This window comes from Pantherophis guttatus, chromosome 7 (genome assembly GCF_059756535.1).
Source record: "Pantherophis guttatus breed Tessera chromosome 7, ASM5975653v1, whole genome shotgun sequence".
NCBI lineage: Eukaryota > Metazoa > Chordata > Lepidosauria > Squamata > Colubridae > Pantherophis > Pantherophis guttatus.
Window position 1 is genome coordinate 61873644 of NC_142069.1, and position 144179 is coordinate 62017822.

Genomic DNA, 144179 nt, shown 5'->3' on the forward strand with positions numbered 1-144179 from the left:
AATGTAATCAGACACCTGGTTCATATTATCGTATATGGTGGACATGCCCAAAGGCAAAAAAATATTGGACAAAAATACACACATGGTTGGAAAAAATGACAAAGCAACACATAGATCTAAAACCTGAAATATTTCTGTTGGGCATCTTACCAGAAAAATATGACAGAGGGAATACATATTTGATTTTAAATGTATTACCTGCAGCTAGAATTGTATTTGCACAACAATGGAAAAGTGAAGAAATCCCAATACATGAAAATGTAATTAAAAAAATATTAGAATGTGCAGAAATGGATAGACTAAGACTTACAATTAAGGAAAAGGAAGAAACTGAATACTTTTTGACATGGGACTTATTTTATCAATGGTTAGCTAATAAAAACAGAAGTTAGAAACATGGAAATATAAGAAAAGGACTAATGTTATAAGGGAAATTGTTAAATGGAGAAATAATAATAATAATAATAATAATAATAATAACAACAACAACAACAACAACAACAACAACAATAATAATAATAATAATAATAATAATATAGAAATAGTGTGTTGTCCCAATTGTAATTGGAGCACTTGGAGCAATACTCAAAGGGCTACCTCGCTATTTAGAAATTTTAAATTTACCATTTTGACTCTACAAAAAACCACTTTACTCAGAACAGCTTACATCCTCCTCCCCCCTGATACCTTAACAGTTCCTAGGTCCTTGGTTAGGACTCGAGCTGCTGAGTTATTAACCAGCCTCAAAGGCTGTGAATCTCACCAAAGATTAAATAATAATAATAATAATAATAATAATAATAATAATAATAATAATAGAATTAATATCAATGTAATGACTACTGCTGTAAACATTTTGATTATTAGTTCAACTGAAATTGAAATTTTATATGTTATAAAATAAAATAAATAAAAATATTTAATATCGGTGTACTGTTTTACTTTTGCACAATAGATTCAATAACTTTGGAAGCAAATGTTTAACAAGCAGGTATTAATTAACATAAATATTTTTATTATTGTTGTTTGTAGGTGTCCCTTCTTGAAAAAGAAATAAATTACTTTTTCAAAAGATTTCCTAACATATTTCATTGATCAAAAGTGCTGTTCTTCATTCTTTATATCTATCCAAATAGATGTGCTTAAGCACATCATTCAATTCTTTCTAATTTCCTCTGCATTAGGGGTGTTTCAATATTGACAGCATATTATTGTTGTGGATGTTAAAATCAAGAGTAAGGGAAAATTTAAAATAAAACTTATAATCTTCCATTAGAGCAGGTGTAGCAAGTCCCATCTTCATTGTTTATACTGTATTTCTGAAAGAGACAGGCAGGAAATCAGAATCAGCTGGAAAAAACAGTTTAATGCAGAGCTGGTATTCTAAAAATAAAACCAATTACAAATTCTGTTGTATATAGAAACTAATTTATCTGTATCATTATTTCAATCCTTCGACTAGTGGAGAAAGGAATCTTATCTGATATCATGAGACCAATTTATATGCAATCTGAGAAATTTGCAAAAACGTTGTTCATTGGGCATTGCCATCTTAGTATCAACATTTCTATCTTTGTATTATATACTTTCCTTTTGATTGAACAAGAGGCTTTGTAATGAAGACAAGGCTAAACAGAGTCAGTTGATGCAGTAAATGAGGTATTGGAAGAGAAACCAGGAGTCCCTGAGGCATGCTTCAGGTCCTTTCAATTAAACAGTGTCATATTTCAAGGCCTAGGAAGTATGCCTTCTCATTCGTGATGACTGCTGTCTAATTCATGGTGACTGCTGTCTCATTCATAGTGACCTGGCCAGAGATCCCTGCTCAGAGATCCCAAACATCCTGAAGGTGTTTGGTATTGAAAATTTGGTTTTGCATCCAGGCAAGTAGGAGGATTATTAATTTGTCAATTTTGGGAAGTTGCATTATTCCATTTTGGGGTGGTTGTGTTGTATCGGATGTTCAAAGATGTGCACAATCTTTTTTGTTGTTGTTTTTATTGTTTCTTATTTTTAGTAGATGCCTCCCTGCTAGTCTCTTCTGGGACGGAGGCCAGAAAGAAAAAATATCTCTTCCCCTTTGCTTTGCCCAGATCATTTCCCTTCTCCCGGCTGGCTCAGAGCTGGCAAAATGGCAGCAGAGAGTTCGAATTCGAGGAAAGGCTCTTGAATATATGAAGAGCCACTGAGGTTATGTTCTGGTGAAGGGAAATGGGGAGCTTCTGAATCCTGCTAAACTAGAACACAATCTATACCTGCAAGAAGTTTGTACCAGTGGGAAGGTTACTACATATTCCGAGGTCGTGGAAAATGGCCTCTCCCAAGGGGAAGAAAAGAAAGATGGCTCAGTGCTCACCAAATAGTAAGGAAGGTGGAATCAATCCATAAAAACAACAGAAAACTGACGGATTTTGTCAATTTATACCATCAATAGTAAGTCGTGCATCCTCCCCCCTTCCCCTGCCGGATAGCTGCTAGGCGTTGGCATTGTTTGGGGATTCTTCCCTGGAATGGGATCTGCAGGCACAGGCTGAAGAGAGCCAGTTAAGAAGCCAGTCAAGAGGCTCACTAACCCCCCCACCTCCCGTATAATTGGATGACAAATGATTCAGCAACTTTAAGTGAGCCAGCTCCATGCTGGGATAAGGGCCTAGAGTCGGAGTTTTACAATCACAGTGAATTAGCTTTAGGGCTTGAAAGCCAGCTAAGTGATAGTATAAAGGATTTTATCAGCCAGCACAGTTTGCTCACTTCTCAGACAGTTTTGGCTATTTTTGACCAGTTTGCAGAGGTGCATTTAAAGTTGGAGTCTGTGATCAATTTTATTGCTGTGGTACAGATGGAAAAGCCGCAAGTAATTTCAACTGGTTGCCAGACAGAACGACCTGGCCAGATATCATCAATGGTGCAATTGAGGGAAGGAGTAAGCAGACAGCATATTGACTGTAATCGTAATTGTGGGGGGAAAAAAAGATGGTGAGTTGGTTGGGCCTGAAATCCCACAGCACAGGAGTTGGGGGGGGGGGGGAAAACAGGCAATTGTTGAAGGAGCAGATTGTATTGAACATATATAATTCTGAGATAAATGCGGGTAGATGGACTTCAAAAAGACGGCTAATGACTCCTTTGTCACACCTTATTCAGAGTGACAAGGGGGCAATAGATTTGGCAGCATATGATTATCTTCCACAACATGATAATTATTCCAGAATTCTTTTTAAGTTCAAACAACAGTTCTTTCCTAGCCTGCTCATGTGAATGAGAGGATTCTTGGCTTTATCAAATTTTACCAACTCGAATTTTTTCTAGTGGCGAAGTCAGCCCGCTGATCCGGAGATCCCCCAGAGAGAGCGTTGCAGTGCATGGGATGGCTGACTGGGAAAGTGAGCTAAATAGAGAAAGCAAGTTAACTGAAATGGGGAAGAGATTTAGCATTACAGAGGAAATGTCGGTTAAGGTTTTGGATCCAGCTAATGTAAAACTTCCTTCAATTGGCTTAATGCAAGATGAGACATTCGATTCTGCCTGCTTGGAAACTTTTTCCTCACTTTCACTAACTGAGCAGCAAGAAGTACTTAATAAACTTAAAGAGACGAGGAGGCTCTTTACCTTTACCATTTTCTCTGCTGCTCCTTTGGCGTCGATTGTTCTGCCCCCATCAAGGCATGATGCAGTTCCGGAGAGTCAACAGCTTATAAGCCAGGAAGCCTAACGCCTATGTCTATACAGCACAAAGTGCCAGAGACAGCAGACCTGATAGTGCAAAGTGCTGTGGGATGAACACCAGAGATGGAAGGCACCCAGGAAGGAATCCCCCAGTCCCCTTAGTGGCAAAGACGATTCCAAGAAATGACGTAAGCACGGTGCCTCATGTAAAATCATTTACCGTGGAGGCAGAGATTAATAGAGCCTATGGATCTGCAAGCCCAAAAGCAGCAGGCAGAGTAATGACGCCTAAACAGATTTGTATGGAACTCAGGCGATTAAATGGGTGTGTGAGCATAAGTGAGGGAGGACAGGTGGGAGAGATTATTCAAGAAGCCTGACTAGGAAATAGCGAACAATCATTTTCTTAAAAAATACACTTCCTCTCTTGGAATGTGGCAGGATGGAGAGGAAGCTGGTGCACAGACGACTGTATTAAATTTTTAAACAGGTGCCAAGTAATTGCCTTACAGGAGACTTGGGTTAGTAGTGATGAGGCCCCCATTGAGCTCTCCGGGTTTAATATTTGGCAGCTGCCAGCAAAGAGGGTAGCTATAAAGGGAAGAGCCTCAGGAGGGTTTTGCATCTTGGTAAAAGCTGAATTAGGATGGAAGGGAAATGAGATATGCTTGGACCCCGGCCCTTTATTTTTTCAAGCAATCCATTTGGCATATGAAGGGAAGTCAATGGTATTTGTAAATGTGTATGTTAATCCAGCAATGGGCGATTTGTGGGAGGCACTAGAAGTAAAAATATTAGATATACGTAAAAAATTTATAAAAACACCTTTAATTTTGGCAGGGGATTTTAACGCTCATGTGGGTCCCTCGTTGGAGCCTTTATTTGAAAATGGTACAATTCCAGATGGATATTTACATAACCAACAATTATTTATTTATTTATTTATTCATTTATTTATTTATTTATTGGATTTGTATGCCACCCTTCTCCCAAAAGACTCAGGGCAGCTCACAACAATAAGAAACAGAAAATACAAAAGTTAAAAGACAAATTAAAGCAGAATATCCAATAAATAAGGTTAAATGTGGGAATACATATTCAAATTTAAGATTTAAGAATTTAAAAAGCTACAAAATCAGTTTAGAGTCAACCCAGGCCCGCCCGTTGGAAGAGCCAGGTCTTCAAGGCTCGGCGGAAGGTTCAGAGGTTGGGGATTATCCGGAGCTCCAGTGGTAATGTATTCCAGATGGTAGGAGCTCCAACAGAGAAGGCTCTCCCCCTAGGGGTCACCAGTCAACATTGTCTAGCTGAAGGTACCCTGAGGAGGCCAACTCTGTGGGAGCAAACTGGGGGATGGAAGGCTACCGGTGGCAGGAGGTGGTCTCGCAAGTACTTTGGTCCTAGGCCACATAGAGTTTTAAATGTGATCACCAGCACCTTGAAGTGCACTTGGAAGACAACCGGGAGCCAATGCAGACTGCAAAGGAGTGGTGTGACATGGGAATACTGAGGTACCCCCATGACAACCCGTGCGGCTGCATTCTGCACCAGTTGAAGTCTCCGAGTGCTCCTCAAGGGCAGCCCCATGTAAAGTGCATTGCAGTAGTCCAAACGAGAGGTGATGAGGGCATGAGCAACTGTGAGTAAGGCATCTCGGTCCAGAAAGGGGTGCAATTGGCGAACCAGGTGCACCTGGACAAAGGTCCCCCTGGCTATGGCAGTCTTATTTATTTATTTATTTATTTATTTTTAAAATTTATATGCCGCCCTTCTCCTGTAGGATTCGGGGCGGCTCACACAATAAAAACCACAACAATAAAATACTAAAAACCAATCCAAATTTAAAATCCACAAAGTTAAAAGCCTCATAGTCGGTCAGGGAATTTGCTGAAAAAGCCAAGTCTTCAGGCCAGCACAGAAAGTGTGGAGATCAGGAGCTGTCCGGAGCTCAGTGGGTAACCCATTCCAGAGGGTCAGTGCAGCCACAGAGAACGCCCTCATCCTGGGGGTTGCCAGCCGACATTGTCTGGCCAACGGCACCCAGAGAAGGGCAGCTCTATGAGAATGCACTGGGTGGTGGGAAGCCGGTAGGAGGTAGTCCTGTAAATATCTCGGGCCCATGCCATGAAGGCTTTATAGGTAAGTACCAGCACTTTGAAGCGGATCCAGAAGGCCACCGGCAGCCAGTGAAGTTCGCGCAGGAGAGGTGTTGCACGGGAGTAACAGGAAGCTCCTGTAACAACCCGCGTGGCTGCATTCTGGACCAGCTGGAGCCTCCGGGTACACCCCAAGGGCAGCCCCATGTAGAGGGCGTTGCAGTAATCCAACCGAGAGATGATGAGAGCTTGAGTGACTGTGCAGAGGGCATCCCTATCTACGAAAGGCCGCAACTGGCGCACTAGGCAAACCTGTGCAAAAGCCCCCCTTGTCACAGCCGTTAGATGATCCACCAAGGATAGCTGTGAATCAAGGAGGATGCCAAGATTGCGAGCCCTTTCAGAGGGAGTAAGCAACTCCCCTCCCATCAAAAGTGATGGGGTGACTAGATCAGGAGATGCCGGGATCCACAGCCACTCAGTCTTGGAGGGGTTGAGTCTGAGCCTGTTTCTACCCATCCAGACCCGTACCATCTCCAGGCACTTAGACATGATGATCTTCCAAGCTAAGCCATGAGTCTAAGAGGACTCCCAAATTTTGGCAGGGGATTTTAATGCTCGTGTGGGTCCCTCGTTGGAGCCTTTTATTGAAAATGATACAATTCCAGATGGATATTTATATAACCAACAATCATGGGACTCCCAAGATAGGAAAAAGAATAAAGATGGGGGGAAATTTCTAACAATGGTATACAACTGTAACCAAATTGTAGGCCAGTACCCAAAAGCCTTAGCACATATATGCTCAAATAGTACGGGTGAACAAGAGCTTATAGTATATTTTGTGGAAATATGCCACAAATTGAAGCATTTTTTCATGACTACCAAGCCAATGGGCCAGTTTGATTCTAGTTACTCAACATGGTTTGATAATGACTGCAAGGAAAAGAAAAAAACAGCTTAGGAAATCACTTAGGAGATATTTAATCAGCCCAAACATGGAATTACAGAAGGAGTATATCACCATAAGGCAGAAATATAAGCAGCTATTGAAGAGGAAAAAAGCCTCTTATATTGACAACTTATGGGCTGGCCTAGAGCAGGCAGCAAAGCTGGCCTCACCCACACTTTTCTGGTTGGAGGTCTCAAAAATTATTAGAGATAGAAAACCAATAAGTGACCCAAATATTACTGTAGAAAGTTGAGATAAGCATCTGGCCACTCCAGCAGCAGTGGAAAGCTCTGATGAGGTGATATCCTCTCTGAGCTTGATACAGGGATATGAAGCCTTACCCCAGTGGGAAGAAGTGTCAGTCATGGAGGTGAGGCGTTTAATTTCCTCCCTGAAAACAAACAAAGCTCCAGGACAGGATGCGCTCCCGGCATCGTTATTTAAAGATAACATAGGCTGGTGGGCGCCTGTCCTGGCGGGTCTCTTTACTTTTATCAATAGAACAGGGCAAATTCCTGCCAGTTGGCGTTCATCAATAATTATTCCATTATATAAAAAAGGCTCTAGAGATAACCCAGACAATTTCTGTTTAATTAGTCTAATTGATATATCAGCAAAAATTTATGCTAAGTATTTGCTTCATAAATTAGAAGATTGGTTAATGAGAAATAACATTTTAGCTGAAGAACAGACAGGCTTCAGGAGCGGAAGATCTACTATGGATAATTGTTTTGTGTTGGACCATCTAATAACAAAGTTTAAGTTTTGGAAAAAACCACTGTATGTGGCATTCAAAGATCTGAAGGCAGCCTTTGACTCAATTGATAAACAAATTTTATGGGATAAATTAGAGGCCATGGGAATAGAAAAGAAATTGTTATATTTAATTAGATTATTATACATGGAAACCCAGGTAAGAGTTCGAGTGAACAGGATCGGTAACAAATGCAATCCCAATAAAGAAGGGTGTTAGACAAGGTTGCATTTTAGCCCCAATACTTTTCAATTTATATTTAAATGACCTTCCAAAATGTTTGGAAGACACATCACTCCATGGGCCTAGTATAGGAACAAGACAGGTAAATTGCTTGTTAAATGCCGATGATATAATTTTGCTGTCGGCCACACAGGTGGGGCTATGAAGGTCACTTGGGAGGTTGGCAGCATATTGTATAAAAAAATCGCTTGACAATTAATGTAGAGAAATCAAAGGTAATGATATTTAGCAGGCAACAAAAGATGAGGAGATGGGTTTTAAATAGCAGAAGAATAGAACAAATTCAGTCATTTACCTATTTAGGGCTAATATTTCAGACAAATGACAAATGGAATAAGCAGGTAAAAGCCGGAGCTCGGAAGGCCTTGGCTCAGATGGCACAACTAAACAAACTTATTTTAGAGAAAACTCCATTTTCATTAACCCCAGTGCTAAAGGTCTTTCAGGCAAAAATTGAACCAGTACTTACCTATGGGGCAGAAATATCAGGGTCGGTTAAGTTGCCTGGGCTGGAAACTCCTCAAAATAAGTTCTTGAGGAGAATTTTGGCAGTGTCCCCTGAAATCCCAGCTTGTATAGTAAGGGCAGAAATGGGAGTCCATGCGATTGGCACTAGGGCAGGGGTGAAATGCTCCCGGTTCGGACTGGCTTGGGCGAGTAGGTAGCGGAGATTGAGGCTAGTTCGCCGAACTGGGAGCAATGGCTGGCTGGCTATGTTCCCGAACCGGTCCATGGCCCGCAGTCCTGCCATGCTTGCCTGCCTTCCATGCTGCCTTCCTGGTGTCCCGGTGGCCAGCTTGCGAAGGCAAGCAAGCAGAAGCCTACGTGGAAGGCAGGCAAGCATGGCAGGGCTGCAGGGAAGGAGTCACAGCCCAAGGACAGCTGGAGCGTCTCTCAATTTGCAAAGAATTGTGATCGTTAAAAAGACCACTAAGCCTAAATATCAACAACAGAGACCGAGGCTGTGTGTGGGGAGTGGGTGTTTAGCACGAAGCATTACAAAGCGCTGGGCTACTCCCGACACCTTACTTCCTGGGAACGGCAAAGAACCGGGAAGTCTGTGCGCATGTGCCTGAAGGAGGGGGAAAAAAAAAAGCCCACTGCGCAACAGATACGAATATCTCAGTGACCAGGATCCTCCCCCCCCAGGCACGCACATGCCCCACCCTCTTCCCCCTCCCTTTTACAGCGGTATTCGGGTTACATTATGAAAGGAAAGGCAATTTCGGCAAAGGTTTTCCTGCCTATGGAAAAGTGAATTGGCCAAGCTGGCAGGGCTTGTGCATTACACACACACACACACACACACACACACACACACACACACACACACACAAATGGACTTAAAATGAAAGTAGGCATCTGCTTTGGAGAGTCCGGGTCCAACCTTTGCAAATATTACAGGTGGTTCACAAAACGTGAAGGCGGCAATCATTGCGCTTCGCTTCGCTGAAGCCCCTTTATCTTTTTTTTTTAAAATTTGATTTTTATTATAACAAATAGTGATACATTCAATACATTTTCGGTTCAATGGTGCAAATATATACATATATATATCTACATGCATTTTTACTTGTCTTTTATTTGATATTGTTTCTTAAAGCTAAATTTAATTTTAAGACATTTAAGGATAATAGTGCTCCAATCTCTAAAAATAAATGTAATACTGTTCATTTCTCCATGGATTTTGTTGATTAATTAATACTTAATCTCTATACTCTATTTCCTTCTTTATTTCTTTTCCCCATCCATTCATACCACATGTCCCACACACTATAAAATTCCAAATCTTCTCTGTCATTAATTTCTAAAGTCAATTTGTTCATTTCGGCGCACTCCAGTATTTTCCCAATAACATGTTCTTGAGGTGGTATTTGTTTTTCTTTCCAATACTGGGCAAAGGAAATTCTAGCGGCTGTCAGAATATGTATAATTAAGTACTTCTTCTTTTTTGCATATTCAATTTTCAGAATTCCCAGGAGAAAAGCTTTTCTTTTATTATTTTCTTTTATTATTTCTCTAATCCACGTCCATATCATCCTCCAGAATTTTTGTGCCTGATTACAAGTCCACCAGCAGTGATAAAAAGTACCCAGCTGATGATCACATTTCCAACATTTAGGGCTCGAATTGGGGTAGATCTTCGCTATCCTAGCTGGGGCCATATGCCATCTATAAAACAGCTTGTATTGGTTTTCTTGTAAACCGTTGCCTTTGTCATTTTAAGATTATTAGTCCATATTGAATCCCATTTGTTCAGATTTATATTCTGTCCAATAATTTTGGCCCATGCTAACATCGGTTCTTTAACTACTTCCTCTGCCATATCATACTCCAATAAATAATTATATAATTTGGCTAGAATTTTGTCATCCGAACCCATCCATATCTTGTCAAATCCATTTATGCTCGTCTCTATGCCAAATTCCTCCTTATCTTTTTTATACCTGGATTTAATTTGATTATATGGCCACCAGTCTATAGAAGTACATTGTTCCATCAATTCTTCCCTTGTTTTGAGATTCCCTCCCCCATCTAATAACTCATTGTATCTGACCGTTTTACCCATTTCTAATACATTTGGATATATTATAGCCTCCTATAGTGCTTCTGTCTCATCTCTCCCCATATTTGTATCAAGATCTCCCTTATTTTATGCCTATGGAAATAAGTTTTCATCTTCTTCCCAGTATCCCAGAGATATGCATGCCAACCCTTCTGGAGATCACGCCCTTCTAAAGTTAACAATCTTTTATTTCTCAGGGTTGCCCAATCTTTCAGCCATACTAGGTTTGCAGCTTTTTGATGTAACTCCCATTTAGGTAATCTGAAACCCCCTCTTTCCTTCTTGTCCTGTAAGTTCCTAATTGCTATTCTTTATTTCTTCCCCTCCCAAATAAATTTTCTGATGATAGTATTGAGCTCCAAAAAGAATTTTTTGTCTAATTTAACAGGGACCATTTGGAATAAATACAATAACTTGGGTAATATGCTCCTTTTTATTGCCGCGATTCCACCTAATAATGATATCTGTAGTCTTCCCCACTTTTCTAGATCCTGTTTAATATTTCTAATCAATGGTAAATAATTATCCTCTCTGAGGGCCAAGCACCTTGATGAAATCCACACCCCCAGGTATTTTACTTTCTTGGTGGTTTGGATCTCCATCAATTCTTCCAATGCTTTTTTTCTTACCTCCGTCATATTTTTTATTAATAATTTAGTTTTGGATTTATTTAATTTAAGGCCTACTACCTCTCCATAATTGCCCAATTCTTCCAAAATTTTAGTGCCTGATTCTAATGGTTCTTCCATAATTAATACCACATCATCTGCGAATGCCTGTGTCTTATATTTCTCTTTTCTGATTGTTAAACCCTTTATTTCATTGTTATTCCTAATCTTTCTCAAAAGTACTTCTAGTGCTAAAATAAATAAAAGTGGAGATAAAGGGCACCCTTGTCGGACCCCTTTTCTGATTTGAAAAGCATTAGTTAATTCTCCATTCAGTAATATGTTAGCTTTTTGTTTTTGATAGACTGTGGATATCGTATTAACAAAATTTGATCCGAATTCCATTTGGATAATTTGTTGTTTCATAAATTGCCAATTAAGATTGTTGAATGCCTTTTGGGCGTCGACAAAGACCAATGCCATTTCTTTGTTCGGGTGTTCCTCATAGTATTCCAATACGTCTATTATCATCCTTGTATTATTCCTGATTTGCCTCCCAGGGAGGAATCCATTTTGATCACTATGTATTAATTTATTCAGAATTATTTTTAGCCTTCCTGCTAAGATGCCCATATAAATTTTGTAGTCCGTATTCAGGAGGGAGATCGGTCTATAATTTTTAATTAATTTTGGATCCTCTCCTTCTTTTGGAGGAGTGTAATATAAGCCTCTCTCCATGATTCTGGAATTTTGGATTCTGTTAGGGCCTCATTATAAATTTCTAACAGCTTTGGTAATAAAATTTCCTCCAAATCTGAATTTTTATAGAATTCTCCTGGGAGTCCATCTGGGCCTGGGGATTTGTTCTTTTTGAGTTTAGATATTACCGTCCTTAATTCTGTCATCGTTATTTCTTTATTAAGTATTTCTTTATCCTCTTCCCCGATCTTTGGGAGATTTTCTTTTGACAAGTATTGGACCACCTTTTCATTGGGAATTTGTTCTTCCACATACAGAGCCACATAATACTCTCAGGCAATCTCCAATTTATCTTCCTGTTTATTGTTAAAATGGCCTTCCGGGTCTTCCAATTGATGAATTATGCCTTTCTCCTTTTCTTTTTTTAACCTGTAGGACAGCCACCTGCCCGGTTTGTTTGCGTTTTCAAAATAATATTGTTTGGTTCGTTTCATTTTGTACGCCAATTCCTCTTGATCGATAATATTTAATTTGTGCTGTATAACCATCCAATTTTCTTTAACAACCTTATTATCTGGTTTTTGTTGTAATTCCCTCTCAGCTTTCCCTAATTCTTCTATCAGTGCCTTCTGCCTCTCTCTTCTTTCCTTATTCCTATGTGCACTATACGATATTGCTAGTCCTCTTATGTACGCTTTCATTGTATCTCATATGATACCTTGAGATGTTACTTCCTTTTCATTTACTTCAAAAAATAGATTTAATTCTTTTTTTACTTTCTCAACATTTTGCTTGTCCTTTAGAAATTGATTATTTAAACTCCATCTTGTATTTCTTCTCTTGTGCGTACAATCCCATTTAACCTCTAATGGATTATGGTCTGCCCAAATGTTGGGCATAATTTCCGTTGACTTAATATCTAACCCTATATCTCTGCTTACCCACATCATATCAATCCTGGACCAAGATTCTTTAGGGTTAGAGTAATATGTATACTGCCTCTTGTGTGGGTGCAGAACCCACCAAATATCCACTAGATTGAGTTCTTCTACCATATCAAAGAATGGTTTTGGTAGATTTTTCCTTTTTTTCTTTTTACCTTTGGTCCCCTTATAGTCTCTATTCGAATCTATTACCCCATTAAAATCCCCAATTATGCAAATCTTGCTCTTATCCATCATGCTTAATCTCTCTCCTAATTTTTTTATAAAAGTCTCCTAAATTTTCATTCGGGGCATAAATTGCTGTTAATAAAATTGGATAATTGCCTCACTTAACTTCCACCATTAATATCCTTCCCTTCGGGTCTGCATATTTTAGTTCGGCTTTTATTTCCTTCTTGATGTACAATGCTACTCCCCTCTTCTTTTTGTCAGCTAGAGAGGCATAAAGATTCCCCAATTTCTTATATTCCAAATATTTTTGATTTTCCTTTTTAATATGAACCTCTTGAAGACACACTATATCCATATTTTGTTTAACTAATTTTGTAAAAATATTTTTCCTCTTTTTGTTATCGTTCAGGCCATTTACGTTGATCGATATCAATTTCCAATCATCCATCTCTTAATTCTTTTATATTATCCTAATACTTGTTGGCGCGTGTAACTCTTTGTGGTCTTCGGTCTTTCTTTGTCTCTTTACTATCCTTATCTTCCTCCTCCTTCTCCTTCGATGTCTCTTCTTTCTCTCTTTTCTGCTGGATTGCTTCTTCTTCAGATGTTATCGCCTCTAACTCCTCTCTACTGCTTTGATCTTCTTCAGACGCTCGTAATTGATCCAAGAACTCTTGAGCTGCTACTAAGCTATCCATCTTAACTTTATTCCCTTGCCACGTGATCCACATACCTTCCGGTAAAATCCACCTGAAGAGGATATTCCTTTTGTTTAGTTGAGTAGCCAAAAATCTATAATCTCTCCTTATCTCCCTTACCCTCCTTGGAATTTGTTTCAATATAATCACCTCCTTTCCCTTGTACATGATTGGTTCATCTCTTGCCATACTATAGAAGATATCCTTTACCTTCTTCCTTGCGAATCTTATATGCACCTCCCTTGGCAATTTATTTCTTGGTGCATAATTTGTCTGGACCCTATATACCTCATCAATTTCCTTTATAATATCCAATTTATCTTGTTGCAACACCTCAGCAATTCCGCCATCACCTGGCCCAGATCTTCTTCCTTATCTTCCACAATGTTTTGGAAACGGAGATAGAAGGAGGCTCGATCCATTTCCAATTGGGTAATTGAGTCTGCCAATTCCCTGTTCTGTGCCATCAGTTTTTGGTCAACCATATCTAAATTTTTTTCTTGTTGTTCCATTTTAGCTTCCATCTTTTTAATCTTCTGTGTATTGGTTTGTATCGATTCCTGTATACCAATCATTTTTTGATCTAATACCCTAATATCTGTCTTCAGTTCAGTGTGATTACTAGACATTTTTTCTTGCATCATGATCATCGTGTTCTGTATTGCTGTCAGTGGTGATTGCATTGCTTGCATTGTGGGAATCATTCCTGATTTCTCCATTTTAGAAAGACCTTCAGTCGATTTCTGCATAGCAGGTGATGTCATTGTAATCATGGCATTTGAGGGTGTTTTCTTCCTGTTTTTGTCACCGTGGATGAGAGGCTCATCATCTCCTTTAACACCTTTTTCTGTTTTCTTATTATCTTTTCAATGTTTTTCCAGATTGTCATCCACCAATATTTAACTGCCTCTATCAAGTATATTTATATTAAGTCATTCCCCCCCGTTCCACTATTCAATATTGTTTAGTAATACAATAATTCAAATTTTTATCCGTTGTACAAATCTATCCTGTAATAAGTCACTTATTAATCAATTAATATTTAAACTAATTTATACTAAGATAATCTTCCCACCTGCTATCACTGCTTAAGCAAATGAGCTTTACCTTACTTAACACTTAAGCACTGATGATATTCCAATATATATTAAGTAGTCTAAGTACACAAATAAATAATTAATTAATCATGCAATCTCAATATTCCAAGTTATAAAAAGCTATCAAAGTTAAGAATCAATAATTGAAAGAAGAAGAAAGGAGGAGAAGAAAAAAAGTCCAATTATAGAATATATAAGATTATAGAGTGTATAAATTCCTTAATAAAAAAAAGTCTAAAAAGTACTTAATAAATTTTAAATAAGTTCACAATTAATTTAGATTATATGAAATGGAATATATAATATATATAATATTGATATAGATATATAATTATAGATATATAGATTTTCTAATGTTTTTTTTTTTGTTGTTATTTGCCCAACTCATTAATTAATTAATTGCTCAATAACTTCTCTCAATCATAGGGGGAGAAGTAACCAAAAATATAAAAAAGTTCTTTTACAACGGTGCAGCAGGCACGCTTTGCTGTATAATCCACTTCGTGTTGCTCTTAAGTTCAATCACTCTCCATTTGCATTGTCATTCAGATTTCATCAGCCATGTTATCTTCCCCAAGGGCTCCTTCTTACTCTCTCAGTTCCAGATAGTCTTATTATTAATCCTGACAATTGCCGCACTTCCGAAATCCAGTTTCCTTTATTCAATTAGTCTATTCCACACACTCAGCTTTCAAAGTTTATTTGCTCAAAACAAAATATCAATCCTATCCCCTGGAAGCGCCGTCTCCCGATCTAAAAGTATCCTCTCTCAGAATTCCCGCAAAACCTGGGCACTTCACAAACCACGCTGCAAGGAATTGACTTCAAACAGGACTCAGGTTTATTAGTTCGCCAGGTTTGCAGGAGACAACGCTGAGTTCAGATAACGATAACACAAAGTCGGCGTTGGGATCTATTGCAACCCAACGCCATTTAAATAACGGTGCCTCATTAGCCAGCCAATCCCTTCTACTTCCAGGTTTACAGCCTCGCACCTGCACAGACCGTTTCGCCACCCAGACGCTTGAAGCCGATATGACTCGAACGGCCCCTAGTCCGGCCGCGGGGTGACTGTCTGCCTACCGAGCCACTAGCACCCCCCTCCACTGTGAATGTGCTGTTCATGCCCCCTCCCCCTTGCAGGCCGCAACCGTAGCTTCCAGAGTGCATCTGGCTTTGCTTGGTGAGCTTGTTGCCTTGAAGTTTTCCCCAGTGTGGCGAGTGGGGAACAGCTCGACAGGCGGCTCCCTCTACCAGGAGTCCACCTGCAAGAAATAAAGGAAAGTATTAGTAACGGTTACCAACTCCCTGTCATACAATGCCTCTGGGTTTATGAGGATATTCTTTGTGGTATCTTTTCCTCAACCTGTCCGCATTAAGAGCCTCAATTGGGACCCAGGATGCCTCCTCCAGTGGATAGCCCTTCCATTGAACCAAGTATTTTAGTTTCCCCCTATGTACTTTGGAATCCAGTATGCCCATAATTTTGTATTGGTTCTCACCCAACGGTCCTGGACGTTCTAGGGGATCTTGTATCTCATCCACCAGTTTCAGCAGACTGCTGTGAAATACCGGGTGCACTTTACCCAGTAAAGGAAGTAACTTTAATTCAACCATTACTGGATTTATAACTTTTGTGATGGTGAATGGGCCAAGGTACTTGGGACCCAGTTTTCTACTGGGTACCTTTAGTTTGATATATTTAGTAGACACATATACCTGGTCCCCCACCCGGAACGGCCTATGATCCGCTCGTTTTCTATCAGCATATAGTTTATACTCTTTAGCTGCTTTTTGTAACGCGTCCTTGACTTTTGGCCAAAGATGTCCAATCCGGACCCCCCACTCCCTTGGGGAAACCTGCTCTTGGTCCTGTGTCTCGAGCTCTGGTATTGCAGCGAATTCACGACCATAGACTACCTGAAACGGTGTAACACCAAGGCTCCAGTGTACCGCGTTGTTACATGCTACTTCAGCAAAGGGTATTAGATCTGACCAATCGGACTGTTGATGGGAAATATAACAACGAAGATATCTTTCCACCATAGCGTTGGTCCTTTCTGCGGCTCCATTAGTACTCAGGTGATAAGCCGAACTCAACCCTTGGGACGACCCTATCATAGTGAGAAACTCACGCCAAAAGTGTGCTGTGAATTGTACCCCTCTATCTGAAATAATGTGACGGGGAGCTCCATGCAACCGATATACATGACGTATGAATAAGCGGGCTAGTTTTCTAGCGGAGGGCAACCCTTTACAAGGGATGAAATGAGCCTGCTTAGAGAAAAGGTCAATTATTGTCCATATAACAGTGTGTCCTTTGCTATCGGGTAGGTCTACTATAAAGTCCATCCCTATCTCATCCCATGGTCTACTAGGGTTTGCCACCAATTGTAATAGGCCAGGTGATTTGCCAGGCCTCGGTTTTGTTGTTGCACATATTTTACAGCTTTTTACATATCACTCGACATCTTTACGCATGCGAGGCCACCAACATTGCTGGCGGGTGAGATGCAGAGTCTTAAGGAATCCGAAATGACCTGCTGTTTTGGCATCGTGAAATTTGGTTAACACTGTTGTTCGTAACGTCAGTGGTATGTATAACTTTGTTCCCATCCAAGCTAAGCCGTTACGCATCGTTACTGATGTTTTGCTCTCTGCTACCCACGGATCGCTTTCTACCCCTCGCCGTAACTCCTCCTTCCAAGTAGGGATTGTTGGTCTCTTGTGCACCCGCCCTGCTTGTTGAGTTTTTGGCAACATGGCTTGTACCATATCTTCTCTTTTACTGTTAAATTGAGGCATCCATGACAATGCATCAGCCAGGAAGTTTTTTCCTCCAGGGACGTACTTTAAGTCGAAATTGAACCGTTGAAAGTATTGCACCCAATGTACTTGCTTCGGTGACAATTTCCTAGGAATCTGGAGGGCCTCCAGGTTTTTATGATCCATCCAAACCTCGAATTTAATATCAACACCTTCCAATAAATGCCGCCAGGTAAGTAACACCCACCTGACTGCGAAAGCCTCTTTCTCCCAGACAGCCCAGCCCCGCTCTGTCGGGGTTAGCTTGCATGATGTATACGCGCAGGGACACAAAGTTCCATCCTCCGTTCTTTGTAACAATACAGCACCGACAGGTACGTCACTAGCATCCGCTTGTACTATGAATTGTAACAGGGGGTCTGGGTGTTTCAGGATGGGTTCTTGAGAAAACAACTCCTTCAACTTCTCGAATGCTTGTTGACACTCTGGTGTCCACGGTAACGGCTGTCCTGGTCTTACTCTGCCTATCATATGTTTGGTTTTTAACAGATCGGTTAATGGTAGAGCTACTCGAGCAAAGGATGGAATAAATTGCCAGTAGAAATTCGTGAAGCCAAGGAAACTTTGCAACTGTTTCCTGGTCCTGGGTGCTTGCCACTCTAATACAGCCGTTACTTTTTTCGGGTCCATTTCCACCCCATCTCCAGATATACGATACCCGAGGTAATCCAATTTCGTGCGATGAAACTCACACATAGACAACTTCACGAAGAGCCTGGCCTTTAGCAGTTTGAGCAATACCTGTCTCACTAATTGTACATGTTCCTCCAAATTGTTCGAATATATAAGAATATCGTCTAGATAGAGAAGGACACCATGATACAAATGTTCATGCAAGACCTCGTTGATGACCTGCATGAAAACGGCTGGGGCCCCTTGTAGCCCAAAGGGCATTACTCTGAATTTATAGCTACCTAAGGGACAATTGAAGGTGGTTTTCCACTCATCTCCTGGGCGTATGCGTACCCTGTAATAAGCTTCCCGCAAATCGAGCTTAGTGAATATCTTCCCTGTTGATAACATGGTTAGAAGGTCTTTCATCAAGGGTAAAGGGTAGAGGTGTTCAACACATATGGCATTCAGTCCTCTAAAATTGACACATAAATGTAAGCCCCCATCTTTTTTCTCACGGAATAAGACTGGGGCAGCCATACGCACCCGACCGAGTTGGATGAAGCCCCTAGCCAAGTTCTTATCTATGTACTGATGTAGTTCATCTAACTCTTTTTTGGTCATCGCATACATGCGTGGTTTGGGTAGCTTGGCTCCAGGGATCAAATCTATGGCGCAATCAGTCGCTCTATGAGGGGGCAATGTTTCACACTCTTCCTCGTCAAAAACTGCAGCTAAATCCTTATACACCTCTGGATATCCTATATCATTATCCAAGTTCTCCCCACATCGCTGGGTTTGCGAGTGGGCCTCAGGGATTGGTTCTGGACCCATACTAAGTCGCAGCTTCCGGTAGCCTCTTTCCCACCATATCGTGGGACACCACTTATCTAACCAGGCCAACCCCAGTATAACTGGCTCAATCATGCGATCTACCACTACAAAACGGATCTGTTCTTGATGTTCCCTGATCTCCAGGTGTACGCACTCCGTGACGTACATAGCTGGGCCTCCCCCCAAAAGAGACTCGTCCATTTGTTCAAACCGTATAGGAGCTTTCAATTTTAACATGTGGAGACCCAAGCTTTCCACTACCGTCCTCCGCATCAGACAACGAGTGCACCCGGAATCTATTAGGGCTCCTTGCTGGATTGTTACAGAGGTGTGTACATTTCGTAACGTTATTGGTATTATGAATGGTTGAATCGGATCGCTTACCATGGGGTACTCTGGTGCACTTTCCTTGCTGTTGTCCAACAACACCGGTGACCCCTCTCCGCCCAAAGGGCTCTTGCCACCCGGTAATGTGGAATGGGTACCACTAGATGGCGTTGGTGTGGATACCTTCGGCCGCTCAGATGTAGAATGAACCCGCTCTCGACCCTTGCTTCCGATTGTTGGACCTCGTGACGGGGTAGCTTGTAAAGGCGGTATGGGGCACTCAGCTGCACGATGGCCTAGTTGGTTGCATCGAAAACAACGAAAAGTCCCTCTGCCCCCAGCCATCATGGGTCGGACAGATATGGAACCACACATTCCTGGCTCCCTCTGGATTGACAGTTTGGTTGCTGCATACCATTGTGGCTGAGGCAGACATGGTCGGAATTCCCTCAACCCCACCTCCAACTCCACCGCCGCCTTGAACCATTCTGACAATCTTGGTGGTAAGCCACGATACACACATGCCTGCCTCACCTCTCTATCTAGCCCAGCCCTGAACTGGTGCACAAGTAAACGTTCAGGCCAGGATCGGAGTCGCCCGACCAGAGTGCGAAATTCCTTTACATATTCTCTAGCTGGACATCCTCGCTGTCTCAATGCCAACAACTCCCCCTCCGTCACCTGGACCCTTGCACTGTCCTCAAAATGACTTCTCAACACTTCCAAAAATAAGCCAACATCAGCCAGTTCTTTTGCATGCTCACTATGGAGGTCTGCAATCCAGTTAGCCACCTCCCCATGCAAGACAGCAGTGATGGCGATAACCATAGCCCACTGCAAGGGATACATACGGCCGTATAAATCCATATGGCTAAGTATCTGGCTTAGGAAAATAGACACCCTATCTGCACTACCATCAAAAGAGGCCTGGATGGGAGGGGGTCCCCATATTTGCTGCTGCTGCTGGTGAGGCCATACCCCGGGTGGCCAGATAGGTGGATTACCAGTGGCCCGGGTGCCCTGCGCATCCCTCCCTTCATATCTACGCTGGCCTACCTGAGTCCATAGGGCTGTATGACTCCCTGACCTACGGTGTATATCCTGCTCTGTCTCACAAGAACCCTCAGAGGGCATCCGGGGGTCTGAAAGCTGCTGCTCCATGGACCTGCCCCTGCCACTCCCTTTATCCATCCGAAACCTAGGACTTGCTAGCCTGAAATGGGGTTCGGGCCCATTTCCCCCCCACGCCAGGATTCAGCGGCCTCCCCTGCTGTCATCCAGGGCTGCAACGATGCCGCATCACAGAAGCTGGCTTCTCCAAACTTCTCCCTCAATATGTCTAAAGTGGAGGCTCCGAGTCTAGTGGAGCAACTCCACTCACCGTCATCATCATCTACCCATTTCCGTTCTCTCCAGCCCTGGAAGGGGGTTGGGGTTTTGGACGGGGATTGCATACTGTGTGTACCCGGGCCAGTGATAGCCGAACTCTGCCACCAATCCTCGGACGTGCTCTTCGTTCCACTGGGCAACCCAGGGTCCTGCTCCTCGCCAGTGCTCACCACCTGCAGAGGCTTCGTTTCCTTCGGTTGGACCACAGGCAGTTCGCTGCTGCTCTATACGCCGAACGTCTCCAGGATGGCGGTGGTATCCTCCCCCTCTTCCACAGTGACCGGCACTTCAGCTGTCATGCCCTCCGCCATCCCCTCTGCTCCGTAGCCACTCAGGACGGCAAAAACGCCGCAAAGGGAGCAACGCCGACTTTCTCTCAGAATGCCCGCAAAACCTGGGCACTTCACAAACCACGCTGCAAGGAATTGACTTCAAACAGGACTCAGGTTTATTAGTTCGCCAGGTTTGCAGGAGACAACACTGAGTTCAGATAATGATAACACAAAGTCGGCGTTGGGATCTATCACAACCCAACGCCATTTAAATAGTGGTGCCTCATGAGCCAGCCAATCCCCTCTACTTCCGGGTTTACAGCCTCGCACCTGTGCAGACCATTTTGCCACCCGGACGCTTGAAGGCAATACGACCCGAACAGCCCCTAGTCCGGCCGTGGGGTGACTGTCCGCCTACCGAGCCGCTAGCAGCCCCCTCCACAGTGAATGTGCTGTTCATGCCCCCTCCCCCTTGCAGGCCGCAACTGTAGCTTTCAGAGTGTGTCTGGCTTTGCTTGGTGAGCTCGTTGCCTTGAAGTTTTCCCCGGTGTGGCGAGCGGGGAACGGCTCGACATCCTCAGTCTTACCAGCTCATCTGCAATCTCCCTTCCCACCAATCTCCTCCAGCCTCACAATCGCTGCCAATTCCTTCCAGGATCCTTCTTATCCGACGCAGCCAGCACAATCTGATTAAACACACTCCAAGCGTGTTCAGGGGAGAGTGGGTATGAATGATAATAGGCACCAACTTCACCGAATTCTTCTTGCTTCCTGTCTTTTGTTGCCTATCACAGCTTTGAGTCTGCCATTTAAGGCAGACGCGCCACGTTAGTTTGACAGTGGCTGTCGGTCCTGCAGAGAGTGCTTGCTCCTCACTGCTCTGCCTGCCGACACCCCGCTATCGTCCGCGGAGCTCTCCGAGCTCCCACGCCTCGAAGGGACCCCAAAACACTACAAAAAAGCAGCGCTGAAAGCAGCGATCGCTGTCACAGCGCCATATCGCTGGGATTCACCAACCGGAAGTCCGCTGAAGCCCCTTTATCATCCGGTTAAGAGAGTGAGCCCCTCTTAGGGTCAGCGGTAGCCACAAAATGCAAACTTTCTAATAGCGTCCGTGTGTGTGGAAGGTTCAGGCAAGCTGGAAACAATAGCCGGCCGCCCCCTTTTGCGCTCCGACATCCGTTCAAAGAGAGGCTTTCAAATTTTTGTGTGTGTATGCGTACGTGTGTGAATTGCTGTGATTATGCTTTGATTTTATTTTTTTTTCCCCAATCAGGCTTTACAGCTATGCGTCTCTATTGATGTGTAGGAGTGGGGGGAAAAAAAGAGATGTCTGGGCGCATTTGGCTGCAGGAGGAGACCTGGGTGGAAGGTGGCTTTTTCTGCAGCATCCCCCTCCCCTTTTTGGATCGCCCTGCAAGGGGGAGGCTCTGCCTTTGCAGAAATGGGGTGGGTGGTTTGTACGGAGGATTGGCAGGGGGGGAATGTGTGGCCCTCCAGGATGAAGAGCAGGGCAAGAGAAGGCTCCGAGGTTCACCTGGGCAGTCAAGCCAGAGGAAAACTCAAAGCGGTGGGGGCTTCAGAAAGGCAGAATGTGCTTTTGTGCAGCTCCTGGCTTCTGTGACATTCTGTGAAAGACAGAATGTGCTTCTGTGTCAGAATGTGGAGCTCCTGGATCTAACAGTGAGTGACATGAGTAATGTCAAACTAGCCATGCCCACCCAGTCACATGACCACCAAGCCATGCCCACAGAACCGATAGCAAAAGAATTTAGATTTCACCCCTGCACTAGGGCCATGCTGAAGACCGTTTATTATTGGTTAAGAATAATCGAGATGGAGGAAGGGAGGTTACCAAAGCTAGCACTAATGGATCAGATTATCTCAAGTAATAAAAATAATTAGTTATCAATACTTCTGAAGCAGGTATCTAGCTCTGGTATTCCTTTAAATTGGCAGCAGTACGATCATAGACAGATCCGAAATTGGATTGCACAGAGATTTAAGGACATAAGTGCACAATTGGATATTGCACAGGTGACAGCAGTAAATGTTTGCCCCTGGTTATCGGCCAATAAACAAAATTTTAAAATAGAAAAATATTTAACTGTGCCTTTGTTTCCCGTCATAAGGAGATTTTTTACCAAACTGAGATTAGACCAACTTCAAACAAACATGCTTTGAGGTAGGTATAAGGGTATCCCTGCAAGTGAAAGAGTCTGTTTATGTGGGAAGGGGGAAGTTGAAACAATGCCCCATGTAATTTTTGACTGCCCCCTGTATTCAGATTTGAGGGAACATCAGCTGGGCAGGATCTTTTACACCAGGACCCCTAAGTCTAAAAAGCACTTCTTGCAACATTGTTTGTTAGGTTCTAACTTGCAGCTGGTGAAATGGATTGCCAAATTTGCTGTAAAATTGATGGAAAAAAGGACAAAGTTGGTGCAGCAGAATGTGGTAGATTGTAGGAAAGAGCATTTGATTTAATAATGTAATTCTAATAGTTTTAAGACTGATTGGGTAGATGCAGGGGTGACATTGTAATATAATTTTAATCATATTTAATTTGTATCTCAAATTATTGTATTCTATTCTGATTTCATTCTAGATCGTATTTTACTCTAATTTCATTTTAAATGAAATATAAAATGAACACATTTTAAACCGTGTTTTATTCCTATTCCAATTTCATTTTAAATTGTTTCTACCAAACTTTTGTAATAATTGTTTCTGGAGCTCTGCATTTTGAAATGGCCCAAGGGCTAATCAATAAATAAAGATTAAGATTATTTTTAGTATGTAAACTGCCCAAAGGTGTTTGGAGCTGGATGATCTCTAAACAAATATAAATGAATAAATAGTCCTCCTTTAGACATGGAAGCCATTTGGGTGACTTTCTACATATTCAATGTCTTTATTTAAACTTTCAGTATTTTTATTCCTGTTACCAATATTACACAATAAGAGTTTGATGCCTTTTTTGCCAACGTGCTTTCATTGGTTGGATTGATCAAATGATTACTGATCACATGCACTTAAATTAGCAATCATTTCAGTCATAAAACATGCAAAAACACTAAACTGGGTTCAGATGCCATAATGAGCTGGGATACAAATAATTATTTGTTTAGAAATGGTGAATGAGAAACCATAGTGTCTTGTGAAAAGGCTTTCTTTTTTCCTAAGTCTTTAGTCCCTTTCAGATATTTTTTTCTCTTTAAGTCACTTAGAAAAATGGCTATGGATACCCCCAAACAGCAGTGTCAAATGAACTCAAAGTCTTCTCTTATTATTATTATATCAGCACTGCTGATTCCAGAAAACACTACAAGTAACTAATCAGGAAATGGCTTACATGGTTTTTAAAAAATGTTATTATTAAAAACACTGTACATATTTGGGGGGGGTCTTTATTGATTACTTTCTGTATGTACAGCCTTCCTGAGCACCGTATTCCATAAGATCTTAGTTATGAGTACAAAGTAACCATGCCAGATTACTGATTTGTTAGGCAGATATCAAGGAGCTAAATAATTATCAAAAGAAGACTATATTTGAATAGTGGGTATGTATACAAAATACTATGTATGAATGGGTTGAGCTTTGATCAGGGAGACACAGACTCTGTCCCCACTTGACTACACCACATGCTAGTTCCATTTGAAGCTATTTTTTCTCCATATAATGTATCCTATAGACAAAGATCATTTTATATAAATCCAAGCAAGCATGTTAATGGCACTATGGTGTTACATAGCATATTGTACAAAAATGACAGCAAAAGGCAGAGTTGCATATTTCCCTAAGCCTTTTTTATATGTATATACATCAGTGGTTGGTTGCTACCGGTTCGCCCCGGATCGGGCGAACCGGTAGCGGCGGTGGCAGGAGGCTCAACCCACCTGCCCGGACATTTCTGCCCATGCACAGAAGCATCATGCGGCAAGCCCAGGTGTGTCCACAAGCAAACTGGTAGCAACAGGTTTTGAAACCCGCCCCTGATATACATATTTTTAATCTCCATAATATAGAAGAGCTGCAGGCTGTGTCTGAGAATTGGTTTTGAGAGAAGTAGGATTGCTCCTGTTTGTTCTAAACTGGTATTTCTCAATTTTGGCAACTTTAAGATATGACAACTTCAACTCTTTCTCAGAATTCCTCAATCAGCTGTATTTTCTGAGGAATTATGAGAGATGAAGTCCTTATATCATAAAGTTGCTAATGCTAATAAACACTATTCAAGACAAAAAAGCACTTCTTGTCATTTAAAGATAGCTCTTGAAATGCTTCTCTCTTGCTGTTTAAATAAATCATGTCACAGATACAAATAACAGTAATCTATAATATTTTAAATTATTATTTCTTTTTCATTTGATGTTCATTTATTGCCTTTGTGTTTAACACTAAAATTTTGCTGTGGTTGTTAGTTTTAAATACAGTTTTGCTTCTAACATGTTTAGGGTAAACAGCTAAAGGAGCCTTGGTAGTACAGTGGTTTAATGCACCCTGTTATTAACACAGCTGCCTGCAATTTCTGCAGGTTCGAATCTTACCAGGCTCAAGGTTGACTCAGCCTTCCATCCTTTCTAAGGTAGGTTAAATGAGGACCCAGTTTGTGGGGGCAATAAGATGACTTTGTATAAATATATAAAAAGTATGAAGGCTATTGCTTAACGCATTGTAAGCCGCCCTGAGTCTCCGGAGAAGGGCGGCATATAAATTAAAAAAAAAAAAAAAGTTGTTTAATGAGCATTCATAACTAGAAAGCCAGCAATTGCTGTTAATTTTATTAAATACTGAACACATCGCTTTTTTGACTTCTGTTAAAATATATTTCTTGATATTCACAGTTGTATTTCAATAATATACTTTCTTTAAGAATTGGCTGAAATTTAATTCAATAACTTGTAACTTCTTAAGCCTAATGAGGCTGGGGTTTCTTGTATGTCCTTAAGACAAGAGAAAAAATTATAAAAATTTATGGTCTAAAAGTTGCACATATGAAGATTTCCTATGAATACAATGTCTCACAAATTAAGAATAAGATGGGGGGAGGTTTAATGGAATGTGGCTTCTTTGAAATAGATGAAAATATTAAGGGATAATTTGAAAAAGAAAACCCAAAGTATTAGGGATTAAATTTCAAAATAGAAAACTATCATATAAATTTAGCTGATTGGAATGTAGAAAATGAAGCATGCATTGATAATAAGAGGAAGAAGTAAGCTCTGAAGCCATCCACTTTACCCTATAAGCCTCTGTTATGTTTTGCAACAGTCTTATACAGCATTCTGTGCTTGCTTGTGTGTTTGCATCCCTTATGCCTTGACATACAGCTGCAGGTGGTCATTCAACCATATCAGCTAGTCTGAAAGGTCATGGCAGCATTTGCTAGTGTTGAATTTCTTGCACTTTTAAGCCTTATGATCCTCAATAATTCTAAACTAAATGTACCATTTTGTCTGAACACTTATTTTCTATAGCAGCGTGCACATTGTCAAATTAGTAACACAGCCTGTTGTTATTCTTGGGCTTTACAAGGCATTTCAACATTTGATTTAAGCAAAGGTCAAAGTTTCAGGACAGAAATGGCGAGATAGTTTTCAGCTATCACATGAAAGAAAGAAAGTATAGCCTTCCCTAAATTTGGCTTTTAGACATGCTGTCATGCTAGTCACTCTTGCAGTCTCAGTGCTCCTTGTAGAACATTAGATGCACTCTTCTCTCCTTCAGCTTTTGATCTATATCCAAATGACTCTTTAGATTTTGTATTTTTAACTTTTAAATGTCTATTACTTCCCCCTAGATTTCAAAATGATAGACAATTTCAGAAAAAAATTAAAATATATTATTGCAAAATCTATTATTACATATTCTATTTCTAAATATTGCAAGTACAAATTTTTTAAAAATCTGTGGATGCAGATCAGGCTGCACAATTCCTAGATCTTACTTCTACATCTATTTTCCCCTCATTTGTGATGTTATTTGGGAGGGGGGAGTGGACCTGGCAGGTATTACGGAGACCTGGTTGGGCCATGAGGGGGGGGGGTCCCCTCGTGGAGATGTGCCCATCAGGCTTCCGTGCATTTCATCAGCTGAGAGCTCAGGGCAGGGGCAGGGGGGTGGCGGTCATTCTAAGAGAAGGTCTTGATCCGAGGGAGACCACTGTACCTCAGATAGCCGGATGTGAGTCCCTTCTTGTGAAGTGGGGTCGTGGGGTGCAGATGGGTTTGTTGATCACGTACCTGGCTCCCTGCCACGTGGCAACGACCCTGCCCGAACTCCTCAATGTTATAGCCGAGGTGACGGCTGATACTCCCAGACTTGTGGTCATGGGGGATTTCAACCTGCCATCCATCAGTGAAACATCTGAGGTAGCTCGGGAGTTCATGGCTTCCATGACGGCCATGGACCTGACCCAAGTAATTCACAGCCCTACTCACATGGGGACACACACTCTGGACTTAGTTTTTATCTCTGGTCAGTGGTTGAGTGGCCTTGATATAGGGGATATAGATATTGAACCCTTGTCATGGTCTGACCACTTGCTCCTTCGACTTGACTTTCTGACTGCCACACCCCGTCGCAGGGAGGCAGAGCTGACCAGGTGGTTCTGCCCCAGGCGCCTGATGGATCCTGATAGGTTCCAGATGGAGCTTGGGCCATTTCCTGAGACTCTAGCTCATGACTCGGCCGATGACCTGGTGGCCGCCTGGGATAGTGCAGCTGCCGGGGCTTTGGACTGGGTCATGCCTTTGCGGCCTCTGACCCGGCACCGAACTCACTTAGCTCCTTGGTTCTCCGAGGAGCTGAGAGAGATGAAGTGCCAGAAAAGACGCCTAGAGAGCGGTTGGAGGGCCAGTCGTTCCGAATCTGACTTGACACTGGTAAGGTCTCATATTAAGACCTATCTAGTGGCGATAAAAGCAGTGAAATCTAGCTATTTTGCCGCTCTTATCGCGTCATCAGATAACCGCCCAGCCGCCCTGTTCAGGGTGACCCGCTCCCTTCTCCATCTGGGAGCGTGGGAGGACCCCTTGCAGGGCCGAGCTGAGGATTTTGTACAGTATCTGTATGATAAAATAACTCAGATTTGTGAAGACTTGGCCGCTGACTGGGTTAGTTCAGACGAGATGACTGAGGCAGGCCTTGAGAGTGTTATCTGGGAGGAGTTCGATCCTGTGGCTCCCGAGGACGTGGACAGGATCTTGGGACGGCTGAACGCGACCACATGTTTATTGGACCCATGTCCCTCCTGGTTGGTGCTGGCTTCCCAGGAGGTTACACGAGGCTCACTCCAGGGGATTATCAATGCTTCTTTGAGTGAGGGTGTCCTGCCGGTTGCCTTGAAAGAGGCGGTGGTGAGGCCTCTCCTCAAGAAGCCATCCCTGGATCCGGCTGTTTTGGCTAACTATCGTCCAGTCTCCAACCTTCGCTTTATTGCGAAGGTTGTTGAGAGTGTGGTGGCGCGACAGCTTCCCCAGTACCTGGATGAAGCTGTCTATTTGGACCCATTCCAGTCCGGCTTCAGACCTGGGTACAGCATGGAAACGGCATTGGTCGCCTTGGTGGATGATCTCTGGAGGGCTCGGGATAGGGGTTATTCCTCTATCCTGGTCCTGTTAGACCTCTCAGCGGCTTTTGTTACCATCGACCATGGTATCATGTTGTGCCGGCTGGAGGGACTGGGAGTGGGGGGCACCGTCTTGCGGTGGTTCTCCTCCTATCTCTCTGACTGGTCGCAATCCATGTTGACAGGGGGGCAGCGGTCGACCCCAAGGCGCCTTGTTTGTGAGGTGCCACAAGAGTCAGTCCTCTCGCCCCTCCTGTTCAACATTTATGTGAAGCCCCTGGGTGAGATCATCCGTGGTTTTGGGGTGGAGTTCCATCAGTACACTGATGATACTCAGATGTACATCTCCACCCCAGACCATCCCAACGATGCCTTGGAAGTGATGTCCCAGTGCCTGGAGGCCATGCGGGTCTGGATGGGGAGAAACAGGCTTCGACTCAACCCTTCCAAGACCGAGTGGCTGTGGCTGCCGGCATCCCGGTATAGCCAGCTGACGCCATTGCTGGTTATTGGGGGCGAATCATTGGCCCCCACGGAAAGGGCTCACAACTTGGGTGTCCTCCTGGACACACGGCTGTCTTTAGAAGGGCATATGACGGCCGTGGCCAGGGGGGCTTTTTATCAGGTTCACCTGATACGCCAGTTGCGTCCTTTTCTGGATCGGGACTCCCTACGCACGGTCACTCAAGCACTCGTCACCTCTCGTCTGGACTATTGTAACGCTCTCTACATGGGGCTCCCCTTGGGGTACACCCGGAGGCTCCAACTGGTGCAGAATGCGGCCGCGCGGGGGATTATGGGAGCGATGGGGCACTCCCATGTGACTCCTCTCCTGCGCGAGCTGCATTGGCTTCCGGTGGACTTCCGGGTGCACTTCAAGGTGTTGGTGATCACCTTTAAAGCGCTCCATGGCTTAGGGCCGGGGTACTTATGGGACCGCCTTCTGCCACCAATAGCCTACCACCGGCCAGTTCGCTCCCACAGAGAGGGCCTCCTCAGGGTGCCGTCGGCCAGACAATGCCGGCTGGCAACCCCCAGGAGGAGAGCCTTCTCTGTGGTGGCACCTACCCTTTGGAACAATCTACCCCCAGAGATACGAGTGATCTCCGACCTCTGGACTTTTCGTCGGGCCCTAAAAACTTATTTTTTTCAGTTAGCTGGTCTGTCTTGATTTTATGGTTGGTTTTAAAATTTGATACGGATTTTAAATTGATAAGTTTTAAATTACGGGCCAAATCTATTTAATTATTTTAATCCTATTTTTAACTGTAACTTTATGTATAAATGTTTTTATTTTGGCTGTTCACCGCCCTGAGTCCGAAAGGAGAAGGGCAGTATAGAAGTTTGAATAATAATAAATAAATAAATATTTTGTGCATGCAAGGAAGTTTTGCATAGGGATAATGATTTGATAATTTGCTTCACTTTGTTGAAAATGTCTTTCAAAGCCAAATGCCCCTGAATAAAGATATTTCAGTGTATGGGGAATATACATAATATACAGAGAACCTGACAAGTCATCTCTTGTATATCTTTTTTACACAATATAATTAAAAGTAAGTCTTTCTTCCAATCAGAAATACTGTAAGTACCTATTGACAATATTATGACATGTATTAGCACAGTATCCATTTTCTTTGGTAGAGAGAAAGGACCATTGCTGGCTATAGCTCAATTATAGATTAGCAATAAATGGGAGGTTATGTTAGGCAGTTAATGCATAATTGTTATGAGAAATATTCTAAATACTTAGTGAATAAAGACACTTTATGTGCAGTTGGACTCCAGCTAGGCAAATCCTAGGGATTTGATGGAGGCTTCATAAGTCCTGTTGTTTTTATTGTATGTAACAATATAATATGATACATAATAGTATTATAAAACAACAGAGAAATATAAGAGTTCTGTTTTAAACCCCTCTGAATTTTTTTTAGCTGCTAGGTTTGAATCTTATAAAAGATTTGATTATTCTATGGACTAATGAAGTGATTTGTGAAGCTGATGCAGACACTCTTAAAGATTGTATGTAGAAAAACTTGGGCCAATCAGAATCCATTTTGGAGTGTATTTCATGAGAGTGAAGATAACATCTATACAATATTCCATCTCTGCCTCATTGTACACTTTGCACAGTGTCTTCACATTTCTATACTGTTCTATAAGGATAAACTAAAATGATTGACTCTAAATAATTTGCATTTAGGACAATTTCCTCAATATGACATAAAGCTGCATGTTTAATAGGAGATAAGCTTCACTGTACAAACATTACAGCATTAGAAACGTTGTACTGCAGATGTTGCAGCTTATAGATTGTAGAGATGAAGGATCACAATATTATTTTCCTTCCATTTCCATTACTTTATGTCTTCAAAGACATAAAGTATAACTAGATAATTAAACATTAATTTTAAAAAAGTGAATGAGAGCTATGAAAATTCTTTATTAGTTACAGCTGGGAGGTCCAAACTGTCAGTATTGATCAAAATTAATCTTCCATAGCTGTGTAGGACACAGCACAATTGTTATATTTTATTATTTTCATTTGGGAATTGAATTATTCACATACAACCAAGACAGTCAAACTTTATTAGTATTATTCGATGTTCATCGGGTTTGCTTTTTCTATATAACATAGTCCAAATAATATGATTCAAAACAACTAACTGGAATAATGTGGAAGAAAAGAAAATCACACAATCTTCATTTATAACAATACAAACAAATGAAAACAGTGAGGCTCCAGTTTTTATTCTTTAGTGTGTATCAGTCTGTATTAATTCTGTGATAAGAATGGGAGCCTGGTTTTCTTGCTTAGCTTTATATTTTTTTTATACATACATCATAATTACTTTGCATCCTATAGATGACAGTGTGTTATTAATGTTATTCATTATATAACTCATTACTTGGAAAAAAAGCAGATCATGTAATCTGTATCAGAGTTCTTCCACCCACCCACAAATTAGAGCAGTAGATCAATGTTTCCCAACTTGGTACTTTACAGAATTTTTAGCTGGCTTTTGGTCGTATTAGCTAAGAATTTGTAAATCCAGTGTATCTGGAAGGAGCTAGATTGAGGAAGATGGACAATAAGATTTAATAGATTTAGAAAGTGAAGTACATTCCTTGTGGTTTTTATTCTCACTGATTGTACTGGTTCATGAACAAATCATTTTTTCAATGTATTAATGTATTAAGAATATGGTCAAATAACAAAATTTGAATATGAAGGAGAGCTTGGATTTAGGTCACTAATTCTTAGAAATCAAATGTCTTCATATGGCAGAATAGAAAAAAGGTGGGAGGCACATAAGTGGCATGGTTCATATAAACATACAAAACTCTTAGGCAACATGTGCTGAAGAGTAATGGGAGTGTTTCTTCTCATCCTTCCATTGTGATGTTAATTGCCAGCTGTTTAGCAAAGGAAACTTGCATTAAGAGGTCCTGTTAGCATGTTCTTCCTTTTTAAAAATTAAGTATTTAATTTATATTGCTAAATATATTTATATTTTTTAAATTCACAGAAAATGAGACTATACTACAAAATAAATATGATCAAACCAGAACAGACTGAAGCGTCACACCTTCATAAAGAGACAGCAACTAGATTTAATATAAGTTGATATGCTTCAGAACTCTTGATTCATATTCGAAACAGAATGGTCCTGTATAGAATGGCTGCATATACAGTACATATGCATTCCGTGTGCATTCTTTTTAAGCAATATTTGAAAAGAGGAAAGGAGTCTTATTTTGGTTTTAAGAGTAGACATTGTTACTCTTTGGAACATGCAGATAATAAATTCTAAATACAATGTGGAATATTCATACTATTCCTTTTTGATAGAGTTTTTGTTTCTCCTACCATCACAATATAGCCAGCACAATGAAAATAAGTAGAGTGCAAAGCAGACAATTAAATCATAATGATACAATGTTACACAAAATACAATGAACAAAAGGAAATAAAGTATCTTGTAAGCAATATGCTTTAACACAAGACACTCAGCAGGTGAATTATAAGCTTCAGTTTGCTGGCCCGAAATTCCTGTATGATCAAAAAAAGCCTGCTTATCATGTCTGACAATATTCATTTTCTTTTCAGTTATTAAACCTTCCAAATCTAAGCTTGTCTTTTCTGTTTCTTCAGTGGGTTCCCTAATTAAAATTGTGGGCCTTATTTGTTTTTCTGGACTGAACACTGTTTGATGGGAAAACTGGCCTATGTTTCCTTTTCTATTCTCACTAGGAGGAAATTCTTGCGGCTTATTGATATTTAGAATAACATGAGTTGTTTCATCTTTTGGATTGAAATTACATCCAGACTGAGTTGCAATTTCAGTTGAAGCATCTGTGGGTGGAGGTAACATCTCTTCTACTTCAGCAGTATGAGGGTCTACAAAGCCTTTGGGAAATATCACTGAGGAGTTTTTATAACAGCTTCCCACCAATTTTTCATCCAAACGACATATTTTTGGTTCAGTTGTAGGACCTATGTGAGAAAATGAATTCCAGATGCTTCCTTCTTCGACTTCTTTATTGTGTAAGCCTTGTGAAGAATGTTCTGAATGTTTCCATGGTACTTCACAATGCACACCTTGTTCAGAAACAATTTTTCCTTCTGCTGGAAAAGGATAAAATATTTCAGTTGATGGTGAATTATTTACAGAATTATGTTCTGGTTTGGCAAGCATTTCATTTGTTGCATGTGTTGACATCATTTCCACATGTACTGTTTCATATGTGGGCAAATTATTAATACCTGAAGCAGATATTCCAAATTTGGTGTCACATAATACACCCTCTCTATTGCATTGACAAAGAGGATAATGCGACCCATCATTTCTTCCTTCATGTATATCAAATACCATTTCCTTTTTCTCTGTGGGCCTGTCACTTAGTGCAGTCTCTTGGGGTAGCTTAACAATTACTGCTTTTTCACCAGCAGACATTTTTTCAGGAATACTTTCTGATGTCATTTTAATTATATAAGCAGCCATAACTGCTTCTGCCTTTCCTGTACTATCATGCTTAGTGACTGAAGTCTCCTCATACCTTAGTGCATCTTGGCAAGTAAATAGTTCATTTGTAGGACTTACTTTCAAACATCTTGTATTGTCATTAATACCCCCCATGGCTTCAACTCCTGTTAGTTCCTTGATCTGCATTCTTTTATTTGCTTCACTTTGCCTTTCTGCCAACTGGTTTTCTGAACCATTCCACCTTTGAATCATCAATTTGTCCCAGGTACTCTGATCTTTAAGAATAACCATGTCAGGTTCTATCTCATAAATATTTCTGTTTGCTGGATTATCACTCTGACTGTATTTCCTTTTTGCTAAATTGTTTCTACTACCAGACATTTCCTTTGTATTTATTAATATAGATTGCATAAAGATATTTTCATCAACTAGTGGTACAACATAGGATTGACTCTCCCAAAGCGTATTATGAATTTTCTTAGGGATTCTGATTTCTTCTTTTTTTGAGTCATGATTTGACTCATCTATAATGCAACTTTTGCTTTCTGTTTTATTTTTATATGAGTTTCCACTGTCACTTACATATGGAATTTGCTCTTCTTTTGTTTCACCTGGGACACTGGAAGTCATTACTTCTTCCCTTTGAGGTGACTTAGCTAGCCTGTTGATTTCATAATTATCACATAAGATATGTTTTCTATATCTGTTGGTAAGAGATATTTGTTTTTCTGGAGAGTCCTCTAAAATTCTCAGCATGATTTCTTTCTCCTTATCAACATTATACTCAGACTTACATTCTTCTTCTATAATGTCTTCTGAATGAGAGCTTACCAAATAATTTTCTGTGACATCAGCACTAGCTATGGCATCACTATTTAAATTTCTGTTTACACATATATTTTTTTTGCTTTCAACTTTTTCTCTTTGGGGTTCATGTCTGATGAAGTTTTCTGAATTTAATTCTGGAATTTGGAAAACTATTTCCTGCTTAAGTTGTTTCTGACCTGTCTTGATATTATTATACTTTCTTTTCAATGCATTTTCTTCTAACTTCCCTGTTTCATCATCTTCTAAGGAAATTATCTCCCTTGCTTTTTTGAAGTTATAATCAGCCTCACCTATGAATAATGTCTCTTTTGTTTTATTTCCTGGAACATTCCTAAATTCATCACTTGGGACATATGTTTGATGCATTCCACAATTGCTTGAGACAATATCTGGAATGTAGGCAGTCTGGTTTTTCTTGATTTCAGGCCAATATTCTGGTGAAGAATAGGTTGCATTTGGATTCAAACCCTCTATGGACTGTGCACTTTTTTTTAGTGAGTCAACCTCCCTGCATTTTTCTGGGAATAATAACTGCCTATCATTTCCAATGGAATATGTTTGATTATTCTGCAGTTCTTTGTCTTGTAAAGCATGTTCTGTTGAAGAGCTTCTAAGTAGAGGATGTCTAATCAAGCCAGACTCTAGTTTGTCCCCCAGTTGTTGTAGTTCATTTGGAAATCTAACTGGCTCAGTTGCATAGGAACTCCTTTCATTCGTTGAAGAACTTCTGCTTCTAGTCAAATGCTGACTTAGCTGAAACAATAGAATAAGAGTGAAAATATGTGTGAATGTGTATGTGACTAGACTATATGCCTACACTCATACACATATGCATGAAAAGGGGTTCAATTCAAGAAAGATCTTTTTTCCAATGAAACCCATTTTTAGAAAACATGCTTCCAAGCTGTTTACAAAATGAATATTGCATTTTAAGCACGTATGCACGCACAGCCACAAAGGGCAATAAACAAATATAAGAGGCAAAAAATAAAATTCCACTTTTCCTCTTTATGTCTGTCCCCATCTTAGCCTGTTTATTTATGAGTAAGTTTCAAGTATGTTTCAGAGAAATGAATCCTGAAGAGAAAATTCTGTACAAGGCAAACTAATTCATTCAGAGAGCACATTCCATTCTAGGCATGCTTTATTTTAAAGTGAGTGCAGTGACACAAAACATCAAAGCTAAAGAATGTACAGTAAAATATAGACACATTTGCACACTGACAAATACTATAAGGATTATGTTTATTTTATTCTCCCAAGACCCCTCAAACAGCAATGTTTTAGTTAGAAACTGCAGAAACTCTAAGTTAGGAAAGGCCACAAAGATGTTTCTTCACTATCACCCCAATATTAAATTACATTATTGAATAGCATTTGCTCCTTATGGCATTCTTCCCTTGCTTTCAAATGCATAGATGGATGGTTCTATACCAATCAATTAGAAGATAGAAACTGGGAAACTCCCTTATTACATTTGCTGCAGATATCCCTATTACAATGTCTCTTATTAATATGTTTTCTGCAAAGCCTCTGCAAACTATTAATAGTAAAACGTCACTCAAAGAAAAGTGAAGGAACTAATGTTTCTGCAAATTCTGTTTTAATGACCCTCTGCCAACTAGTCCTCAAATGTATCTGAGCTTTTCAGTGATGCCAACTGTCAGGATTTAATAGTGAGATGCCTGTTTCTTTCCCCGCTATCTCCCTCCTTATAACTGACATTTGCATGATTTCAATAATTATATGCAAATCTTACAATTTCCCCTTCTCACATAAGGCTGATATTACTTGTCAACTGCTGAGCTGTCGTGTGAGCCATTGGTTTCAAAGATTTGGTTGCATTTCCATTTATTATAGATCTCTATTGTTTAATTCATTATGCAGCATATAAAATGATTGGACTGAGCTTTGACCAGGTATATAGATTTTTAAAAAATCTATATACTTAAGTCTTGTATTGGAGAATGTTATAACTTTCATACCTTCTCTCTTGTTAATAAAAAATAATAATATTTCGATGCTGATTAATCAGGCAGTAAAAGCTCCTGAATGACAATTTTAAACTCTCCTAAAGTTAGAGCTAAGATAACTTTGGCCTTTTGTCTGAAGAATTGTCTTACTCTCTACCCAAAATGGCTGTGTGGTGCTAATGTTTAGCATGTCCTTTTGTGTGTTTCAGATTTTATATTTTCACTCACAAACACCATTATATTTCCTGCTTATTTACTTGTGTATATAACTTTTTTCTTCTCATAAAATGCAGGTTAACCCACTGAATAACATTTATGAAATATAAGTGGCATTGAAGTTAAAAGTAATGTTTAATATGAATAGATTTCTTCATGTGTTTTATGTCTGAAAGGTGGTATCTGTGGTCAGATGCAATTTTTGAGTTTAAAAACAATAACTTATCTTTCCCTACTATTATTCTCTTCAGAATCAAAACTTCTGGACAAGGAGCAATTTTTTAAATTAATCTATACATCAAGTGCCACATTAAAAATTATTTTATGCAATTATCTAATTATCAAATGCTTAAAAATATTCACTTGCAACATCATTGCTTTGCTCTTTCATGAGCCTACAAACAATCACTGTTGAGTAGCCATTAGTTATAGTCTATGTATGGCTCCCTAACTGTAAAACTAAAAAAAAGAAAGGGGGGGAATGCAATAATAGAAATCAGAAAAATAAGAAATAAAGTTATTCTTCTTCTATTGTTTTCAAATTGTCCCTTATTTCCTGTGATAAAAGAGAAATAAGTTGTTAAATGAAAGATAACAAAATAAAATGTTTCAAAACATCCTACATCCTAGACTTCCAGTTTGACATCATGGCAAGACAGCTGGGAAAATAGCAGGCTCTGAGGAGTCCAGTGAAAAACCCGACTGCCGAACCGCCTCCGATGGGTCTTCGGACCAGAACCGTCCTGCAGGGACAGGGTAGGAAGAGAGGTGCCTCGGATGACCAAGAAGAACAGGCAAGTTCCTCAGAGGTCAGAGGGAACTTTCTGCGAGTTGGCGGTGGGGGGCAGCAGCCATGGCGGTTGCCACGAAGCTGGGACAAACCGAACTAAGAGATGAGCAGGAGGAAAGAGTGAAAGAACGAAGCTCTTTGAAACCGGGTGAGTGACACCAACTTAGGCTTGTAACAACGCAAGAGCAATGATTGGTTCTTGTAAGACCCCTAGCCTTAAAACAGCGGCTGTGGATTAGAGGGGCATAGAAGATTTTGAAAAATAACCTCAGGAGGGAAAGACCCGCTAGGAAACTTATTTTGGGATAGATTTCATTGGAACAATTAAACATTCAGGCATGCTGAAAAGACTGGAAAAAAAATTTAAACTAGAATTGGACTTTGTAAAAAAAAAAAAAGAAAAAAGAAAAAGGTATGGATTAAACACTTTTAAAACTCAAGAGAAAAAGAGATCTAAATTGGACTGTTAAATAATTGCAACAAAATGGATACTGGCATGACTAAGGGAAAGTGTGGATTGCAGAGATACACCTTCTGCTTCAAAAAAGAAACACTGTAACTTGCTGGTTGTTTTGGAATACTCTGAAATTACAAATAATAGCCATGGGACTTTGGTGCTGGAGGCTTTTTCTTTGTCGATAGACGGCTTTGCCGGTGGACAGAAAGAAGAAATACAACATAACATTTATAACTATTACTAATTGGCGCAGCAACAAAAGAAAATGGCGCAGGAACAAAAGAAGGAACGTTGATCTACTTTGCATTGAATAAGAAGTAACAAAAAGAACTAAAATGACACATGGAGAATTAAATTTGAGAACAATTTGAAATGGAATATATGTTGACAGACAAGGAAATGAAGAAATAAAATATACACGGTTGGGAAAAAAGAATGTAAAATAGTTTGATTAAAAATGAAAATGTAATGTTTAGATGAATATTAATTATAAAAAGGAAGTGTTTATAGATGTATAAGGATGGAAAATATGACAATGTGATTAAAATAGAAAAATAAAGTAAAGATGGATAGTATTGATAATATGAATATGAGAAGAATCCAAGAAATTTTATTGATTTATATGGGGATGTGTTTGATGTAAGAATTAAGTCTCAATGTTAAATTGCAGATAAAGCTGAGAATGATAATATGATTAAATATGAACAACTAATGTATACATGGAAGGTAAAATAAAATAGGGAATTACACAGAGATAAACAGTAAAATTAAGAATATGCTTAATGAATATGCTGAAAACAGCCAAAAGATATATGAATATGTTGGGAATCAGCCAAAATAATAGATGGAGATGTTTGCTTTCTTTTTCTTTTCTTTCTTTCTTTGGGTGTGATAGGAAAATAGAGAGGAATATGCTGGGAATCAGTCAAATAATATGAATATACTGGGAAACAGCCAAAACAATAAATGATGATGCTGAGAAACAGCCAAACAATAAATGATGATGCTGGAAAACAGCCAAAAGAAGATGATTAAGAGATAAGTAGCTAAAATAAATATGACTTAAGATGGAATTGATGGTGATAATAATACGATTATGGTGGGATTAGTATTAAATGATAAGATTGTAATAATGAAATGACTCTGTGTAAAACAAAGAATGTAATGTGCGATAAGTTTAAGAAATATAGATGTAAACTAAAAGAGATTAGGATTTAAAGATTTAATGTAATGGGTCCTAGATATGGGTATATAGATAGAATTCAGGGTAATAAATGTAATTAAATATTGAATTGTGTTATTTTGAAATTAAGATTTGTGGTGACATAATAGAAAGGTAATTGTTTAGATTAAGATATTATAATTGGGGGGAAAATTTGTTTTGGTTTTTATTTTAAAAGATGTAATGATGGAGATTTGGGAAAGAGCTTGATAAAGAGGGTGAAGCAATTGTACCTATTCATGACCGGATCAAAGCTTCATTCTTAAAAGATGTATTTTATGTTTATGTTTCAAAAAATAATAATATTTTTTTTTAAAAAAAAACAAAAACAAACATCCTACATCCTTTAATCATACCAAATATATAATTAAAACTTTGATAGTAACATAGTATTAGCAAATTATGTAGTATGCTTATCACCACTGTTGAAGTAGAGAAAGATCTTCCTCTTGTGGAATATATAATAATATTGTCTAACCAAAGCGAACAAAGTTTTGGTGACCACAGATTAGTCATTTTAAAAATTATTTTGGATGTTTGAGTAGACAATACATTAATCTGTCATCAAAGTAGACAGGGTCATGGGGACTTCCAGTTTGGCATTGCGGCGAGACAGTCGGGGAATTAGCGGGCTCTGATGAGCTCCGCGAAAACCCCAGCTGACGAACTGCTGCAGATGGGACCAGAATCATCCTGTAGGCCTGGGGCCGTTGATCTTGCTCTTGCAATCTGGTGAGATCCAGCCATGAATGGTGTGAATGAGTTTTAATGTTTTTAATTTTTAAATTTTTAAATGTTTTTTATAATGATTTTAAATGCATTGTGAGCCACCCTGAGTCATCGGAGAGGGGTGGCATACAAATTGAATTAATAAATAAGAAAAACAGGTACCTTGGATGACCGAGAGGAACAGGCAAGTTCCTCAGAGATCAGAGGAAGCTCTCTGAGAGTCGGCGGTGGGAGATGGCAGCCATGGTGGCTGCCACGAAGCTGGGACAATCGGATCAAGTATATAGCTGGAGAGAGGAGAGGAGAGTCTTTTTGAAGCCGGGTGAGTGACAGCCAACCCAGGCTTGAAATAACAACAAGAGAAACATCTTACAATTATAAGACCCCTAATGAGGTAATAGCGGCTAAGGAGCATGGGGGCAAAGAAGATTTTGAAATGCAACTTTAAAGAGACAAAAACCCAGTAGAAAATTGATTTCTGAATAAACTATTTGGGAATTTTAAACAATTAGATATGGTCAAAGGATTGGAAAGAAATAAAGAGACCCTTTCCCTCCCCTTTCTTTTTTAAATTGTAAGAAAAACAAAAAGAATGGATAACTAGGTTTAAAAAGAAAAGTGATGCATAAATAAAAGGGGGGAAAAGGAAAAAAGAAGTGAGAAGAGCTACTTAAATTTGGACTGGACTTTAAATATGATTTAATATTTTTAAACTGAAAAAGGAAAAAAAGAAGCTAAGTAAGATCGTGATGTAATTGAAACAAAATGGATACTTGTTAAGCAATTGGAATTGTGGATTGCAGAGAGACACCATCTGTCTCTGCAAAGGAACATTGCAACTTGGTTTTTTGTTTGGAAAATTGTGAACTTCACAGATAACTTCAGGGCCAGGTTATCTTCAAAACCGCCTTCTACCACATAGCTCCCAGCGACCGGTAAGATCCCACAGAGTTGGTCCCTCCAGGTCCCGTCAGCTAAACAATGCCAGCTGGTGGGCCCATGGGGGAGGGCCTTGTTTCGGATAAGCTTTTATTAACGAAGTTAAACTAACAAACAACGCTTATAAAGCGTCTTCAAAGGGAACACCCAGGAACCGGAAACACCTCATAGAGGCACATAGAGATAAAGATTAAAAGCAACACAACCCCACAACATCTCCCAACACTTTCTACAACTTGAGTCTATCAGGGGGGTGTGAGCATCTACGAGTAACGACCGCCTCTCTCACACCTGACTCTCTCATGCAGGCCGGATCTCTTCGCTCGCCATTTTCTGAAGCCTCGGCTGTTTGGCTATCACCAGACGCACCAACTTGCTCAGGACTGTCATCAATGTCAGACGAGCATTCATTATTATCCTTAAGTAGGTTTGGCTTGGCAACTGGCTCTGACTCACCCACTGAATATGAGGAGTCTGGTTGCTCAGCCACATGCATGTCTGGTTGCTCAGCCACACGCAAGTCCACACGGTTCCGCCGATATTGGGTTCCTCCAACCTCCACCAAATAGGAGCGAGGTGCCACTTGTTGTAAACAGGTACCTCTTTCCCAACGGCCAGTCCGATCTCCAGGCAGTGGTCTCATCCGAATTCGTTCTCCCACCTTTAACTCTGGCAAGTCTCTTGCAGATCTATCATAGTTGGCCTTTGCCACTTGCCTCTTCTGCCGTAGCCTTTCCGGGACCCCTTGTATCACCACGGGCTCAAGCAACTTATTTGCCACGGGTAAGGACGTCTTTAATCTCTGTGACATTAATCTTTGTGCTGGGCTACTGTCCATACCTTCAGTTGGAGTATTCCTCCAATGTAAAATAGCCTTCCATGGATCGCTACATTCGCCATGTGCTTTCCTACATAAGTTCTTAGCAATCTTTACAGCTGATTCAGCTTTTCCATTCGCTTGCGGATAATGTGGCGATGAAGTAATATGATCAAACTCCCACTCAGCAGCAAATTTCTTGAATTGCAGACTTACAAATTGAGGACCATTATCAGTAATCACTACATTTGGTTGCCCGTAACGTGCAAACTGAGACTTACATCTCTTGATGGTGGTCTCAGCTGACAGGTCTAGAAGGAGGTCAATTTCCCAATAATCCGAATAATGGTCCACTATTATCAAGTACTCTTTCCCTGCATAATTAAACAAGTCCATACTAATGATCTGCCAGGGTCGGGATGGTATCTCGTGTGACATCATAGTTTCTTTCTGTTGCCGATATGCATATTCATTACAGATGGTACAATTACTGACAAAATCCTCAATTTCGCCTTGCATATTTGGCCAGTACAATGTGTCACGGGCTTGTCTATAGCATGCCTCCCCACCAATATGGCTTGAATGGATGCGCAATAACATCTCCGGTCTCAATAACTTTGGCACTATAACTCTTGGACCCTTATACAGAATGCCATCTTGTACAACGATCTCATCTCTGAAGAGATCTCATCTCATCCCTTACAATCATGGGAACTGCCTCTTTCACATCCGGCCACCCGCTCAGCACGATATTCTTTAGTGTCTGTAGGGCCACGTCAGCATCCGTATGTTGCCTCAACTGCTGTAACCACTGATTTGTAACATTAAGGTAATCTGCTTGATTAATTTCAGCAAAACATATTTGTTCCTGTCGCAGCTAACAAACCGTCTGATATTCATGTTCTCCTCTCGTAGCTGTCTGATCTACTGTGGCTCTACTCAGGGTATCGCTGATATACATTTCACGTCCTGGCTTAAAAACCACATCAAGATTATAATGCTGTAAACTGAGCATCATGCTTTGCAAACGCTTCGGGGCACACAGAAGAGGCTTTTTGAATATAGTTATTAATGCTTTGTGATCAGTTTCAACTGAATTATATCTCTACCATAAAGGGATTAATGGAAACGCTGGCAAGCAAATACGATACTTAAACATTCTTTCTCGATCTGAGCATAGTTTAACTCTGCTGGCGAAAGTGCTCTGGATGCGTATGCAACTGGCTGACCTTCTTGTAACAGACAGCATCCCAGACCGTTCTTACTTGAGTCGCTTTGAATAGTAACCATCTTTGTAACATCATAGTATTTTAATACTGGAGCAGAAGTAACCAAGCGTTTTATCTCTTGCACTGCCTGGTCATGTTTAGGGAGCCAGTGCCAAACTGTGCTTTATCCAACAGACGTCTCAATGGCTGGCACACCTCAGATAAATGTGGCAAAAATTTTGCTAGATATGTAACAAAGCCAATGAATCTCTGCACTGCTTTAGCATCAGTAGGTGGTGGCATGTTCACAATAGCTCTGATCTTGTCTGGGTCCGCTTTTAACCCTTGTGATGTTAAAATATGTCCACGAAAGCGGACTTCTCGCACCTTAAACTGCAGCTTCTTTATACTGAGCCTCAGCTTCACCTGCTTACACCGCTCCAATAGTGCCATCAATTTCCCGTCATGATCATGCTCCGCTTCATCATCAGTGTCGCCACACCCAACTATAAGGATATTGTTAGCTATAGGCTCAATTTCGCTGAGGCCACACAATAATTCCTGCTGCTTCCTTTGATACATCTCTGGTGCTACGGAGACACCAAAGGGCAGTTTAAACCACCTCTTTCTGCCCCAAGGAGTCCAAAACGTAGTCATATAACTGCTCTCTTCGTCCAGTTTACACTGTAGAAAGGCATCCCTGGCATCAACAAGTGTAAAAACGCGTGCCTTAGGCAGCTTGTGCAAAACATCCTCTAACGTTGGCATTGGGTAATGCGATCGTTTCAAAGCCATATTCAAAAACTTGGGATCGATGCAAATTTGGATCTTTTCCAACTTCCTAATCACCACCATATTACTTATCCAGTCGGTTGGCTCAGCTACTGAAACAATATGTCCCTCTGCTTCATATTTATCCAACTGTGCTTTAACCTGTGCCTTAATAGGGACATTGCGCAGGGCACTTTGTACTGGAGGGACAGCGGGATCAAGTTGAAAGTGAACCTCTCCTGGAACGGATGCAATAGGGCCCTCAAACACCTCCCTATAAATTTGGAGGACTTGATGCTTTATCAATGGTCTCCCCAAGGCTTTGGAGGAATAGGTTTCAACATTATGCAACTCCCTTGGAATGGTAAATCGCATCAGTCCCAAACGCTCACACATTGAGCCTGACAGTAATGGCTTTTGATCTACATCCACAATTTCAAATTCCAATTTGTGAGTAACCCCACGTATGTTACACTCTGTATAAAATAAGCCTAGTGACTTCATCAGTTCCCCCGAATATAACTTTAACGTGGCACTACTAGGCTGGAGGGGTGTCTCAGGTGCCAATTTCGTTTTATCCTTTAGGCTCATCACATTGCATGTTGCCCCCGAGTCCAACTGACAAGATTGAGTTATATCATTAAATTGAAGATTAACAAACCACTTTTTGCCTTTTGAATGTACTGCACCAATGCATTCTTTCGTATAGATCCCATCTGTGGTAAACAGCGATACATCCTCTAAGTCCGGCGTTTGCTCGACCATATGCAACTTCCTTGCTGCCAGACACACCCCAGCAAAGTGGTTCAGCCTCCCACACACCCTACAGATTTTACCATACGCTGGACATCGATCTTTCCCACATGCATGCACATTGTCACAGTATTTACATGGTGTGTGGTTGTCTGCTGACAAATTGCGAGGCTTCTGTTTAAACTGCTGCTGTTGCTGATGATTCCTCACATTTGGCTGGTGCCTGGAAGCTACATTAACACAGTTGGTCTGTTTATCTCGCTCCAATGCCATCAGCCGTTTATCTGTAAGTTCAGTAGTCCGACATATTTCTATGGCTAATTGCAAAGTTAACCATGTTCCCTTAATAAATGGTGGCGTGTACTTTCCTTGACAACACCCAAAACTATTTTGTCTCGGATGAGTTCGTCTCTGAGGGAACCATAATCACAGCTTGTTGCTTGTTCCTTTAAGCGTGTTACAAAGGCGTCTATCGTCTCCCCTTCTTCCTGCGTGCAGCTGCCAAAAAGATATCTTTCATATATAACATTCTTATGCGGTCTGAAGAAAGCTTCCAAAGCATCCAAAATAGCCTTTGTATCAGTCCTCTGCTCTTCTGTAAGAGTTAAACTATGCTTATAAACTATGCTTATAAATGGGGACATTCTGCACCCATCAATCTTCTTAATGTGGCAGCTTGTACTGCTGCTGGTTTATCATTTAAGCCTGTCACCAAAGAGTAATGTTCAAACTCTGCCCTAAAGTTTTCCCAATTAGTGCTAGAGTCCTCACTTACTCGCATGGGTTGCAGCAGTGGTATATTATCTGCCATGGTGCTATATTTCTTTCTTCAAATGCTCAACTTTCAAGGCCGAACCACTTCTGACACCATGTTTCGGATAAGCTTTTATTAACGAAGTTAAACTAACAAACAATGCTTATAAAGCGTCTTCAAAGGGAACACCCAGGAACCAAAAACATCTCATAGAGGTACATAGAGATAAAGATTAAAAGCAACACAACCCCATAACAGGCCTTCTCTGTGGCTGCCCCAGCTCTCTGTAACCAGTTACCTACTGAGGTCCGGACCATCCCCACCCTACTGGCCTTCCGAAAAGCTGTGAAGACCTGGCTTTTCTGGCAGGCCTGGGGCTGTTGATCTCGCTTTGCGATCTGGCAAGATCCGGCCATGAATGGTGTGAATATGTTCTAAGGTTTTTAATGTTTTTTAATCTTTTAAATGTTTTTAGAATGTTTTTTTTTAAATGTTTTGTGAGCCGCCCTGAGAGGGGCGGCATATAAATTTAATAAATAAATAAATAAAATAATAACCGTGGGAACTTGCAGAGGAGGATTTTCTTGTCTACAAGCGGTTTGACTTTTGGAGGAATAAAAAAATAAAAAGAAGGGAACACAATGGAACTCTTACAATTGGAATAATATTAACTTAAAAAGAAAAAGGGCGTAGGAATCAGAGAAGGAACAAATTGATTTATTTGACTTGGAGAATGGAAATAAGAGAAATAACTATAATGTTGCATAGAGGATAAAAATTTGAGGATATAAAAGTTGAATTGGAGTATACACGAGTGGACAAGAAAATGAAGATGCAGAAATAAGACATAGAAGTGGAAAATAAAGAAGATAAAGACATTGTGATTAAATATGAATAAATAACTGAATATGTGAATAGTAATAATAAAAAGGAGGTCTCTAGAGATTATATTGAGATTAACAATAACATGATGATTATATTGAGATTAACAATAATATAATGATGATTATATTAGGATTAACAGTGAATGATAAAAGAATAAAAGATTGGAAAATATTAAGGGAAATAAAAAAGACCAGGATTTGGATTTATAAAATGACTATATTGAGATCAACAAATGTGAGAAGAAATATGTTACAGATACTTATAAATGAAATGTGGATTGAAGCTAAAATGTATGGAAAATAGACTATGTTAAAAGAAAATATAGCAATAGATATAATGAATTAATTTTTTTATTAAGATGTTAGAAGGAATTATTTGAGAAAATTGATGGCTATAATAATTGGGATATTATTTAAATACCTATGACAATTGTAATAATTTGAATATGTTTGAATAATATATTTACAAAAGTAAAAGATGATTATGCTGGGATTAACAGTAGAATGATAAAAGAAGGTTCCAAGACATCACACTGGGATTAACAGTGGAAAAAATAAAGATGTTTACACTGGGATTAACAGTGGAACAAAGATGATTACATTGGGATTATCAGTGGAAGGATAAAAGAAAAGGTTAAATTAGATTATGAAAAAAGAAAATATATAAATGGACATAATGAATCAATTTTTTATTAAGATATTGGAAGATATTGTTTGAGAAAATTGATAGCTATAATATTGGGATATTGTTTAAATATGTATAACAATTGTAATAATTTGAACATTTTTTACTTAAGCAAAAAAGAAAAGAAAACTGAAATAGCATTATTTGAATTAAGAACTATGTCTAAATGTCAAATGTTAAATTGCTATATTTTTAAGATTATAAGATTTAAATTTGATAAATGTATTATCAATTTAAGATTTTAGATGGGTTAATAGAAGGGTAATTGTTTTGATTAAATAAATATGAGTAAACTCTTTCTAAAATGGTACTAGTTGAATATGCGATTTAAGATTGAGAAATAAATGTTATGGCAAAATAGAATATACAAAATTTTGTTAAAGATGACAAAAAAATTGAACAAATTGATGACCGGATCAAAGCTCTGTTCCGAAAAGATGTAATTTGTATGTTTGGAAATTTTTTTTAAAAAAAATTGCAAAAAAAAAAAAAAGTAGTCAGGGTCATGATTTCCAAGAATGAAGGTTGAATTTTGGAGGTATGGAGATTAGTGACAGCATTCTTGATATGTTAAATCTGAACAATTTTCAGTTGTTGGTTTTTGTTTTTTGAAGAAAAATGACTGAAAAATTATAAAAATTCAGTGAGATCATCCCCCCCACCCCATGTCAGGCCTGTGTACAATTCATGCACTATGAGTTACTATCCCTCAACCTTCATCAATAAGAAGATTGCAATCCTTTGGTTGCTGAGGAAACATACCAGAATATATAGTTTGAGTTGATACACATAATTGTCTGTCTGGGATATCCAATATGAAATCCCTGCTGATTTTTTTATCACAAGTTTTTGATTTTTTATACTCGCAAAACTCAATAAGAAGTTGTGTCCAACTTCAAAATATCCACAAAAAATGTCCACATGTAAATCAATAAGAGGCTAGCGAGGTAGACTGGGAGGAGAGAGAATAATAATCTGAAGAATTATTTTTTATTCTATTGAAGAAAACTCCACTATTCTATTGAAGAAAACCCCACTAGCTTTATCATGTCTCCCCAGGAAAAGTTTTGATCAACCAATTGGTTGGTCTAAATACATGTGCATTGTTTGGAACAGGAAAAAATATTTGTTTATTTTAGAAAATAAAAGAATAGAGAATGCTGTTTGATTCCACCTTCGGGCATTTTGACATGCAGCTGAAAAGGATTTTAGAGTACTTTAAAGTCATAGCAGTTTCTTTCTCGAGATCTTTCTCGAAAACAGGTCCCCAGTCTGTGGGCCACACTCTACTACCGGGCCATGGCCTATTCACAACTGGGCTGCATGAGTGAAGCTGCCCCTCACACAAAACCATCCCCCCCCCCGCATTAGGCTACCAACCCAGAAAGGTTGGGGAATATTGCTGTAAAAGATTCTGAAAACTTACCAGCAATTCCAATTCTTTCTCATTTTCTTTGTCATCTTCATCATTTTTTTCTTCTTCATTTTCTTTTCTGTATTTATTTTCATTATCCACATGTGAATAAATGATTTGGGGGATGTGTGAATCTAAAGGAATTGAATTATTGAATAATATTCACCTAGATGCTTTGTTACTTTAAAAAAATTATAACACAAACTACAGAAGGCTGAATTGATTGAGACTTTCTACCTGAGATTCTGGGATTAATCCAAATGTCTTTATCAGTCATCGTCAATGCTTCCTCTTTACTATTAAATGAGAAAGAAAACAAAGTGATAGTTATTAAAATCTTTTTCTGGATTTCTAAGCAATAGTATTATCATAATGAATGTAGTATTTGCATACATTTAATTTAAATAATATTTTTCTCATCTGGCTTCATGTGTCATTTCATTTCATTTTTCATTTTTCATTTTATTAGATTTCTATACCGCCCTACTCCCGAAGGACTCAGGGCGGTGCACAGCCAAACAATAAAAACACATACAATACAAAATTTAAAAAATAGAATAAAATCAAATTAAATAATTTTGGCCCCGACAAATTTAAAACCCCAAACTTTTAAAACCAATTTAAAATTGAATATATAAAATACTAAAAGATATTTAAAATTTTAAAAATCTTTTATAAAAGAGGGGGAAAATTAGGCCAGGCCGGCCTGGTGAAATAGTAAGGTCTTTAAGGCGCGGCGGAAGGTGCGCAGATCCGGGATCCTCCGTATCTCTGGGGGGAGCTCGTTCCAGATAGTAGGTGCCCCCACAGAGAAGGCTCTCCCCCTGGGGGCCGCCAGTCGGCATTGTTTGGCTGACGGCACCCGGAGGAGCCCCTCTCTATGGGAGCGTACCGGCCGGTGGGAGGCTATTGGTGGTAGTAGGCGGTCCCACAAGTACCCGGGTCCTAAGCCATGGAGCGCTTTAAAGGTGGTAACCAGAACCTTGAAGCGCACCCGGAAGACCACCAGGAGCCAGTGCAGCTCGCGCAGGAGGGGTGTTACATGGGAACGCCATGTCGTTCCCATTACCACCCGCGCGGCCGCACTCTGCGCCAGTTGGAGCCTCCGGGTGGTCCTCAAGGGGAGCCCCATGTAGAGAGCATTGCAATAGTCCAGGCGGGAGGTGACAAGGGCATGAGTGACCGTGCGTAACGAGTCCCGATCCAGAAAGGGACGCAACTGGCGAATCAGGCGAACCTGATGAAAAATCCTCCCGGTCACGGCCGTCAAGTGCTCTTCTAAAGACAGCCGTGAATCCAGGAGGACGCCCAAGTTGCGAGCCCTCTCCGTGGGGGCCAATGATTTGCCCCCAATAGTCAGTGATGGCGTCAACTGACTATATCGGGACGTCGGAAACCACAGCCACTCGATCTTGGATGGGTTGAGCCTGAGCCTGTTCCTCCCCATCCAGATCCGTACGGCCTCCAGGCACCGGGACATCACTTCAAGGGCATCATTGGGGTGATCCGGGGTGGAGATGTACAGCTGGGTGTCGTCAGCGTACTGATGGTACTCCACCCCGAAACCACGGATGATCTCGCCCAGCGGCTTCACATAAATGTTGAACAGGAGAGGCGAGAGGACCGACCCTTGCGGCACCCCACATATGAGGGGCCTCGGGGTCAACCTCTGTCCCCCTGTCAACACAGACTGCGACCGCTCAGAGAGAAAGGAGGAGAACCACCACAACACAGTGCCTCCCACCCCCAACTCTTCCAACCGATGCAGCATGATACCATGGTCGATGGTATCAAAAGCCGCTGAGAGATCTAACAGGACCAGGACAGAGGAGCACCCCCTGTCCCAGAGATCATCAACCAACGCGACCAATGCCGTTTCCATGCTGTACCCGGGCCTGAAGCCCGACTGGAACGGATCCAGATACGTTGTTTCATCCAGGTGCTGGGGGAGCCGTTGTGAGACCACACTCTCAACAACCTTCGCAACAAAGCGAAGGTTGGAGACCGGACGATAATTTACCAACATTGCCGGGTCCAGGGAAGGCTTCTTGAGGAGAGGCCTCACCACCGCCTCTTTCAAGGCGGCGGGAAAGTCACCCTCACTCAGCGAAGCGTTTATAATCCCCTGGAGCCAGCCTCGTGTCACTTCCCGGGAAGCCAGTACTAACCAGGAAGGACACGGGTCCAATAAACAAGTGGTCGCGTTCAGTCTACCCAGAATCCTGTCCACGTCCTCAGGGGTCACAGGATCAAACTCATCCCAGATAACATTCTCAAGACCTGCCCCTGTCTCTCCCCCTGAGACTACCCAGTCGGAGTCCAAATCTTCCCGAATCTGAGTGATTTTGTCATACAGATACTGAACAAAATCCTCGGCTCTACCCTCCAAGGGGTCCTCCCGCGCTTCCTGGTGGAGCAGGGAGAGGGTCACTCTAAACAGGGCGGCCGGGCGATTATCTGATGATGCAATAAGGGCAGCAAAATAACTACATTTCGCTGCTTTTATCGCCGCTAAGTAATTCTTAATGTGGGATCTTAGTAGTGTCCGGTCAGATTCAGAAAGACTGGCCCTCCAACTACTCTCTAGGCGTCCTTTCCAGCGCTTCAACTCCCTCAGCACCTCGGTAAACCAAGGAGCCAATTGAGATCGGCGCCGGGTCAGAGGCCGCAAAGGCACGACCCGATCCAGAGCACCAGCAGCCGCCCTATCCCAGGCAGCCACCAGGTCTCCAGTCGAGGCGTGTGCCAGAACCTCAGGAAATGGCCCAAGCTCCATCTGGAATCTGTCAGGTTCCATCAGGTGCCTGGGGCGGAACCATCTTACCGGCTCCGGCTCCCTGCGGCGGGGTGCAGCAGTTCGAAAGTTCATAATCTAATGTTACCATAGGATAATAATGACAGTAACCTAATCTTTCCATCTCCTTCCATAACTCTAATCTGGACTGAAGGAATCACAAAAAACTTGGTGTCCCTTATTTTGTGTGGCAAATTATCCATGTGAATATTGTATATTATTGCACTAAGGGCCATTCTGCAGAGGTTTTACTGCAGTGTGCTCTCCACTTTTATCATTTGGTGCATGCCAGATCTGTTGACTGGACTTTTATGTTGGTTTTGGTACAGTGTGTAAAATCCAGTTTGATATATTATCTTGTGTTTGCCTTTCAGTGAATGTTCTTTACAGATGAATACAAAGAAAGTTTGTTATAGTAGTTCAAAATAAGGAGCTATGAATACCATAACCTTATTCAAGTTCAATCGATGGAATAAGGAGACAAGTAGTCTTTGTCAAATCTTAGTTTTCATCCATTGCTTCTTGTCCTGCCTTCAGATGCTTTGGAAAATAGGTTGACCCCAGTGGTGAAATATAAAATTTGTTACTACTGGTTCTGTGGGCGTGGCTTGATGGGGGGGATAATGTGACTGGGTAGGCATGGCCACCTTTTTTTTTTTAACTTTTGAAAGCATTTTTTCTACAACCTCTTCGGCTGAAGAGGTTGCAGAAAAAATGCTTTTAAAAGGCTCTGATGATGAGGCAACTCAGCTGGGATCATCAGAGGCTTTTAAAAACAGTTTTTTCCCTACAACCTCCTGGGCCAAAGAGATTGCAGGAAAAAAAATGCTTTTAAAAGCCTCTGATGATCAGGCAACTCAGCTGGGATCATTAGAGCCTTTTAAAAGCATTTTTTTTCTGCAACCTCTTTGGCCGAAGAGGTTGTAGAAAAAAAATGCTTTTGAAAATTAAAAAAAACAGGGCTTCCGGTTGGCACCGCAGGCGTCGTGGACGGTCTCCTTAGACCGCCAGCCCCGCGATCTCGTAAAAGCCGCTTTGACAGCACTAATCGGCTGTCTGGCAGCTGAAAAACCTCTCCATCGGGAGAAGAAGGAGAGGAGAGCCGGTGGGTGCAAGTAGAGCTCCCCGAAAGTCCTCTGGAATAATTCCAGAGGCTTGGAGGGTGAGAGTCCCCGGCCAGCCCACCAAGAAGCTCCGGATCTGAGGCAACTCTGTTTTAAACAGAGCCAGACGCCGCAACTATCCTGCTGTCAAAAGTGAGTTTGATTGATTACAAGCTCAGGCAGAGCGGAAACAGGAGAACAAGCCTTAAAGAAACAGAGCTTAACTCTGGAGTTACTTTGTTTCAAACTGAATTTCTTTGAGCTGGAGGCTGAAGATGGCGTCTTTGTTATGGTTTTGAAAGTGAAAGTCAGAAACGAAAGTGCTTATTGAGAACTTTTAAAGCTGCTGGGAAATGAGAACTTGTGGAGAAAAGACTATTTTGCCTGATAAATTAGAGACTATAAATTACAAGCACTTTAAAGTTGTTCAAGGGACTTTGTGGCTTTGGGGGGGGGGGAAGATCTTTTTAAAAAGGAAAAATAAGATGGCTTCTAAACAAGTTAAGCCAGGAGTTGTTAAAGGAGGGGGAGGTTCCCCAGTTGTGTCAGTGGTGACACAGAAAGCACAACTTCTGGCTGATTCACAGAGTCAGGAGGCTGCTCTCGATGATTTCAAAGAGTTTATGAAAGAAGCCATGAATAATCAAGCAACAGCAATGAAAGAAGCTATGAATAATCAAGCCACAGCAATGAATAATTTAACAGTACTTGTGGAAGGGAAATTAAAGAAAGTTGAGGAGGATATAAAATCAATTAAAGAAGTGGTTGCAAAAAAACACGATGAAATAAGAGATGATATTGTTTTTGCAGTATCAGGATTGTCAAAACTTGTTATTCAGTTGGATTAGAAAGTGGAAGAAATTAATGAAGCCAATTTAAATTTGGAAAGCAAAATGGGAGATGTCATGACCAAAACAGAGAAAGTTGATGATGAATTGGTAATGTTACAATACAGGTCCATGGAATTTGCTTTGAGATTGAGAGGCCTGAAAGAAAACAACAAGGAAAATTTAAAGGATATTTGTGCTGATGCTATTGCAGAGATAATTAAAGAAAGACCAGAAGAGGTGGCAAGCCGAATTGATAAAATCTACAGGGTTAACTCCTGGTTGGCAAGACAAAGACAGCTGCCAAGAGATGTGGTGATTTATTTTACAATCAGGATGATCAGAAATGATATTTTACAAGCTTCCTACAAGAATAAGGTTCAGGTGGCTGGGCAAGAAGTGGTGGTTTTGAAAGAGATCCCTCCAAAGATGTTGAGAAGTAGAAAGGACTTTGGCTTTTTGATAAATGAGCTGAGAAATCAAAAAGTGGCATACATATGGGACGTTCCAACTGGTCTAATAGTGACTTATAATGGAGAAAGATACCGATTAAACACAGTCTGGAAGGCAAAAGATTAAAGGCTGGATACCCACCCTCACCAGGGGGGAGCAGAAAGAAAATGGAGATGATACAACAAGAAAAAGATGGAAAGCAGATACAAACTTATGCTGAAGTTGCAGCTGGAGGAATCATCACGGAAGAAGATCTGAATCTTGGGGGCTTAGCCCCAACTCTGGAACCACTCAAGAAGGGAGAACCGAAAGCATAACGACTGACCCGAACAACTTATAAACTTCAAGAACAACAGTTAAAAATGCAACAATCTCAAGAGCTATCTCAAGAAGTTCAGAAAACAGAAGCAGTGGGGGGTGGGGGGCTAGGCCAAAGAGTAAGGTGGAGGAGGATCTTCAGCTGATGCTTATGCGGCTTCGAAAAGCTAAAGATGGCAACTAAATTTCTATCTTGGAATGTTAATGACTTAAATTCACCACAAAAAAGAAAGAAAGTATTTCATTATTTGAAACAATTTAACAATGATGTTATTTGTCTGCAAGAAACACATATTAGGTTATTAGACCAAAAATATTTGATAAATTCAAGATTAGGTACACACTTTGTGGCATCAGCGCCAGAGAAGAAAAATGGGTTAGTTATATATGTAAAGAAAGGATTATCAGCTAATTTAATCGAGGCAGATGATCAAGGAAGATATATCACAATTGAATTATTAACACAGACTGGAAAAATGCTTTTAATTGGAATATATGCCCCTAATCAGCAACAAGACAAATTTTATAAATTTTTACACACTAAAATAATACAATGGGATTATAAATCTTTTATATTAATGGGTGACTGGAATGGAGTAATAGACACACAGAGAGATAAAAAAAGTTTATCCAAGATTTCAACACGTGCAAAATTACCTAAATCTTTTTTTGATATGATAGAAGATATGGAACTGAGAGATATTTGGAGAGAACGCAATATGGAGGAAAGAGACTTCACCTTCTTTTCTGATAGACATCAATCTTTCTCCAGGATTGATTTTATACTCACCACAAATGATTTTATTTCTAGGGTGAAGAAGACCAAGATATGTCCAAGAATTTTAACTGATCATAGTCCGATTTGGGTGGAATTTGAACAGGAAAGGGGAGAAAGGAGGTCTTGGAGGTTAAATGAAAATTTATTTAGATATGAAGAAAATGTGAAAGAGCTTAAAAAACAAATGAAAGAATTTTTTGCTATTAATATGAACAAGGGTACCTCTATGGAAATGGTTTGGGATGCTAGTAAGGCTTATATGAGGGGTACGTTAATACATATGAATAATAAACATAGACTAAAACAACAAAAGAAGCGGAAAGAGATAGAGGAAGAAATAAAAAAGAAAGAACAATTACTTATACTTAATCCAGAAGATAAGAAGATAAAAGAAACAATAAATATATTATGAGGGCAATTTAATATATTAATGGCTGATCAGGTGGCAACTAGCTTACAATATGCTAAACATAATACATTTTGTAATGCCAATAAACCAGGTAGGTGGTTGGCCTACATGCTGAGGAAAAAACAGAAATCACGAGTCATTGGTAAGATAGAATATAGAGGTAAGGAAGTTTACCAACAGAATATGATTAAAAAGGCTTTTTTAGAATTTTATACAAACTTATATGCTAGTGACTCAATACAAGGTATAGATATAGATAGAGACTTAAAGGAAGGGAATATTCCGGAATTAACGTTGGAACAGAGGGAAGGATTGAATCAACCAATAACTTCTGAGGAGATCATTGCTGCAATTAAGCAGTTAAAAACAGGGAAAGCTGGATTAACAGCTGTTTATTATAAGAATTTACAGCTTGAAATGGTAGAACCGCTTAGAGCTTTATTTTGTAAAATTCAATTAGGAGGAGGAGTTCCACCCTCTTGGAGAACAGCTTTTGTTTCATTGATTCCGAAGGAAGATCAAATCTGTATCAAACCTGAAAATTTTAGGCCAATTTCACTTTTGAATACTGATTATAAAATTTTTGCTAAGATATTAGCGAACAGATTAATGCCAGTTATGCAACAAACAATTCATAATGATCAATCAGGTTTTATAAAATTTATTTATTTTATTTGTTTAAATTTCTATACCGCCCTTCTCCAATGTAGGACTCAGGGCGGTGAACAGCCAAAGTAAAAACAAGACATACATACAAAACATACAAAATCTAAAATCTGTTTAAAATAATTAAATAATTTTGGCCGTAATTAAAACATTCCAATTTAAAATCCGTTTAAAATTTGACTCAAGCCAGCCCAGCTAGTTGAAATAAATGGGTTTTTAGGGCCCGACGAAAAATCCGGAGGTCTGTTATTGTCCGGAGGTCTGTTATTGTAAGGGAGGCAAATGAAATATAATGTTAGACAAATTATTAACTTATTGGAATATTTGGAAAAAATAACCAGGTCCCTGCAGCGTTCATATTTTTGGATGCAGAGAAAGCATTTGATCGACTGAATTGGCAATTTTTGTTTAAGATAATAGAAAAAATGCATTTTGGGGAATATTTTATACATTCAATTAGAGCAATATATCAGGAACAAACAGCACAAATAATAGTTAATGGAGGCCTAACAGAAGTCTTTAAAATTGAGAAAGGTACAAGGCAGGGTTGTCCCTTGTCACCACTGTTGTTTATCTTAACTTTAGAAGTTTTGTTGAATAAGTTACGTGAATCTGATAAAATAAAAGAAATTGTAATTAGACAGCAGGATTATAGGTACAAGGCAGGGTTGTCCCTTGTCACCACTGTTGTTTATCTTAACTTTAGAAGTTTTGTTGAATAAGTTACGTGAATCTGATAAAATAAAAGAAATTGTAATTAGACAGCAGGATTATAGATTAAGAGCGTTTGCAGATGACCTGGTTGTTACTTTATCTCAACCTATAGAAGTGGTTCCATATATGTTGGACATAATAGGTCAATATGGTAAGGTATCTGGATTTAAAGTAAATCAACATAAGACAAAGGTGATAATTAAAAATATGTCCATATCTCAAAGAGAAGATTTAGGGAGAATAACGGGGTTTGAAATAGTTAAAAAGGTTAATTACTTAGGAGTATATATTGCAGCCTCAAACACGAAACTGTTTAAAAACAATTATGAAGTTCTTTGGCAAAAAGTACAGAAAGAAATGGAAAATTGGAAAAAGCTACAACTATCATTAGGATAGCAGCAATAAAAATGAATGTTTGACCTAGGTTCTTATTTTTGTTTCAAATGATACCAGTGCTTAAGAAAGACGGAAATTTGTTGGAATGGCAGAAAGGGGTTAATACTTTTATTTGAGGTGGGAAGAAACCAAGAGTGAAACTGAAAATTATACAGGATGTATAATTTCAGTATGGTCAGCTTCAAGCTAGATGGAGGGAAGATCAAAAAATTGGTGTTATGCAAAATGAGGAAAATTTGGTGAAACAGATTAGAGATCAAAGTCAGATGCATATTAGAAGGTTGTATAATGCTTTATTGGAAATAGATTCAGAAACAGAATTGGTTAAGGATTGTATGATAAAATGGGCACAAAACTTTCAGGAACCAGTGATGATGGAAACATGGGAAAAGATTTGGGTCAGAAATGTTAAATTTATGCAAGCACAAAATTTGAGAGAGAACTTTTATAAAATGTTTTATAGATGGCATTTAGATCCTAAAAAATTATCATGTATGTACCCGAATTTGCAAGCTAAATGTTGGAGATGTGAATGTGATGATGCAACCTATTATCATATATGGTGGACCTGCAAGAAAATCAAGGCATTTTGGATAAAAATTTGGTGGGTGATGCAGAACATTTTGAAAAAAAGGTTGAAATTTATTCCTCAATTGTTTTTACTGGGTATAACGATGGATTGTACAGTATTAGAGACTAAATTGATTTTGAACTTAATATCAGCAGCAAGGCTGTTGATAGCACAATACTGGAAGAAGGACTTTTTGCCTACTATTGAAGAGTGGATACTGAAAGTAACGAATTTAGCAGAAATGGCGAAAATCTCAGCGTATTTGAAGGACTATACACAAGAAAGATACATATTGGAATGGAGAAGATGGATTGATTATATTCAAAATAATATCAGACAAGAAAATATCAAATAGCTTATGAATGAACGTTAAGTATTAGAAGTACCATAGTGGAGTTAAGGTTTCAGCGGGGGATTTGGTAGTCTGAGGATAGATAGGTTAATTTAGCTTATGATTGTTAATTGAAGTACCCTGTATTTTGCTCTGGGAAGTCTCGGGGGGGGGGGAGGGAAAGGGTGGGGGGAATATTGGGGGGGGGAATTCTTTTTTTTTTTTGGTAAAACTTTTCAATAAAAATAAAAAATAAAAAAACAACCTCTGATGATTATGCAGCTCAGCTGGGCATGGGGGGGGCAGGGATTTTTGCTATCAGTTCTCTGAACTACCCGCTGCCATCGCTACCAGATCGGGCAATCTGGTCCAATCAAGGAGCAAAAGGGTTGACCCCCTTTTATCTGCAGCAACCCCTTAAATATTGGAATTATTTATTCCAATTATTTTTTATTTATTTTTCATATATTTATTTATAGATTTGTTTGCCACCTATCTCACCTTGATTTTGATATTAAAGCAAGAGCAAGAATATAACATGAATATAGGATTTTACTACCGGTTCTGGCAGGGAGGAGGCGGAGCCAAGATGGAAGACTGGTAGGATATATGCTTCTCCTACTCGGCTTTTAAGTTTTTACTTCGTCTTTTATTGCGGTTTTAACTGTGCTTTTAGCCTTTACCCCTTGCTTTTATGTGATCTTTGCAACTATCTGACCCACTTTGGAGTCTTTCCTCAGATGCTTTATAAATAGAGCCTTGGTAGTACAGTGGTCTAAAGCCTCATCTGTTTATCCCTGATCACTTGTTCCCCTTCTGCTCCGAGAATCTTGCCTCCCGAAATGCCACACGCTCAGTCCCCACAACTGGCTGGTTTGACCTTTCAGACTCCTCGGGCTCCCCCTCTTTTGCTGTCTATCATTATCACCAAATCACATAACGGCTGTATTTCTTTTGATGACAACAATACCATACAGTTGTCTCGCCCGACAGTTCCATCTGTACAACATTCAAGCCACTACCGAGACCAGGACAATAACCTCAGTCCAAATCTGGCTTCCCACCAGAATTCTCCAAGATCTAACAACGATCCCAAAACTAAGCAAGATAAACAAGGTCTAACTGTCCCCCAGTCCTTCCACCAGCCCCCTGTTGCTTCCAAATGATAGTCAAAGATCTACTCTCCAACTCTTCCTTGGTCCATCATGAGTTGGAACATTGCAGGGTGAGCGTCCAAAAAAGCTGACCCGGACTTTTTGAACTCCCTCAAAAACTTTCAAATTCTCATATTTCAGGAAACGTGGGAAGTTAACGATATTTCGCTATGTGGTTTTGAAATCATATCCCTGCCAGCCCGTCCCTCACTGCTTGGTGGTCATTTGAAGGGCGGCCTTGTAACAGGTATCTCCCTGGATTTGCACGCAAACGTGACTCCTGTGGACTCCCTTCCCCCTTATGCCCAGGCAAATTTGATATCCGTCGGGAAGCTCTCGCTCCTGGTGTTTAATGTCTATCTTCCTTCTGGGGGCTCTCACCGGGACTCAGATGAGCTGTGGGCCGGTCTGGAAGACTTTCTTGCTACCATCACACTTAGATTCCCTCATTCTCTGGTTCTTGTGGCGGGGGATCTAAACGCCTGCACTGCGGGGACTTGGGAAACCCTGGTTGCCTCTCGTTGGTGGACAGGCCCGACTAAGGATGACCACCCCCTGGATACCTTGAAAGGGAGAGTCTCCAAGGATCGGAAAGTTGACAAAGCGGGGACTTGTCTAGCTCTTCTTACCATCAAACTAGACCTCTTCCCCCTTAATGGCAGATGTGCCCCAGATGTCCCCGGGGAATTTACCCACTTGGCCAAAAGTGGCAACAGCACAATAGACTATACCTTGGTTTCGAGAGCCTTTTTGCCATACATTTCCTCCTTCAAAGTAGACGACAGGATTTTCAGTGATCACCTTCCTCTCATTATGGTTGCACGGCTATATAGACCTCAAGACCATCCTGCTCATGCTGTCTCAATAGACTCTAATCCCAGAGGCTCCCCGATGTTGCCGAAATGGTCAAAGTCTCTGGCCCTTTTTCACGCACGCTTTTATCATCAAGAAGCAGCCAATACTTTGTCAGCCTTAATCGGCACCAAGGCTACACCCGGTGTGTTACTGACCGCCTTCACCAAGTGTTTAAGTGGACTTATAGCCTCCTTTCAGCCCTCCACTCTTACTCCTGGTAGAGTTTCCCGGAGAAAGGGAGCCCCTTGATTTAACTCACAGTGCAAACAAGCCAGGAACCATATGAGATTTATATATTCTGCTCACAAATGAACAGGTTCATCGATGCCACCCACCCACCCCCCACTTATTTCGAGGCCAAGAAGGCATACAAGCTAGCCCTTTCAAGAGCCAAGCAAGACTGGCACCGGCTAAGGTGGAATGCACTACTAGAGGCCATGAAATCCAGCAACCCTCGAGATTTCTGGAGTCTGTTAAACAGGAGGCCAACTAGTAGGCTCACTCACTCCATCTCTGCCACCACATGGGAACTCTTTCTACGCCGAGTCTTTTACGACACCGACGTGCCAGTCTCTTTGACCTCAGGCTCTTTCCCTAACCACCTTCCCAAATGGCCTCCTGTGGAACCATCCATGATTGCCAAACTAATCGGACAACTCAAACTTTGAAAAGCTCCCGGCCCGGATCTCATCCCAGCCGAAGCCATTCTAGCCCATAAGGACTGGTGGACCCCGGTTCTCACCGAGGTATTTAATGCGATCAATCAGACGGGTCTCATCCCCAAGCTCTGGAAGGATGCCATAATTATTTCAATACATAAGACAGGCGCCCATTCCGATCCCGGCAACTTCCGTAACATCAGTCTTCTTTCAATTTTGGGGAAACTCTATGCCCGTTATCTCCTGTCCAAACTGGAGTGCTGGGCTGAAGAGGCCGACCTGCTTGGATATGAGCAGGTGGGGTTCCATCCAGATCATTCTGCAATTGACCATACCCTGATCCTTCATCATCTTGCCGTAAAATATTCCACCCCCAGGAAGGGTCGTCTCTGCATTGCCTTTATAGACCTAAAGGTTGCCTTCGACAGAATCCCTAGAGCTAAGTTGTGGGCCAAACTTTCTGCCTGGGGTATTGACAAAAGATTACTTTGGCTTATCTCCCAACTGCACGATGGAACAGAAGCAAAAGTGCGCCTTACCCCGCAGGGGGATCTCTCTAACACTATCCCCGTTAACAAGGGGGTTAGGCAGGGATGTATTCTGGCACCCTTTCTCTTCAACTTATATATCAGTGACTGAAGAAAGGCATTTTCGTATCACATGGTCTACATCCATGCCCCTAGATTAGCTGATTATAGATGTCCGCTCCTGCTCTACGCTGACGATGCCACAATACTTTCATTTTCCCGGGTGGGCCTACTTAGAGCCTTAAAAATCCTTTCTGCCTATTGCTCTGCTAACCAACTGCATATAAACCATTCTAAGTCTAAAATCATGATTTTTGCAAGAAGCAGGAAAATCTATCAATGGAACCTTGATGGCATCCCAGTGGAACAGGTCCACAGATTCCAATATCTAGGTATCCTCTTTCAATCCAATACCAAGTGGCCTGTGCAGGTTAAGTCCCTCTGTAATAAGGCTAAGATCTCCACCCATGCCCTCCTGCACTTTTTTCATACTGAGGGAGCTCATCACATCCCCTCAGCATTAAAAGTCTACAGGGCAAAGGTGATAGCTGCTATCACCTATGGCGCCTCCCTCTGGGTCCAATCCAACATTTCTTCTCTTGAGTCTGTTCACAGCCAGTTCCTACACCGTCTGATGGGAGTTCCCCCCTGTGTAAGTAACACTGCAATTCGTTTGGAACTGGGCATATCCTCACTTGCAACAATCTTGTGGAAACGTGCAATTGGCTATTGGTTGTCCCTGTGGACAAGACTCCCAGGCTATTACCTATTACCTAGGCCAATGCCTATGGCGGGACCCTTTTCATAGTCCCTGGGCCTGTAATATCCACACAAAACTTTTGAAGATCGGAATTTCCCCCATTGAAGCTTTTATTCTAGACCCTGATGCTGCCAAATCGTTGATCTTTCAACGGCTGGACGACATTGATAGACAACTAAATCTGGCACACAGATTGGGAACATGCTCACCGTTTTCCCTTGATATTGTTCCCTCGTCTCACCCTCCGCCTTACCTCTCCACGTTACACTCTATCAAACACAGGCTAGCATTTATGAAGGCACGATTTAATGTGATCCCCTCAAATGTCCTCGACAGTAGGCTTTCGGGGGGGGGGGATTTAAAATCCATCAATTGTACATGTGACGGCCGATCCCCGGAATCCCTGTTCCATATTACATTCGTATGTCCCCACTACCGGGATATAAGATCAAGACTCATTTCTCCTATTTCCCAGAGATTCCCTGGTTCACCTGATACGTTCAGCCTTTATTTCCTACTCCAGGACACAGACCCCAATATAACTCTAAAGGTGGCAAAAAAATTTGCTTCAGTCGTGGCTGGAAAAGAACGGGAAAAGAGACGGGTAAGCCTGATGGCAGAGGATCTCTAGTATTGACAGTACAGATTGTATTTGAGGCAGTAGATGGTGTACTGTCCCATGATCTATCCATATTTGTAAAATATGCTCCCTTTCTTTGTCTATTTTAATTTGGTCTCTGACCTCAATAAAGCTTACTACTACTAACATGAATATATACAAATAAAATATTACATTAATTAGTACCTTAGATATATAGTATATCATTCATTTTTAAACTATTCTGTATTTTTCTTTAAATGTTTTAAAAACAATACATAGTTTGCCAGAGTTATTGCATGGATAACAAGCAATTATAACAACATAGCTTATATTAATCATATTAACATAATTGATATCTTCAAAGCTTTTCATTCTCTGGAAATACAATATTTAAAAGGAATATTAATTAAATTCAAATTTGGGGATGGTTTTCATAAGATAATTAAAATATTTATGAACCAACTAAAGCATGATAAAACTTAACACTTGTGATTCAGATTCCATCACAATTTCAAGAGGCACCTAGCAGAGTTCACAATAGTATTTATATATAAAATCAGATTTTGGGACAAAATGGGAAATTAGATGTATCTTTTAAATCTAGTTGCAGTGCTATAATTTTGACTTAAATGCTTCTTATTCATCCAGCTATATTAAGAAATTAGGTTAATTTGCAGAGGTGTCAGGACTATCAGTTAATTTTTATACATCACATCTGATTTTTTCTTACTATCTTGAAAACTTAAAAGGAAATCTCCATAGCTTTAGGGATTGCAATAGTACATAAATTGTTAAAATATTTAGGTATTACTATCACTAGAAATATTAATAAAATCTCTACAAATAACTACAAACATCAACATGGAAGAAATTAAGGAAATGTAAAGTTGGCCTTGAAAACATTTCAGTATTCTAGGGTGAATTGGAGCAATAAAGATGAAAATGTTGGTAATTTCAGAACAGGCTTAACACATGGGTAAAAAGAAGGAAGGAAGGAAGGAAGGAAGGAAGGAAGGAAGGAAGGAAGGAAGGAAGGAAGGAACCAACCAACCAACCAACCAACCAACCAACCAACCAACCAGCCTTGGTTCAAAAATCTCTGCCCTCTTCATTTCGTTATATTCTAGATATCAATGACAAATAACAAGGGTCGTCAGATTCTCAATCATTTGTTTATTTATTTATTTTATTTTATTAAATTTATATACCGCCCTATTCCTGAAGGACTCAGGGCGGTGAACAGCCAAAAAATAAAACACATAGATTACAAAATTTAAAAGACAGTATAAAACCACATTAAATAATTTGGTCCGGGACAAATTAAAAACACTCCCAATGGTTAAGACAAATTTAAAATTTACAATTTAAAAAGGGAAAGTTAGGCCAGGCCAGCCTGTTGAAATAGAAAGGTCTTGAGGGCGCGGCAGAAGATGTGTAGATCCGGGATCCTCCATATCTCTGGGGGGAGCTCATTCCAGATAGCAGGTGCCCCCACAGAGAAGACTCTCCCCCTGGAGGCTGCCAGCCGACACTGTTTGGCCGACAGCACCATGAGGAGACCCTCTCTATGAGAGCGTACTGGCCGGTGAGAGGCTACTGATGGCAGCAGGCGGTCCCATAAATATCCAGGTCCTAAGCCATGGAGCACTTTAAAGGTGGTAACCAAAACCTTGAAGTGCACCCAGAAGACCACCGGGAGCCAATGCAGCTCGCGCAGGAGAGGTGTTACATGGGAACGCCACGTTGCTCCCATAACCACCCGCGCGGCCACACTCTGCACCAGTTGGAGCCTCCGGGTGCTCCTCAAGGGGAGCCCCATGTAGAGAGCATTACAGTAGTCCAGGCGGGAAGTGATGAGGACATGTGTGACCGTGCGTAAGGAGTCCCGATCTAGAAAGGGACGCAACTGGCAGATCAGGCGAACCTGATAAAAAGTCCGAACCCTCTCCGTGGGGGCCAACGACTCGCCACCAATAGTCAGTGATGGCACCAACTGACTATCTTGGGACACTGGAAACCACAGCCACTTGGTCTTGGATGGGTTGAGCCTGAGTCTCCCCATCCAGATCCGCACGGCCTCCAGGCACCGGGACATCACTTCAAGGGCATCATTGGGGTAGTCCGGGGTGGAGATGTACAGCTGAGTGTCATCAGTGTACTGATGATACTTCACTCCGAAACCACAGATGATCTCACCCCGAAACCACGGATGTTCCTTCTATTTAATGACAGATACAGAATAGGAGATTAAACTATAGGCAGGCTCAAATTGACTGATATTTGTAAATAAAATATTCCAGTTTGGCTACTCTAGTCCTATAGTTCAGTTTAAGAGAACATCTCCTTCAAGAGGCCAATCAAAATGAACTTAAATGTGATTTAGCTGTCAAGCTTCAAATGGAGTTTTTGCTTTGCAACTATTATCACTTCTCAGCTTGCCAACGAACTGTGGGGGGAGGGAAGGGGAAAATAGAACTAAGCTCCAGACATCAAGATCCAGCCATGGGAACCAAGGATGTTTCGGCAGTTGTTTACCAAAGCCAAAAATATCTTCTCACAACAATACCATAAGTCTCCATTGGACAATATGACCTGGTCTAATGGGGGAGGGAGGGAAGACCTGAACTTTAACTATATGGGTGTGGGAAATAGTTAGAACTGGTTTTGCCCTCATCTTTGCCAATACTATGCACTCAAGAAAGTTTTGCATTAAGAGATTGGATCATCTCAGCCATGCTTGCTTTGGTTGGGTTCTTCAGTCAGAACATTGACATTAGCTTTAGCAGACATGGTGGTGATCCCCTATATATTTACATCCTGTCTTTTCTTACTACTTTTTTTTTTTTTTACTATTAACTCATGTTCTGGTCTTATAATCAATTATGCATTTTTCATTTTTATTTCATTCAAATATTTTGTAGGCAAACTCACCAAAAGTAATCAGCAAGAGCTTGTTAATTTATACAGTCACATCACTCGCGTCTGCCTGAAGCACAAATGGCTTATTCGGGTCAGGGTGCTGAAGGATCGGCTCCACTGCGAATAGGCATTTTAACTGTTCAAAGGATTTTTGACAGCCCATTGTCCAAGCTAGGGGTTGGCTACGTTTTCGCTTGATGGGAGACAGACTGGTTTTTAGCAATTCTGTCAAAGGGAGAGCAACCTCAGCGAAGGAAGGGATGAATTGTCTGTAAAAGTTTGCAAACCCCAGGAAGCTTTGAAGTTGCTTACGAGTTCATGAGGGTTGCCAGTCCAGCACTGCCTTCACCTTCCCTGGGTCCATTTCAATTCCTTGATTCGACACCCTGTATCCCAGATAGTCCAAGGACTTCTTATGGAACTCGCATTTCAACAACTTTGCATAAAGCTTGGCCGCTAGGAGCTTTTTCAGCACTTGTCTGACCAATTTGACATGTTCTGATACATACTTTCACTGAATATAAGAATGTCATCTTCTTATATTCGGGTGGAGTTTTCGTACCACCCAAGGTTTAGATAGATGCTGGGGATCAGCACCCCCGAGAGCCCCCTTTTGGAGTGCCATTAGGTTTTAAGAGAGATTCAGGTTAATGTCATCGTTCCAGAACATGCCCACTCCGAGTAAAGATGCAGAAGCAAGCATTTTCCAAAGTTCTCTTTACTAGAATAGGTAAAGTGGCACATCTGGGAAAGGTGAATCTGAAAGGTCCAGGTTTTCCCTCAGTAAATCAAAAAACCCCGAACCATCCCCTCACTCCTCAGTCGATCACATGCTCCAATCAACGTCCATCCCTTCTCGACTCTGCACTCCGACCACTCCTTCTCCAGATCCCAGATTGCCCTGACCTTGACTGACAGGAAGAATGCTATTATGTCTACCAACAACCCCTCTACTAAATCCCCCCTCCTACTTTCCCACACATGAGAAGGTGGCAGCATGGAAGCTTCCAGCCTAATATGGCTTCCAACACTGACAGATACAGTATGTTGTTTTGGCTGAAGAATCCATCCTCCTCAGCTCTCCCCCTTTCAGCTCCAAACTGTGTCAAATTGAATTCATGTTAGAGTAACCAAGGATATAAACAATCCCACACCCCGATCAGAATCAGGCTTGACAGGCTGCCCCCCTAAATTGAAGGAACATCTCTGCAAGAAACAAAGCACAGTGAGGTTAGTCAATGCCACTAGCCCCCTAGCCTTCCTCCAGGAGGCCCCTTGGGTTTCTGGAGTACTTGTTTGTTTGTTTTATTAAATTTCTATTAAACTTGTCATGGAACTGTTTACCAATCTATCTGCGCTTACTTTTCAGCTCTTCACCCAGGTGGCCTCAGAAAGTGGGTACCCTTTCCAGTACACTAAATATTTCAATTGGCCCCTTTGCACTCTTGAGTCTAAGATTCTCTTTATCTCAGTGAATCTGACCCTTGATTATCATAGGCTTATGGGGTGCCTGATCCACTGGTCGGACTTGTGAACTCACTGCTGGTTTCAACAGACTACAGTGGAACACCGGATGTACCTTTCCCAGCAACCGGGGAAGTTGGAGTTGTACCGTGACCGGGTTAATCTCTTTCACTATGGGGAATAGTCCTAGGAACTTGGGACCAAGCTTCTTAGAGGCTAGTTTTAATCTCAGATACTTCATGGACAAGAAAACCCTATCCCCCACCTTAAACTCCATTTGGGGAGACCAATGCTTGTTGGCCAATTTTTTATATGCCTTTGCTGCTTCGCTTAGGGCCTGCTTCATATTTTCCCATGCTTTCTTCAGCCACTCCGCTAGTGACATGGAGGAAGGTGGCTCCCTAGGGAGCTCTGGCATGAGGGCAAACTCTACGCCACTGGTCACCTGGAAAGGGGTTAGGCCAGTGCTACTGTACACCGCATTGTTGTATGCTACTTCAGCAAATGGCAGCAACTCTGCCCAGTCCGATTGCTGAAAGTTGATGTAACACCTTAAGTATTGCTCCACCATGGCATTAGTCCATTCTGCAGCCCCGTTAGTGCTTGGATGAAATGCCAAACTAAGCCCTTGCGAGGACCCAATGGCCCTCATGAACTCTCTCCAGAACACAGCGATGAATTGAACCCCCCCCCCCCGATTGGAGATGATCCTGTGGGGGACTCCATGCAACCTATAAATATGCTTGATAAATAGGTTAGCCAGCTTCTGCACTGACAGGAGCCATGGGCAACCTACAAAATGGGCCTGTTTGGAGAACAAGTGTACAATGGTCCAAATGACCGTACTTCTGCCACTCTCAGGGAGCTCGACAATGAAATCCATAGCTATCTCTTCCCACGGTTGGGATGGATCTGCCACTTGCTGGATTAGCCCGTGTGTGTGTGTGTGTGTGTGTGTGTGTGTGTGTGTGTGTGTGTATGTGTGTCCTGGGCCTCATCTTCATTGCTGTGCAAGTGGCACAGCTCTTTACATAGTCCTCAATGTCTTTCTTTATCTTCGGCCACCAGAACTGCCTCCTGCTCATGTGCAGGGTCTTCAAGTAGCCAAAATGTCCTGCTTGTTTGGAGTCATGACTTTGTTGAAGGACTTGGAGCTGCAAGCTGCTGGGCACATATAACTTGGATCCCTTCCAGCCTAGTCCATCCTTGAGAGTTAGTATTCCCAGGTTGTCCTTGTGCCATGGGTCATCCGGCAGCTTGTCTTTCAGCTTTTGGGTCACCCCCCACCCATCCGTGGCTCTGCTTTGGGTAGCCTGGCCCTGGGTTAATGCCTGCAATGGCAGTTGAGAAGGGTGTATCATTGTGTGAACCATTTCTTCCCACTTATTGTGGTATTGTGGCTTATGAGACAGAACATCAGTCAAGAGATTCTTCCCCCAGGTTGTACTTCAGTTCAAAATTGAATCATTTAATGTATTGCACCCACCGGACCTGCTTTAGGGAGAGATTGCAGGGTATCTTTAATGCCTTTAGGTTTTGTGATCAGTCCATACTTTGAAAGGCATGGAACCCCCCTCAAAGAAGTATCTCCAGTTCAGTAGGTCCCATCAGACCGTGTAAGCTTCTTTCTCCCACACTGCCTACCTCCATTCAGTCTCTGTCAGTTTCTTGGAGGTGTATGTGCAAGGCTGTAAGTTGCCCTCTGCATTTTTCTGGAGGAGGACCGCTGCGATGGCCACATCACTGGTATCTTCTTGGATCACAAAGGGCTAGTCTGGGTCAAGGTGCTTGAGGGTTGGTTCTTTGGTGAACAATCCTTTCAGCTGCTCAAAGGCACATTAGCACTCTAGGGTCCACTTTAGGGGCTGATTCAGCTGCGGCTGTTGTGGGCCCTTCCCCATCTTCAACAGTTTGGTGATGGGCTGGGCAATTTTGGTGAAAGCAGGGATGACTTGCCAGTAGAAGTTAGCAAACCCCAGGAAACTTGGCAGTTGCTTGCGCATGCATGGGGTTTGCCAATCTAGTACCACTTTTACTTTTACTTTACCTGGATCCATCTCTACTCCCTTGCTTGACACTCGGTAGCCCAGGTAGTCTAGACTGGTCTTGTGGAACTTGCATTTTAGCAGCTTTGCATATAGTTTAGTCGCCAGGAGTTTCTCTAACACTTGGCGCACTAACTTCATATGTTCCTCTAGGGTTTTGTTAAAGATGAGAATGTCATTCAGGTACACAAGGACCCCTTTGTACGGGTGGTCGTGCAGCACCTTATTTATCAGCTGCATGAAGACGGCAAGTGCTCCCTGCAACCCAAATGGAACTGGAACTAGAAGTTACCGAGGGGGCAGTTGAAGGCAGTTTTCCACTTGTCTCCTTCTTTGATTTGCACCTGGTAGTATGTCTCTTGTAGGTCCAGTTTGGTGAACACCTTCTCCTTTGCAGGTGGGCCAACATTTCTTTCATAAGGGGTAGAGGGTAGATGATCTCCACAAATACAGCATTAATTTCTCTAAAATCCACTCACAGTCTCATTGACATGTCCTTTTCCTTAAAGAGGATCAGGGCCGCCACCTTAGATTTCGCTGGCTGGATGAATCCACAAGCTAGGTTGGCGTCGATATACTTCCTTAGTTCTTTCATCTCTTTTAACAATAGTAATAGCACTTACACTTATATACTGCTTCATAGTGCTTTTTACAGCCCTCTCTAAGCAGTTTACAGAGCCAGCATATTGCCCCCAACAATCTGGGTCCTCATTTTGCCCACCTCGGAAGGATTGAAGGCTGAATCAACCTTGAGCCAGTGAGAGTTGAACTGCTGAACTGCAGCTAGCAGTTAGCTGATGTAGCCTGCAGTACTACACTCTAATAACCACTGTGCCACCTCGGTTCTTTTGGGGTCATGGAGTACATCTTTGGCTTGGGTAGTTTAGCCCCTGGCACAAACTTGATTGCACAGTCAGTGGAACAGTGAAGGGGCAATAAGTTGGTTGAATGCCTCTGTTACGTCCTGGTATTCTCTGGGGATTTGGGGGGTGCCTGGGAGTGGTTGCGAGGCGGTCACAGCCTACTCATCCCATTTGATGTCATCCTGTGGTCAGGTGATCTTCCCTCCAGCAGCCAGACATGGAGGCGAGGCCCTTTCAGTATCCTCAACTTTCTGTAGCCATCTTTCCACATGATGGTGGGTTCCCACTTGTCCAGCCACAGCAATCCCAGGATCATGGTCTCACTCATTTTTGGTGCCATGACGAATCAGTAGTGCTCCCTGTGCCAGCCCATTTCCAGTCTAACCCCCCCCCCCGATTAACGATCCATTGACCTGTTCAAAACATATGGGTTGGGTCATTTTCTTCGTCCGGATCCCCAGCTTTAGGACAGTGGGCAGGTTGATCCAACAGTGAGTACAGCCCGTGTTGATTATCACCTCTAGTTCCCCCTGGGCCCTGGTCTTTGGCACTATTATTTTCGATTTTATGGTGAAGGGGCAGATTTGTTCACTCACCATTGGGTCAACCTCGCCTTCATCCTTGCTGTCATAGGTCACTGGTGCTCCTTCTCCCTCAGCTGGGGGGGGGGGAGCCCGGAGACCTCTGCAGCCTTTGCAGAGCAAATTTTCCTCCTTCCCTCCTCCTGCATGGCTTCCTCCTCCACTTGGTTGAGTCAGGAATTTTCGCCTCTGGTGTGGGGCTGCAGATGTGGGGTTCCTGCAGCCCCACAGGCCTCTCATTTGGCTGTGGGGGGGAGTTCCTCTTGGCCCCTTTGCGGCAGTTCCAGGGATGGGCTGTCAGCCAAGCAGTCACCTCTTTGGTTGGCCCTTGACTCACTCCCGGGCTGCCAACTGGTGAGGTGGAGGGATCGGTGTGGGAGGCGGAGGCCTGTCTAAGATAGGATCCCTCCTGGATCCAGCCACAGCTGGGGGGGTACTCCCAGTTGGGCAGTTCCAGGTCCCTGGGGGGGGGGGCTGGGAGGCTGGTCGATGAGCCTCCTTCCTCATTGGGTTGTTCCAGCGATCTTCCTAGGGCCAGACTGGGCGGCGCTGTCCTCCACTCCCCAGACCCTCACTCACTCAGGTTCTGCCAGTCCGAGCTCTGGTAGCCACTGCTCAAGGGTCCCATGGATCCAGCAAGGGCTTCACTCAGCCAGGGGGGGGGACTACCTGCTGAGCCAGTGCTTCAGAGGTCATCTTTGATCCATGGTGGGGTAGCAGGCCTGGAGGAGTGGTTGGTGAGTGGGGTGAGCCACCTCCTTTGTTAGGCAGTTTCCAGGGCTCCTCTGGGACCAGCCTAGGCAGCACGGTCCTCCCTTCCCCGGAGCCCAACTTGCCCAAGCTTGGCTGGCTGGGGCTTTGGCAGCTGCTGCCAGTGAAAGTTTCTCCCAGCCATGGAGGAAACCGCCAGCTGAGCCAGCACTTTGGACATGGGTTTTCATTCTGCTGCAAGGCAGTAGGCCAGTGGGGAGGCTGGGACAGCCCCGGCAGCTGCAGCGGGTGATGGGCAAAGACCCATAGTGCATGGGGCTAGCTGCAACCTGGGCCTTAATTCCTGCCGGGCTGCACTGGTCCTGGCAGCTGGAAATGGGAATGGTCAGACAAGTGGTCTTCTCTGCAGCATCCCAGCAGGCTCCACTGTGGCCTCGGGCAATCATGGCTTGCCCTGCTGGAGTCCCTTGGGAGGATCCCCAGGTCCTGTCCGTGGCTCTCCTTTGGGGGATCATTTGGCCTGGACTCACCCAGAGTTGATGAGCCTCATTCTCTTCCTCAGGCGGTGATGGCCATTGTCCCTTCTGCTACACCTCAGGTAGGTTTCCCGCCGATCATCGGGACAAACCACAGAGCCAGATGCCTTCCTTCTCTCTGCCTGGGTTTTCTCCAGCTGGCACTCGGGCTTTGGGAACTGGCCGCATGCTTACCAGCAGAGTGTTCGCCACCGCTTCAGCTGGCCACCAGACACTCATGGGGGCCTGTTGCTTGTTCAGGTAGCCCCCATCATCACCATCTGGTTCTCTCCCTTCCTTCTCCATTCTTCCATCTTCCCCGAGTCTTCCTACTCCCTGGGGCTGCCCAGGGAGCAGCCGGGGCTCAGGACCCTGGAATTTAGCTCTGGTTGGAGTGAAGTATTTTGGAGTACTGTCTTAATGTCAGGTTCCAAGTAATCCACCCATTATAAATCGAACTCCAAGGCATTCCGTTTCCTCAAAGAACAAATTTATTTAAATACAGCATCTTGGCAATAACTGGTAGAAAGCCAGTATTGAAAGTTCCCATGCTTTCCACCCCAGTATAAGTAAGAGTTTCTCAATTTTCCAAAACAATCTGCCACATTGTCCAACTGAGTTGAGAGCTGGTTGCTTGGCAACTTCTCTCCTCCTCCTCCTCCTCTAGCCAGCCAGCCATTGGAATGTACCTGGCTCATTGGTTAGTTATGTTGTTTTGGCTGAAGATTCCATCCTCCTCAGCTCTCCCCCCTTCAGTTCCAAACTGTGTCAAACTGAATTCATGTTAGAGTAACCAAGGATATATAAACAATCCCACACCCCGATCAAATTCAGGCTTGACATCATACATGAAATGGTAGAATTGTTCCTAAGAAATGTTTTGTGCAAAATAAAACCAGCATTGTATGTGCCTGTGTGTGTTTTAATGCTTAATGATTTTCAAAAGCAAGCCTTGGAGCCTGTGGGAGCTTGGATGGAAAATAACACACTTCATCCGAACCTTGGTAAGATGGAGTGGCTATGGGTAGAACCCTTTCCATGCGGGAATTTATAACCTTTGGTCTTGGAAGGGGATGCACTACACCAGACAGACCCAGTGTGTAATCAGAGAGTCCTCCTAGACTCATGGCTCCTCCTGGACTCCTACAGGGGCAGGTGAGAATTGTGCTTAGGAGGGCCTTTGCTGAACTTTGTGTTAGGTGTCTGTTACACCATTTCCTGGATAGGGAGGGTCTCCATTCCATATCACAACTCAGATTCAGTACCAATCATTTTCTCAGTTATCTGGGCTGTCTTTCCAATCTCATGCTGAATACTCTTAGCAGCTACTAAGATTGTTGGATGAGCAGGCACAAAAACAGCCAGGGAAGTGATTGAAGCATGAGAAACAAGCCTCATGTCAGTCAACAGTGCTGATTTATCACCAGCCTATCAAGTACTTAGAAGGTGAGAGCTGGGCAGCACAAGCAAATGACAACTAATAACTTAAAAATCAGCCATCAACACACCGCAATCAATATCTAAAAAGCCACTTACAACAGGCACTATAAATACCACACAGACAACAGCTGTGTTGTCTGCTAGAGAGAAGTTGCTGCTGCTAGAGAGAAGTTTCCTGAAGATGGGCTCCAGCATGAGCCTGAAAGCTTGGAAGACAAAACCTTTGGTCACCCAAATTGGACCTTAATTGGGAATCTAGCACTGGGGAGACATAATCTTAAAGAATAACAACTCAACCAGAAGCCATGCTGTACTATTACATGCAAATATTCTCAGGCATAAAAGAAGTAGATTAGGATATGTAATTATAAAGTTGGAAACTAAGATTTGTTCATGTCTGGAAGCTTGACCTTATTCTTTTTTTAAAAAAAAAGTATTTATTGAAATTTCAACATTTAAAACACAGTACAAAAGTACAACACAGAGAAAAAAGAAAAAATAACATAATAAAAATTTTCCACTAATAACAGCTATTCTATATCGGTATCTCTATCATAACAAACATATTTACAAAAGTTCTAATTCTATATATCTCTATCTTAAATTACATCCTTATTTATATTACAATTACCTCTATTCTTAATTCAATTTCATATCCTATATTTCTTCAACAATTTTAATTTCTACATAATATATTTAACAGATTATCCCTTATTTTTTTTGTCTCCTCTCAAGCCAGGAATACCATCTGTTCCAAATTTGATAGTACTCGGTTTCCTCCCTCTCCTTCATTTCCATGGACAGTCTGTCCATTTCTGCACAATCATAATTTTTTTTAATTATAATTTGGTCTGGAGGAATATCTGGTTGTTTCCAGTTCTGTGCTAGGACAAGTGTATTGTTATATATTGTAGTTTTTTCTCTATTTTTCCTTAAAGAATGCCCAAGAAAAAGAGTTCCAGCTTCATCTCTATTTTCTGTTCTGTTATCCCCTCCAGCCACTTTCTTATCTTACACCAGTATTTTCTAATTTTAGGGCAGGTCCACCACATGTGGTAGAACGTTCCTTGTTTATGACCGCACCTCCAACATTCCAGGGACCTGTTCAAGAACATCTTGGCCAATCTCACTGATGGCAGGTGCCATCAATAAAACATTTTGTAGAGGTTCTCCTTGTAAGCAGCTGACATCATTAGCTTGTAGTTTCTCTCCTCCAATCTATCCCATTGATCTAATTGAATATTATGACCAAAATTTCTCACCCAACTAATCATTGTCTCTTTCACAGTTTCTTCTTCCATTTTGAATTTGAATAAAAAATTATACACTTTTGTAATCAGTTTTCCCCTGTTCCTAATAATATCTTGTCAGGTTCCAATTGTTCTGTATATATATCATGTTGTTCCTGGTCTTTTTTGTATTTTGTTCTAATTTGCAGGTATGGCCACCAATCAATTTTTATCCCCTGATTTCTTAAATCCTGCTCTGATTTTAAGTTTCCAAATTCATCTAAAAGTTCCGAGTATCTTACTACTTTGTTTATGTCCAATACATTGGGATAGATTATGGCTTTCATTGTTGAAATCTAAACTAGAACTTTCATATAGTGATTTTTCCTTATATTATCCCAAATATTTAACAAAGCAGTTCGCACTAGATGTCTCTGGAAATATGTGTGGGTTTTGTTTTTTCCTTCCCATAAAAATGTGTGCCATCCCAATTGAAGATCATGGCCTTCCAATGTTAGTACTTTCTTATTTCTTAATTGAACCCAATCATTTAGCCATGTTATTGCTGCTGCTTGATAATATAGTTCCCAATTCTGGAATCCTGAAGAAGTTTGCATTTATTCAGGCTTTTTTCCCAACCAAATAAATTTACCTATTATTCTATTCAACTGATCAAAAAATACTTCCCCTAATCTTATTGGAATTGTTTGAAATAAATAAAACAATTTTGGTAGTATATTCATTTTTATTATGGCAATTCTACTGACTAAAGATATCTGTAATTTTGCCCAAATGTTTAAATCTTTTTGTATTTGTTGTACCAATTTATCATAATTATCCTCTTTTAATGTAGAACATTTTGCCGTTAACCAAATTCCCAGATATTTTACCTTTTTGACAATTTGAATCTCCAATTTCTCTTCCAATTCCTCATCTAGCCTTTTGGTACAATTCTTTGTTAATATCTTAGTTTTTTCCTTGTTTATTTTAAATCCAGCCACTTTACCAAATTCTTCCACTTCATGAATTAAGATGGTTCCTGTCTCCAAAGGATCTTCTATAATAAAAACCAGATCATCTATGAAAGCCTGAAGTTTATATTCCTCCTGTTTAATTTTCAACCCTTTTATCATTTGATTTTGTCTAATTTGTATTAATAATATTTCCAATGATAGTATAAATAAGAGGGGTGACAAGGTACATCCCTGTCTTACCCCCTTAGTTATACTAATCCTCTGTGTTATTTCCCCATTTATTATTATTTTGGCCGATTGTTTCGAATAAATTGCTCTGATTATGTCTGTAAATTTCTGCCCAAAATTCATAATTTCCAATTGGTTAATAAGAAAGTTCCAGTTTAGATTGTCAAATGCTTTTTGAGCATCTACAAACATTAATGCCAGCTGCTAATCTGGGTGAGCCTCATAGTATTCGATTGAATTCATAATCATTCTTGTATTGTTCCTTACATGTCTATATGGCAAAAATCCATTTTGGTCCAAATAAATAATTTCATTTAATATTTTTTTGGTTCTTTAGCGATTATTGTTACAAATATTTTGTAATCCACATTAAGTAGCAAGATTGGCCTATAGTTCTTGATTTGCTGTGTATTTGTAGGATCTTTTGGGATAAGTGATATCAGTGCCTCCATCCATGACTTTGGTAGTTTGGATTGCCCTAAAGCTTCATTGTATATGGTCAACATTTCTACAGGTCCCTGTATCTCTTTATAGATTTTCATATCTGGGGAGTCTTGCATTTTACATCTAATTCTCTCAGTTTCTCCCAAAATAAGACATCCACTGATAATAAGCCCAATTGGGCTTTTGAGGGCATGGCAATAAGGCCAGATGCTTATTTCAGGGTTCAAAAAAGTATAAGACAGGGTCTTATTTTCGGGAAAACACGGTAGTTCCAATTGCTGTTTCCTTTTTTCTTTGTTTCTCCTCGCCCCATATGCTATTGTTAGACCTCTAATATAGACCTTCATTGTATCCAAAGATTCTGCAAGGTCGTATCTTCATTTGAGTTTCCCTTCAAGAAGTCCAGTTCTTTCCTCATCCATTGTACATATTTTTTTCTCTTTTATCTCCCTTTGGTTCATGGTCCATCTTCCCTTTGTTTTTACTCTCCCTTTCCATTTTAATATCAGTGGGCTATGATCTACCCATGAATTTGATGCTATTTTTATCTCCTCTATATTTTTGCTTAATTCCGAATCCATCCAAATCATATCTATCTTGGACAATGAATCATGTGGGTTAGAATAAAAAGTATACTGTTTTTTGTGTGGATTTCGTTCTCTCCAGATATCTTTTATATTAAACTCTTCCATCATGTCAAAAAAAGTAGGCGGTAGTATCTTCCTCTTCTTATTTTTTTCCCTGATAGATAATCTTGATTTGATTCTACGACCGCATTAAAATCTCCCAATAAACACACATTTTCACTCTCCAATTCTATTATTTTTTTATGTAAATTATAATAAAATTCCCTGTGTTTGGTATTCGGTGCGTAGATAGCTGCCAATAAAATCTTTTTTTGATTTATTCTTATTTCAGTTAATAAAATTCTTCCTTCCTTATCACCAAAAATTTGTCTCGGTTGTAACCAATCTTTAATACAAACTACTACTACTCTCTTTTTTTGTGATGCAAGAGCTGAATAAAATTTTCCTAGTTTGGGAGCTTCTAATAGGTGTCCTTGTTCTCTTTTAATGTGGACTTCTTGCAAACATACAATGTCTGTTTTATATTTTTGAAGTCTGGGTAGAATCTGCCTCCTTTTGGCCGGAGAGTTTAAACCATTTATGTTAATCGAAATTAATTTGATTTCTTCTTTCATTTTATCTTCTATTGATGGCCCTAGTTCCTTTTCTTAGTCTCATTTCTCTTTGTGTCTTCGACTTTGCTCCTGTTCTTTCCTGTTGTTCTCTTTCAACCCTCTCCTGTGATTCAGTTTCCAATTCCTTTCCTTCTTCCTGACTCTTCTCTTCTATCTCCTCCCCACTCTTCCTCTCCTCATCTGTTGCTATACATTGATCATAGAATTCCTGAGCCTTATCTGTATCTAGCCTAATTTTTTTGTCTTGCCACGTCACTAGCAAGCCTTTTGGGATAAGCAAGTGGAACATTATTTTATATTTCACAAGTTGAGAGGAGAGGAAGTGGTAGTTTCGCCTTTGCTCCCTTACTCTCCTAGGTATTTGTTTGAGTGTCAATATCTCTTTCCCTTTATATATCAGTGATGAGTCCTGTGTTCTCCTATAAATTTCATCCCGAATTGTTTTTTGTGTGAATCATATATTTACCTCACGTGGCAACTTATGTCACCATGCATTGTTTGTATGCACTCTGTACAATTCATCAATACCATTTTGCAAATCAATCCTATCCATCCTCAAGTTATCAGCCAACAACTCAATCATAAGATTCAGGAGGTCTTCTTCTTTATTTTCTAATATATTTTGGAATCTTAGGTAGAACACAGATTTGTCCATTTCCAGATATGTTATCACCTCTTCAAGCTCTCAGTTCATTGCCATCAGTTTTTTTTTTCTGACTCCTCTAGTTTTTTCTCTGTCTGTTCCGTTCTTACTTCCACAGTTTTTATTCTTTGCTCGTTCTTGGCAATTGTCTCTTGTATCTCTCCCATTCTATCATCTAGTTTCCTAATATCCTCTTTTACTTCACCCATGTCATTCTTTAGTTCCTCATGGTTTTTTCCAATCAATTCTTGGGTTTTCAGCATCACCTCCTGAATCATATTTAGAGTTGTCTGCATGCTCTGTAGATTCATTGCTGACCCTGCCTTCTCACCTCCCAGCATATCTCCTATCAATTTCTGGCCTGCTGGAGAGGCAGTCATTTACATAATTTTCTTTACAGTTTTTGTAGTTGTCGCTGTACTTGTCATATCCAGTTTCCCCCAAAAAATTTTCCACAATACCATAAAATATCTAATTCCTTTCTCCTCCAGAAGCTACCTTTCCAATAACAATTCTTTACTATTTCTTGCTTCTATTACATTACTCACCTAGTTTACCATCAATTAGATTTTACAGTTAGCTAAGTAAGATAATCAAATAGATAGTATAATTATATAATTAATCCTACCACTCTATTCCACCAATAATTTCACTCTAAATTTATTTAATATTACCTAAATAGACTAAAAATATAATACCTCAAAGACAAGAAGAGAAAAGAAAAGAAATAAAGTATAAATTAATTAACACTATTTAAAACTAACTTTTATCAATCAAATTCAATACCATAAATTCAATCTGTAAATTTTATAAATTTAACAACTTAGTCCATTTATCTATTTATACTAAATCAATCAATTCGGTGTTGAATAATAACAATGAAAATAATAAAAAAAAAGTTTAAATATACACCTTGATATTTACTATAAGATAATCAGTATAAATAATATACACATCTGGCCACTGATCTTCCCAATCCAAAGTCTTCTGCTGGTTTTAAGCAATTCTTTCACTCTCCTACTTCGTTACTGTCAGGTATGCTTCCTTCAAAATCCAGGAAAGGAAGACCCAAACTCCATAATTTTATAGAGATTTGTACTTATACTGAATTTGAAATGATAGCAACCCAGGTAAAGCTGGAAGTGAGCAAAACGCACGAAATAGCAACTAGATATCATTCCCCCCCCTGTATTCATCATCAATCATCCAATCCACAGGTCTTCCAAAGGTCAGGTGGAATCATGTCTGGCAACGTCATCCATCAGGAATGTGTGACGGTTGGTCTAACGGCTCCTTTGGAGAATTGGTTTCATTTCCTCCTGCGCTCTTCCCCCCCTCGCCCCCCTGACTAGTTCCCCCCCCGTTTCTTATGGCAGCTGAAAGTGGAGGCTGACAGTTACACTGTCCACAGCTCTTCCGTTTATTACTTTCTAGGTCCTAGATCCAATATGTCCACTCCTGCTAATATGCACTGTCACTGTCACTTTACTTCACTCTCCAAACTTTGTCTTTTCAGTTTTTGTGTCCACAATCTCCAATCATTCACTCCCAATCACTACAGTTTCAAAAACAATAGTTCTTTCTCACCAATTACAATTTTCTTTCTTTTCCTTTCAACTCTTCTGATCACCTTTCCTCTTGTCAACCTTCTTCCCAGACTTCCACTCCACTGCCAAAGCGCCGCTTTTTCCCTCTTTGGAGCCTCACTTGTCAGTCAGTTTGTAAATTCCAGCAGATTGTGGAAGCAGCCCAGTAACTCACTCTGTCCTGTCTCTAGCCACCGATACTTCTCACTGCTTTTCACTCCTTGCTTCCTTCCCCATTTAGGTAACTCAACACGTCTCCAGATCTGACCATTACAGCTGGTCTCTTTTGTGCCAAAATTCAAGGGGTTCCTCTTTCCATAATGGGAGATCGCGCTTCTCCCCATTACCCCAAGAGTGTCCTCTCTACAGAGCCAACACCTCCAAGGTTGGGTCTCATCTCTACCAGCTTCCAGGTGCGAAAATTCACTCCAAGAAAATGGGGCGCCGTTTTCCTGAACAGCAACACCATGATGTCACCCCAGAAGTCTTCAGCTTGACCTAATTCTTATGCAGATGTTTCATGTATATCAGGCTGATGATATACATGAGTGCCAGTTCTCATAACTATTTTAGTGTGTATGTTGAAAAGATTTAGGATTTTGCTGTGGATGACAAAGTCATCAACCAGGCTCTGTTAACTCTCTTACCAAGTTTAATTAAAGTTTATTATTTCTTCATTTAATTTATTTATATGTACTTCTCAGGCTGAAGCATCTCAAAGTAATTTACAGTAAAAACAGTATAACATACCCAATGAATAATAGATTAAAATAAATTATTTTATTTGCTGCATTTAATATAAAACATTATTAAAACTTTCATTAAAAAGAGATGGGAAAAATATACATCCTGTGGATAAAATAGTGGACTTGAGTACCCACCATAGAGAATGCCTGCTAGAAAATAACATATTCATATATAAATATTCATATATTACATATATGAATTGCCAAGTGCTATCTGACTAATTAGCAGGCAATCTAATTAGTGTCCTGAGTTGAGGGTTGTTGAGTAATTTGTATGTTGTAGTCAAAATCATGAGGCTAAATTGGTAGCAAATTGGCAGTCAGTATAGTTGCTTCCATAAAGATGTAACATGTAATCTGGTTGCCCAAGTAACTGCCCCAGACTGCTCCAGTTTCAGTCTCTTGACTTAAAGGAAAGATAGCCTCATATAGGCTGTACATTGCAGTAAACAAAACATGGAATTACTAATGTGCAAACAACTGCAGCTAGGCTATCCCTGTTCAGAAAGGGTATATCAACCATATTTGAGAGCCAATTTGATGTTGTGGCTAAGGTGCTGGGTTGGAAACCAGGAGCCTGTGAGTTGTAGTCTTTCCTTAGACATGAAAGCCAGCAGAGTGACTTGGGCAAGTCACTCTCAGCCCAATCTACCTCACAGGTTGTGGAGAAAATAGGGTGGAGCATTTGATAAGTATGTTGCCTTGAGTGCATATGGAAAAGAAAAGAAAAAAGGGGAGGGGAAGGTGAAGGGGAGAAGGAGGAAAGGAAAGGAAAGGAAAGGAAAGGAAAGGAAAGGAAAGGAAAGGAAAGGAAAGGAAAGGAAAGGAAAGGAAAGGAAAGGATAGGATAGGATAGGATAGGATAGGATAGGATAGGATAGGATAGGACAGGACAGAACAGAACAGAACAGAACAGAACAGAACAGAATAGAACAGATTTTTTTATTGGCCAAGTGTGATTGGACACACAAGGAATTTGTCTTGGTGCATATGCTCTCAGTGTACATAAAAAAAAGATACTTCATCAAGAATCATAAGGTACAACACTTAATGATAGTCATAGGGTACAAATAAGCAATCAGGAAACAATATCAATATAAATCATAAGGATACAAGCAACAAAATTACAAGTCATACAGTCATAAATGGAAGGAGATAAGTGGAAGGAGATGGGTGGTGGGAACAATGAGAAGATTAATAGTAGTGCAGACTTAGTAAACAGTTTGACAGTGTTGAGGGGAAATATTTGTTTAGCAGAATGATGGCATTTGGGAAAAAACTGTTCTTGTGTCTAGTTGTTCTGGTGTGCAGTGCTCTATAGCATTGTTTTGAGGGTAGGAGTTGAAATAGTTTATATCCAGGATGTCAGTGGTCTGTAAATATTTTCACAGCCCTCTTTTTGACTTGTGCAGTATAGAGGTCCTCAATGGAAGGCAGGTTGGTAGCAATTGTTTTTTCTGCAGTTCTAATTATCCTCTGAAGTCTGTGTCTGTCTTGTTGGGTTGCAGAGCCAAACCAGACAATTATAGAGGTGCAGATGACAGACTCAATAATAAATAAATAAATAAATAAATAAATAATAAAGGAAAGGAAAGGAAAGGAAAGGAAAGGAAAGGAAAGGAAAGGAAAGGAAAGGAAAGGAAAGGAAAGGAAAGGAAAGGACCATCGGGTTTCCTGGGCTTGGTCTTCCAGTGGCAATGATAACTCTAAAACTACCCTCTCAAAAACATATATTTATTTTTTGTGAGGAAATATAACTTGTTTAGCACAAGGAAATTCTCCAAATCCCAAACCCAGGAACAGTCTCCATATTTTGGGAAATCAGTCTCAATTTATTTGCCCTTAAGTGACCTATCACTGCATCCACAATTTGTTCAAAATATGCCCACTTTTTCATAATTCAGATTTTATGGACAAGTAGATGTCATTCCTATATTGATGAGACCTACTCCCCCAATTCCTAATGGCTACCCTGAGTGGCTTTGGTACCAAAATAATGTCCCATGCTATTCTACAGCATAGCTGTAAGTGAAAACTACTAATATTCCATATTGCTCTTTGAAACCAACCCTGAAAGTAGGAACAGAGCCATTATAAAATAGTGGCCACAATCCTCAACTAACATGAATATAGTCCTAGGAAAATACTGTGCCCAAACTCATGAAAAATCACTGACAGATCAAGTTGGATGGAATTTATCACAATCCATTCAATCTCAGGGTAATTGTGGCTCAATCTGTTATAAAACTAGCTGAAAAGGCTAAAAATGATTGCTATCCTTCAAGAGCATCTATTACACAAAATATATATTTGTGATCGGGTACTAGTTAACAAAATCCTCTGAATACAGAGAGGATATTGTTAGTTATTGCTACCTCTTTCTGTAAGCCAAAATAGGCAAGAATCAAGAAAGAACATAGTAGGCTGGTGTGTATGTGGTATGTGGTGTGTGGGAATGACCTTGGGACTGGGTAAAGGGATGCAGCCAAGGGAATTATCAGATGAATGACAGCTGAGCCCACACAAGAAGGGTAGATCGGAAGGACCAGAAGTTGATGCCGCAGCGAGATGGACACGCGATTTTGGGGCTCCAGAATCGCCACCGATAGCCCTGCTGCCAGACGGTCCAGTTTGGATCCCACAGTCTAGGTTTGACTGTGGCAGTGGAGGGCATCTCCTGTTGATCTCAGGGACATCGCAAAGTCCCTGATTGATCCAGGAAAGCCCTTTTTCTGGCAGCGGGGAAGCAGCCATTGCGGCTGCCAAGGCTGGGGCAGCTTCGGAGGAAGAAAGAGGAATGACAGCTATCCGATCTGGTGAGAGAGCTTTATTTGACTGACAAGTTCACCTTAAGAGATGAGTGAGTGGATGATTATTTAAAAGAAGTTAAGTGGTGAATTTATTTTGAAATAGACTATTTGAAATCCGATTGCTCATTGGAACGGCTTTTAAACTAATTGTTTTTTTAAGACCGAGACTGGACTGAATGAGAAGAGAAGGGAAGGGATTGATTTTTGCGACTGTGCTTTGTTTAAAAAAAAAGAAAGAATCTTGTCTGAATTGTGATTGATCCATTGTGAAGCCTTTTTTTTCCTTTCCTCTGATTTTTTTTCTTTTATAACTTCCTTTTTTTAAAAATTTTTTTTAACTTTCAATAAAGAAGATTTAGATTTTTAAAGTAGGAAAGCTAAGAGAGTGAAAGTGCTGCCATCTACTGGGGAAAAGAAAAGAATAGAAGAAATTCAGCTGCAATGTATCCAGGCAGAAAGATCAAAGATATATTGTAGCCAAAATAATAACAAAGTGGCTCTGCGCTCCAGCTTGTTTAGCATAAGTGAAGAGAACATCTGAGACAGTATCTATCTGCATTGTTGATTCAGGTGCTTTTGGTGATTTTGAAGTAGGAGCCTTGGAAAAGTGTGAAGGGGAATTTTCCTCTCTATTATCATCACTCCTTTGGGCAGCTACTGTTATTCTCTCTTCCTGAGGCTTATATGTGAGACTCTCTGTAAGCTTTCCAGTTAAATATAAGGAAAGATCTTTTTTCATTTTGAGGCTTTTTAAGGATTGAATCGAATTGGATTTAGGCATTCAAGAGCCTGAAGCTCTTTTCTTTTTCTTTTTCCTTTTTCTTTTTTTCCCCCTATCTCTTATGGTCCCCCCCCCTATTGTTCCCTATTGTGGATTTTTGATTTTGGACTTCTATATTTTTATAATTCATCATTTTTTTCCCCTCTCCCCTTGATATTTTGTTTATACATGAAATTTTCTCTCTCTGTCTTTTTTTCCTTTCCTTTTTCCTTTTTAATGGAATCTTAGTTGGATTAGGGTTTGGAAGAAACTGAAGAGTTGGCTTTTTCTTTTTTTCTTCTTCTTCTTTTTCCATATTTGATTTTTCGCCTTTTTTTTTAATTTGATTTATATGCCACCCTTCTCTGGAGACTCAGGGCGGCTTACAATGCGTTAAGCAATAGCCTTCATTCTTTTATATATTTTATACAAAGTCAGTTTATTGCCCCCACAAACTGGGTCCTCATTTCACCTACCTTAGAAAGGATGGAAGGCTGAGTCAACCTTGAGCCTTGGAGAGATTCGAACCAGCAGAAATTGCAGGCAGCTGTGTTAATGACAGGGTGCACTAAACCACTGTACTATCAAGGCTCTTTTTGCCTCTCCTTTTCCTTTTTCCTTCTTTGGTTCCCTCTTTGTTTTTTGTTTTTTAATTTTTTATCTCCTCTCTTGGTCTTTACACCAGTGGATTATAATAAAATGAGTAAAAAAAAACAGTAACAGTGGGAGCTGCAACCACATCTTCTGAATCTCCATCTGGAGGACAACGTCCGATCCAGACCATGACACAACAAGAGAAAGAGAAAGAAGCATCGCTACAAGCAATTTTGAGCGCAGTTCAGAGGATGGAACAACAATTACTTAAGACAGATGAGAATGTCCAACAGATGGAACAATAACTAATAAAGACAGATGAAAAAGTGGTTAGCATCCAACAGGCAATGTCAAAATTTGAAGGAAGACTACAAGAGCTTGAGAAGAGGGATGACCAAAAGGGGGAAAAAATGAAAGATTTTGACAATAGACTGAGAGAGGTGGAAAGTGAAAGAAGTGTAGTAGTGGAACTGGAAATGGATAGAGCAGAATTCTATCTTAGATTTCAAAATGTGGAGGAAGAGAAAGGAGAAAATCTTGCGAATGTCATGATTTCTATGCTTGCTGATGCTCTGGAAATACCTAGAAAGGAGATGGCATATGGTGTAGACGAGATTTATCGAGTTCACACTAGATATGCTATGCGCAATAAATTACCAAGAGAAGTCCATATAAGATTTACTAAGAAATCGATAAAAGCACAAATTCTTCAAGTGGCAAGAGAAAAAACATTGAAATTCAAGGAGAAGGAAGTGGTAGTCTTGAAACAAATACCAAGGAAAGTGAGAGATGCGAGAAGAGAGTATAAATTTTTGATTAAGATACTAATTCAAAAGGGTGTTAATTTTAGATAGCTGATACCAGAAGGATTGATCTTAACATAGCAACTTCAAAGATATAGGCTAGATACAATTGATAAAGTGAGAGCTTTTTATGAAGATTTTTTAAAGGAAAAGGAAGTGGCAATGGAAACAGAAACACAAGCTACACTGATGTCGACAAAACCTACAGAAGAGGAAATGGTAATGATCGAATCAACGGAAGGCGCTGTTGGCGGATCCGTGGAATTTAAAGAACAATGGGAAGTAAGATCAACTAGAGCAATAAAACCTACTGTCAGCGTTCCAAATTAGGCTCTCTTCCAGCGCTGACATAACAAGATGAACTTTTACCTAGTTTTGTATGTACAGATAGTGTTTCCTGGGAGACGAGGATGGGGGCTACATTCCTGTGAAAAGAACGTGCCGGGAGGTAGAGATGGATCTGCATGATGGCCAATGGGACATTGGGGTTGGAGAGCGGAAGAGGAGGGGGTTGGAAGGAGGGGCCAGTTTGGCTGCAAAATGAAATCAGGAATGTCGGACTCGGCTATTCTTAAAATAAAAGTGATTCATTAGAGTTTGCGTTTGAGAATGAAGTTTATTCAAGATAGCACCGAAACCTGACAGACAGCCAAACTCTCCTCCAAATCCAGGCTGGCTGAGTTTAAATCATCCCGTTCCCTCCCAGACATCTGGTTGGACGGACTATGGCTGAAGCCAAGCTATCGGAGGAAAGCCTGCTTCAAGAAACGGGAGGAGCAGAAGCGGTCGTGATTCCAGCCAACTTGGAAAATACAAAGGTTCAACTTTCTCCACCTTCCCTCCCCGCAGAACTTCAAGCAAAGAAACGTGAAGCAGATAAGTACCCGGGGACTGTGCCAAAAGCCTTAGAGGCGGAATCCCCTTTTGCAAAGGTAAAAGATAAAGAAAAACCCCTAAGTGAATTGGGAAGGGCGAGCTGGGGATGGGAATGGCAACGAAGCCCAGACAAGGCAGCACCTCCCCACCCCAGGATGAGAGACGAGGCAGAGGACTATCAACACCAGGGCTGGCCCTCCAGAGCTCAGCACAGAGAGGAGAGGGCAGAGAGGGAGGAGCCACCCCAGTTCAGAGGGAAGTTCGATGGTGACCCAGACAACCTCGCCCAATTCCTCGATTCAGCTGAGATATACATAGAGCGGTTCGGACACCTCTACCCTTTCCCCAGAGCCCTAGTGAATGCTATCTCGGAAGGGCTGGAGGGAGAAGCAAAGAGGTGGTCAGCATCACTCTACAAATACAGGGCCCCCCAGCTACAAAATGCGGATGGGTTCTTGCAACTATTGAGAGCCCGTTATGAGGAGGAGGAAGAGGACCCCTATGTGGAAGACGAGCTCAGAAACCTAATGCAGAGGGGGAAGCCTATCAGAGAGCATATCCGTGAATTCAGGAGAGTCATTGGGACACTGCCTCCCCTACCAGAGCGATTGCTGGTGTATTTTTTTAGAACACGCCTAGATAAAAGAATTTCCCAAGTGACTGCCTATCGTGACATCCCAAACCGACTCGCTGAATGGTTCCGGGTAGCGATAAAAGTCGACAGAGGGCTGCGGGCGAGTGACACGTCAAAACCACCAGAGGGAAAGGAGAGAGGCCGACCAGACCAGGGGCCACTCAACAGACGAGAAACCCCAACATCACAGCCCTCCTACAGACCAACTGCCCCACGGAGACCACTGAAATGCTACAGATGTGGGGGAAGCAGCCACATAGCAGCAAGATGTGGAACGCCTAGACCGGGACCAACTCCACCGCCCAAAGCACGACCGGAACGAGGGCCCAAGCGCGTCACCCACGTACCGCAGGAAGCTCCCCAAATCCCTGAGTTTTTCGCTCATCTGACTGAAACCAGAGGAATCCCAGATGAGGGAGATCAGTTCCCCGAACCCTATGACACGGAAGATGAAGGCGAGGATGACCCGATGGTGAGTGGACCCGTCCATCCTTTTCTTTTCCCCATACGCCTAACAGCCCCCAAAACAGGGGCCCAAGAGACTTTCCAAGCCCTAATAGACTTGGGTAGCACACGGTGCCTAATCAACCTACCCACAGTTCTAAAATTGGGAATCCGAGCTAAACAGCTCAAACAACCAATTCGCTTCGAGCAAGTTGATGGGTCCCTAGTGGGAGGAACGTACGCCACACACTTGACTGAACCCGTGAGACTAGAACTCGCAGATCACTGGGAGACAATCCGCTTCATAATAGCCCCCAAGATGACAGAACCAGTCATATTGGGATTCTCATGGCTCGACAAATGGGGCCCAATCATTTGGTGGCAAGAGGGAACCCGCAGGCTGAGGATAGCAAAGGGGCCCCAACCCCTGCCGCCCCGACCAGAAGAATTCCCTCCCACGCTGAAACCCCAAAGCAGCCCTCCACTACAGAAGAAAACACCACCAACACAAGGGTCCCTCCCAGAAGGTGCAGCAAAGCAATTGGCAGCCGCACCCACCACCGCTTGTAACGCAAACCAGATCCCAAGGGAGTACCAAGACCTTGCAGGGGTATTCAGCGAGGCCGAGTGTGACATTCTGCCCCCCCACCGCGAGACCGATTGTGCCATCGAGATTATCCCAGGAGCGAAACTACCCAAACCTAAAATGTATGCCATGACGCCCCGAGAAATGCAGGAAATGCGGGACTACATAGACAAAAACTTACAAAGGGGATTTATTGAGCCAGTGAAACCAAGGGTAGCGGCACCGGTCATGTTTAAAGAGAAAAAGGACGGCTCCATGAGACTGGTGGTCGACTTTCGAAGTATCAACGCTGTTTGCGTACACAACTTGTACCCCCTCCCCCTCATGAAAGACATGTTAGCCCACCTAGCTAAAGGGAAGGTTTTCACCAAACTAGACCTTCAAGAAGCTTATTACCGAGTACGCATAAGGGCAGAAAGACTGAACGCTATGATAGAACAGTATTTAAGATGCTACGTCGACTACCAGCAGTCCAATTGGGCAGACCTCCTATCTTTTGCGGAGGTTGCATATAATAATGCTGTCCACAGCAGCACGGGGCTAACCCCGTTCAAAATAGTGAGTGGCATGGATTTTGTTCCCATGCCAGAATACCCGAGGGAGCCCCCTTCCTCAGTCAGTTTGACCGACTGGATGGCAATGTTGAGACAAACTTGGGAAAATGTTAAGAGGGCGCTGGCAAAGGCGGCTCAATCTTATAAGGACCAAGCAGACAAGCACCGAACTCCCCAAAGACCATTTCAGCTGGGAGAGAAAGTTTACCTCTCCACCAAGTACTTGAGACTTAGACTCCCGAGCAGGAAATTGGGCCCAAAATTTATAGGACCATTTCCTATAATAAAAATAATCAACCCCATTACAGTGCAATTGCAGTTGCCATGGCTTTTGGGGAAAATTCACCCCGTTTTTCACAGTAGCCTTCTAAAGCCTGTAGTGGGGTCTACTTTAAGGCCAACGCCACGTGAACCCCCTGGGCCCCTGGTTGTTGGGGGCCAAATGCACTACGAAGTGCAGAGGATTCTTGATTCAAGATGGCACAGGGGGTGACTTCAGTACTTAATTAAATGGAAGGGTTACCCATTGTCAGAGGCTTCCTGGGTGAAGAGCGCAAACATCCAAGCTGATCGCCTTATAGCAAAATTCCATGCAGACCACCCAGGAAAGCCGGGAGGGGGGGTGCACAGCCAGGGAGGGGCTCATGAGACTAATCTTGTTGTGTTTTCCCTACGGGATAGGTGATGTCGCAGAAGTGAAGGGAGAGGGGCCGGATGTCAGCGTTCCAAATTAGGCTCTCTTCCAGCGCTGACATAACAAGATGAACTTTTACCTAGTTTTGTATGTACAGATAGTGTTTCCTGGGAGACGAGGATGGGGGCTACATTCCTGTGAAAAGAACGTGCCGGGAGGTAGAGATGGATCTGCATGATGGCCAATGGGACATTGGGGTTGGAGAGCGGAAGAGGAGGGGGTTGGAAGGAGGGGCCAGTTTGGCTGCAAAATGAAATCAGGAATGTCGGACTCGGCTATTCTTAAAATAAAAGTGATTCATTAGAGTTTGCGTTTGAGAATGAAGTTTATTCAAGATAGCACCGAAACCTGACACCTACATATAAAATATGAATATGGATACAACGAAATTAATTTCAATAAATATAAATGGACTTAATTCGGCTGTGAAAAGAAGAAAGGTTTTTCATAAATTAGAGAAGCTAAATTTTGATATAATTTGTTTGCAAGAAGTTCACATTAAAAAACAACACGAACAATTATTGGCACAAACTAAGCTTGGACAAAAATTTTCATCATTATCGCAACACAAAAAGAGAGGCATTGTTCTATATATTAAAAATTCAATAAAAGCGGAACAAATATATGCAGATTTAGAGGGTAGAGTTTTGATAGTGGAGATAATTGATAATAATATGAAGATACTTCTAGTTGCAGTATATGCGCCAAATAACAATCAGAGTGATTTCTATTGAAATTTACATATGAAAATAATCGAAATGGACTATGATAATATATGCATGATGGGAGATTTTAATGGAATAGCAGATGAAAAATTGGACTATAAAACAACAAAAACAGGAAAGCGTAATAGAAAGACACTGCCAAACTCTTTCTTTAAAATGATAGAAGAAATAAATTTGAAAGATATATGGAAAATTAGAAATGGGAAGAATAGACAATACACTTTCTATTCAAATAGGCACTCATCTTGGTCCAGGTTAGATATGATATGGACAACAATGGACTTAACTCCAAAAATTGAACAGGTGGAAATAGACACTAATTTATGGGCTGACCATAATCCAGTGATAGTAACTTGGAAAGGTCAAAAAAGGAAAGCTAGATGGACTTTGAATAATACAATTTTAAAAGAAAAAGAATTTGTACAGAAAATGCAAAGAGAGCTGGAGTTCTTCTTTAAGGAGAATAAAAAGGAAGATACATTGATACAAAACCGTTGGGATACAATGAAAGCCTACGGTGGAGGTATAATAATAGACTACATAAAGAAAAGGAATGTGAAAAAAAGACAAACTTTTACAATATTAAAGAATGAATATAAGAGATTTGAAAAGAAACTCCAGAAAGATCCACATAAGAAAGATGTAAAAATGAAAATGGATATGCTAAACATAAAATGGATTTACTGGAGAAGGAAGAGCTAGCCCAAAAAATAAGAAGTGCTAAACAGAACTATTTTGAAAATGCAAATAAACCGGGAAGGTGGCTAGCATATATATTGAAAAAAGAACGGGAATAAAAACAAATAACGCAACTGATTGATGACCAAGGACAAAGTAAATTTGGAAATAAAGAGATGGGAAAAATAATACAAGAATACTATTGGCAACTTTATAAAAGAGAACAGGTTGAAGAGGGGAAAGTTAAAAAATACCTACAGAACGCAAAACTACCTGTGATCCCTAAGAACACTGAAGAAATGCTAAATGGGCATATAACAATGATGGAACTAACAGAAGCAATTAAGAAACAAAAAAAAAGGAAAGACACCAGGACCAGATGGTTTGTCTGTTGAATATTATAAGACATTACAAGAATCCTTATGCCTCCCACTTTTGGACATTATGAATGAAGTAATGACAAATAAAACAATACCCCAATCATGGACTGAGGCTTATATCACACTGATTCATAAAGAAGACACAGAGGGGTATTTTAGAAGGCACCAGATATGTGAAGCTTTGTTTTTGACATGGGAGAAGATCAAAAAATACCATTATTTGAAGATTCCAGTCTGGGTATCTACAATTGAAGCTTTTTCTTATCCAGTGGTATTTGAAGGGGAGCAAATTGTTAGATATAATGAATTATTGGATGAAAAGGGTGAACTTAAATTGAAACAAAACTTAGAAGATCAGGAAATTAAGATAGATTGGTTTTCATACATGCAAATACTTTCCAGATATCGAGAAGACTTTAAACAAGAAGGTATTTATAGTGTTTCGACTGGTTTAGACAAGATATTAATGGGTTCAGATGACCATATAATTAAAAAGTTATATGGATATTTACTTGAAGCAAAACTGGAAGAAGAACAAGTTAAAGAATGATAGCATGGGGGGAAAATTTTGGTTATAGTATTGATTTAGAGAAATGGCAAAAATTATGGTCACATAATTATAAAATGACAATGTCAATAGCATATAAAGAGAATTTGTATAAGATGTTTTACAGGTGGCATTTACCCGCAACAAGAATAGCCAGGATGTTTAAGAATATATCGGAGAAATGCTGGAAGTGTCATCAAACTCCAGGATCGTATTACCATATGTGGTGGACATGCATGGAAGCAAGGAGATTTTGGACTAAAATACATACGTGGTTAGAAAAAATGACAAAGAGACATATTGACTTTAAACCAAAAATATTTTTATTAGGAATTTTACCAGAGACATTTAATAAAGAATTACAATACTTAATTGTGAACATTTTAACAGCGGCCAGAATTGTATTTGCCAAAAACTGGAAAGGAGAGAAGATAATTACTGATGAAGAAATTATTATGAAAATGTTGGACTGTGCTGAAATGAGTAGATTGACATTTGAAATAAGAGAACAGGAAGATAAACAATATTATTTGATATGGGAGATATTTTATCAATGGTTTGACAAAAAAGTATGGAGATGAGATAACATATATGAAATGTTTAAATATTTATCTTTAGTTTAAGTAAAGAATAATTGTTGTATGAGGAGATCTGGAGAATTGTAAGCACGAAATGATTTCAACCGATTGAGATGCTGTCTATAATTGTTTGTAAGGATGATATTTTTATGTTGTTGTTGTTGTGTTTTTGTTTTGTTTTTTGTTTTTTTTTTTAATTTATTTTTATTTCTAATCTAAAATAAAACTTTTTTTTTTTAAAAAAAAGAAGGGTAGATCGGACAATAGGCTCAGATGATATCCTCCCTAATTTTTGGACTGTAAAGGAGATGGGGTGTAGGGAAAAGTACTTTCAGACTTGCAAGACTCTGTTAATGTAGTTTTACAATAAAATAGAGTTAGCTCATCTGGCCGTGTTTTCTGTCTCGTCTACCTAGTAAGACTGACAGCTGAATATTTCATAAATTAAAAGTGATTCCATATAACTAAATGAAATACTATGTTTGGTATCTTAATATATACTGTTACAAAACCAGAGATCATATTCAGACATATAGAAGCAATTTTATTCTGACAGCCTTACTTTCTCAGGCCTCTAACTATGGGTTTTTTGAAACAAAGAAACATAAAGCACCTCAGAGAATTATGCTGGATGGTTACTTGAGGATGCAATGGAGCCCCAAAAGTGAGCTCTCTCTCTCTCTCTCTCTCTCTCTCTCTCTCTCTCTCTCTCTCTCTCTCTCTTTCTCTTTCTTTGCAGTTATCATTACCATGCAATAGATATAATAACATGCATCATGGTGTGTCTGACTATCTTCATAGTGAGATTTACTAACTGTAGTCTATCTAATTCCTAGTCTGCTTCATTTCATGGAACAATAATTTAACTCAGTAAATAAGTATATTGCAAAATATGCAGACTGTACATTCTCCATTTGGGAATATCACTAGTAATGAGTGAACTCAAATCCCATAGACATTTCTTTTCTAAAAAGCGTTTTGTAAATAGCATTTGGCACCAGCAGTTAATGACTCAACTAGTAGGACAGCATAATAGACTCCCCTACTTCTTTTAAATAGTTCTGCTTAGGAAAAAAATTAAACTAAGTTATCAGCTTTCAAATATTTAAATACATCTCAGAGTCAATTCTTCTGCTTTCAATAGAACCTAAAACAAGTTTTTCTGTTGATCTATTCATTGCAGCAGACCTGGGTAGCATTAAATCTCAAAGGATTATCTGTTATTTGTTTCCTGTATTTCTAGGACATTTTTGCTGTTTTTTAAAAATTCAAATGAAAACAAACTAATAAAATAAAGTATATTGCTTTATTTATAAAGTATAAAGTATATCTATCTATCAATCATCTATCTATCTATCTATCTATCTATCTATCTATCTATCTATCTATCTACCTACCTACCTACCTACCTACCTACCTACCTACCTACCTACCATGTTTCCCTGAAAATAAGACCCCTTCTTATATATATTTTTTGAACCCTGAACTAAGCCATGCACTCAAAAGCCCAATTGGGCTTATTATCAGGGGATGTCTTATTTTGGGGGGAAACATAGTACCTACCTACCATGAATACACAAAGTCTACACACTTTTGTTAAAATGCCAGGTTTCTGAGATGTAAAAAAAATCAGACCAAGATAATCAATGCAGAATTTTTTCTTCCTTTAACATGAGATATATAATTCAATTGAGAAACAACTTGATTTTTAGGAGGGGTAATAATACAAAATATACAATAACATGTTCTATTACTGTGCACACTCCCTTATAAGTAGGGATGTGACTTTGTTCAGAATTAATCAACTACATTCAAACTGATCTTAAATAATAGTCAGGTTCCACCTGCCATCAAGTGACTCTCACCAAGTCTATATAAAGTTCTGACATTTACTTACAGAAAAAGCCATGGTATGCAAAGCATAAAAGGGACCTCATTGTTGGAAGTATTAGTCAGGAGAAGAGTACAACAAATTTCCAAGGTATTGGCTATACCATGCAACACAGTCAAGTTAGTAAACAACAAGTGGAGAAATTATGGCACAATAGTGACATTACCAAGAAGTCTTTCCAAAATTGATGAAAAAGCAAGAAAACTCATCTGACAGGCTGCCAGCTGCAGGAATTTCTGGCAAGTAATAGTTGTGTACTACAAGTGACAACAATCTGCCATATTCTTTGTATATTTGGGTTGTGGAGTAGAGTGACAAGATGGAAGCCTTTTCTTACAAAAAAAACAAAAAACAAAATCCAAGCCTATCCAAACCACACTATGCATTATCAAAAGTACACCATACCCGTAGTGAAGCATTGTGGTGGCAGCATTATGCTTTGGGACTGCTTTTCTTCAGCTGGAATTTGGGCTTTAGTCAAAGTGGAGGGAATTATGAAATTCCAAATATCATTCCATTTTGGCACAAAACCTGCAGGCTTCTGCTAAAATGCTGAAGAGGAAATTCACCTTTCAGCATGACAATGACCCAAAGCATACCTCCAAATCAATAAAAGGATGTCTTCACAAAAAGATCAAAGTTTTAGAATGGCCGCCCAGAGTCCAGATCTGTTGAGTGACCTCAAGAGGACTGTGCACAGGAGACCTGACAGATTTGTAGCGCTTTTGCAAAGAAAAGTGGGTAAAGATTCCCAAGGCAAGATGTGCTATGCTGATAGGCTCCTATTCTAAAAGACTGAACGATATCCTAAAAACAAAAGGTAGTTTTGTAAATATTAGATTAAGGTAACATAGGACAAATATAGGACAAACAGGGAGAAGAGTAACAGAGTGCATCCATGAACACCAACTAGCAGTCAGAAGACATGATGAAAACTATTTAATTTCACAACACATGGACAGACATAACCATAGTTTCAACTGGGAAAGTCCAAAAACACTAAAGAATTTCCGGAAGCCTGGCACATTGATAAATCAGTCATCAACAGCAGTGGTGAAATCCAATTTTTTTTTACTACCAGTTCTGTGGGCATGGCTTGGTGGGCATGGCAGGGGAAGGATACTGCAAAATCTCCATTCCCATCCCACTCCAGGGGAAGGATACTGCAAAATCTCCATTCCCTCCCCACTCCTGGGGGAAGGATATTGCAAAATCTCCAAACTACTCAAAATTTCCGCTACCGGTTCTCCAGAATCGGTCAGAACCTGCTGGATTTCACCCCTGATCAACAGGCACATAGACATAAACAACATCTATATAATATTGAAAAGAGATAATCAAACAAAAATGGAACAAAAAGACCATCTTACCAGCAATCAACACCAACAGAGATTAACAGCAAAGATTAACATCATGATTAATATTAGACCAACAATCAAGAAGCAAACAATACCCCAATCAAGGAACTGCCAAACAAGCTTAACAGTAAACACCCAACCAAAGAACCATCAAGACCATTCCCATCATCACTGATAAGTCATGCCATTAGAATATAAAATAAAGCCGCTGGGTGAGATCATCCGTGGCTTCGGGGTGGAGTTCCATCAGTACGCTGATGACACCCAGCTGTACATCTCCACCCCAGGCCACCCCAATGATGCCCTTGAAGTGATGTCCCAGTGCCTGGAGGCCGTGCGGGCCTGGATGGGGAGAAACAGGCTCCGACTCAACCCCTCCAAGACCGAGTGGCTGTGGCTTCCGGCGTCCCGATATAGCTAGCTGATGCCATTGCTGGCTATTGGGGGTGAATCACTCGCCCCCACGGAGAGGGCTCGTAACTTGGGCGTCCTCCTGGACGCACGGCTGTCTTTAGAAGATCATTTGACGGCCATGGCCAGGGGGGCTTTCTATCAGGTTCGCCTGATATGCCAGTTGCGCCCCTTTCTAGATCGGGACTCCCTACGCACAGTCACTCAGGCACTCGTCACTTCCCGCCTGGACTACTGCAATGCTCTCTACATGGGGCTCCCCCTGGGGTGCACCCAGAGGCTCCAGCTGGTCCAGAACGCGGCCACGCAGGGGATTATGGGGGCGACGAGGCGCTCCCATGTGACACCTCTCCTGCGCGAGCTGCACTGGCTCCCGGTGGTCTTCCGGGTGCGCTTCAAGGTGTTGGTGACCACCTTTAAAGCGCTCCATGGCTTAGGGCCGGAGTACTTACAAGACCGCCTTCTGCCACCAATAGCCTCCCACCAGCCAGTACGCTCACACAGAGTGGGCCTCCTCAGGGTGCCGTCCGCCAGACAATGTCGGCTGGCAACCCCCAGGGGGAGAGCCTTCTCTGTGGTGGCGCCCACCCTCTGGAACAACGTACAATAACAGACCTCCGGATTTTTCGTCGGGCCCTGAAAACCCATTTATTTCAACTAGCTGGGCTGGTTTGAGTTAAATTTTAAACTGATTTTAAATTGGAATTGTTTTAATTACGGCCAAAATATTTAATTATTTTAATCAGTTTTTAGATTTTGTATGTTTTGTATGTATGTCTTGTTTTTACTTTGGCTGTTCACCGCCCTGAGTCCTATATTGGAGAAGGGCGGTATAGAAATTTAAACAAACAAATAAATAAATAAATAAAATGAGAGCAAACCCCATTCCCTACTAGCACTGATGAAGTTACCTAGCTCAATTAATCTGCAAGAAAACAACTAAGCTCAGAAAGCACCAAGGATCATTCTTTCAACCCTGAGCTACAAATAATCTCCTGTATCAACAATCTCTATTGTTGAACAATCATAACATTTGTCTCTCATTTCTGGCAGCATTCAGATGTCTTCAGATATACAGCAGTTCCTGTATTTCTCAGCCAACCTGCTATTTGGTATACCGACATGATCAAGAATTAAGATCTATAGCTCAGTACTTCTAAATCAACTGCTTTGAGAAGTTAAATATTTTGTTTCCATCCATTGAACAAACACAGAAGTCATACCAGTGGTGGGTTGCCCCTGGTTTGCACCGGTTCTATAGAACCAGTAGTAAAACTAGTGGGAGGCTCCACCTACTGACCCTGACATCATCAAAACACTTCTGTGCTTGTGCGAACTGGTAGTAAAGGTAAGTAGAACACACCCCTGAGTCATACATTACAATCTGCCATCTTAATTTCTTTTCTGTGCTTGTGACTTACTCCTGTGTAAAGTATGAAAAGAACAGAATATAGCAGTTAATTATATGATACAGAGCACACAAAAAACATAAATAAACCAAATAAAACATTAATATGTTAAGTACATCATTTTTCTTGTGATTGAGAGAAACTTTACCCCTCAGCTATAACACAACTTTGTTTCTGTCCAGCAGTAATATATTCTTCACTAAATTTCTATTACTGAAAGCAAGATTGACTTTTCTTCCTGATTGGATAATGAAATGGAAATATAGGGTACTGGATTGACCAATTCAGCTAGTTTACATTGCTATCAAGCCACACAGCTTGTGTTGTCAAGCCATGTTTATTTTGTTCTTGTTCTGCTAAGGTCCAGCCCTTCAGTTTTTATAATATTTTTTTCCATTGGGATTTTACTTAATATTCTAAAAACAGAATTTTCAACGATGTAATATCTATACTAAAACTCGAGAGCATTGCAGTCTAAATTAACTTTTGAATTGTATACTATTTCTTATGTTTATAATTATATTGATTACAGCTATTCCAGTACATGTAATTGGAAAGAGAAGGGGCTACGGATAATAAAGGTATGTGATGATTTTTAAAAAGAACACATTAGAAATACTTCCCCTTGTGGTAAGATTGAAGTATTTCACAAAAAGTTAGAATATTGCATTTATGAATGTTTTTAAAAAATGAATCATATTTTATTTATTTATTTATTTATTTATTTATTTATTTATTTATTTATTTATCCAATTTATATACCGCCCTTCTCCCCAGGGGGACTCAGGGCGGTGGACAGCCAAACTTAAAACACATATAGTACAAAAGTTAAGAAAAAACTAAAATAAATTAAATTATCGGCATTTCCAATTTAAAATCCCAGATCTGCAAAATTGAAAAGTTCCCAATTTAAAACCCAGAATCAATAAAATCGAAAATTTAAAAACCCCATTAAAACCATTTAAGCTAGGCCAGCTTGTTGGAATAAATAAGTCTTCAGGGCCTTTCGGAAAGCGTGGAGGTCCGGGATCAGTCGTATTCCAGGAGGTAGCTCAATTTCAATTTCAATTTCCTGCAGTAATAAACCATTTTACATAACTTGCTGTTTCCAAATTTCAGGCCTCCAAGGCAACAAATCAAATGTAAAATTCTATCCAGCTGAACAATTAGAACAGGACCATATTTTTAAAAACCTTCCCTTGGATATATATTTCATTGGATACTTGCTATAGGCATATCAGATTTACGCTTTTTTGATACTTCTGATAAAGATTGTAAAATTTGTCCAGATGTGTATGTTTAGCACTAGGCTTTAGATCTGAAGGGAAAAAAACACTGATGGTAGGCATGCATATAGTACATGTCTACTCCTCTTTAAAACAGCAACATCTTTGCAACAACACATTCCCCAGGAAAAAAAATCATTAAATTTAAATAGCAGCAGATGTGCTGTATATGCCCCCTCACATGCTTTGAAATATCCTTCTGCCTTGAAAGCCAAAGACTGCTCAGCTATATTTAGAAGTCCTTCAGGTTACTAAACACTGCTTAAAACTTTGAATTAGGCTCTGAAAAAATGCCCTATAAATAGCCTACACTACAATCCAAACAATAAATCTTGCTGTTGCTTTCTTGTGTTTCTGAGCACTCTTCAAGGACAGCCCAAAATAAATAATATTGCAACAATGGAAATTGATAGCCACATAGATGACTTTTGTTAATCTTGGTCATCATCCAAGAAGAAGCACAATTAAGGCAAGATTTAGTACAATAATTTCTGGGCATAGCTATATCAACTGACACATGAATGGACTTGTACTAAAGAATGGACTTGATATTTCAGACCGTGTATTATCCCATCCAGAATAGATTGTACTTGTAATCCAAGATTTGTTTATTTATATATAAAATAAGACTGTCTTATTTTAATATATTTCAATTTCTTAGGCCACTTTCGTTCTGTCACTGTGTCCAGACCATGAGGGACCATCCCATTATCATTTTGTTAACTATTTATTTATTTATTTATTTTATTAGATTTCTATACCGCCCTACTCCCGAAGGACTCAGGGCGGTGCACAGCCACACAATAAAAACACATACATACAAAATTTAAAAATAGAATAAAATCAAATTAAATAATTTTGGCCCCGACAAATTTAAAACCCCAAACTTTTAAAACCAATTTAAAATTGAATATATAAAATACTAAAAGATATTTAAAATTTTAAAAATCTTTTATAAAAGAGGGGGGGAAATTAGGCCAGGCCGGCCTGGTGAAATAGTAAGGTCTTTAAGGTGCGGCGGAAGGTGCGCAGATCCGGGATCCTCCGTATCTCTGGGGGGAGCTCATTCCAGATAGTAGGTGCCCCCACAGAGAAGGCTCTCCCCCTGGGGGCCGCCAGTCGGCATTGTTTGGCTGATGGCACCCGGAGGAGCCCCTCTCTATGGGAGCGTACTGGCCAGTGGGAGGCTATTGGTGGTAGTAGGCAGTCCCGCAAGTACCCAGGTCCTAAGCCATGGAGCGCTTTAAAGGTGGTAACCAGAACCTTGAAGCGCACCCGGAAGACCACCAGGAGCCAGTGCAGCTCGCGCAGGAGGGGTGTTACATGGGAACGCCATGTTGCTCCCATTACCACCCGCGTGGCTGCACTCTGCGCCAGTTGGAGCCTCCGGGTGGTCCTCAAGGGGAGCCCCATGTAGAGAGCATTGCAATAGTCCAGGCGGGAGGTGACAAGGGCATGAGTGACCGTGCATAACGAGTCCCGATCTAGAAAGGGACGCAACTGGCGAATCAGGCGAACCTGATGAAAAATCCTCCCACTCATGGCAGTCAAGTGCTCTTCTAAAGACAGCCGTGAATCCAGGAGGATGCCCAAGTTGCGAGCCCTCTCCGTGGGGGCCAATGATTCACCCTCAATAGTCAGTGATGGCGTCAACTGACTATATCGGGACGTCAGAAACCACAGCCACTCGATCTTGGATGGGTTGAGCCTGAGCCTGTTCCTCCCCATCCAGATCCGTACGGCCTCCAGGCACCGGGACATCACTTCAAGGGCATCATTGGGGTGATCCGGGGTGGAGATGTACAGCTGGGTGTCGTCAGCGTACTGATGGTACTCCACCCCGAAACCACGGATGATCTCGCCCAGCGGCTTCACATAAATGTTGAACAGGAGAGGCGAGAGGACCGACCCTTGCGGCACCCCACATATGAGGGGCCTCGGGGTCGACCTCTGTCCCCCTGTCAACACAGACTGCGACCGCTCAGAGAGAAAGGAGGAGAACCACCACAACACAGTGCCTCCCACCCCCAACTCTTCCAACCGATGCAGCATGATACCATGGTTGATGGTATCAAAAGCCGCTGAGAGATCTAACAGGACCAGGACAGAGGAGCACCCCCTGTCCCGAGCCCTCCAGAGATCATCAACCAATGCGACCAATGCCGTTTCCGTGCTGTACCCAGGCCTGAAGCCTGACTGGAACGGATCCAGATACGTCGTTTCATCCAGGTGCTGGGGGAGCTGTTGCGCGACCACACTCTCAACAACCTTCACAACAAAGCGAAGGTTGGAGACCGGACAATAATTTACCAACATTGCCAGGTCCAGGGAAGGCTTCTTGAGGAGAGGCCTCACCACCGCCTCTTTCAAGGCGGCGGGAAGGTCACCCTCACCCAGCGAAGTGTTTATAATCCCCTGGAGCCAGCCTCGTGTCACTTCCCGGGAAGCCAGTACTAACCAGGAAGGACACGGGTCCAATAAACAAGTGGTCGCGTTCAGTCTACCCAGAATCCTCTCCACGTCCTCAGGGGTCACAGGATCAAACTCATCCCAGATAACATTCTCAAGACCTGCCCCTGTCTCTCCCCCTGAGACTACCCAGTCGGAGTCCAAATCTTCCTGAATCTGAGTGATTTTGTCATACAGATACTGAACAAAATCCTCGGCTCTACCCTCCAAGGGGTCCTCCCGCGCTTCCTGGTGGAGCAGGGAGTGGGTCACCCTAAAGAGGGTGGCCGGGCAATTATCTGATGACGCAATAAGAGCAGCATTTCGCTGCTTTTATCGCCACTAAGTAATTCCTAATGTGGGATCTTACTAGTGTCCGGTCAGATTCAGAAAGACTGGCCCTCCAACTACTCTCTAGGCATCTTTTCCGGTGCTTCAACTCCCTCAGCTCCTCAGTAAACCAAGGAGCCAATTGAGATCGGCGCCAGGTCAGAGGCCACAAAGGCACGACCCGATCCAGAGCACCAGCAGCCGCCCTATCCCAGGCGGCTACCAGGTCTCCAGTCGAGGCGTGTGCCAGAACCTCAGGAAATGGCCCAAGCTCCGTCTGGAATCTGTCAGGTTCCATCAGGCACCTGGGGCGGAACCATCTTACCGGCTCCGCCTCCCTGCAGCGGGGTGCAGCGGTTCAAAAGTCGAGACAAAGGAGAGAGTGATCTGACCATGACAAGGGTTCAGTAACTATATCCTCTATATCAAGATCCCTCAACCACTGTCCAGAGACAAAAACCAGATCCAGCGTGTTTCCCCCTGTGTGGGTAGGGCCATGAATTAACTGGGTCAGGTCCATAGCTGTCATGGAAGCCATGAACTCCCGAGCCATCTCCGACGTCTCACCCACGGACGGCAGGTTGAAATCCCCCATGACCATAAGCCTAGGGGTATCAACCGCCACCGCGGCGATGACGTTGAGTAGCTCGGGCAGGGCTGTTGCCACGTGGCAGTGATCAGCAAACCCATCTGAACCCCATGACCCCATTTCACAAAAAGGGATTCACAGCCAGCCATCTGAGGAACAGTGGCCTCCCTTGGTCTCAGACCTTCTTTAATTATAACCGCTACCCCCCTGCCCCTCCCCTGTGACCTCGGCTGATGGAATGCTTGGAAACCTGGCGGGCACATTTCAACGAGGGGAACCCCCCCTCTTGGCCCAACTAGGTCTCTGTAATACCTGCCAGGTCCACACCCCCCTCCTGAACAAGATCACAGATGAGGGGGGCTTTATTTATTATGGACCTGGCATTGCACAGCATCAGCCGAAGGCCTGGGTCCTGAGGGTCTATGCAACCTGAGGAGCGAGTAGAGCCTTGGGGGCCGGAGCACGCCACCGCTCGTAGACAGCGAGTGTGCACTCCCCTAACACGATATGGCCCCCTGCTCCCGCCATATCTACCCCTCCCACCTACAGTACTGATGTTCAAAAAACTATCCGGACAAGCTCTAACCCCCCCCTCGATCCTGGGTCCCCCACCCCCCACGCCACGCTTCACTGCCAGACCTGACCCTCCCCCTTGTGGGTTATCCCCCATACCCACAGCCCGAATTCCAATCTGACCCTCCCCCTCCCTGGGACCCCTTAAAAATTTGACTAAAAATTTCGTTAGAAAACCCCTCAATCCCCTCGTTTTCACATGCCACCTCTCTGGGTCCCAAAACCCTTCCTTGAGGTGGGCCCTCGATAGTGAGGAGGGCCACATCTGCGAGAAGGGGGAATCTCGCAGCGCAAGAAGATCTGCAGTCATATACATCTCCAAAATGCAGCGATGGAGGCCCAAAGCTCAGACAGGGGACTTCACAAAAGATGTAACACAGCCATTTGTTCATCGATGTGCTGTTGGTATCTCAACTGTCCTCCCACAACAGCAGGAGGGTCCTAATTATCTCCTCCAATGGGGGCAACCTCCGGCCCGCCCTCTCATGGCGGAACCCCACGGGGCCGTAGATTGAAAAAGTTCTCCCACAGACAAGAGTCATGATGTAATAGAGGACCCCTCAACAGTTGCATCAGTTTGGCTGACCATGGTCGGAAGAAAGATTTATCAGTCTATCAGTCAGTCTATGAGTCACGCCAGGGGCGAAGATGGAAAATCCTTGGCAAAGTCTTATACTCAAGATCATATTCGAGTAAGTCCCGATGAAAAAGGGAAAGAAGGGAAGGGGAAGAAGGAAGAGGGGAAGAAAAAAAGGGGGGGGGAGAGAGAAAATTCCCTCAATTAGGGCAAATAATAAGCCCATTTAGGCGGACACAGTACCCAGGAGGGGGAGGAGAAAAGGGCTGGTATCTATGTGACGGAAAACTCCTCCGTCGCCCCCCAGCCCTACATTCCTCGGATAGTTCAGTTCTTCCAGGATAACAAATCCAAACCCCAGCCTCCATTGGATGTCACAGGGGGCCTCCAGGTCCTCTACAGCCGCCAAGATATCCCAGGAGGGGGTCTTTCTTCTCCGGTCCTAGGCCCGTTATGCTCCTCTCAGTTTTCACCCTCTAGCAAGCCCCCCTTCTCTGGCAATAGGGCCTGAGAGCAGCTCCAGTACTTCCATGGGGTGTGCCATGGCCCAGTTTAATGTTGGGGCCGGCCTCACCACCCCCGCTGATATCCACGCCACCATTCCTGGATTCCAGGGGCCGCTGAGGAAGTTCCTAAGTGGGACAGATGAAATTTCAACAGGCTGCCACCACTCGCTGCCCCACAGCCATACTTCCCCCTTCACCTTGCCGCTATCGCTGCCAATGACTGCCGCCGAACAAACCACCATAGCACCACTTTCGGCGGCGTTGGAGCAGCGCGGCCAACTTCTTCGCCAGCGCCTCTAGGCATGTCCAGGGGCGAGGGAGATCTCAAAAACCCTCGCCCCGACCTCCGCTGACTGACCCCGCCGCCGCCAGCAAGCCACATCTCCATATCTCCGCTCTCCACTCGGCTCCGCTCTCCGCTCTCCCTTCTCCTTCCCAGCAGCGCCGCTGCTCTCCACTCAGCTCTCGGTGGCGTCAGTGGAGTCGGAGCAGCACGGCCACACTCTCCCTCACCGACTCCGACTCCGGGGGCGTCCAGGGGCGAGGAAGATCGCAAAACCCTCACCCCGAAGCCACCCGACCGAATCAGGGGTCGCTGATGGTTGAGCTCCCCTGCAGCACCCCCTCGAGCCCCAGAAAGTCCTCCATCCAGCCGCAGCACCTCACCTCACAACCACCATCTTGCGCATGCTCAGAAGAAAAAAAACTGTTGGCTATAAGATACAGAGGTGCAGCTGTCATCAGTGTATTAATGAAATCAATACTAACTATTCCAGAAACATAGTTGAAATAAAATGTATAAAACTAACTATGAGATATAAAACTAAGGAATTGCACAGGCTATATCTATCCTCAAATTCCAATCAGAAAAGCTTAAAATAATCAGCTTTATCTAAGAAATCCTAAACCTGCAGTCATTTGTTCTGTTATTTTAAAGAGAAAAATTGAAAACTGGCCAATACTAATTTATTCATTTTATTAAAGTTAATGTTCAATAACTGTTCCTAAATAAATGAAATGCATGAATCATAATAAAGATTCCTTAAACTGAATGTGACTTCTAGTGAATTTCTTTGCAATCTTTCAGAAATGGTTTTTCTCTGCCACTTTATGGAGGGTTTCTTGATTTCCCAATCTAGCCCACAATCCTAGGAAGTTTTGAAATCCTCTATCTACATACTTCTCAGATCTCACACCCTACTTTTAAAAAAAAAATTAGACAAATTGGCAAAAGACTGACAGCTGGAACTAAGCCCATACTCATATCTAGCTCTTATCAACCAAGATAGACACAGTTTATCAAAGAGTGTATACATGTGGTTTTGTTTCTTGACCATATTCTTTGGCTGAATTATAAGAAACGTATCTACCCAAATTTGACAGTTGGCTGCCACAATCACTATCCTCCAATATTGGTGGTCTTGGCTGCTAGAGTTAAGATTGAAGAGGGATAACTAACAAGCTAAACATTATTTTTTGTCTATGGATATTAGATCTGTGGTAAATCCAAAGAAATAAAAAAGATTAAATATGTTTTTGCAGTGCTCCTGGTAAAAGCTCTCAGACTGTGAATCTCTTAACATTCAGCCTGGTTTGATATAAAGAATCTTAAGTAGGATCAGCCAATAACAAGATGTTGTTTATTCATTTGTCATTCTGTAAATTAAAATGCCCCCTCACCGTAGCAGGGAACAGCTGCACTGCTGGTAAAGATCAGGCATATCATCAGTACCTAATAATAGCAAAAAGCTTGACCAAATCCACTTGCTGATTGCAGTTTGTCAGCTTAGTGGTTATGGCAAAAATCCTGAATTATGAAAAAGCATTCCCTTTTAACTGAGGATTTACCATGAGTTGATAAACTATTAATATTGACAAAGAAACATTATAAGTAGGAAATACAAGGCAAAGATGGTTTCCTTAAAAACAGAACAAATTATCAGATCTCAGCATTGTTGTGTTAAGGGTTTTGAAAGATGTATTGCAAACGCCTGCTAAAAGGCAAATTAATGAATATTCCCTAGTCTTCATAACTACTGTCTTAAAAATCAAAGGCACTGCCCTAAGCATCAATGGTTAAGAAGCAGTTATAATACAGCTATGGTTCTCATTTTCAGTTTACACAGTTCCAGACTGGAGGTGGCCAACTACATATATGGGATTAAACCAGCCTACAGGTTCATATTTCGTTATGGACAGTTTCAATATTGTGTATCAAATTTGTTTGGAATATTTATTCAAAATCAAATGCATGATATTGGGTATAATCTAGTAAAAAGCAGACTGATATAAAAGAAATAATAAATATAATATGGGATGTGATGGCAAGCAAGTATAAATGTATTTACATCCAGCACTGAGATATGCTTCAGAGATTTACAAGGTAAACTAGACCACTGCCTCCTGTGTAGATATCTGTAACTCTCTAAACTACCCTGATGCTCTCATTACCATTAGTTTTGGTTGCCATGATATAAAAAATGTTAAGACTCTAGAAAGAGTGTAGAGAAGAGCAACAAAAATGATTAGGGAACTAGAGGCTAAAACATATGAAGAATGGTTGCAGGAATTAGGTGTGTCTGGTTTAATGAAAAGAAGGACTAGGGATGACATGATAGCAGTGTTCCAATATCTAAAGGGTTGCCACAAAGAAGAGGGGGTCAACCTATTCTCCAAAACACCTGAAGGTAGAAGCAATTAATGGAAACTAATCAAGGAGAAAAACAACCTAGAACTAAGGAGAAATTTCCTGATTAGTTAATTGTCTTTAGAAGTTGTGGGTACTCCAACATGAGAGGTTTTTAAGAAGAGATTGGACAACTCTCTAAACTGCCCTGAAAATTTGTCTGAAATGGTATAGTGTTTCCTGCTTGAGTAGAGGGTTGGACAAGAAGACTGCCAAGGTAACTTTTGTTATTCTGTTAACTAAACTTCAACTGCCAGTCAGGTTGTTGCATTTTCTGTATAAAATTGGGGACAAGGAGAACTTGTTCTTCAATTCAGGAATCAAATTATACTTGTGTAAAATACATGGATACCCCTTATGAAATTTACAAAGTATAATGTAAATGAAATATTAATATTGTGCTTATTGATAGATTTAATTGCATAGACAAATCTATGCTATTCTATTTCACTATATCTAGTATCTTTAAAATTAAGAGGAAGAATTGAAATAATATGTGATATATGATCCATGCACACACTATATGATAAAAACTTGTGTAAATATAATTATACATTTTTTTAAATTATGGATTAATAAGGCTTCACCAAATCCACTTTCACATTTCAAAGTATCTGCACAACCTTAAGGACTAAAGTCCAATGTATTTTAAAAATAAAAGAAATTTAAACAAATCTTTTAAACAATTTACGTTTTTTATGGTTCTCATATATATGTCGTAAGAATTCTGCACAATACAGAATAACCTTTATTTTTCTTTCTGCATTTTTTCCATCAGAATTTTTTTTTTGGATGCATCATCTTAGACCAGAGGTCCTCAGCCCCTGGCCTGTGGACCGGCACTGGATCGCAGCATGCCAGAAACTGGGCCACACAAGCAAGTGAAGCCCCATCTGCAGGATGCAGGCAGCACACAAAACCATGCCCCCTCCACTCCACAGAAAAACCTCTCTCCATAGAACCAGTCCCTGGTGCCCAAAAGATTGGGGGGCCTCTGTCTAAAACTGGAGATTCCATTCATGGGACATGGAACTTATTTCACATCCTATATTTTCTATTCTCTCATTTCTCTATTCAGTGTCATCCAGGACACTGTTGTCATGTTTTCTTGGTTCCTCAATAAAATTTGTAGAATTGAGCTTACCTTTCTGAGTCATCACTATGATCTCACATTTTTAAACAATAAAACTTCCCACTGCCTTGGGAATCTGCAGCAGACTGCATTTACTTCTTCTGACCTTCTCAGCAATGGTTCAGATCAGAGGTGGGTTTCAGCAGGTTCTGACCAGTTCTGGAGAACTGGTAGCGGAAATTTTGAGTAGTTCAGAGAACTGGTAATAAAAATTCTGACTAGCCCCACCCCCATCTATTCTCTGCCTCCCAAATCCCAGCTGATCGGGAGGAAATGGAGATTTTGCAGTAACCTTCCCCTGGATTGGGGAGGGAATGGAGATTTTACAGTATCCTTCCCCTGGAGTGGGGTGGGAATGGAGATTTTACAGTATCCTTTCCCCTGCCATGCCCACCAAGCCACGCCCACCAAGCCATGCCATGCCCACCAAGCCACATCCACAGAACTGGTAGTAAAATTTTTTGAAACCCACCACTGGTTCAGATTGATTTGAATGAATTGGGAGTAGTAGCCCCACTGAGATCAATTACCAGTTTCCTAATTCCACTTTAGGCTGAAACATTTAATTTCAAGGTTCTGAAAGAAGACACAAATAGATTCCATCATGGCAAATTATGTAGTCCAGACAATTGAGAGAAGTGGCTTTTTAGTGATATCGGGCCAGAATGTGGTTGTGTGCACTGTGAACTCCAAATCATATTGTACCATAATAATAATATGAAATAAATACTGCAGAAATAATATTTTCTGATGTTAGCATTTCAGGTCAATTCTACATAGCAATCTGTATAGGAGTACACTATTATTCCATTTATATCTTACAGCAATTTTGTAAGAAATATTTAATTAAGAGAGAAAAGGATTTGTGCAGCAGCGTCTACAAAGTGACTTGCATAGTACAATCCAGATATCCTGGACTATAGCCCCCATATTGTCATGTCAGTAGGTAGAAATTATGGCTGTTAGAGCTCAACACATTTAGATACCATATTACCCATATTTACAATCTCCTTTATACTCATCTGCTTAATTCAGAAAGTCAGGATGCAGATCGCAGAAGATCACTGTGCATACCTTGGGTTTATACATCTGATTAACTAAAACAGCTAATTAATGCAAATGGACCTGCTTTGACCATTGGCTCCTTTCCCTGAATGGTGTCATTAGATTTTTTAGTAGGATCTGGACAGAAACATTCTTTGTTCTGAATTTGAATTTCACATTTAACTGTAAACAAATTGCAAGCACATGGTTTACAGGTCACACAGTTGGGGCAAAGAGCCAGAAGCTGTGAATGGATACATTAACATTAACCAAATTTCTTCAAATGTTCCCATAGCTTCTCTGTTCTTAACTTCATAGAGCTATTAATGAGATGTTTTATCTGTTTAAACTTACTTATATGAATTTTCATACTATTTTGATAATCAGCACTGTAATATTTTATATTCAACTGTTTCTTTGCATATATGTATGTATATCTGCATCACATTTTATTTAGTGTACCCACAATTTAGGTGTGGAAACTATAAATCAGAGTTTTTATAATAAACAAGCATCTCACCTGCTCAGTGTTGTCTTTAAGCAGCCTTTGATATGTTTATTTGTAACTTCTTCCTGAAGATTATTATCCTCCAATGATGATGCAGTTCCTTTTTTATGGCAAATCAAAATATAATTTTTATTGTTATTGTTTGACCAAAATATTCCCACAGATGTCTCATATCGTATGCAAAATTCAACTTTAGCACCTTCTTTCTGATAAGGAGGAACCAATGAAATCTTGAATAAGAATTGGTCAGTCTCACCATCACAAGAATTTGGCACATATTCTGCTAAGATATCATAATAGGTTAGCCAGTTGTCCAAAGACATTCGAACATAGACCAACTTCTGAAAGGATATATTCAGAACACGAATTATGCCCTTCATACATATTATGCCCGGAAGAAACTCTACAAACTCTAGACATATTTTATGTGCACGCACAGTTTGCAAAAGTTCCCCTTGTGTGGTGGGAATTAGAAACAGTGGAGTTAAATAGAATTCCTCCACAGGCAGATCTTCATCTTCTAAATCATCACTGAGCTGTGTAACTGGATTATCCCAGCTATCAAACTCCTTAACAGATACAAGATCAAAACCAAATGCATCAGCAAATGAAACTTTTCTTGCAATAGTTGAGGGGATTTCTGCTTCCATTTCTTCAGAAGAATCTGAATTCCGTCTTCGGAGACCAGGAGAGAAACGATGCTGATGTGTAGCTTTAACATCTTCTTCTTCTGAAAAACAATTACTTAAAGTAGGAACTTCCAATAAGTTCTCCCTACCAATACGACCAGGTTCTTCAAAAGACTCCATTGGGTTCTTTGATATAAACTGAAGGAGAGCAGTCTGTGTAGTGGCAGCTGATATTTGAAACGGTGTGATTTGAAACAAGGATTACTATTACAGTTGACATTGCAAAAGGAATCCTGGCCTATTAATAGGATCAATGGCTTGTTAAATATGTTAGGCCATTATGTTGGTCTATGACTGCTATAAAGACTTTATATTATACTGTACATAAGCCATTCTCCAAAGGCCTGTAAAGGAAGTGTTGCAAAGAAATGATAGTGAAGATATTCTCCTGTGGTTAATTTGAAGGTCTGAACCTTTGTTATTATGATATAGTAACTATTCCATAATACAACAAATAATAGATGGAAAATCAAAAGCACAAAAGTAAAAGCATAGATTGCCACATTGGGGATATTTATTGAAGTTTGCTAATATGGATGAGATTTGTATTTGTGTCAAATTACAAAGGAAATAAAATATGCAATTTGACCTTCCATGCATTGAATATCTGATTTTAAAGCAGGGAGTCAATATTTACCATTGGTGAATAATGCTAATGAACACTGAACATGCATAATGTAGAATAATAATAAAGCAACTGCCATATAACACCCCAGACTTAACTGTAGATAAGAAAGACAAAAAAGTCTTGGTAGTGGAACTTGCAGTACCTGAAACAGCAAAATAGAGGAAAAAGAACTGGGAAAAAAATCACAAGATACAAAGACCTGAAAATACAAATAGAATATTTGTGGCAAAAGAAAACAAAAATAATACCAATATTAATAGGTGCCTTAGGTACAATCCCAAAACCTCTGGAGCACCACTTAAACATCATTGGCCTTTGCAAAATCATAATCAGTCAATTGTGAAAGTCAGATTTATGTGGAAAAGCTTACAATCTGTGATGATAGCTTTAACACCATTAAACAACATCTGCCTATGCTAGGTCCTTGTCAGAAATGACAAACATAGTCTACAAACACGGGCTGACTGTGTAACCAACCATAATATACCATGTTTTCCCCAAAATAAGACCTAATCAGAAAATAAGCCTTAGCCTGATTTTTAGTATGCTCCTAATATAAGCCCTAACCCAAAAATAAGGCCCAGTTAGAGTCACATCAGCTAGGTGGGTGTGTGAGTGGGCATGGCCAGCACAAGAGGTGATGAGGGTGTGGGGGCCAATGGAGTCTGGAAGCAGCCACAGCCTGTGCAGTGCAGGTGAGTTGATTACATGTCCAAGCAGCAGGAGAAGGCAGAGGTGTGGGAGAGGCAGGCAATCCAGACGCACTGTGTGGGCCGTAGACAAGCCAAGAGATGGTGGGACAGAGTGGGCAGCCAGCCACAGGAGGCTCGTCTTTGTATCTATCAGCTTGCCTGAAGCCTATGTGGCCAGCCCATTCCATCCCATGGGAGGCTCATCTTCATGCAGCAGCACCGGCAGCAGATGGAGGCAGAGGCATGGGAAGGAAGGAAGGCAATTCTGACGTGCCACAGAGTTGCTGGGCCAGAGCAGGTGGATGGCTGCAGGAAGCTCGTCTTTGCACAGCGGCATCAACAGCAGATGCAGAGGCACAGGGGTAAGGCAGGTGATCTGGACATGATGCATGGGCCATGGGAAAGCTGAGAGTCGGTGAGATGGAGTGGGTGGCCAGCTGGAGGAGGCTTATCTTTGTGTCTCTCAGCTTGCTTGTGGCCTGTGTGGTGCATCGAGATTGCCTACCTTCCCCCCCCCCCCGCCTCTGCCTCTGTCTGCTTCCAGTTCTGCTGTGCAAAGATGAGCTTCCTGCAGCTGCCTGCCCACTGTGACCCACCAACTCTCGGCTTTCCTGCAGCCTGCGCATCATGTCAAGATCACTTGCCTTCCCCCCATGCCTCTAACTCCATCTGCTGTTGGTCCCCACCATGTGAAGATGAGTCTCCTGCGGCCACCCGCCTGCTCCCACTCACTGACTCTCAGCTTTCCCATGGCCCACGCAGCACATCCAGATTGAGTGCCTCCCCCTGCACCTCTGCCTCTGTTTGCTGCTTGGACAGATAATCAATTCACCTGTACTGCGTGGGCTGCACAGCCCCAGAGTGCACCAACCAAGGGGCTGGTGAGCTGCAGCTGCTGCCAGACACCATCGGCCCCCATGTGCTCACCACCTCTTGTGCATGCACCAGAGTGTGGTGTGCCCAACCAGGCTGATCACCCTGATATCATGTTTTCTCAAAAATAAGCTCTAATCTTATTTTGGAGCCCCCCCCAAAATAAGACTATGTCTTATTTTCAAAGAAACAAAGTATTTGAAAGACATTTACAGGCTTCAATCCAGTTTCTAAGTAACAAAATTCAACTCCTCATAGATTTTAGAAATGTGCAAGTTGCTATAAACTAATAACTAATAAAAATCAACAGTACTACACAAGAAGTCAAAGCATCTACATAGAACATGTTACAGATAGAATTACAATAAACAATAATTACATGGTTAACCATAGTGCTTCATAGAATAGCTGTAATTGGGCAATAGGGAGATAGAAAACTTAAAGAAAAGGAGGAAAAGAGGATTATTGGAAACATTGCACAAACATTTTAGGTGATGGGAATGTTCCAATGAGTGCCTTGTCAGTGGTTAAGTTGATGAGTTGGTAGTATGTTCACATGGTTATTGTACTATGCACAATAATTGATTAGTGACAGCTATGAAGAACAAGTGGTTTGATATTGTCAGGGTGACAATTAATCCCATTCTGCCTTTGGGTAATCGCACCTTTTTAGAGGATGAATCGAGGCTTTTCCTTGAAGTATACTTAAGAAAATAAACCCGAAGATATGTTTTCTAAGAAAAACTCATTTATTTGTTATAAAGAAAATAAAACATCTCATTAATCTAATTCATTACATTTGGGAACGTTCCTGCCGGCCACCTCTCTTGGCCGGACTTCTCCTGGCAGGAGAACAAAGAAAGTTAGAAGAAAGTGAAAGAATGTAGACATGTGCAGTTAGCTTAAAGATAAGAACTTGGCAAGCTGCGGTAAGTCTGAAAGTCCAAAAATATGAGCTCATCTGGTAAATACAAAAACACAGTGACAACCCCTTCTTTTGCCAGTTGAACGAATATCAGGTACATCATCAAATAAGGCACATCTTCTTACGCAGATACTCGTGTTAAGCTGCTGGAAGCGGTTTGTTGAGCATGTCTGCAATCTGATCATGTGTAGATACATACTGCAATTTAATAAAACCTTTTTTCACTAATTGTTTTATGTTTTGATAACGTATGTCAATGTGTCTGGACCTAGAACCTGTGAAATGTGATTCAGAAATATAAACCACCGATTCATTGTCTTCCATCATGGTAATCGGTCTGATCAGATGTGTCCAGATATCTGTGACCAAAGCATCAAACAATGTTAGAGAATTACATGCATCTGAAACACAAGCATATTCAGCTTCGGTAGATGAACAGGAAGCAAAATTCTGTTTACGCACTTGCCAATAAACAAGACATCCATTTAAGAACATCATATAACCTGAAGTACTTTTACGTGATTTCTTATCACTTGCCCAATCAGAATCTGCATAACAACATAATTCTGCATAATCAGTATGTGTTGGTTCTAACAATAACTTCATATGTTTAGTGTGCTTTAGGTATTTCAATAATTTCTTAACACATGACCAATGAAACTGTTTTGCCTTACCTACGTGTCGAGATAAGAGATTAACACTAAGTGCAATGTCGGGTCTGGTCCAACTACTAATATACAACAGTGACCCAATAACTGAACGATAAAGTGTTTGATCCTCGAACTCAGGACTTGCTTCATGTGTTAAGTTGTGAAAATCTGTTTGCATGGGTGTCTTTGTTGTGTTAGCATCTTTCATGTTGCAATGATGCAAAATTTGTTCAATTTTATCCTCTTGTGAAAGACTAAACCCCTTCTGTGTTTTTTCAATCTGAACACCTAAATAAGTGCTAATATGACCTAAAGATTTCAATGTGAAGTATCTCTGCAAAGCTTTGGCAAAAATTTCACTCATTTTCTTATTTGGACCAATATAAACAACATCATCAACATAAACAAGAACTATCTCATATGCATTGTTAGATCTTTTTGTGAACATGCACTCATCAGTTTTTGGACTTAATAAAGCCCATTGAATTTAGTTTGTCAGTAAGACATAAGTACCACATTAAACCAGACTGTTTCATACCATAAAGACTTTTGTTTAGAAACCAGGTACCCCCTTCTTGCTGTCGGAACCCTGGAAGACCTCTCACGTAGATCTCTTCATCTAGGTCTGCATGTAGATAATCTGTGTCAACATCGAACTAGAAAACTTCTAAACCAAGAATAGTTGCAGTTGCTAAAGCAATTTTTACACTTTCAGTTCGGACTGTCGGTGAGTAGGTATTTGTGTAGTCCTCAGGATAACGTTGAGCGAAACCCTGAGCTACAAGTCTGGCCTTGTACAGTGACTCACCATTTGGCTTCTTTTTGATTCTGTAGACCCATCAAGTGCCAATGATCCTTTTGTTTGCTGGAGGTTTTGCAGGTGTAAACACTTTAAGTTTCTTTAGACTCTCCATTTCAACCTGCATTGCCTCATACCATTTGTCTTGCTCTGAATCAGGAAGATGTTTGATTTGCATGAAATTATCAGGTGGAAGTGTAACATTGCAAATCAAAGGCAAGGGTGCTTTTGTCAGTTGCCAAGAATATCATTGTGGCCCTCTTGGAGCATCTCGGAACAACAGTCAATTCTTCTTCTGCTTCATCCTCGTCCTCACATTTGTCGCTAGCGTCAGCATCCGCGGCTTGCAAAGACAGAACATCAGGTTGAGAAGAACTAGTGGAATCTTGATCATCAATCTCCGCAGCATCAACAGTATCATCTCTAGGAAAATAAACTCCAGGATCATTGGAATGAATCCTGGACCAGTCAATAGCTTCCTCAAAATTAGCAGATTGGGAAATCACAATTACATGTTTAGAGTCAATAAATTTGCTCCATTTTGAGTTATCATCAATACCCATAAATCTCAGTCTCTTTGCTGCTGGACCTCCTTTTCTTCTTTGAGCTAAGGGAATGTTCACCATAGCATATGAATCAAAAATATGGATGTTTTTGAGGTCAGGCTTGTACCCGTAAAACATGAAGAAAGGAGTCTGATTTATTACACTGCTCCAAGTACGGTTGACAATGTAATTTGTATATTTGATAGCTTCACCCCAGTATGGGTTACTAAGGTTGGCGTCTTCTAGGAGACAACGCATCATGGTTTGCAGGACCCCTTGTCGTCGTTCTACGACTCCATTATGAGCCAGTGTGTAAGGAGCCGACGTCTGATGAAGAATTCCATTCTTACGCATCCAGACCTGGAAACGCTGAGACATGAATTTAGCACCACGATCACTCTGGATTCTGGCGATGCAAACTTGGTGTTGGGTAGAAACAAGAGCAGCAAAGTCTTTAAAGATCTGAAAAGTCTCAGATTTTTCTTTCATAGGATATACATATCCATATCTAGAATAATTATCAACAATTGTTAGAAAATATTTTCTACCACCAAGTGTTGGCGGAAAAGGACTAACTATGTCAGTGTGAACCAAATCAAAAATGTGTGTTGACAGGCGTGTAGCGTGTTTGGGAATGGCTGCTGCTTTGGATTTGGCCTTTTTGCATACAGCACAATCCAAAAACACCTTACACCCCTTTAGATCCAAACCTTTTGCGAACTCCGGCATCTTCCTAAGAACATGGAAACTGGCATGCCCCAATCTTCTATGCCATTTATGGATACACCTGGAATGCAAAGGTTTACCAGTTAGTTAATTCTCAACGTTAACAGTTTTATGAGAAACCTCAGGTTTGCTCTGAGCAACCTGTTTCCTAATTTTCATTTTGTTGGCTTTAGGAGCCTTTGGAGCAGCAACAGGATCTCTCACTGGAGCATCTCTCTCTGGGCCTGTGCTCTCCTCTTTTGGAGTTTGTATACTTGCCTGTGTTTGCGATTTAGGCTTTGGCTTTAAGTAATAAACACCACCAATTAACATGGTTTCAGCAACAATATCTCCATCTTTAACTATGTAACTTGCCTTTTCAAGGTGGTGAACTGGAACTTTAATGCTCTAGACAAGTGACTCTGACTAAGCAAATTACTAGTTGCTGTTGGTATATAATAAACATCAGGAATGAATGCATTGAGCTCTTCACCATAAACAGTTCCTTTTCCTTTGACCTGACAAGGATGATTGGAAAATCAGGTTCCGGCTCGGGCATCTCTGTAAAAAGTTCCTTTCTGTAAGTAACATGCAACGCTGCACCACTGTCCAAAGTCCACAGGAGTCATCTGTCGTACTCTGAGGTTGTGGATCATTGGTTAAAGCCAATGTGGTGAGTGGAGCTTGTGGATCACACCTGGGACCACGACGACCTTGTCTTCTGCCTCTGCCTCTGGAGTCTGTTCCTCTGGGCTGGTACGTGACGGGAGCTGGAACTCGTTGGGGACAATCCCGGGTGGCATGTCCCACATGATCACAGATGTAGCATCTTGGCATCCTTGGAACATAGGCTCTTCCTCGGAAGGGGCGCCTCGCTGGAGCTCTTGATGCGGGTGGTCCTCTCAAGTGCAGAGTAGCTAACATAAGTGCTTCTTCTTCAATTAAAAATCTGCATACATTGTCCACTGTGCATTGAGCAATAGGCACTAGATTAATCTTTGTAATGGCATATTTCCATTCATAATTCAATGAGTTAATAATAATGCTGATCATTTGAATATCATCAATAAGATAGCCTCTTTCTCTCAATTCTTTTCTGATTCCTTTCAGCTTGGTTAAATGTCCTCCAATTTGTTCACCAGTTTTCAATCTCGAACCATGGAACTCAGACATGAGCAAACATGAAGATTCAATTGAAACAGGCCTGTAGCAATTTTCCAGTTGGACCCAAATTTGTTGGGCTGTTGCATCAGGCAGAAAGGTAACCTGCAGTTCAGTATCCATGGACATCAATAATGTTGTGCAAGCTTTAGTCTCTAAGTCTCTTACTGCAGGAGTCCATGGCTGAGCAGGAGGATTAAAAACCATACAGTCAGTACCTTCTCTGTGAAGTAACAATCCAATCTCACTGACCCAGGCCTTATAATTCTGTCCTGACATCTTTAATTTCGACTCACCAGCTAGTGGAGCAACAGAAAATGCCTGGTGAGGAACATGCATTTGGTATGCTGGCTGTGCCGGTAAAAATACTTGTGGTATTTGTTGTGCTTGTTGTGGACCAACAAATGGTCCTGGTTGCATGGCTGGAGGCACATGTGGGTGCACTTGTGGCTGAGGCTGTTGCATTTGAGCTGCAATATTAATATGGCCTGCTGGAGACGGAGTCATTTGCCTTTGCTGCATTAAGTGCTGTTGTGCTCCATCTAAAAGGACACCAGTACCACCAGGGGGTGCTGAAGACTGAGCCTGTGGAGACACTTGTGGCATTGCAGCCTGAATATCTGAGTGAGTTAAGGACATCTCTGATAAAGTCTGCTGCAACAATTGTAATTGCTCTCTCAAATTGCGATGCATTTCAGCTTTCTCTAGTAAATTACTTTCTCCAGCAGATGATGCTGCAACTTTAGTTTCGGGCAGCTCAGATAATTTTTCTGCTTTCGTGGCATTTGTAATTTGAGAATAGGAATGATCATGTGACAAATATGACGTGAGTACAGCTCTCTGTTCTGATTGGCCTGACACAAAATCCACCAGGGGGTGTGTCTTTGGTTCCGGAGAAGAAGGCAAAATGACATTTTCAGAGATTTCAAAAGCATGAGACTCTCTCTTATCTAGCTCAAGCATAGATAAGGCCATTTTTGCCTGAGATAGCTCATGTTCAAAAAATTTTATTTGATCATGATAGCTTTTTATAGCTAGTTCATCTGGGGTGAGCTCAGTGCTTCGAGGAGAATAATGAATTATTTCTCTCTCTGCGTGGGAGTGAAAATGCTTCTCCGTTTGTGAAAACTTTGGCCTTGCACCAAGTGTTTCAAAATTAAAGGGTTCTGGGAAGACTGTTTGAGAGCATGTTAGACTGCCGTTACGATTTCAAATCTGGTACTGGTAGTCTGGGATTCTATGCACTAGTAAACCACCTAAAAGCAACTTATCAAAAGAAGAACAAAAAGCACTGCAAGTTTTAAAAAACGACAATAGCATAATGATATTACCAGCAGATAAAGGCAACGCAACAGTAGTAATGAACACAGTGGACTATGAAAAGAAACTGTCTGACTTACTTCAAGACTCCACATATAAACCCATAAACACAGACCCAACAACATATCTAGAAAAAAACTACGAAGATAAAGATAAAATCAAATACTATAAGTAAAGAAATCCAACAAACAATTATTCCCAGAGAAAAATCATCAAAATGTCCAAAACTGTATGGCCTCCCAAAAATACACAAAGATGGAATACCTCTTAGACCCATAGTAAGTTCCATAGGCTCACCATTACAAAATCTAGCCAAATATCTAGCAAAACATCTACAACCTTATGCAGAATCTGCTGCTTCATATGTACAGAACTCATATCATTTCATACAAATAATAAAAAAGCAACACATAAAAGAAAATCACCTTCTTGTAAGCTTCGATGTTGTATCACTATTCACACAAATACCTGTCAAAGAAGCCCTATCATCAATTAAAAACAAATATCAACTACCGAAACATATCACAGATTTAACAGAACATTGTTTATCCAACACATATTTCATACACAAAGGACAGAGATATAAACAAGTAGAAGGCGCACCAATGGGATCACCATTATCACCGGTCATCGCTAATCTTTTCATGGAAGATTTCGAATCCAATGCTTTAGAAAAAACTGTTAACAAACCAAAATTATGGCTCAGATATGTTGATGACACTTTTGTGATCTGGCCACATGGAAGAGATAAACTAGAAAACTTCTTAGTATATTTGAACAGCCTCCATCCCAAAATAAAGTTCACCATGGAGATAGAATCAGAAAACCAGTTACCTTTCCTCGACGTATTAATTTATAAAAAATCTGATGGCACCTTAGGACATACCATATATCAAAAGAAGACACATATGAACCGCTATCTCAACGCCAAATCACATCACCATCCAGCACAAATAAACTATGTTGCCAAAACATTAACCACAAGAACTAAAGGTCTGGCTGATGAAGCACATTTACAAACAGAATTATATACACTAACTAATGTACTGACATCAAATGGATTCTGTAGAAATAAAATCATCAGTATGATCCAACATGCAACACCTAGACAGAAGAAAAAACAAAAAGAGGAACAAAACAATGGGAAAGCCATCCTGCCCTATATAAGGGGAACAACAGATAAAATTAGCAAAGTACTGCATAAACACAACATCAAAACCATATTTTGCACAGATAGAAAGATATCATCCATTCTGAGAAACCCTAAGGACAAAATAGAATTAGAAGATCAAGGCATATATGAAATCCCGTGTGCTTCCTGCCCATCAACATACATTGGACAGACCAACAGAAGAATGAGTGTGCGCATCGAGGAACACAAAAATTCAATACACAAGCAAGAACACACATCATCATTAGTTCAACACATAAATACAACAGGCCATAATATTAATTTTAATAACACAAAAACAGTTGCAAAAATAGAACATCTCAATGGCAGAATAATCAGAGAAGCCATTGAAATAGAGAAAAGACCATATTGCATGAATAAACGTGATGACACTTCACGTCTTCCTACTATTTGGAAACCTGCTCTCATAGATAGACGAATCTTAACACAAAATATAAAACATAGATCAAGTGTTAATCAAAAAGCCTGTATGGCCACAAGTTCCAGCCAAATCACATTCCAGCCAGCCACAAAGATGAAGCCCTGCCACCTGGTGGAGAAAAACCGACCATACACTCGAAGCCAAGCCAATAAACACAAACTGAGACTCCCAACCAATCAGAATGAAAAGGTGGAGCCATCCCAGACTACCAGCGCCAGATTTGAAATAGTAACGGCAGTTACAGCAAAAGACCCTTCACATAAGCCTGATGATATATATATATATATATTCTTGTGATCTTGAGACTTACCTTTCTATATGATTGCATAGAATAAGTTTATTAATACTAAGGGAACTATTAACTTATTAGCCAATTTTTACATTTTTAGTGTCAAAGACTTAGTCTATAGTATATTAAGTATATTTATATAAAATATATCCTTACTGTATTAGATAAATTAGAATTCAACAGAAATTGATTTTTAATTAATAGGATAAGAGTTATAGCAGATATTTAAATATTTAATTTTAAGAACAACCGTTTGATGGATTGCTAGATTAGTGCACTTTTCCCTCAATCCCCCTCTCCTAGTTTCCATCATTGTTGTCTCACAAATATTGTGAAATATTAGAAGAATATTGAATAGTGATAAATAAATCTGGGTCCACAGCCAAGAACAGAAATACAATATCGATTAGTATATGAAATTCTGGGAAACTATAAAAAAAGAAATACTAATGGCAACTACAGGCACAGCAACAACAACCAAAACAAGTAAGAAAATACCATCGAGCCAAATGATACTCATGGCCTTGCCAGCCCAACAAAAAGTAACTGAAACTACAGAAAAGGAAAAGACGGGCCCCACCCTCAACATACAGAACATTCAATCCGCACTAGCATTGATCCAGGAAGATATGAATAGAATGCAGGAAACGATGGCACATAACCATGAGGAAACAAGAAAAAACCACGAAGAACTGAGGTCAGATGTAAGTGAAATAAAGGATAATATCAAAAATATGGATGAGAAGATAGAATAAATTCATCAAAATATAGCGGAAAATGAGCAGAGGATTAATAAGGTGGAAGAAAAAATAGAACATACGACTAACAGAATGGAAAGAATGGAACAAGATCAAGGGGCATTTAACAAGGAAACCGAAGATGCATTAACTTATCTTGAGATGGAGAAGGCATCATTCTATCTACGATTTCAGAATGTAGAAGAACAAAAAGGAGGAAGACCTAGGCGAAACAATGATTGAGATATTGGCGAAGGCAACTCAGATGGACAAGGATGAACTGCGAAATGGAATTGACGAAATATATAGGGTGTATACGAATTACGCAAGAAGGAATAAGCTACCAAAAGAAATTCACATAAGATTTACGAAGAAATCGATAAAGGAAGAGATCTACAGGAAAATGAGAGATGAGACAACCATGTATAAAGGAAGAGAAATCCTAATCCTCAAACAAATACCAAGGAGAACAAGAGACCAAAGAAGAAATTATAACTTCCTAACTAACCAGCTGAATAAACTCAAAATAAAATTCCACTGGCTATTCCCGGAAGGTCTACTCATCTCTTGGGAGGAAAGAAAATACAGAATTGATGACATAGAAAAGGCTCAAGACTTCTTCGAACAACACTTCGCCTGCGAGGAGGAACAGGAGACGAGAGGAGAAATGGAACTCAGGAGACAAGAGATACAGCAGATGGAGAGAGAGGAAAAAGACCAGGAAGACAAAAGAAATGTGGAGAGAGAAAAAATGGAGAGAGAGGGAATGAGGGAAAAGACCAAAGAGTCACCAGAAACACAACAAAGTTGAAAATAACGAACAGAAAAATCCAATAGAGATGGAAAGAGAGCTGAAAATCATATCGATTAATATAAACGGACTCAACTCACCAAGGAAAAGGAAACATATATTCACAAAATTGCAAAAATTGGATTATGACATTGTAACACTACAAGAAGTACATATTAAAAGACAGAAACAAAAACTTTTGGAGAATCAAAAATTAGGAAGACTATATACATCCTTAGGAGATAGCAAAAAGAGAGGAGTGGCAACATACATTAAAAATCACCTGAAAGTCAAACAAGTATATACAGATACGGAAGGACGCATTCTAATAACGGAAATACAAACAGAAACAAAAACAATACTACTAGTATCTATATATGCTCCTAATGGAAACCAGAGGGAATTCTACAAGAAATTACATAACACAATCAAAGATTTGGAGTATGAGAACATCTGCATTGTCGGGGATTTTAACGCAATTGCCAACTTACAAGACGACTATCGAAGTAATAAACAAAGCAAAGCTAGAAAGAAAATTTTACCGGATACATTCAAGGATTTGACTGAAGAATTGCAACTACATGATGGATGGAGAGAGGCCAACAAACAATCTAAACAATACACATTTTACTCAAACCCACACCAGTCATGGTCTAGGATCGACATGGCTTGGATGACGTCAGATCTTAGAAAGGAACTACAGGATATCGAAATCATGCCAAATACATGGGCCGACCACAATCCCATAAAAATAATATGGAAAGGACATCGTAAGCAAAAGAGATGGATGATGGACACTGGAATAATAAAAGATAAAGAGTATGTACGGATGATAGAGAACAAACTCAAAATATTTTATCAGATAAACACAAAGGAACAGACCTCATTACAGAATCTATGGGACACTACAAAAACCTACATAAGAGGCCTTACTATAGCATATACAGCAAAAAAATAAAAATAAAGATAAACAACAAAAAAGGAAAGACCTATTAGACGAACTCAATATATATGAGTTACAACTACAGGGGCAGCCTGATGATAAAACATTAAAGGCAAAATTGAACCTTACCAAACATAAGTTGAATTTAATGATGCAAACAGAAATTGCGCATAAAATGAAGATGGCAAAGCAGAAATATTTTGAACATGCAAACAAAACAGGACGCTGGTTGGCATATAGACTGAAGAAGGAGAGGGAGAGGAGAATAATATACCAACTACAAGATGAAGCAGGACAAATGTACAATATGAACCTAGATAAAAAGCGCATAGTTAAGGAATTCTACCAAAACCTCTACACACAAGATGAGATTCAAGACCAAGATATTAAAGAATATCTGCAAAAAGTAAATATTCCAAAATTGGAAGAAAACCACAGAGACATACTAAATAAACCGATTACAATGATGGAGTTGACGGAAGCCCAAAAGAAACAAAAGAACAATAAGGTCCCAGGCCCAGACAGAATTCCAACTGAATTTTACAAAAATTGTCAAACTGCAAAAGATGGATTACTTCTACAGGTTCTTAACGACGCATTGCTGGAAGCAGAAATACCTAAATCTTGGGCAGAAACTATTATTTCACTTATCCCCAAAGAAGATACTGATCCGACCAAAGTTAAAAATTATAGATTATAGATTATAGAGGAAGCCCCACACCAACAGAATACGAACGAAGCAACTGCAGAGGAGAAGACAGAAGAAGAAGAAGAAGCCAAAGAGAAGAAAACAAGACCAGTAAGGGCCGTAAGAAACAAACAAGAACCAATAATCAGATAGAGGTATAGAGATGAATGACCTGAAGTTAATATCCGTAAATGTCAATGGACTAAATGATTACAAAAAGAGGAAAAGAATATTAACAAAATTAGGTAAACAAAATGTTGATATAATGTGTTTACAAGAGGTACACATAAAAAAAGAAGAGAGTAAATGTTTAGAATATAAAAAATTCGGTCAAACATTCGATTCGCTAGCAGAGAAAAAGAAGAGGGGGGTGGTAATTTACGTAAAAAAAGGAATTGAAGCAGAATTGAAATTCAAAGATACAAAAGGTAGAATCCTCATGATTGAAATTAAGAGAGGGAATTCCAAGGTATTATTAGTGGGCATTTATGCCCCAAATAAAAAACAGGGAGAATTTTTTAAGAAACTCCATGAACAATTAGTGAAAATGGCATATAACGAAATTTGTATGATAGGGGATTTTAATGGCATTGTGGATCCGGAGAAGGACCACAAGAGCAATAAAGAAAAAAAAAATAAAAGGACAAATTTACCGAGAGCCTTTTTCGAGTTAGTCGATGAATTAGATTTAATTGACATTTGGCGTACCTTGCATCCAAACGATAGGCAATATACCTTCTTTTCAAATGCACAAAAGTCATGGTCCAGAATTGACATGGCATGGGTTAGTAGGAATTTGGGGTTAGAAATTGGAACAGCTGTAATTAACCCAAATGACTGGGCAGATCATAATCCACTAGAAATTAGATGGAAGCTTGTTCAGAGAAAATACCAACGGAGGTGGAGGTTAAATGCTAAATTATTGGGCGACAAAGACTGTATACAAAAATTCAAAGAAGAAATAAACCTCTTTTTTAAGGAAAATGAAAACAAAGGCACATCCTGCGCAATAGTGTGGGATACAATGAAGGCCTATCTGAGAGGAGTCGCGATTTCATATACTGCACATAAAAATAAAGAAGAAAGGAAGATCCTGGAAGACTATTTAAATCATATAGGAGAATCAGAAAGAAAACTCCAAGATAACCCAGAAGATGAAGCTGCCAAAGAAAATTGGATGATGTGGAAGCATAAAGTAAATATCATGGAGCAAGAAGAGCTGGCACAAAGAATGAAAAGAACGAAACAATATCTTTTTGAGAATACTAACAAATCAGGCAGGTGGCTGGCCTATAAATTAAAAAAGGAAAATGAAAGGGGAATAATTCATACCTTAGAAGACTCTAAGGGCGAATTATTGACTAATGAGGAAGGAAAACGGGATAGGGTGAGAGAATACTACGAATCCCTATACAAAGAAGAGGAGATACCGGATGATAAAATAGAACAATATCTGATAAAAGCAGAGCTCCCACAAATAACTGATGATGAGAAAGAAATGCTCAACAGAAAGATTACAATTGAAGAATTAAAAACAGCCCTCTCCAAATTGAAAAATAATAAAGCGCCAGGACCTGACGGATTCCCAGGGGAAATATATAAAAAATTAGAAGAAACACTCCAACCGAAATTAGTAGAAATTTTCAATGACGCATTGCTAGACCATAAAATTCCAGAGTCATGGAAAGAGGCGCATGTTACACTTGTGCCGAAAGAAGGTGCCGACCTAAAACAAATCCAAAATTATAGACCAATTTCGCTCCTAAATACTGACTACAAATTATTCATGGGTATAATGGCAGAAAGAATGAAAAAGATTTTAAATAATTGGATATACAAAGACCAAAACGGATTTTTACCGGGGAGACAAATTAGGGATAATTTGAGAATCGTGCTAGATACATTAGAGTATTATGAAGAACACCCCGGAAAACAGATGGCTCTGATCTTTGTCGATGCTCAAAAAGCATTTGACAATCTAAACTGGAAATTTATGATTAAACAAATTGAGATTATGAAATTCGGAACAAATTTTGAAATGATGATTAAATCTATTTACAATAACCAAAAGGCGAGCATCCTGGTGAATGGGGATAGGACCAAAACATTCCAAATTAGTAAGGGAGTAAGGCAAGGTTGTCCCCTATCCCCCTTATTGTTTATTTTGGCCCTAGAAGTTCTTCTCCGGAAAATTAGAACTAACGAGGAAATAAAAGGATTGAAGATTAGGAAGGAGACCTACAAGACGCAAGCATTTGCGGACGACGTAGCTCTAATCCTTGAAGACCCCATAGAATCAGGACCTAAAGTATTAGAGGAATTAAGTAAATATGGAGAGGTGGCAGGCTTTATACTGAACAAAACTAAAACCAAAGTATTGATCAAGAACACAACCGAGAGCCAGAAAAACGAGATAGAAGAAGTATTAGGATTACAGGTTGCCAAAAAAATTAAATACCTAGGAATTTGGATTACATCAAGATGTTCGACCCTGAAAGATGACAATTATATTCCCTTAATTAGAAAAATGAAACAAGACCTAGATAGCTGGAAAAAAAAATAAGATTATCACTCTTGGGCAAGATAGCCACAATTAAGATGAACATCCTCCCCAGAATATTATTCTTATTCCAAAATATACCGATAAATTTAGATAAAAATTTTTTTTTAGAATTAGACAAAATCATCAGGGAATTTATATGGGAGGGGAAAAAACCGAGATTTTCCATTAAAATTTTAAGGGGCAAAAGAGATATAGGCGGATTTGGACTCCCGGATTGGGAAACATACTACAGGGCAGCTAAGCTAGTTTGGTTAAGAGACTGGATCACCCTGGAAAATGAGAGGATTCTCACTTTAGAAGGCCATGACTTGCAAAAAGGCTGGCATGCCCACATTTGGGACAGGGAGAAGAAAAGGAAGACACATTTCCATAGACATAAAATTAGAGACTCCCTGATACAAACATGGACTCAGATTAGGCAAAAATATTACAAAAAAATTCCAAATTGGCTCCCAACGATGGAGGCCCTAACCCACCCAAATAGGTGGGAGAGGGAGAAAATGGGCAGATACAAAGATATTTTGGACGAAGGAGGGAGGCTTAAGCCAAATGACACCTTACGAGAGCAAGGAATAATTTTAGATTGGTGGACCTACTCACAAGTAAAATCCAGATATCAGAGAGACAAAGAACAATACGGTTTAGAACTTGGACCAAATGGATTGGATAAAGTCCTGATGGGAACAAATAAAAAGATTCTGGCAAAACTATACAATTATCTATTAGGCGACGATAAGTTCGAAGATGTCACAAAGAACCAAATAATTGCATGGGAGAAAAATATAGGACGCGATATAAATTTTGGGGAATGGGAGGAAGCATGGAACAGAAATCTTAAACTCACTAGAGCGGTGGCATATAAGGAAAACCATTACAAAATGTTGCATAGATGGTACTTAGCCCCGGCCAGACTTGCAAAAATATATCCCAATATACATCCCAACTGTTGGAAATGTGGCCATGGTCAAGGCACCTTCTTTCACATGTGGTGGACATGCCCTGAAGCGAAAGGATACTGGAGTAAAATTAGGAGGTGGTTACAAGAAATAATTGACGAAGATATTGAACTAACACCAGAGATTTTCCTCCTGGGAATAATAAAGAAGTCATATAGAAAGGAAATGACACATTTAATGATCCACATAATTACAGCCGCTAGATTGGCATACGCACAGTACTGGAAAGAGAAAACTCAACCACCAGAAGAGCTTACAATTAAGAAAATACTCGAGTGCGCAGAGATGACTAAATTAACTTATGAATTAAATGATGAGAAGTCAGTTTACTATATGGTATGAGAAAGGTGGTACAAGTGGTTGCATGACAAAATGAAAGAAAGATCTAAAGGTGTGTTAAATATTGGTTAAAAGTGAGTTGAAATGTCACCAAGTACTATTTATGTAAATAGTTAAAACACTGCACATCCGATACAAATTGAAAGTGTTATTATACTTATGTGTTTTATGTTTCTGTTTGAATGTTTTGTTTTTCCTTTTTCTCTTTTTTTTTAATTTTTTAATTTTTTCTGTTTTGTAAAAAACCTCAATAAAGTTTCTATAAAAAAAAAATAATAATTATAGATCGATCTCTCTGTTAAACGTCGATTATAAATTATTCACGACAATTATAGCACAAAGATTGAAAACAATTATACATAACTATATACACCCGGATTAGAATGGCTTTGTCCCAAGGAGACAGATAAAAAGTAATTTGAGAACAATTTTAAATGTCTTAGAATATTATGAGCAAAAAATTAACAAACAGGTGGCTTTAATTTTCCTCGATGCCCAAAAGGCATTCGACAACTTGAATTGGAAATTCCTTATTGCACAACTAGAGTTTATGGATTTTGGCGACAAATTTCTAAAAATGGTCAAGAAAATATATTCCTCCCAGACAGCGAGAATTACAATCAATGGGGATATGACAGAAAAAAATAAATATACAAAAAGGAGTAAGACAAGGATGCCCACTATCGCCCCTACTGTTCATCATAACATTGGAAGTCCTATTAAATGAAGTAAGAAAGGAAGAAGAAATAAAGGGACTAAGGATACGGAAAGAGGAACATAAATTACAGGCCTTTGCCGATGATGTGGTATTCATAGTAGAGCAACCAGAAACAGCAGGAATCAAATTATTACAGAAGATAGAAGAGTATGGCAAAGTGGCGGGTCTTAAAATTAATAGGCAAAAAATCAAAGTCCTAACCAAAAACATGACTAGGACACAAGAGACAAAATTAGAGGAAGAATTAGTAATACAAATTGTTAAGAAAATAAAATACCTGGGAATTTGACTCACTACAAAAGTAACAATGATTAGAGAGGACAATTATATTAAATTGATGAAACAAATTAAAAAGGACCTGGAAATTTGGAACAAGGTAGAACTGTCATTTCTGGGCAGAATAGCCTCAATAAAAATGAACATATTACCAAGACTCCTCTATCTCTTTCAAGTGATACCAATTGGCCCAGGTAAAGATTTTTTCAAGGACTTCAATAAAATAATAATGAAATATATCTGGCAAGCAAAGAAGGCTAGAATCAAAACAAAATGCCTACAGGATACTAAGGAGAAGGGAGGCCTTGGTCTACCAGACTGGGAGTTATACTACAAGGCAGTGTCGCTAAACTGGATCAGAGAATGGATAGACCTAACAAACAGGAGAACACTATACTTAGAGGGATTTGATTTGAGTCGAGGTTGGCACGCCTTTCTGTGGGAAGGTACAGACAAGAAACATGGGTATTTCCAGAGGCACTTAATCAGATGTTCATTATACAAAACGTGGAAAGACATCAGAAAACAACATTACAGTAAAATCCAGAGATGGTTGTCCCCTATGGAAGCATTAATCTACCCAAATACTATAGAAATAGGAAAGATGAGGAAATATCAAGAACTGTTGAGCAGTGAAGGGAACCTATACACAAGACAAGAACTGGAAAGGCGAGGTATAGTTATTGATTGGTGGCCACACCTTCAAATAGAGTCAAGATTCACAGCAGACCGGATACAATATGGATTCCAAACTGAACCGAATGAATTAGATAAAATACTAAAAGGCACGGAAGAGAAAATGATATCTAAAATTTACAGTTATCTACTGAGGTATAAATTAGAGGAGGAAATGGTGAAAGAAAACATGATAAGCTGGGCTAGAAATATAGGTCATAATATAGAACTGAATAAATGGGATAAGCTATGGACAGAAAATCATAAGATGACAATGTCGATCCCATACAAAGAAAACCTATATAAGATATTCTACAGATGGCACCTCCCACTGGCAGGTTTGGCTAAAATGTTTCCAAATGCATCACCCATGTGTTGGAAATGCAAGTTGGAAAAGGGGTCATACTACCATCTCTGGTGGTCTTATAGAAAGGCACAACACTACTGGCAAGAAATTAGGAGAAGAAATAACCACACAAAAAGTTGAAATGAAACCGGAATTTTTTCTATTTGGAATGACTACACCACAATATACTAAGGAGATAAAATACCTTATTATACACATTTTGACAGCAGCACGCATACTGTATGCTCAAAATTGGAAATCCGAATTACTACCAACAGAAGCAAAAATAACCGAATGTGCAGAAATGGATAGACTCACTAAAGAGCTTCAAGAGAAGAAAGATTCCGATTATTATATAGTTTGGCAAAGATGGTACTCATGGCTAGAGGAAAACTTAAGTAGGAGTACAGAAAGTGGCACATGAGAAAAACAGTAGGATGATAGTTATGAATAGTTAGTACGAATTGCAGAAAACTATGCTTAGAAATGCACAATTATGTTAAGGCACAAATAAGCAGAAATGCAAACTTTTAAATTAGAAAACAATCACAATGATAGCTTCTTAGGATAGTTTCTTCTTTCTTCTTTGTGTGTGTATTGTATTGATGTATATGTATGTGTTTTTACATGTATTTATGTTTACATTTATTTATGTTTTTGTTTGTGTTCAAAAATAAAAAATTGAAAAAAAAGAGAAATGTATTTTCAATCTGATATTTTAGAAATGTCAGCAGATTTAGCTACTATTAAAATAAGAAAAAAGGCTTAGACCAATATCCACCGTCTTTTATATTAAAGAGGCAGGTAAAGGTAAAGGTAACGGTTCCACTCGCACATATGTGCTAGTCATTTCAGACTCTAGGGGGCAGTGCTCATCTCCGTTTCAAAGCCAAAGAGCCAGCGCTGTCCGAAGATGTCTCTGTGGTCATGTGGCCAGCATGACTAAACACCAAAGGTGCATGGAACACTGTTACCTTCCCACCAAAAGTGGTCCCTATTTTTCTACTTACATTTTTTACGTGCTTTTGAACTGCTAGGTTGGCAGAAGCTGGGACAAGTAATGGGAGCTCACCCCGTTATGTGGCACTAGGGATTTGAACCGCTGAACTGCTGACCTTTTGATCGACAAACTCAGCATCTTACCCACTAAGCCACCATGTCCCTTAAAGAGGCAGAGAGAGAGTTATTAATAACATGGTGTCCTGAAGCAGTAAAAAAAGTCAAGATGGCAGCCACAACCATGTAATTGAAGCTCTGTGATGCATGAAAAAAAGGAGCAAGCCTTCATCCACATTGTTATTGTCACTGACTCTTGATGTTTTTTTTATATAAAAATGATCTTTATTAGTTATTTACAAATAAAAAAAAACATATAGTATAATTGTCAAATAAATATAAGTTATATATGTATAGACAACACAACACATAAAGACAACTACAAGGAAGGACTAACCGGGAATCGTAACGATCCCCCAGATATCTATTCTTAGTTACATCCCGGTAAATCTTTTTGTTCGGATAACATTGACTGTTTTAAATACCAAACACTATCTAATTATAAACAAATATATATTTAATAATATATTATTTACTCTATATTTGTCCTTTTCTTTAGCCATATATACCAGCATTCCCAGTTACTGTAGTATATGGATTCTTTTTTCTCTCTTAGGATATATGTTAGTTTGTCCAATTCGGCACAATTCAATATCTTATTTATTATAAGTTGATCTGATGGTGTATTTGCATTTTTCCATTGCTGGGCAAGTGCCATCCTTGCTGCTGTTGTAATATGGATGAGTAAGTGCCAATCTTGCTTGCCCACGTCTTTTAGTTTAATTCCAAGTAAGTAAGAATCTGGAATTAGAGGGAAGCTTGCACCTGTTATCTCATTCAACCATTTTTGAATCTTTTCCCAAAACTTCCTAATCTGAGGGCAGGTCCACAATTGGTGGAAAAAAGTACCCCTGGCCGAATTACACTTCCAACATTTGTCCGATGATCCATGGAACATTTTAGCTATCATAGCTGGTGGGAGGTACCACCTATAAATCATTTTGTAAAAGTTCTCTTTAAATGCCGCTGATAATGTCAATTTCATTGATCTATTCCATATTCCCTGCCATTCCTCAAGTTGCATCAGTCTTCCTAAGTTTTTCCCCCAGGCAATCATCATATCTTTCACTATCTCCTCGGCTAAATACCTTGATAGTAAAAGATTATAGGTCTTAGATATGAATTTTGTTTCAACACCCAGAAGAAGTCTATCCAACGGTTGTGTTGTTTGGTAAATACCATATTCTTGTTTGTCTTTACAGAATCTAGCTTGAATTTGAGCGTATGACCACCAGTCTATGTCTATTCCTTTTAATTGAAGTTCCTTTCTTGATATTAAATTCCGTCCTCCATCCATCAGGATATTGTAGGTCCAATTTCTTTTTATATTATAAAGAGTCGGGTAGGTTGCCATCTCCAATGGGACAACCCATTTAGGAACTTGGGTATAAGTTTGTTTCTTTACCTTTTCCCATACTTTTATTAAAATTTTTCTAATATAATGGTTATTAAAATATTTAGATTGTTTCCCTTGTTGTGCCCACAAAGCTGAGTGCCAGCCTTGGTGAAGATCAAATCCTTCAACTGTTAATATGCGTTTTCTTGAAAGGGATACCCAGTCTCTTATCCAAAGAAGGAACGAGGCTTGGTAATATAACTCCCAATTTGGGAGCCCCAAGCCCCCCCTCGTTTTGTGCTCCTGTAGCATTTTTCTTTTAATTCATGTTTTTTTCCCTTGCCAAATAAATTTGCTTATTATCTGATCCAATTTCCTAAAAAAAAAATGTATCCAAATTTACAGGAGCCATTTGGAATAGAAAAATCCACCGTGGGAATATATGGGCTTTAATTGCAGCAACCCTGCCCAAAAGTGAAAGCTGTATATTCTTCCATCTATCTAGGTCCTCTACTGTATCAGCCAATAGTTTAGAGTAATTAGTCTCTTTAATATTAGAGCATTTGTTTGTCAGTCAAATCCCTAGATATTTTACCTTCTTAGTAAATTTAAGTCCCATGACTTCCTACACCTTATTTTTTTGATCCTCTGTTAAGTTTTTGGATATCATTTTAGTTTTATCTTTTTAATTTTTAATCCTGCTATTCCTCTATATTCTTCAATTCTCCTTAGCAATATCGGACCTGAGGTTAGGGGGTCTTCCAAGATAAATACAAGATCATCAGCGAAAGCTTGAAGCTTGTATTCTTCTCCCCTAATCCTCAGGCCTCTAATATCCTTGTCTTGCCTGATTATGTTGAGAAGTGGTTCCAAAGTTAAAATGAATAATAACGGTGAGAGGGGGCAACCCTGTCTAGTACCTTTGGATATTTTAATCTCATCAGAGATTGTACCATTAAATAGCAACCTGGCCGATTGTTTAGTATATATAGCCTAAATTGCATTTATAAATTTAGAGCCAAATTCCATAAATTTTAATTGCTGTATAATGAAATTCCAATTGACCCTATCAAAGGCTTTTTGGGCGTCTATGAATACCGTTGCCATACCTTTGTCTTTCATACCTTTCATAGTACTCCATTACATTTAAAATTACTCTTACATTATCTCGAAGTTGTCTATGCGGTAGAAAGCCATTTTGATCCTGGTGGATGAAGTGGGAAAGAAATATTTTAAGTCTTTCTGCTAGGACTGTCGTAAAGATCTTGTAATCAACATTTAAGAGCAAGATTGGCCTGTAGTTCTGAATTAGTGACCGATCCAAGTTGGGCTTTGGAATCAACAAAATATAAGCTTCCCTCCAAGATTGGGGTATCTTGGCATCTGTTAAGGCCTCATTAAATACATCCTTTAGTTGTGAACTCAGCAGGTCAATCATACCTTTGTATAATTCACTTGGGAGCCCATCAGGCCCAGGGGTCTTTCCCCCCGCTTGCTTCTTAATAGTTCTTTCAATTTCACCCATGGTAATCTCTTTATTTAAAATGTGGTTAAAAGAGTCGGGGATCAGTTCCAATTGAAGTCTCTGGAGATATTCCCCAAATTTATTTTCTTGATATCTTTCTTCTCCGTATAAGGAGCTGTAAAATTCCTGGGCTATTTTTACTTTTTGATCCCTATTAACTGCCAAATTTCCGTTTTTATCCTGTAAGTATTCTATTTTTCTTGCTTCTGCCTCTTTCTTTAATCTATAACTTAACCATTTCCCAGCTTTATTTGCATGCTCAAACTGTCTTTGTCTGCTTTTCCTAATTTTGTCTGCCAACTCCTTTTGGTCTATTAATGAAATCTTGTGCCTAATTAAATCTATTTTCTCTTTGGATTTAAGATTTCGTGGATCTAATCGCAACATCCCTTCCATTTTTTCTAACTCTGATAGGAGCTCCACCCTTCTTGATCTTTCTTCTTTCCACTTGCGAGCTAAGTATTTTATTGCCAATCCTCCCACTACGGCCTTAGCAGTGTCCCAAGTATTTTGTAAAGAAGTGTCCTCTCTTTTATTTTCCATAAAAAAAAATTGTAATTCCATTTTTATCATGTTACCAAAGTCCTTGTCCTTCATTAATTCAGCTCTCATGGACCATCTTGGTCTTTTTTTTTTTTTTTTACCTCTGCCCATTTGATTATTATAGGATGGTGGTTCGCCCATACATTTGTACCTCTCTCCAATTCTTTAATCATTTCTTTAATCTCTGATGTTGACCAAAACATGTCAATCTGTGACCATGACCGATGCCTGGGGGAGAAGTAAGTGTATTGTTTTTCTTTAGGATGTAAATCTCGCCAAACATCTGACAGTCCTACTTCAGTTGCCTATTTGTCCCAAGTTTTTGGTAGTGTTTTTCTCTGTCCTTTTGCATATTTTGGGGATCCCCTCCCTGGTTCATAATCCTTACCTACGTCAGAGATTGCATTAAAATCTCCCAAAATACATACATTTTCATAATCGAGATCAGCTATCTGCTTATACAATTTTTTTAAAAAAAATTTGATCAGTATTGGAGGCGTAGATAATTACTAGTAGAGCCAGTTTTAGACCTATTTTAATCTCCAAACACAATATTCTTCCCTCTTCATCTGCGTATAATTGTTGAGTCACTAATCCTTTGCGGTCATACACCGCAATACCTTGTTTTTTCTGGTCGGCCAGGGATACATACAATTTCCCAAGTTTGGGACAAACTAACACCCTCTGCTGGTTTTTACGTATGTGGGTTTCTTGTAGACAAATTAAATCGTAATTTTGTTTTTGTAGTGTGAGAAAAATAGGAATTATTCCTGTAAAAGCATAACCTGAGTTACGCCATTTTGAAATCATGTTAAGGTTTTGTTTTACCTTGTATAACCTGATTATATAATTTAGCTGACATTTAAGAACATGAGAAAGGAAATGTGTAATTCCTGTTTTTGAGAAGATGTTTGTTTTGCAGGAAATACGTTCCTGGGTTAACTTGCCCTTATTAATTAAAGGAAGTACGCAATTGATGTTTTTGAGGGGCATTTCTGTTGGGAATTGGGGAATTTCCAGGGTGGAATTATGTACTGCATATGTTATATAAGATGTTATGTAAGATCTGGAACTGATTCCCAAGGTACTTTATTGACGTGTATTCTGAATGTCCTGAAGACTATAAAAACTTGTGTAAATTGTTTTATTTCCGTCTTTCTCTACTTTAGAGAGAAAGGCCCTTTGCAAAGAATAAACTTTGTTCCAGGATTTGGTCTTTGTCTCTTTAAAACGATAATGGGATTTACCTGTCGACCACAATTGGCGCCCGAACAGGGACTGAAAACATTCTGTCTGGAAGGGATTTCCCTGCGTGCGCACATAACACTGATTTCAGTGAGATGGGGTTATTTCCTTTCCAGCCGGAATTGCTTTTCTATGAACCTTGAGGCAGAGACCTGAATGCCTGGACAGAGAGGAACGTTCCTGAAGACTTTGGTGCACCAGGATTGAGTATATGTTTTCTTTTTGGTGGTTTGGATTTGTGTATGTTTGTGTGTGTGGCCTGTATGATTTGTGTGTATAATTAGTGTAATACAGGTTGGGGAAAGTATGGGGACTTTACTAGGGAAAAGTGCTGCTGAGACTGAAATATCCTCCATCCCCCATATCTCCATTAGTGGTTAGAGGATTGGTTGGAAGCTTGTACAAAGGTATTAAATAAGGTGACTATGATTAATTATTGTAAGGAGGTTTGGCTGACGTTTGTGTTGATACAGCCTAATTATAGGTGGAGTAAGTTTGGGGAGTCAGACCCATATTGGATCAATGCTTTGAAGAAAGTTTTGGTGAAAAAAGAAGTTGAAAGTTCAATTGTTATATGTTGAACCTCAGTTCCATATTCAGTAGTTTAACTCCTCTTCCCCAAGAAGTTCTAGAGTTTTGTATGGGAAGGAAGAAGAAGAGGAAGGTTGGGATCCTTTAGTTTATGCTACATGCCCACCTCCCCCTCCTTCGTATAATCCAAGTTGTGGGTGAAATTGATGTTGTTGCTGGGAGCCGAAAGGAAGAGACTTTAGCAGGGCAGTAATATAGGCAGCTGGAAAAGGAGTTGGGTGAATTGTTAGTAACTGTGAAACAGAATCCATCCACTTCTCCTCATGTTACATGTTCACAAACTAAAGGAATGTTTCCTTTAAGAGGAATGCTGAATGGTATTGCGGCTTTTGTGAATGAGTCTTTGACATCTTCTGATCTGGAAGATTATAAAAGAAATATGCCGTCTTTCTAAGCGGATCTGATTAAGTTGTCTGAGTCATTGGATTTGTTCTTGAGACCCAATCTGTATACTTTTGCAGAGTTACAGTGTATATTGGGTTATTTGTTCTCCCCTGAGGAGAGGTCACAAATTCGAAAGGCAGCTATGGCTTTTTTTTTGATAAAAACCCAAGTGGGGGCTGTTCAGCCCGTTGCTGCAGATGTTAAGTCTCCATTAGTTGATCCTGGTTGGAATAATAATAATTTAGCTGATCGGGAACAAATGGAGGGAGTTAAGACAGCTGTACCTCAAGGAAGAAACAAAAGTTTTTGAGGTGGAACAGTTGTGGGAAGAAACACCGTCTGTGTTTCTGGAAAATATTAAGGACAATTTGAATAAGCACACTGGTCTTTCTCCTGAAACGCCGGCTTATGAGTCCTTAATGAAAATGAAATTTGTGACGAAATCATGGCCAGACATACAGAAGCTACTACTGATATTGCTGCTCTGTTGAAAGAAGCTTAAAAGGTCTATGTGAATAGGGATGAGGCCAAGACTAGAAGAGGAAAAGGTTTTGTGAAACTTCGATTGCAATGTGGCGACAGTGTCCTGGAATTGGGAGAGGATTACACCAGTGGGAAAAAAGTCTAGTGTTGGTGGATTGGAAAGCAAAAAGTGTATTATACGTTTGGATGTGATATTTGTTCTAGAAGTAGGTCTTAATCTGCTTGGGAGAGATGCATTGTCTCTTCTGGGATGTGAGCTTGGTATACAAGTCTTTATTGTTCTTGGATGAGGCAGAAAACTCTGTAGGAATGTGGTAAGGAAGGTTTATTGTTCTTCTTACCTGAGGTTGAATGCGAATATTTTGTCTTTGATTAAATGGGTATCTGAAGGGATGGAACCTTTCCAGGTTTTATTCCAGGTTTGCAAATGTTGTTAAATGGTATGTGTGTGTAATGAGAGTTGTTTAGGCAATAGAGCTCATTGTCTTGAAAAAATAATAATAATGAGAATGATAATAAAGCTCCCTGAAGTATTTATGCTGACTAATTGATAGGGAAAAGGCATGTGTGCGTTGGAATACACTAAAAGGTCTGATTGCAGAATAAATATGAGTGTATGTGGTAAGCCCTTAAATGGGGGTGGTAAAGTGATCCTGATATTTGTGAATGCCTGTGCATTGAACCCCTGAGAAATTTCCTTTTGTATATTGAAATAGTGAGTGGCAAGAGGTTGTTGTTGTAGTTGTTGTTATGTTGTAATAGCAAGTGTGTGAATGAGCAAGTGAGAGATGAGAGAGATCCTATGGAGAAGTAGGATTAGGTAGAGGTATTTGCGATGTTAATTAGAGACAGGAGTAGTATTTTTCTTCTCTATATTTCCCCCGTCTTTTTGTTCTGAATAAGAGAAGTAAGAAAGGGGGGAGGGAAGGTGCGGTTTGTTTTCCCTTTTACACATTTTTTTTTCCTTTGTTGAGTTTGTCTGAGAGAAAGGAGGGGCGAATGGGTGATTTGATCATGCATTGTTTCTGACTGCATTGGCAGCTATGCAGATGTATTTCCTGTTCTGCTTTAGAGAAGTGACATTGTAGGTTTGAAAAGTTTTTGGGAGTAGAGACCCGGAGTACCTCTATTAGGTGATTTTCTTTTGCTTTTTGTTTTTTATTACCCTCTTTTATGTTTTTGTGTCTGTGTATTTTGAATGATTTTGAATGCTGAGAAGGAGATTTCTAGATACTAGATACTGGATAGTCTGGGGAATAGTTGACTATGTTATTTTAGCTTAGTGTTGTCTAGGTAAAGGATGTTTCCTTGAGGGAAGAATTACTGGTAAAAGGTAAATATGACTTTTGGTCTGGTTAGCTAGGAAGTTACTTGTAAGTTTGTCTGTATAGACTAGTGAATTTAAATTAAGCTTTGCATTTCTTTGAAGCTTGTGGAAATAGTTTAGCTAATTTTTGATAGAAGTGTGGTGTGATTCCTCTGAAGTGGGGAGAGTTGAGTATTTATTGAGACTCTATTGATTTATTGATAGTTAATTTTAAACTAAGTTGTTTGGAAGAAAGGTTGAAGGTTGAAGAGTTGAAGAAAGTAAAAATATAGTGTTGCTCCAGTGTTATGTTTGCCTGGTTTAAGGAAAAATTTCCACTTGTCTGTAGTAGTGGAAGATGGTATAGCCAAAGGAATGTTGGTTTGCATGTGGACTGGGAACTAAAAAGGTGGTGCACAAATGCTAGGTTTTTAAAATTGTTTCAAGAGAGTTTGGTTCTCTTGACCAATAGGAGAGAGAGATGGGAAGATGTGGAATGAAATTGTGTGGTTATGGATAAATGAATTGAGAATGGGATGAGACTGGATGAGATGCAGTTGTGAATGGAGACACTATTGAGATATTGGAAGGTGGAAAGTTACCGTTTGAATGGTCAGTGCAGATATGTGAGGTTTTTGCTTTATTGTAAGCATTGCACATATTAATTAATGAGGTAGGGAATATTTATGCTGATTTAAACTATGCTTATGGTATCTTACATACTTTTGGAAAAATCTGGATTGAAAGGGGGTTGATATTTAGTAAAAGGAATTGCGATAGGTGGAAATTATCACAGCTGTTTTAAAGGCAGCTGGGGATCCTTCTAAACTTGATATTATATAAATAGTGGATGAAGGGGTGTGTAAGTGAATGGGAAATGGATTACTAAAATGGAGTGAGAATTTTTACTAAAGTTGTGATGTGGAATGTGATTGAATGAGTGCATGAGGGAACCTATTGGGGAACGCAAGCACTTATTGATTTTATTAAATGTATATGCATATATGTGTCTAGGGGTGTGTATACAATAGTTATACAAATGGTACGGAAATGAATACATTGTGTATGTAAAAAATATGTATGTAAAAAATATGTAGAGATTTGACCATTTGGCCTTTTCAATGAATCTAAGTAGATTACATTGAAATGCTGGTGGTGTGACCATTGATATATGTAATAATAATAGTGGATTATTTTACTGGATAGGTTGAAGCCTTTCTTTGTGTAAAGATAGGTGCTCAGAAGATTGTTAAATCATATTAGAGCGAATAATACCCAAATATAGTGATAGGGGTATACATTTCATTGTCCAAGGTGATGAAGGTTATGGAACAATTAGGAATTGATTGGCAATTACATTTATTGTTTAAAAATTAATGTTAGAGTTTCAACTACTTTGAATGAAGTGTTTGCCTTTAGCTCTATTAAGAATAGGAACTAGTCCTAGGGAAGATCTGGGGATATCTATGTATGAAATGATGTTTGGATGGCCATATGTGGGGAAAGTTGAGATGCCTAGGATAGAATTGAAGGATGTTTTTTCTGAAAATATATATACAGAGACTGTCCCAGTGTTTTTCTCATTTAAGGTAAAAAAGACAGAATCCACCTCTTGATTTCCAAGCACATGAATACAAAAGTGGAGACTGGGTCCGATAAAAGCCATTACTGAGAAGAAGTTGCAGCTGGTGTGGAAAGGACCGTTCCAAGTTTTGCTGACTACTGAATCGGCTGTAAGGACTAAGGAACAAATTTGGGTATGCTATTCCAGAGTCAAGGGATTGGTGGCTTTGCCTTATGGAAGGACAGTTGCTACGGAACCTGCAAACCCTCTTAAATTGACTTTTTGATGACAAACCTTTAGACGATTGATGACCAATGGATGGAAGAAGAGTTTTATGAAGAGATTTGTATTTGGCTAGGAGTGGTAATAATTCTTGTTGTGTTTTTGATTGTATTGAGGAAAGATATTATTGATTGGTGTAAATCTATGTTTTGATATCCAGTGGATGTAAGTTCTCCTTGATTGATTGATGTTGGGGGAGCTAGTTCACTAGGAATAATGGGGTTTTTTGTGGTAATGTTTGTTATTCTACAGGTGTGGATAGGAATGGGGATTTTGGCTGTGTTGCCTAGTTACCCTATAACATGGTAGCAGCTATGTTTCCATACTGAATTCGAGCACCGTTATTCTTTTATAGAAACACCACTAACTCTAATAGACACCACTGAGGAAGCTGAGATATGTATTAAGTCATCTTTTGAAGATGGTGTGTGCCAAGTGCAAACGTACATATGAGATAGTTCCTCAATACATTGGCCTTACAAATAGGATGGAATTTTTATATAAGCAATGCACTGAGCTATTTGGTAATTATATACCTTCATACAAGAAGTTTTGGATTTTGGAGGAAGGGTTACATTTTCTATGTCTAAGGATACAAGTTCCCTCCAAGTTAATGTTTTTATGTGGTAACATGGCATTGACCAAATTACCTATTGTATGGAGAGGAGTTTCTATACTGTTACAGGATATTCATAGTTTACAGAAATAAAAGATAATGAAGAGGAGAATTGGGGATTGTGAGAAAAATAGGAATTATTCCTGTAAAAGCATAACCTGAGTTACGCCATTTTGAAATCATGTTAAGGTTTTGTTTTACCTTGTATAACCTGATTATATAATTTAGCTGACATTTAAGAACATGAGAAAGGAAATGTGTAATTCCTGTTTTTGAGAAGATGTTTGTTTTGCAGGAAATACGTTCCTGGGTTAACTTGCCCTTATTAATTAAAGGAAGTACGCAATTGATGTTTTTGAGGGGCATTTCTGTTGGGAATTGGGGAATTTCCAGGGTGGAATTATGTACTGCATATGTTATATAAGATGTTATGTAAGATCTGGAACTGATTCCCAAGGTACTTTATTGACGTGTATTCTGAATGTCCTGAAGACTATAAAAACTTGTGTAAATTGTTTTATTTCCGTCTTTCTCTACTTTAGAGAGAAAGGCCCTTTGCAAAGAATAAACTTTGTTCCAGGATTTGGTCTTTGTCTCTTTAAAACGATAATGGGATTTACCTGTCGACCACATGTAGGTTAAGCCAAACTTTCTTTCTTTTATTTGGGGCGTTTAGACCATTAATATTTACCGAAAACAGGTGCAGCCCCTCTTCCATATCCTCACTTACCTGTGGCTTTCTGTTTTCGTGATCTAGTTTCCACTTGCAATCCAAGTCCATCCCCAATCTTTTCCTTTCCGTTTGTCTTCTTCTCCTGTTCGTCATGACTTTCCATCCTTGTCTCCTGTATAATATCCTCCGTGCTCTTGCTCTCTGGTTCCCCTTCACTTTCTCGATCAAAGAGAGTAAATTGAGATTCGTAAAATTCCTGTGCATTTTGTGGGGTCTCAAGTCTAATCCTCTGACTCTGTCATGTAAACGATAACCCCTCTGGCAGTAACCAGTGATACCAAATTCCGTATTTTCTTAAGTTTGTTGTAAGAAAGTCGAATTGTCTTCTAGAGTCCCGCACACATCTTGGTAGTTGTGGTAGTACTATAATACGCTTCCCTCTGTAAGTGAATGATTGGTCCCTGGTTTTCTGTAGTACTTCCTCCCGAACTGTCTTCTTAGAGAAACGAATGTGGATCTCTCTTGGGAGGTTATGACACCTGGCGTAACTGGTGTAAATACGGTAAATTTCATCAACATCCCTCATTACGTCGAGTTGATCCCATCCTAAAATTCCCGCAATTATTTCTCACATCACTTTATTGAGACATTCTTCCTTTTCCTCCACCACATTCTGGAAACATAGAAAATACCCAGATCTGTCCATCTCAAGCAGCGCTATCTCATTTTCCATCTTTTTACTGATCATAGTGTACTGAGAATCCATTTTTTCTAATCTATTATCTGTTTTGGCTGTTTTCACCTCAATAGTTTGTAGTCACTCTTCATGATTGGTTAAGGTATTCTGGATCTCTTCAAATCTTGTGTGGAATTGCCTTGTCTCATTTGTTAAAGTTGCCACATCTGATTTTAATTCCTCAAGTACTTTAGAGGTACTTTCTTGATTATTAACTAACGTATCTTGATTCTTAAGAATTAAGATTTAATTCTGTCCTGTATAGATTTAAGGATGTCTTGCAGTTCTCGGGATATGGCTGGGGATTTACCCGAGAGTGAGACATCTTCTGCTGATTTTCTTAACATCTGTGGAATTGTTATCAGAGAGGGGGAGGAGGAAGATGTAAGCATCTTCTTCTTAAGTGTTGTCATGGTCGTAGCCATTTTGGGTAGACCTAGGAGATCTCTCCAATCAATCATGCACTGCCACGTTTCTTTGTCAATATTGTTCAGTTTTGTAGTAATAAGACTACTTTATCTCAATATTTTTCCTACTAAAGTATGGATTAATCAACTAAGTAATTTTCTCTAACAGTAATTACCTACTTAACCAATCCTTCAATTAGAAAATGAATTGAAATCAATAACTCTAAAAGTCTATCTATCTTTAGTATAATAAATGTGAAGAGCAATTACTTAGGACAAATAAGCTGTAGTTTTACAATTAATTGGTGGATGATCAATTAATAACTTTACAAGTCTATCTATCTATCTATTTATCTTTGATATAATATTCAAAATACGTGTGTAGCGCAATTAGTTAAGGCAAATAAGCTGTAGTTGTAGTTTTAGTTTTACAATTAAGAGGTAAATAATCAATTAATAATTAACAATTCTCATTTAATATCTATCAAATGCTCAATAATAATAATAACCCATGGATAATCATAATTATCAGACCAAACACAATAAATAATTTCTCAAAGAGAAAAGAGGATCAAGCTAGTTGTGGAGTGAATCCCAGAGTTAACCACTAGATGGCAATCAAAGAGCAACGTAAGTTGACTTTTGCATTCAGAAGATTGTTCCAAATTGACAGCTCATGCAAATGGCATCCTACTTGTAGCTTCCTGGGTGAATGTCCAAAACAGTTTGAACAAATCAGTATTCTCCTTCACCTGATCTTCAAAGAACCCAATTTTACAAACAGCAGGGAGATTGTTTTATTGAGAATAACAACGTCCAGCTTTCAACTTTTACGATCTTTTTACAATCTTATCCAAAGCAATGTCACTCTCTCTTTTGGTTCGCCTTCATAACCCTTTTGCCACCCTTCCTAGTTTTGGCTTAAATACAATGAGCAAAATCGAAATTCGTAGTAGAAATGCCTTTCAAAGTTCCTTTATTTTTATTTTTCTTCTTCCATTTCAAAACTGAATCAAGTTAAATGTGATTACCAGTGTTCTGTTCATGGAACAAAGGCTAAAGAAGGGAGGCGAGGCAGGATAACACTTCACAACATATTTATTGACTAACAATAACAGCTAACAGTGACTTGCTCTGATTAGCTAACTACCTTGGAGAGCGAGCAAGGTTTTGAGGCACAGACAGCTCTTTTATACTTCAGCTGTCAGAGGCTGGGCCAATCAGGAGCTGCCAATTTCCCGCCAGCTGCCTGTTGGCGTTTAGACCAATCGGCTGCTCTCTTGGCCGCTCGTGCTTGCCGTCCGGACGTAACACCCCTTTCTTCCTGGATGGCACAAACGTACTCAGCGAGGTAAGCCGGGCGCCTTCTGGTCCTCCCTGATCTGCGTGGCCCCTCAGAGATGGCTGCGGTAGGAGGACCCATGCCTGGCGCCTCTGGAACTCCTGGAGACTGCAGTTCAGCTTCGGATGGCGCTTCGAACGGCAACATGGGTGCAGTAACAACGGGTAAGTCTGTGGACCCCTCGTTGTCGGTTTGAGCCTCAGGAGGTGACTTGCTTTCGGGAGATGAGGCTCTGGCAGAACTCGGTATGCCTAACCCGGATAGGGCTTCGTCCGTGATCGTCCCTTGTGGGGGCAACCGGCGGCGGCGCAGCTGGTCCACGTGCCTCCACCAGGTACGGCCGTCTCCTAGCTGAACTCTGTATGACCGTGGCCCCGTAAACTCAATAATCTGGCCCGGCACCCAATGGGGATCCCCCCCATAATTTCGGGCATACACCCACTCCCCCTCTTGGAAGGAACGGGCTCCGCCACTTGAATCCAGGGGCTTTTCAGGAACATAGTCAGGGTGTAAACGATCCAAGTCAGTTCTCAACCGGCGGCCCATTAACAACTCAGCTGGGCTGCGGTTTGTCGTCGGGCATGGGGTCACATGCTGCGCTAACAAATAGGTAGCTAACTTAGTATGCCAATCCCCAGGCCCCAATTTAGCTAGGGCCTCCTTGGCCGATCGCACGGCCCTCTCAGCAAGGCCATTTCCAGCCGGCCGGAACGGAGCTACCGTGACATGCCTAATGCCATGTCTTGCTAAATAAGTTTGGAATGTGGCTGACATTAATTGAGGCCCATTGTCCGTTACAATCAAATCTGGTAGGCCATGGGTAGCGAATACCCTCCTGAGTGCCCTGACTACTGCCTCCGCTGTGGTTGAGGCCATTGCCACCAACTCAACCCACTTAGAATAGGCGTCAACTATGATCATAAAGGTATGGCCTTGGAAGGGGCCCGCAAAATCCAAGTGGACCCGGGACCAGGGAGCTCTTGGTAACTCCCATTCCCTAACTGGAGCCTTTGGAGGGGCTGAGCTAGTATGCTGGCACTGCTGGCAGTCGGCGACCCAGTTCGCGATCGCTTCATCTAACTTGGGCCACCATAGGTAACTGCGGCCTAAAGCCTTCATTCAGGCCACTCCCGGATGGCCATTATGCAAAGTGGCCAGGACTTGCCGCCTTAGCTCTATAGGAACAACCACCCTGGTGCCCCACAACAGGCAGCCCCGCAACGTGGAAAGCTCATGTTGCCGAGTTTTGTATGGGAGAAACTCAGAGTTGATTTGCCCTAGGGGCCACCCCCTTCTCACCCAGTCCAGGACTTGGCGTAAGATTTTGTCTTTGGTGGTGTACCAAGCGACATCAGCGGCAGACACCGGACTCTGTTTGTCATCAATCTGTAGAATAGATGAGGCCGGAGCAGGGTCGTCGACAGGAGCAGGAAGGGGGCATCTGCTGAGGGCATCAGCATTACCCAAGTCCTTACCCGGGCGGTGGGCCAGGCTATAATTGTAGGCCGCCAGGAATACGACCCACCTGGTCATCCGGGGGGACAGGATCTATGGAGACTGACGATCGCCGGCCAGAATTCCCAACAATGGCTTGTGATCTGTGAAAATGTGAAAAAAACGGCCATATAAATAATCATGGAAACGTTTAACGCCAGCCACGATGGCCAACGCCTCCTTGTCAATGTGCCCGTAATTACGTTCAGCAGCAGAGAGAGTTCTGGAGTAATAAGTGATGGGGGCTTCAGTCCCATTAGGTAGCTGATGGCTCAAAATGGCCCTCACCCCATAAGGTGATGCATCACAAGTCAGAGTCAATGGGAGTTCGCTGTCATACTGCACCAATACAGAATCCGAAGTGAGGAGTCATTTCACAGCCCGGAAAGCATCGGCCTCCTTGCGTCCCCAGGTCCACGGTGTTGATTTATCAAGAAGGCGGTGAAGAGGCTCTGCGACAGTTGCTTTGTGCTGCAAGAACATATTATAAAAGTTTAAAAGCCCCAGGAAGGCTTGTAATTCGGCTCTGCCGGTAGGCGGTGGGGCACTCTGGATAGCTTGTACCTTTGCAGGCGTAGGATGCAACCCGGCAGCATCAACAAGGTAGCTCAAGAACTCTACCTGAGGCACTCCCATTTTGCATTTATTGGGCTTGAGTTTGAGTCCTGCTTGCCGGAAACGGGATAACACGGCACGGAGACGGCTGGCAAGGTCAGCTTCTGACATGGCAGAGACGAAAACATCGTCGAAGTAAGGAATTACTCCTGGCAATCCGTGCAGCAGCCTTTCCATGAGGCATTGAAAAATGCCTGGGGCGACACAGACCCCAAATTGCAGTCGTCTACAACGGAAGGCACCCCTGTGAGTGACAATCGTCTGGGCCTCTGCGGTAGCTGCGTCCACTTCCAGTTGTTGATAGGCTTGCGCCATATCCAATTTAGC

The 144179-nt window shown here is 40.5% G+C and overlaps 1 protein-coding gene across 3 annotated transcripts; it reads right to left on the reverse strand.

The window, feature by feature from the left end:
• Positions 1–1088: 1088 nt before the first annotated feature.
• Positions 1089–108543, reverse strand: PPP1R3A (protein phosphatase 1 regulatory subunit 3A). 3 transcript variants are annotated; one of them, XM_034431016.2, is made up of 5 exons: positions 107687–108543; positions 47996–48054; positions 47771–47892; positions 34437–34899; positions 30897–32960 (listed from the first exon to the last, which is right to left on the reverse strand). In XM_034431016.2, exons 1-5 carry the CDS (start codon positions 108481–108483, stop codon positions 32167–32169), a joined length of 2235 nt encoding a protein of 744 aa, XP_034286907.1. In that variant the 5' UTR covers positions 108484–108543; the 3' UTR covers positions 30897–32166. The 3 variants fall into 3 exon arrangements, with proteins under 3 accessions (XP_060543096.1, XP_034286907.1, XP_034286905.1); XM_060687113.2 differs by lacking the exons at positions 30897–32960; positions 34437–34899 and adding an exon at positions 1089–1319; XM_034431014.2 differs by having other exon boundaries at positions 30897–34899.
• Between the last annotated feature and the right edge of the window lie 35636 nt (positions 108544–144179).

Bases quoted from the DNA above. Each gene is read 5' to 3' on its own strand.
- PPP1R3A (XM_034431014.2), bottom strand. From the start codon at position 108,483: ATGGAGTCTTTTGAAGAACCTGGTCGTATTGGTAGGGAGAACTTATTG. The intron at 48,055-107,686 runs GTGAGATGCTTG...CTCATTTAATAG, and splicing joins TTAAAGACAACACTGAGCAG to TAAAGAGGAAGCATTGACGA. The intron at 34,900-47,770 runs GTAAGTTTTCAG...CTATTGTTTCAG, and splicing joins AGAAAGAATTGGAATTGCTG to CTAAGTCAGCATTTGACTAG.